The 144,179-nt window shown below is 39.9% G+C and overlaps 1 protein-coding gene and 1 pseudogene across 9 annotated transcripts; both read right to left on the bottom strand.

Moving 5' to 3' along the window:
• Positions 1 to 26,529: 26,529 nt before the first annotated feature.
• MELK (maternal embryonic leucine zipper kinase) lies at positions 26,530 to 122,988 on the bottom strand. 9 transcript variants are annotated; one of them, XM_072841952.1, is made up of 19 exons: positions 122,829 to 122,981; positions 116,531 to 116,626; positions 113,872 to 113,957; positions 113,174 to 113,290; positions 113,011 to 113,055; positions 104,216 to 104,359; positions 102,491 to 102,559; positions 100,433 to 100,525; positions 93,874 to 93,972; positions 72,243 to 72,311; positions 70,495 to 70,593; positions 59,005 to 59,091; positions 51,951 to 52,082; positions 47,464 to 47,586; positions 42,942 to 43,173; positions 38,778 to 38,874; positions 37,588 to 37,756; positions 29,585 to 29,688; positions 26,530 to 27,029 (listed from the first exon to the last, which is right to left on the bottom strand). In XM_072841952.1, the coding sequence occupies exons 2-19, from the start codon at positions 116,586 to 116,588 to the stop codon at positions 26,852 to 26,854; spliced, it is 2,001 nt and encodes a 666-aa protein (XP_072698053.1). In that variant the 5' UTR covers positions 116,589 to 116,626; positions 122,829 to 122,981; the 3' UTR covers positions 26,530 to 26,851. The 9 variants fall into 9 exon arrangements, with proteins under 9 accessions (XP_072698053.1, XP_072698052.1, XP_072698054.1 ...); XM_072841951.1 differs by having other exon boundaries at positions 122,539 to 122,973; XM_072841953.1 differs by having other exon boundaries at positions 122,685 to 122,973.
• On the bottom strand, positions 102,793 to 103,386 carry LOC140641997 (interleukin-1 receptor-associated kinase 1-binding protein 1 pseudogene; annotated as a pseudogene).
• Positions 122,989 to 144,179: the final 21,191 nt, after the last annotated feature.

Here is a 144,179-nt window from a genome sequence, read left to right as displayed (position 1 = left end):
TGCCTTTTTGCCAACAGAAAGTTCCAAAATAAAGCTTTGACCAACTTGCATGTATCAACTGTAAGGCATATAGATGGAATAGTCAAAGGTTTACGTATTTAACAAATTTAAAAATTTAGTTTCACATACAGTAATTTATATAAAATAAATTAATATACCAATGTAGTAATTATAAGTCCATATGTTAATTGAAACTTAACTTACTAATGTAAAGTCTTATATTAATTGGAAGGATATTTAGGGGCACTGCTTTTGTTCATGCTCACATTTAACACATGAAACAATTATATTCATTCTCTTCACATACCTCTTTGACATTAGTATCTTCATCACCACTAGAGCCACTTCTCGAGTCACCTGACACCACTTTCCAGAGCACATCATCGTCACTTCCATCCCTATCATTTAAGATACAAGATGTTTTGCATCCATGAATGATGCTGTCACTGGAAATTACACTCCTAGCCCCTAGTACCCATTCTCTATTCATGAGCTCTGCAAAGTAAACATTAGTGTATTGTTTTTTAAAGCAATCTTTAAAAGGCTTGTTTATAACATCCAACACTTGCAATTATAAGGAAAAATGACTAAATCTGTGGCTTAGTGTTTCTGTCTCCACTTTTGCTCTAGGAAGTGACCTCTATAAGCACTGGAAGCATAGCACTGATTGAAGTTATTGGGGATGAATATGTCATCCCCAAATGGTGCTTTTGGGTCAAATTAAATGAGAGCAAGTCCCATAACATGAGAAACTTAGTAAGGACTTGGACAGTAGGTAAATCTCACTTTTCTGAGAGATGATAATGGGTGAGTGGCTGGGTGGATGGATAGTTCGGTACTGGAGTCTTTAGAATTCAAGACACCACCACTCCAAGTTTGGGGCTTAATACAGGCTACCCTCCAGGTCCCTAGTTTTCTTCATCGGAATCTCCTCCAACTAACCCACCAGCATGATGGGTTCCAGTTTGTTCCAGAGGGACACTGGTGCCAGGGCTTTAGTAATTCAAACCAGAGAAAGGAAGTCATGTTAACCACGTCCTTCCTCTGCACACACAGAGCACCGGAGCCTTCTCCAACATCCTACTGTCTCCCAGCAAGGTTGTGAGGTGAGTGCTTACCAACATTTAGCCAATAGAACACAGGAGCTCTAGGCTTGTTTCAACTGCATTTACAGAGACACCGAAACTTGGCCAATAATTAATCTCCCAAGTAGTTACAAATGTATGCCCAGTGGCCCAGAGCTAGAAATCCCAGGTTGAAACCTTTGTTCCTCCACTTAAAAGACATATGACAAGTAGTGATTCGTTTAATCTTCCGGGCTTACTTTTCTCACCTCTAAAATGGGGGCAATAATATCTACCTCATAGAGTTATCATGAAGATTAAAATAATGGTACCTAGCCCAGAATCTGGGACACCATAAGCTCTGCCCATAAGAACCTGGAGTTATACTCAAGCTCTGAGGGTAGAAAATGTAATACAAAAAGAGAACCAGTTGCTCCTGGGAAGGACATAGCTTTCCCTGGACAGCAAGCGGCCACAATGTTTATCTCCATGCGTGTGAAATGCAAGAAAGATAGTACCCTGGGCCCTCACCCAGACACAGCACCAGAGATTCTAGCATGGATCTTGGAGTGTGACAAGCATCTTAAAAAAAACACGTTTGTGGCTTGTTTCTCTTATTACAAAAATGATACAGTTCATTATACAGTGGAGCAAAAAGAAAATTACAATCAACTCTAATTCCCAGAAATAACATCAGTTAGTATTTCAGTATACATCCTCTCAATTCTTTTTTGTTTGTTGGTTGTTTGTTTGTTTGCTCTTCCTCTTCTAATTGCAAACAAAGGAGCATACTCTCCATGTCATTTTGTCACTTGCTTTTCTCACCCTGTGGACATCTTTCTACACATTAACTATTATTTTACAACATTTTAATGATTACATAATGCTCTTCTAAGTGATTTTGCCATGCCTTTCTTTCCAATCCCCTTTCTTTGGGGGTTTTTGAGTTGTTTCTAAAGTTTTTCATTGCAAACTGAAGCCTGTTTGAATTCTATGGTGTATAAAGCACTTGCTTCATCACTTTGGATCTTCTCACTCACTTGGAAAGAGGGGAATGGGGATCATCCCTCTCTCCATTTGACAGGTGAGAAAACTGAGGCTGGGGAACAAAAAAATGGCTTGCTCAAGGTCACTCAGTAACTAGCAGAGCAGCTCCCAATCTGGGTCTTCTGAGCCTCTAGCTAGGCCAACTTCCTGACCTTCCTTTCCCCACTGCTGGCCTCAGGGAGTTACGAATCCTCCAAAGGATGCTCGTGTCTTGTCTGCCTCTTCTTTCCCAGGAGTATCTGGCTTAGAGGGACCATTTAACCCAAACCAGAAACTCAGAGCTCCCAATCCGAGTAGGTCCTCAAACACTCTCTAACCTATCATCCAGTTTTATTTTGATCATTGTAGTTATCATGATTTGTTACCTTCTTATTTATTTACTTGTCTTTTATATAGTCCAGTGATTCTCAGTGGGGCAGAACCAACCCCTAGTGATCAGGAGGCAAGGCATGGGCTTGTCTCACGAACTTACAATGCCCAATTTTTAACCAGACATCTGTGTGGGTCAAAAAACATGTATTTTTCTCTAAATCTAGACTCAAACTCCATCTTACACATGAGCACAAAGGATAGTATGCTTGGTTTAATTTACACTGACTTTCCCAGGAATGCAACCACCATGGAAATGAACATTATTTTACTTTCTTCAATTTGGAGTTTCCTCCTTTCAGAAAATGACATCACCCATGGGGGCACCCTTCATGGGATCTGAGTCTTGTATCAATCTGTACTTGTAGTTTTCACACTCAAAGCAATTCTAAGGATATTGACCAATATCTTTTTTTTTTAACCCTTATTTCAAATTGTCAATGAGAAAAAGTCATCAACATTCAGTGGGATATTATCTCTTTTTTTCTTAAATTCAAACATTCATTGTAAGTATAAGCATCCGAACATCTCATGATGTTTTCTAGTGTACTTATGATCAAACATTTGAATAATGGAATAACATTATTTTATTACGATTACTTTCATTTTTCCATTAAACTACAGTGAAAATGCTATACTGTTTTTTTATTATGCAAATAAGTGTAATGTATTGTCTGTGAATTTAATTTCAGGATGATAAAGGAGCCATTCAAAAGATCTGAGTGACAAAGGGACCTTTGGGTCTGATTGTATTGAGAGCCACTGGTGTGGTCTGTCTCCTCCACTGACAGATCAGCTCCATGAAGGCAGGGCCTGGTCTGACTGAGTCCCCACTGTCCCCCAGCATCCAGACCAGTTGAGTAAAGGAATGATAGAGGCATTATAGGCATTGTAAAAAAATTTGGGTGGGGGAGATATTTATGGGCAGAGTTCAGTCTTCAACAAGTTGATTAGGTAATATTTCTGAGATTCCATTTCTCTAAGTACCAATTGGGGTAGGAACCTTGACCTGCCCGGATACTAAGAAGTTTCAAAGAGATCAACGATTCAGACTCCTGACACAGTGCCTGGCATAGGGGAGGGCTGAGTAGTTGATTGCTGTTGTTGTTTTTGTTGTCCTTAGATTTCTCAGGCAGTAAACCATAACTCTCTATTGTCAGCTACCTGGCTCTCTTCTCTCTTCAAAATCTGGCAGTTGTTATTAATACATTTTCCTAAAAATCTCCTATTCCCATTGATTTCCTCTCACCTCCCCCACCCCAGACCTGAGCTACCTTCAATAATCTCACTCTAATTGGAATTGGGACTGTCAGGGTGACTTTCCTGTCCCCTCCCCAATTCTCACCTTGGTCTTGACTGCCAGATGCAACCATCCCCACAGCTCCAAGCAGAAGCCACAGACCAGGAGGGTGCCGTGCTGGCCAGACTCCCCACGGGCGCTGTGGCGGGGCAGGTCCAATGCTCCAGACTTCATCTGCCACGCGGGCAGTGGACCTGGCACCCCTGCCAATTCTCCATGATGAAATGCTGCCGCCCCGGGGGAGCCATCGCCAGCCTTCCACGGTGGCTCGGCGGCAGGTTTATCACACTCGCTGAGAGAAGACATAATCAATTCCCCAGCTGGCACTTTGCGCTGAATACCCACTTTTTCAGCTTGATAGCAGGACTAAATTAGTTATTTAGCAACTAGGCCCTAATTTAGAGCGAGCGAGAGCCTTGACAAGGATCATTGTTCAAGGCCATCCCCCCTTTGCCTTCAGATGGAGGCCCACAAATCCCCAGAAGGTGATAAATAGACAATTAGAAAATAGATATATTTGGTTAGATCTACAAGGCTCCCCGGCGCTGTCAGGCTCACAATGAAGGGGGCCGGGGTAAATTGGTGGCCAATGAACGCCAGCTGCACGGCCATCCGTCCTGCAGACACTCAGCCATATGTGGCCATTTACAGGCCGTCCTGAAGAATAGATCGGACCAATAAGACCAGAGGGAACTAAAAATACTTGACAAAGTTGGCTGCTCTTCATTTAACAAGAATAAAATATCTAATGGGGTGTAATGGAGGCCATCAATCACCTACTGCCAGACCCAGCGTAATACCACACTTTTAACTATTAATGCAACTTTCTTTTCTCTAATAAGTGGGACAGGCACATCCGCTTTGTACACAGGGTGGATGTTTGGGGAGTGGAGATGAATGGGAGATGGTCCAGGCAGAGGATAAATTTCAGTTTAAAAATAGAAAAGGATGATGGGAATGTAAAATGGGGCAGCCATGAGGGAAACAGTATGGCAGGTCCTCAGAAAGTTAAAGAGAATTACCACACAATCCAGCAATTCCACTCCTATGTATATACCCAAAAGAATTGAAAGCAGGGACTCATATAGTATGTACACATATTCACAGTAGCATTATTCACAATAGCCAAAAGATGGAAGCAACCCAAGAGTCCATCAATAGCTGAATGGATACACGAAATGTGGCGTACACCTACAATGGAATATTATTCAGCCTTAAAAAGGAAGGATATCTTGATATATGCTACAACATGGATGAACCTTGAGAAGAACATTATGCTAAGTGAAATAAGCCAGACACAAAAAGACAAATATTGTATAATTCCTCTTATATGAGGTACCTAGAATAAGCAAATTCATAGAAAAAGAAAGTAGAATGATGGTTGTCAGGAGCTGAGGGGAGGGGAGGTTGGAGAGTTAATGTTTATTGTACAGAGTTTCTGTGTAGGATGACAAAAAAAAGTTCTAGAATTAGATAAAGTGATGGTTGTACAACATTGTGAGTGTACTTAATGCTACTGAATCATAAACTTAAAAATGGTTAAGATGATAAATTTTATTGTTTTTATTTTAAATGGGAATGAGAGAATAGGCAAAACATTCCAGTTTGCCTTAGGAACAGAAAAATATTGTGAATTTGGTTAATCTGAGAACATTAAAAAATAAGTCACCCCAGGAGATCTTCTCTTGGGCAAGTCATGCTTTCTTGGGGTCCCAGTTTCCCTGTCAATAGATGATAGATGACAACCCTTGACCCCTCTACCTCCCAGAATATTTGTGAGACCCCAATGAAATGAATGGGAGGGACATGGGCATCCTTTGTAAACCATTAAGCACTGTTTTCTCATTTGTCAGTCTATACCTATTTCCAGCACAGCTAATAAACATTTCAGGAAACCTACTAAAGGAGACTCATCCATATGGACGGAGCCATCAATCTGAAAGACCCCATGGATAGGAAAGTCAAGTCCCCACAGATGGAGACCAGACTCTGTCCTCAACCCACCACCCACTTGGGGAGGCTCCCCCTTGGCCACTGCTGGTTTCATGCATTATTCAGTCACCAGAGTCACCCTACAGTGGCCCTGATGGTGTCCTTCACACAGTCTGAGAGTGTCTCCAGGTAGAGCAGGCAAGGAACAAGAAGTGGAATGACTTTGAACACACCTGCAGAGTGCAGATGAGCCAGGTGCTGTGGCAGCGTGGGGCTGAGCGCTCTTTGTGGAGAAGGCAGGAGAGGTCTGGGCATTCGAAGGGATGATGACGGCTGCAGAATGATGACCATCAGGTTTCATGGTAATGCCTGTGGTTTGAGTTCTTTGTAGGCTTTCACCTTTCCCCATCCCCAACTGCATATTTTGGGTTTATTAAAAAGATTCCTTCTACTTCAGTTTTTAAAGCACATATATGCCTCCTGACTCATTTGATCCTCAAAACCACCTTGAAGATAAATAGATGGAATATTTCCTTCTCCTGAATTTGGCATGCTTTCCTTGCCCTACTTCACCAAGTTTGAATTCGATTCAGTTCCCTCTGCTCACTGTTTTATATAAACCCATGAACCCAAATGCCCTTTATCTCCTTTCTTTTTCCATGCTCAATTATTAATTCACTTAGCAAATTATACTAGTTAGGATTCACGAGAAGCAAAAAACTAACTCAAATAAGCTTAAGCAAAAATGGGGAAGGATTAAAGGAGGCTCTCATGAATCCCAAGAATGAGAATGTGGCAGGGTTCTAGGTGCAAATCCTAGAACCCCAGCCCTGTTCAGCATAGTCTTCATCTCCCAAATTTGGCTGGGCATCTATGACTTTTCTCTTTGTCTCTCTTTATCTATCTATCTATCTATCTATCTATCTATCTATCTATCTACCTACCTACCTGTTTTCCCTGATCAGCCTTCTCTAGTTCAAAGAGAGGATATATGGTGGTCAAAAGTTCCTGAGTTTTAACCACTTATGTTTTTAACCACTGGGAAGAAATAAATCTGGCCCTTCCTCTGTTCTAAATTTTAGAAGCACCAAGAGGGGATTTACTGGCCCAGGTACATACCTCCTGGGCCAGTCACCAGTGGGAACAACCATACAGATGGAATGGAGTGGGAGGCAGCAATCCTAAAAGAAAATGGTTGGGGCATCAGTGCTGGGAAACAAAACATAAGGTGTCCATTACACAAATACATCCATACCCACCGTCTGTGAGGCATTTGTTCAAAAATATGTATTGAGCACCTACTATGTTGAGCCACTAAGGCACTGGAGACAAGGCAATAAACAAGACACTACACCTGCCCTCAGGGAGCTTACAGTCTACCAGCAAGAGAGATCATACATACTCATAATAACAAATCACAAGTTTTTGTAATTGAGGTGTCCATAAAGAAGGAAGATAGGACATATGTCAAAATAGGCCAGGAAATATACATGTGTATCTTCTGACCTAGTTTCGATGGATGAGATGTCTTCCCTGAAGAAGTGAGGTTAAAGCTTTGATTAAAGGATGAGGAGTGGATATCTGGAAACTGCTGAGTACTCTGAGAAATTTAAAGTTGAAGACCCCATCTTTAAGAAACTTCAATCTAACAGGGCAGTGTTTCCTGGAGAGTTCCACAGAATACTGGATGCACAAGTGACTGGTTTATATAAAAGGTTCGGTGGTCAAATACATTTTGGGAACACTGTGTTGGATAAACTATTCTCTTTGCTGCAGAACTTGTTAGCAATTTTTATATGCCAAGGTGCCCTGGCAATCTCCAAAGACATTCTCTTTTCCGATCAAGACAGACCTTCATAAATAACACCTTAAAATGCAAGCAGAAGTGCTTTGTCAGAAAACCCTATCAATTTATGGAGGGTAAGAGACCTGTCCAAGGACACACAGCTCATTAATGATAAAATCTGGACTTTATTGACCTTCCCACTGGCCCTTCCTCTCCCCCATCTTCTCTGCATGATGGAGGTTGTGGATGCAAGATAACCATTCTCCCAGCCTCCTTTATAGCTATGGATGGCCATATAACCCATTTCTGTTAATGAGATGTTAGAATTCCTCTTAAAAGCTTGTGAGAAGGACTTTGTTCTTAATATAAAGAGAGACTGAATATGATGAGTTCTCCCAGTGTGCTCCCTTCCTACTTCTGGACTCTGTTGACAGAAGGCATGGTATCTGGGCTGCTGCAGTCATCTTGTGACTATGAGGAAAGACATCACCAACACCATGAGTTGAATAAAGCATCAAGCAGGTGGGAATAGCCATGGCCCTTGATTACAACATTAAATTGCTGGACCAAGTCTGTGACCATCCACCTATGGACTTCTTGCCACAAATACCCACTTTAATGAGGGAGGGTATTATGTTACTTGCAGCCAAAAAAGATCCTTACTAATTCAATTCTCAACCCTGGTTATCCACCTTTAAAAACCCTGGTTTTTAAATGCATTTTTATTTTTATTTTTTTAAAAGGTTTTATTTATTTGAGAGAGAGAAAGTGGGTTGGGGCAGAAGGAGAAGAAGAAAGAATCTGAAGCAGACCCCACACTGAATCAGAGCCTGAAGCAGGGTTCAGTCACACAACTGTAAGATCATGACCTGAGCCAAAACCAAAAGTTGGACATTAAACCAACTGAGCCACCCAGATGCCCCTAAATGCATTTTTAAATAGAATGTCTCCCTGTTATTCCTGCTAGAACACCCCTCAGGATAGGAATGAGCACATATCAAAAATATATATCTTTCAAAATAATATTTAAGCCAATATTCATAAAGGAAAAAAACTTTTTTAATTCATTAAAAAATTTATCCCCAAAACTCATTGTGACATTATGTTTGAGAAAAGCCTCAAGTTTCTTCTAACTATAACTGGTAGACCATCAGAAACACAAAATATTATGAACAGTGAATCAGGAAACAATAAAAAGGAAGTGTGTCTCAGCTGGGGCTGGTCCTAAAAGAAGCTTTGTCACACTGCACAAATGACCGTTAAAAACCTATGTATCATTTAATGACAGGAAGGAATGTTGTAAGCCTTTTTACATCCTAATGTGATCATTTCTAACTTAAATTTATAAAGAAATTTGACTGTTTCAGTAAAATTTAGTTGAAGGATTTGGGTGGCATATAACACATTGAAATATCTTCCTATTTAAAATAAAAATTGGCTCCCAGCTAGCATGTGTATGCAAAGTGACTTTTCAGGAATGAATTACTCAAAGTACAGATGTCTGTAATTTTATGTGGCAGGAAAACTGGATTTGAATTGTTTTAGAAATGCCTTCACTGAACTACAAATCAATACTCCTCTTGTATTAAGAATCAATATGATAATTGGTTGTATAAAGAGTTTCTGCATCTTCTGCTGAACAGCGATTAGTCATTTGTTCTCCGTAAGGTTCTACACCACTAACCCACAAGTCTGGCTGTGCATCAAACCCACCTGAGGAGCTTTTTAAAAAAATATTGATGCACATGTCCCATCGTAGACAAATTAAACAGAATCTCTAGAGGCCAGATGATTCTTAAGTGTCCTCAAGTTTGAGAACTACTGCTCTAAACAACAAATTCCTCCAAGAACTTAGGAACAGGAAAATATTGATATGACAACAAGATTTATGAAACCTATCAATTTCCTTTTTACCCTGGCTATCCAGAAGCTCAACCAAACTTAGTTATAGTAACTCTCTTGCACCTGGTTCTTACTTTGGTTAACTCTCTCCATTATCCAGATGTCCAGATGCCACTTCTTTTATCTATAATTCACTTGTATCACAATAAAATCCCAAATCTTCTGTGTTCTATCATCAGACCTTCCACCAACTGACCAACCATTCTAGCATATATGACCACACACATGACCACACACACACACACCAGGATTTAGCTACTCCAGGAAGCTGTATCTCCTAATTTTGACTTGAATCTTTTTTCCCCCCTCCAGAAGTTTTTGATTGCCTTTAACATGTTCTACAGTGGTTAAAACCTTGACTAATCCAATTTCATATGAATCAAGGCTATCAAATATTAATATCAACCTACTTTCTGTGGCTAAATTTTTTTTTTAACTTTGGGAACAAAATATGTGGCTTCATTTATGCCTGAGTTCATCAACCAGTTAAAATTTTTTGTGTTGTTCTTTTCATCAGCTCTGACAAAGTGATATGGAATTAGACACCCTGTGAACTGTTTCTTTGGTCTAATGTGTGAGCTGCGCTTCACTAGAGGGAATAAAATAATCCACTGTCATTTCTGTTTTTATCATATTCATTTTTGGCAGTGAATTTATTCACTCTTCACTATATAGTTATTTATGTGCTACAATCTCGCATTTTTGCATTCCCCAGAGAACGCACCATTAAAACTCTTAATGTGACACCTCATATTTTTAGTAGACTAGAAAATAGTTACAATTTTAATTTAAATTGAAATGACTATGTAATAGCTGGACAAATCAGTTTGAGATCCCCAGAGCTCTTAATTGTAATTCTCCATTGTTTTCCATGCATAAATTTCTTTTCCAAAGTGCTCATTCTGAAATACTCACTCATTTTTTTTCAGCTGTTCCATGCTCATTCCAAACTCACTTATTTAATAATTTTCAATGGTTAACAACTTCATGATTAAACTTTAATGTTAAATATAAATGGTTGAAATAATAAGCATATTAGAGTGTTTTAAAAAGAAAGAGGATTGGACATTTAAGGAATGATGAATAAGTATCATGTAAAAGAGGAGGAGAGAGATTTGGTCTGGCCAAGAATAAAGCAGAGACCCAGATTTTGATAGTTTCAATAGACATATATTTGAAATACCTGTGGTAGACATGAACGTCCAATTCTGCTCCAAGCAATGGCAGAGGAGACTCAACATGATGGAACTCAGGGCTAGACACAGCTATGAAGATATCTAATCTAGCCTTCTCACTCTACAAATAAGAACACAAAGTTCGGAAAAGGGGAAATTTTCTCAAAATAAAATGATTTATTTGCCAAGAGCAAGCTAAGAGAAGAACTGGAGGTGAACCAAAAGAAGGGGGAAAGACTCTAGAGAAGGCAGGCAGACAGCCTCTTTTTCAGAATCCCCATGTCCACCAACAAAGTGTCAGATCAAGCAGTAAATGATTTGATAGCTTCCCATTACCCGCCTACTGTGGCTATGTTTCACAGCATTTGATTCTGAGTTTAAAAACAAAAACAAAAGACACCACCTGAGCTACTGTCAGATCAGATTTTATTTTAACCTGGTCTGGCAATGTTAAGAAGGTGAAAATGTCTCCAATAGAAAAGTGGTATAATGTCTCTCAAATAAGCCTTGACGGGTCTCCCCAGCTCCTTTGAACACTTTTGGAAGCAAGAATATTCTATTCTTCCCCTCCGTGCCACACACACACACACACACACAGAGGGTCTAATGAAGGCAGACTGTTGAGCTGTCCCTCTACTTAATGAAGAAGATTTAAAACATCTAGAAAAGAGCCTTTGATAGGTTCTGGTAGTCCTGGAGTCCAGTACTGACCCTGCCGCTAACTAATCATATGACTTTGGTCAAGTCCATTCACCACTCTGGGCCTTAATTTCCTTATCTATGAAATGAAAAGAAAGGGCCCAGCCTTTCCAGCTCTAATATTCTATGGACTCTAATTCCATCCCTTAACTCCATCTTCATGTCCTTTCCTTGACATTTATTGAGCAGGCCAGGTTCTGTGCTTGGCACTGGAATATCAAAGTGGATAAGGTGCTGTCCCCGCTATCCAGGGGCTCAATCTACTGGAATAAGACAAAAAATACAGAATTGGGAGTTCAGCAAGTAGGGGTTTAAGATAAATATGAAGTTTCTGGCACCAGCATTTAAGTGACTGGTCATGTCATTGTCCAAAATGGATAAAGTGACCTTATAATGTATCATTCAAACAGAAACATTTCTGAGGAGAAAAGAGGGATTATTAATAATTATGCTGGGACAATAGGCTTACACTGAGAATATTTCAGCAACCTGGGATGTATGGTCACCCTAAAGAAAGGGACAGTGGGGAAAAAATAGAGTGGGGGGATAAGTTTGGGCCTAGAAATGATGCCTTTTGGGTTCCTATGGAACATCCAAATGGAGCTGTACAGTGAAGGTGGACTGGGTAGGACTTGAAGCTGATAAGAGAGGTCTGGGCCAGAGATGCAGATTCTGGAGCCATCACAAGGCACAGGAAAGATGAGAATATCTAGAGAAATATGAAGAGCAGGAAGAGAAGTGGCCAGAGTCAGAAGCCTGGAATTAACATCTAAGAGGCAGATAGGCGACAAGGTTGAGGCATGGTTGGAAAACCAGAAAGGAATAAAATCAAAAGCAGAGAGAATTCCAAAAGAAGGAAATGGGTAATAGTGTCAGGAGCCAGGTAGAGCTAATGTGGTCACTTAGTTCAGCTACAAGCACAACAGTGGTACCCTCAGAGACCTGACCTCTGGGCGCTTCTCTCCACAGCCATGCTCCAATAGCCCCTGTAAACCAAAGGATTTCTCACCTTCTATTTAAACCTAGTCCCATCTGTATGGAGTCTATTTGTGGATCTGAGAAACAGATGCCTTTTCTCCCTTTCCCTCTCTCCCTCTCCCCTACCCAACATCCTTTCTGCTTCCAACATCAGCGATTTCTCATCTTGCATCCCCTTTCCCTTCTGCCTTCAACCTTCATCTTCATAGGTCTTACCTATCTAGCCTCCATCCCACCACTCTTGCAGCCAAGTCCATGAGCATGGGACCTGAACCTCTTGCCTCTACTTCTCAGCAATTCTCTTGCATTCCTGAGGTCAATTTTCTGCCCTAGCACATTCGTGAACCTATCCCTGATTCCTGCTTGACAGATCCAATGTCTCCTCATGCCTTGTCCTCCTGGTTCTCTCAGCAGCCTCCAGGACTGCTGTCTCTGCCTCCTTCAAAGGCCTCTCCTCTTAACTTTGATGACTTATTGTTTCCTCTCCTGTCTCTTCAACTCCTCCACCTATTCCTCAGATGTGCAGTTGACAGTGGCAGCAGTTTGCCTGGGGCTTAGACCCACTCATATAACCCTGAGGCCAGAGATGATGCTGGGCCATTGGAAAAGTCTCCCTTTCCTAGAGTCAGATCTTAGACTTGGGCTTTCAACCAAGAAACCCCTGGGATTCCCACTCTACAATGTAGAAATGGGATCAAGGATTCTCATATCAAGAACCTCATAGAATTATTGCCCTTTGAGGTGAGAAAAGAGCCTCAAGTGATTCATTTCAGACATCACCTAATCTTTACACCCCCTCCCCAACAGTGCCAGTTGGGGGACTACCCTGCTGCTGCTGGAGCACTCCAGGGACGGGACTGGCCACTTTCTGGACGAGCATGTTTTCTTCTTAGATAGCTAAGAAGAAAGACCTACCTCATACCAAACCAAATCCAGCTTATTATACCCATGCATTTGGTCTTCTTTATACTTGACAGGTCTACCCAGAAAAGTTCAAATCCCTCTTCCACGTATCTTCAGATTTGTGAAGATGCCTGTCACATCTCCTCCTCAGTCTGATCTCCATAAAGCCTCGACACCTCCATTCCTCCTGCCGTCCCTCATATCACACAGCTTCCAATCTCCTCATGACCCTGACTCACTTATTCAAGTGTAACCATATCCAACAGTGAAGTGTGTGTGTGTATGTGTGTGTGTGTGTGTGTGTGTGTGTGTATAAGTGAACAAAGGGAATTTCTTCTGGTTTTCCTTTAAGTAGTTCATTTTTGCAAACATCAGGGAACAATTTCCGAGAGGCAGCATGACATATGATGACATAGGAACAAGGTTACCCAGAGCCCAGCACATCAGACAGTCTGGAAAACCCTTAAGTGAAGAATGCTTGTCTCCATGAAACCTTGATAATTTAAAAGGGACAATGACTCTCTGAAGCAGTCAAGGTCTCCGTTAAATCCAGCAAAGCTAGGAGACTGGAAGGGGGGGCTTCTCATGCAAGGGGACCCTTTGGTCTTTAGCGACATCATTATCTGCAGGTTATTATCATTACTACAAATACTAATACACTTTTATTAAGCACTGGCAATGACCCAGGGCAAGTGAGTTTAAGTTCATATTATATCCATTTTCATTATCGAGAGAAAAGAGGAGAATGAACAAAGGACTATAATGTGAAATTCTAAAGTAGGAAAAATGAAAAAAGGTTAATTAAAAAAAAACCCACATAGTAAAGAGAAAGGCTCCAACTGTTCGTGGTCAGGAGCCATGATGGATGGTGGATCTTGTCACCCTAGACTTGTCCCCTATGATTTCTTTCCATCTCTCTCTCTAAAAAAAGATCCTCCTCTCAGCTAAGGACATGGCAGGGACAGGGTAGGGTGGAGAGAAGGGCAGTAGACTTTTATTTCAAGGGCCGTTTCCAGCTCTGAAATTGTAAAAATCAATATTTCCTCATTCTAATATCCAGCCCAAAACAGAATCAAGTTTAACATTAAAAACATTAAAATATAAAAATAAAAATGTTAAATCCTGAGAGATACCCCTTTCCCCAGAGGTCATTTTTTGTACCTCTGACACTAAAATATCAAAGTGTATCACTCTCACCTCTGAGTATACCCTTCCCTTCTAGATGGTTTTGGTCTCTTAGGACAAATGCAAGAAATTTCCCATTAACCACCAAACTTCGTTGAAAGTCTCCCTTGAAATTAAATCTTTCTGCTCTATAACTCTGTGCTTGGTAATTCTAAATATTTTCCTGTGCAAGTTATTTCTCTCCATAAAGTGAATGCCTGAGGCTTCTCAAAGTGTATAAAGCAGACTGGGAATTCAGAACACCAAAAAGATCAACAGAATGAACACCTAAACATAGAGGAAGTGTGCTGTCCAAGCCAGAGTGTCCTTTTTAAGGAGTGTTGTATTTTGAGTATATACTTAAGTCACATGGTAAGGTGTCTGTAGCTACTCTGTTGGAGCTACTTATCTTAGTCAAAACTTGAAACCATCACTCCTTTAAAAAAAAAAAAAAAAAGAGAGACACACACAGAGAGGCAGAGACATAGGCAGAGGGAGAAGCAGGCTCCTTGAAGGGAGCCTGATGTGGGACTCAATCCCTGGACCTGGGATCACACCCTGTGCTGAAGGCAGACGCTCAACTGCTGAACCACCCAGGTGTCCCTGAAACCATCACTCTTAATTACACATCAAACTTCAATGTCATTTGTGGTATTAGCTAGGAGAGACCCTTAAAAGAGGTTTGTACCTGTTTGCGTGTGTGTCATGTTTATAGGAACAAATCCAGAGATGGTCAGTAACTTACCCAAGGTCATAAGCAGAATCAGCTCTAGAGTCCAAAGGCCTGAGTCCCAGAATCCAGCATTCTTCCTGCTAAAGTGCAGTCTTGTAGATAGTGATACAAAAAGACACAGTTAGTCTTAAAGAAGCTTTCATAATGCCTTAAGGTAGGAATAAGAGGTCATACCCTGGATCTTTCTTCTCATATGCTATGAGAAACAGGTGCCTCTTGGAAAGTTGGCATAGAGGATCATTTGGAAAGGTTACCCCAAAACCCCAGGTGGGAACTTCAATGCATCTTGTTGCTGCTCAATTGGTTTCTCATTGAGACTCTAAGCAACCCGATGGCAGGATAATACATGTATTCTTTCCCATATCTCACCTAGCACCAATATGAAGTTTAAATTCAACAAATGGTGACTGAGCAACTGAACTAAATGAAATTAAAAGTGAGTCAAGAGGGACGCCTGGGTGGCTCAGTGGTTGAGCGACTGCCTTCAGCTGAGGGTGTGATCCTGGAGTTCTGGGATCGAGTTCCACCCTGGGCTCCCTGCATGGAGCCTGCTTCTCCCTCTGTCTAAGTCTCTGCCTCTCTCCTTCTGTGTCTCTCATGAATAAATAAATAAAATCTTTAAAAAAAATGAGTAAAGAACGAATACATATTCAACAAATGGCATCAACTGGCTAATCATTTGGAGGCATTAGATTTAGTACTGGAGGGCACATGGGTAGCTCAGTGGTTGAGTGTCTGCCTTTGGCTCAGGTTGTGGTCCTGGGGTCCTGGGATTGAGTCCCACATTGGGCTCCTTGCAGGGAGCCTGCTTTTCCCTCCCTCTGCCTCTCTCATGAATAAATAAATAATATCTTTTAAAAAATAATAAAAAAGATTTAGTACTGGAAGGCCTGGGAGCAAGCATAAAATACCAGATTTTTGTTTTGACAACACCACTCCACATAGAGTCCAGTTAGAAGGATACTATAAAGCTCATCCTCTGGGCTTACTTAGGACAGACCCTGTATCATGAGCACACACATATTCTGACAGTTCTTACAACTGCCCTCCCCAGAAGAGGGTACTATTTTTTCTGTTTAATAGCTGAGAACCTGAAGCTTTCAGAGGCCAAGCAAGTGCCCAAAGTCCTTCTGCTCAGACATAACAGAGCTTTCACAATAACTGCCATTTCAAACACCTTAAATTTTTAAAAATCTGCCAACAATCTCCACTTAATAACATATTCCTATCAATGTGAGTGTTGCTGCTATTAGCACTACCTTACTTTCGGGCATTGTGTTTCAGACTCATCTTGCATATTTCCTACCCCAGTCCTAGATAGAATCAGCCATTTCTCCAAGGAGTCCTGGTTCCTTTTGTTGGAGAATGGTATTAGAAACAAGATCTGGGTACGAGGCCTACTTGTTGCTACCAGAGTATCTTTCAGAACTTCTCAGCTGGCAAAGAAATATAAGTGCTAACACTAAGCTGTGTGTGTGTATGTATGTATGTGTATATATATATAATCTTTATTTTTTTTAATATTTTATTTATTTATTCATGAGAGACACACAGAGAGAGAGAGAGAGGCAGAGGGAGAAGCAGGTCCCATGCAGGGAGCCCAATGCAGGACTCGATATCAGGACTCCAGGATCACGGCCTGGGCTGAAGGCAGCTGCTAAACCGCTGAGCCACCCAGGTGTCCCAAATAAAATCTTTAAAAACGAAACAAAAAAAACAGAATTGTTAACTTGTACTCTCATGGGAAACAATTTTATTATCTAGAGTACAATGCTTATGTGTGATTCCTTTTGTCTTGAGTCTTACATACTCTGCCCACTTCCAAAGTTACTCAGGTCAGTAGCCTCCCCTCACCCCCTTCAGTGAAGTAATTGCATACATTTTTTTAATAACTAGATTTCTCTTGTCACAGTATACATTCTTCCCCAAGATATCCCAACTTCTTAAATGATTTAATTTACATACAATGATACTGCTGATGGAAAGTCTGTCTGCCCTCTACCCCCAATTCATATGTTGAAATCTAATCTCCGGTGTCATGGTATTTGGCAGTGGGGTTTTGGGAGGTGATTGGGTGGAGGGATAGAACCCTCATGCATGGGATTTGTGCCCTTATAAAAGAAACCCGAGAGCTCCCTCACTTTTTCTACCATGTTAAGTCACAGAAAGAAGACCACTTCCTGAACCACGAAGCAGGCACCTGCCAGTACCCTGATCCTGGGGAGTTCCCAGACTCCAGAACTGTGAAATCTAAATGCTATGTAAGACACCCAGTCTGTGGTACTTTGTGGTACTATAGCAGCCTGAAGAGAATCAGACTACCAGAGTTTACTCTTTGTGCTGTAGAGTTTTATAGGTTTTCACAAATGCAGAATATTATGTACCCACCATTACCGTATCGTACAGAATAGATTCACTACCCTAAAAATTCCAGTGCTTCATTCATTCAACACTCCTTCCTATCCTACAGGCAACCACTGATTTTTTCAATGTCTCTTTAGTTTTGCCCTTTACAGAATGCCATATAATTATAATCGTACAGGGGGTTGTCTCTTCAGACTGGCTTCTCTCACTTAGTAATATGCATTTAATGTTCCTCCAGGTCTTTTCATGGCTGGATAGCTCATTTCTTTCTTTTTTTAAAAAAATTCTATTTATTTATTCATGAGACACACAGAAAGAGAGAGGCAAAAACATAGATAGAGGGAGAAGCAGGCTCCATGCAGGGAGCCCAATGTGGGACTTGATCCCGGGACCCCCCAGGATCATGCCCTGAACCAAAGGCAGATGCTCAACCGCTGAGCCACCTAAGCGTCCTTAGCTCATTTCTTTTTATTGTTGAAAAATATTCAATTGTATGGATGTACCACAGTTTATCCATTCACATATTGAAGAATATTTTTGTTGCTTCCAATTTTTTTTTAATTTTTATTTATTTATGATAGTCACAGAGAGAGAGAGAGAGAGAGGCAGAGACACAGGCAGAGGGAGAAGCAGGCTCCATGCACCGGGAGCCCGATGTGGGACTCGATCCCGGGTCTCCAGGATCACACCCTGGGCCAAAGGCAGGCGCCAAACCACTGCGCCACCCAGGGATCCCTTGATAATTATGAATAAACATTAACCTATGCGTTTGTGTTGACCTAAGTTTTCAAATCCATTGGGCAAAGACCTAGGAACACAATTACTGAATTATATAGTGACATTATGTTTAGCTTTGTAAGAAACTATCAAACTGTCATCCAAAGTGGATGTGCTGGGGTGACTGGGTGGCTCAGTTAGTTAAGTGTCTGCCTTTGGCTCAGATCACGATCCTGGGGTCCTGGGATCAAGCCTCACATTGGACTCCCTGCTCAGTGGGGAGTTTGCTTGTCCCTCTGCCCCTCCCGCTGCTTGTGCTCGCTCTCCCTCTCTCAAATAAATACAAATTTTAACACCTCCCCCCAAAAAACCAAGAAATCCAAAGCAGATGTGCTATTTTGCATTTTTACCAGCAATGAATGAGTTCCTGTTGCACTACATCCTTGTCAGCATTTGATATTATCAGTTTCTTGGATTTTAGCCATCCTAATAGGTGTATAGTGGTATCTTGTTTTGATTTGAAATTCTCTAATGAGAAGTGATGTTGAGCATCTTGTCATACATTTATTTGCCATCTGTGTATCATCTTTGGTGAAGTAATGTGTTCAGATCTTTTGCCCATTTTTTAAAATTGTGCTGTTATCTTGTGGTTGAGTTTTAAGAATTCTTTTATATTTTGGATACAAGTCTTTTTTTTTACCAGATGTATTTAGCAAATATTTTCTCCCATTCTGTAGGCTCTTTCCTTTCTTTCTTTCTTTCTTTCTTTCTTTCTTTCTTTCTTTCTTTCTTTCTTTCTTTCTTTCTTTCTTTTTTTTGATGGTGTCCTCTGAAGCACAAAAGTTTTTTAACTTTGGTAAAGTCCAATGTATCTATTTTCCCACTTGTTGCTTATGCTTTTCATGCCATGTGTAAGTAACCATTGCCTAATCCAAGATCATATTTACTCCACACTTTTTTCTATGAATTTTTATCATTTTATCCTTTATATTTAGGTTCTGATCCATTTTAAGTTAATTTTTTAGATGTTGTGTGGGACAGGTCCAACTTCATTTTTTGCATGTGGACATCCAATTATCTAACATCATTTGATTTTTATTTTGTTTTGTTTTAAATTTTTTATTGGAATTCAATTTGCCAACATATAGCAATAACACCCAGTGCTCATCCTGCCAAGTGCCCCCCTCAGTGCCCATCACCCAGTCACCCCAACCCCAACCCACTACCCCTTCCACTACCCCTTGTTCATTTCCCAGAGTTAGGTGTCTCATGTTTTGTCACCCTCACTGATATTCTCACTCATTTTCTCTCCTTTCCTTTTATTCCCTTTCACTAATTTTTATATTCCCCAAATGAATGAGACCATATAATGTTTGTCCTTTTACGATTGACTTATTTCATTCAGCATAATACCCTCCAGGTCCCTCCATGTCGAAGCAAATGGTGGGTATTTGTCGTTTCTAAGCAGGCTCCATACACATACATACATATTATGCTCCATACATAATATTCCATTGTATACATAAACCACATCTTCTTTATCCATTCATCTTTCGATGGACACTGAGGCTCCTTCCACAGTTTGGCTATTGTGGACATTGCTGCTATAAACATTGGGATGCAGGTGTCCCGGCATTTCACCACATCTGTATCTTTGGGGTAAATCCCCAGCAGTGCAATTGCTGGGTCATAGGGCAGGTCTATTTTTAACTCTTTGAGGAACCTCCACACAGTTTTCCACAGTGGCTGCACCAGTTCACATTCCCACCAACAGTGCAAGAGGGTTCCCTTTTCTCCACATCCTCTCCAACATTTGTTGTTTCCTGCTTGTTAATTTTTCCCATTCTCACTGGTGTGAGGTGGTATCTCATTGTGGTTTTGATTTGTATTTCCCTGATGGCCAGTGATGCAGAGCATTTTCTCATGTGCATGTTGGCCATGTCTATGTCTTCCTCTGTGAGATTTCTGTTCATGTCTTTTGCCCATTTCATGATTGGATTGTTTGTTTCTTTGCTGTTGAGTTTAAGAAGTTCTTTATAGATCTTGGATACTAGCCCTTTATCTGATAGGTCATTTGCAAATATCTTCTCCCATTCTGTAGGTTGTTTTTTAGTTTTATTGACCGTTTCTTTTGCTGTGCAGAAGCTTTTTATCTTGATGAAGTCCCAATAATTCATTTTTGCTTTTGCTTCTCTTGCCTTTGTGAATGTATCTTGCAAGAAGTTGCTGTGGCTAAGTTCAAAAAGGGTGTTGCCTGTGTTCTCCTCTAGGATTTTTTTTTTAATTTTTTTTTTATTTATTTATGATAGTCACACAGAGAGAGAGAGAGGCAGAGACACAGGCAGAGGGAGAAGCAGGCTCCATACACCAGGAGTCTGACGTGGGATTCGATCCCGGGTCTCCAGGATCGCACCCTGGGCCAAAGGCAGGCACCAAACCACTGCGCCACCAAGGGATCCCCTCCTCTAGGATTTTGATGGAATCTTGTCTCACATTTAGATCTTTCATCCATTTTGAGTTTATCTTTGTGTGTGGTGTAAGAGAGTGGTCTAGTTTCATTCTTCTGCACGTGGATGTCCAATTTTCCAAGCACCATTTATTGAAGAGACTGTCTTTTTTCCAGTGGATAGTCTTTCCTGCTTTGTCGAATATTAGTTGACCATAAAGTTGAGGGTCCACTTCTGGATTTTGTTTTTGTTCTTTTAAGATTTTATTTTTAAGAGACACCTGGGTGGCTCAGCAGTTGAGTGTCTGCCTTCGGCCCAGGGCATGATCCCAGGATCTGGAATTGTGTCCCATGTTGAGCTCCTTGCGGGAAGCCTGCTTCTCCATATGCCTATGTCTCTGCACCACCCCCCCCTCTCTCTCTGTCTCTCATGAATAAATAAAATATTTTTTAAATTTATTTTTAAGTAATCTCCACACCCAAGGTGGGGCTCAAATTTACAACTCTGAGATCAAGAGTTGCATGCTTGGGATGCCTGGGTGGCTCAGCGGTTGGGTGTCCACCTTTGGCTCAGGGTGTGATCCCAGGGTTAGGGATTGAGTCCCACATTGGGCTCCTTGCAGGGAGCCTGCTTCTCCCTCTCCTCATGTCTCTGTCTCTCTCTCCATGTCTCTCATGAATAAATAAATAAAATCTTAAAAAAATAAAAAATAAAAAAAAAAGAGTTGCATTCTCTGTCAACTGAGCCGGCCAGGGACACCATTTGAACACCATTTGTTGAAAAGCCTATTCTTTACCCCACTGCACTTGTCCTGGTATCTTTGTCAAAAATCAGTTGACCACTGTGATGAGAAGAATGCCCCCACACTGGAGACATTACATCCTAATTCCTGGATCTATGAAAATGATATGTTACATGTGAAAGGAGAAGTAAGCTTATAGATGGAATTAAGGTTGCCAAACAGCTAACTCTAAGACAAAGAAATACTCCTGCATGACATGGGCCCAATGTAATCATTACAGTCTATAGAAGCAGAAGAGGGAAGAAGAATAGTTCAGAGTCAGAGGGAAATGCAACTGTGGAAAGAGTAATACAATGTGAAAAAAGTAATACGATACTCAACTTGCCTTTGTGTGAAGATGGAGGAAGAGAGCCATAAACTGAGAAATGTGGGCAGTCTCCAGAAATTAGAAAAGGCAAGGGAATGGATCCTAACCCAGAGCCTACAGAAAGGCTTTTAAATATATAATCCTATAGGCCTATATTCCATAATAATCATAATCATAAAAATAAGCTCTTTAAAATGCATAAAATCATTGTGGAATCAAGCTGAAAGTCTTTCAATTCTTATTTCCTTAGTAGACTATATTCTTAGCAAAGAAAGACACTTTGAATTTCTTACTTTCACTAAGAATCACATAACAAACTCAATTGTAGTAAATTACACCGTAATAAGGTCTGAATTAGTGAAGTTTTCCTACATCTTAACCAGTTTGTGTAAGATTGCTGCTTTCAAAAAAGCAATCTTTTGATAAGTATAATATATAATCATGCTTTCCTATATGGTACAATTTCAGGAGAGAGGTATTACACCTATTTCTAGTATAGGAAAGAACATAGACTTTGGAGTCTGTCATGCCTGATTCAAATCCAATATGCTTACAAGTTTTATGACCTTGAGAGAGTTATTACTTTGCCTCTCTGATACCCAGCTTTCTCCTATGTAAAAAGGGATACCACCAACCTTGCAGAGTTAAAGACTAAATGAGTTAACATGCATGATTTGAAAACATTTATTTAAATCCGGGGTCAGCAAACTTTTTCTGTAAATACTTTATGATGGTAAATACTTGATAATAGTAAATACTTTATGCTTTTCAGATCATATAGTCTCTGTCAAATTTCCTCCATTCTGCCACTAACACAAAAGCAGTCATAGATAATATGTGTACAGCTGTGTTTCAATAAAACTACCAAGAAAGAGTACAGGGCTTCAGCGGTGGCCCCCAGGCCATAGTCTGCTGATGCTTGATATAAATCATCCAGTGTAGTGTGTGGCACATAGTGGGTGTTTAATACTGGGCAGTTACTATGATTATTACTTTATTTCTCCCTATCTCAGTCAACAAACACAATCTACTATTGCTCCCACAACTCATTCACCATTCTATCATTCCCAATTTGCAAAATATTTAAAATTACCTGAAATGCTGCTGCCAGAACTTCCACGGTCACCTACTCCCAATAACCAAACAATTGATTCATTTTCTTCCACACTGTTACTGGACCATAGATACTACAGCAGAGAGGAGCTTTAGGGCTACTGGTTTCAGTTCAATACTTAAATCCCTTCTGTGACCTTTCCTATGAAAGGCTGTCCAACATGTCTGCCTCCAATGACAGGGAAACCACTATATTCCTAGGCGCCCTCTCGTCACATAGCTTGGGAGTTCTTCTGAAAGCTCTTTACCGTGAGCTTAACTTCAATGTGGTTCAACTTTGTAAGTATACACTAAGTCCCTGCTGTATTCCAGGCATTACTAAATGCTGGAAACACAAAGAGGAATAAGATAGGACCTTTACCTCCAACTTCTCACTGGACTTTCCTTGCCTGTTACTATCACCAAAACAAATTTCCTATTCTCCCCTCATGATAGACTTCAGGTATTCAAGGGTTAATGCCCTAAGTGTTCTCGAGGTTTCAAACTCCCAATTCCTTCAACCATTCTTCACAAGTTCCTTCATCTCTTCACACTGCCTTTCTCCAGACATAAAAATCACACACACCCTCCAAAGAAGTCCAGGTGTGGTTGGACAAGGGAAAGTGAAGCCAACTTAAAGATATGTAGATTTAGTTTAGTGTCAACAATCTAAACCATTAGCAGGACACCTGGGTGGCTCAGCAGTTGAGCATCTGCCTTCAGCTCAAGGCATGATTCCTTGTCTGGGGATCGGGTCCCACATTGGGCTCCCTGCCAGGAGCCTGCTTCTCCCTCTGTGTCTCTGCCTCTCTGTGTCTTTCATGAATAAATAAATAAAAATCTTAAAAAAAAAAAAAAAAGCAAAACATATTTGCCTCTTGGGAACTAACCCAGTCTCATTTACTCAACTCACAACTATACCCCTTTAATTTTTCAAATGGTTCTATAAAATTAGAGCTAAGTGATAGATTTTAGATGATATGACAATCATTAACATTTATTCTCCTTAAAGAAAGCAAGATTTAGCCTAAACAGCAGTCAGGGTACCTAGTTTTATTTGATCCAGTCTGATGGGTAGTAGAGCCAATAACAGCATTTCTAAGCTGAATTAATGCCAAAAAAATATATTTAAAATTTTTCATTTGGGGGGAGCCACCTGAGTGGCTCAGTGGTTGAGCATCTGCCTTCTGCTCAGGTCGTGATCCCAGGGTCCTGGGATCGAGTCCTGTATCAGGCTTCCTGCAGGGAGCCTGCTTCTGCCTCTGCCTATGTCTCTGCCTCTCTCTCTCTCTCTGTGTCTCTCATGAATGAATGAATGAATGAATGAATAAATAAATAAATCTTTAAAAAATTTTTTTAATTTTTAAAGTAAATATACTAAAAACTCTAAAGTAAAGACTGCAATGACCAGACTAGATGTTTACAAAAGAAAATAGAACAGAAAATAGTATCACATTTAGAGTAAGGCTAAGTAGAACTTTATATTTATGTGTGATGCATCCCAAAGTAAAAACGGACTTCTTACTGTGTTCACAGTCAAAAGTTTTTGTTCCAGAACATGCCATCTTCCACAGGAATATAAGAATGATTCTTCTCTTATGCTTTATAAAAATAGACGGATTGGACTTCAGAAAATTTAAAACATTTGTTTTTCAAAAGACACCATCAAGAAAGTAAAAAGACTACCTACAGAATGAGAAGAAATATTTGCGAATCATGTATTTGATAAAGAACTTAGAGCTAGGGCAGCCCGGGTAGCTCAGCAGTTTAGCGCTGCCTTCTGCCCAGGGCCTGATCCTGGAGACCCGGGATCGAGTCCCACATCGGGCTCCTTGCATGGAGTCTGCTTCTCCCTCTGCCTGTGTCTCTGCCTCTCTCTGTATCTCTCATGAATAAATAGATAAAATCTTAAAAAAAAAAAAAAAAAAAAGAACTTAGAGCTAGAACTACAGAATTCTTGCAACTCAATGATGAAAAGACAAACAACCCAATTAAATATGGGCGAAGGGCCTGAATAGATATTCCTCCCAAAAGCTGTACAACCAATAAGCACATGAAAAGATGTTCAACATCATTAGTCATTAGGGAAAAGCAAATCAAAATCATGAGATACCACTTCACAGAGCCAAAATAAAAAAGACAGACAACAACAAATGTTATAGACAATGTGGAAAAATTAGCACCCTCATAAATCACTGGTGGGAACATAAAGTAATAAGCAGTTTGTCAGTTCCTCAAAATGTTAAATGACTCAGCAATTCCACTCCTAAGTATGTATATATAAGAGAACTGAAAACATATGTCCAAAACATATTTGTATACAAATGTTCATAGCAATGTTATTCATAATAACCAAGTGTAAACAACCCAAATGTCTATCAATTGATAAATGGATAAATAAAATGTGGTGTATACATACGATGGAATATCATTCAGCTGTAATATGGAATGAAGTACTGACACATGCTACAACATAATGAATCTTGAAAACATTAGGCTAAAAGGTGAAAGAAGCCAGACCCAACAGGCCACATATTGTATGAGCCCATTTATATGAAATGTCCAGAATACTCAGACCCAGAGACAGAAAGTAGATTAGCGGGAGCCAGGGGCTGTGAGGTGGGCGAATTGAGAGTGACCACTAATGGACACAGGGTTTCTCTTTGAGGTGATGAAAATGTTCTAAAATTAGATTGCAGTGATAGTTGCATAAATGTGAATATAATAAAATCCAATGAATTAAACACTTTAAAGAGGTGAATTTTATGGTATGTGAATTTTATTTCAGTAAGCTGTTATAAAAAATTTAAAACCCTTTGACAGCTTCCCTTTGCCAAAATAGTTTAGTGGAGCATTTGAGTTCTTTCAAGTTCTTTTGTCACACTTATTTCCAGCTAAGTGTTCAGCTCTCATTTCCGCCTATTTCCCCCTAGCACCACCTTCTGCTTCCACCCTAAACAAGGCATGCCATTTTATAATTCCATGCCTTTGCACATTCTCTTCTGGCTGCCAAGAATGTCATGTTTCTTCTTCTCTTTCTGATGAACACCCATCTATCCTTTAAAAACAAATATTGGTTCCTCCAAGAAATCATCCCTTACTCCTCCAGACAAAGTTGGTCACCCTGTATGCTATAAATACACCTGCCCCTAAGAGATTCTGAACTCCCTGAGTTTACTAGACAGTATCATCTTCAGCCTCAGAACCTAATGTCTGTAAGCATTTAGTAAATGTTTACTGAATAAATGAGTGACAAAACACTCCCTCACTACTAACTACAAGTAGCGCTATTTTTCTCCAACTGGTTTAATTGGTAAAATCCATACAAATAAAACTTGAGTGCTAGCCTTTAGAGACCAATAAAATGAAATAAAAATACAAATTTGGGACCAACATTGAGACTTAAGGAAAATTACCATAAAGTAACATTTCATGGGGGTTCATAGTTCAGATACTTATCATTGTTGACTGAACATACTTACTGAAGTCAATACTCTTTTATTCAACATATTAAATGTGTTGTTTAACTCTGGTAACCACAGCTGTGACTTAGTTAACGATCTCAATAAATCCTACTTAAATCAGAGACAGGAAAAAATTATGCAAATGAATTCTTATCTGTTTTTCTGCCCAAGGCATATTTGATAACAGATAAAATATCTCCAAATAGTCTCTACTTAATAGTCAGGAAGCCCATTTGAGGTTTTATTTGGATCAAAATCAAATACAAAGAAGAGGAGAAGCCTGCTAGATTCACAAATGATTTTATTTCAGAAAGAAATAACACATTAAAAGGAGACATAGTTAAGAGCTTACTTTCACATATGGGAGTGAATCTAGGAAAGTCAACAGTTATTAATATACAAAACCACATGATTATAAAAGACAGTAATAGATAATGACAGATGGGCACGCCTTAGATTACTTTGCAAAATACCTTTGTCTAAAAACAGAAAGATATTGGTCTTTAAGACGGCTCTTTAGAAACAAGTCTGTAGTTCCAATGGACTTTAAAAATCAAACCGATCACACTCATATTCATCCAGGATGGGGAGGAAACCATCCAACAATTATACCTTGCAGCTAGACAGGATGTCTTCCACTAATCTCTTGTAAACCCAGGCATCACCCTTAATCCGCTGCCGCCTGATACCCACCACATCGGGTTTTTGAAGCTGGCACACTTCTAGTTCAAATTGCATTGTCACTTTACCAAAATCTGACTGTGTTTGACACTTCAGTGTATAGCTACGAAAAACAAGACAAGAAACCAGTTAATAGGAGAACCATGAATATTCTGTATAAGAGATTTCTAAGCCTCTAGGAGGCCAGTGGAGAAAATGAACCCTTATTTCATATTAAGCGATCTATTACTACTTACAGTTTCCAAATGACTTAGCTATACCCTAGTCATGGAGCATGACTGGTCTTTCCCCAGAAGCTGAACTAGGATCTTATGAAAGAATAAAAATGGAAGGCTTAAAAAAAAAAAAAAAAAAAAAAAAAGGAAGGCTTTATCAGAATTTTTCTCTTGTCCAAAGAAAAGCCCTTCTTTTACAGCTACCCATGCCATTCATGCTCAAGAAATCTTCTGGCCTTCTTTATGCATCTCTTTCAACAGTGTAATCCATAAACATTAGGCCATTTCCACAATGTTCACAACAAAGGAAAATGTGGGGAAGATTAAGAATATTTTTTTATGTGCACCTTATCAGGAAATTCTTTCATGTAAATAAGACTGAAGCTACCACCTTGTCAGAAGGGTGTAGGTTTTAGAGATTTTTCTAATAGTAGTAAGAGGTTATAATCATTATACTTTATGGCAGAGTTTTAACAGAAGGTCCATAGAGATGGTATATTCCCAAGGCTGAAACACATGGTATATGTAATTAGAACTGCAACACAACAACTCTGATGATGGAAAGGCCCCCTCCAAATGAAGCCTTAAACATATCTTAAGAAACAGGTACACTCCTGCAAAGTTAGATAAATCGAATTCATTTAAATCAATTTTTTAATTAGTTTGCCTGATATTTTAATTTGTCTTACTAATCTCCAATAAATAATAAACAATAGGATTGATTTTAAATATTAGTTCCCTAAATATTTAGGGGCAGATAATTCTCCACAGAAATGTGAAGAAATTACTTGTATCTGTTGTGTGTTATGAGGATTCACAAAATATCATCCTTTGGCTTGCTAATTTAGTTCTGTGTTTGGGGTCTTGATCGCTTAAAAATGGGCAGTCATTTGGATAAATGCCAAAAGAAGTACCCTATAGTTAAGGTTCCCAATGGGAATATGAAGCATAGAGCAATTCAGTCATAGGGAAGAGAAAAACCAATTCTTCTGCCTTGGAAAAAGATAATAATGGAATATACCCAAGATTAGTAACATCACACCACCAAAAAACTTAGCTTTTGTTCTGCCTTGTCACAAAGAAGTTAAAAACAAACAGAAAAGTAAAAAAGGAAAAAAGGGTCAAAGCAGAGACTTTGCAGTTGATCAGGAAGCTAGAAGAGTAAGTTATTGGTTAACAGCTAGTTGGTGATCTGGAAGAGAGATCATATGCTGAAGGAAAGATTATTGAAAGCTTTCTGATACAGATTTGGCTAGAGATTCTGGAACCATCACTCAAACCCAATCACGAAAAACAGGCCAGAGTTCTTATGTGTTATGAGTTACTATGTGTTCTGATGACGCCTAAAGAAGAAAGCCAGGGTTCAGGTAAGGAATGCTTGCCAACATTTACAGATGAAAAATAAAATTACTTTTCCAAAAGATTATTTCTTAAACCCTTACTCTACATTGAATATTCTAGTTAAATATTTTGTTATATCCATTAGTGGCTCTATTTATCTGCCTCAATAGTGAAATTTTAAAGACACATGACTGTAAATACTTATAAATAAGAACCTCTTAGGTATAAGTGGTTTGGCCATTCAGACCATAAGATCATAGCCATGGAGGTTTTGCTGGCAGCTCACTCAACAGTGGGAAAGAGTTCAGGTGAAATAATTTCCTAAAGTGCTGAAAACCCAGTCCAACAACAAGTCATAAAGGAAAGGTTTCTACTTAAATCCCTAATTGGTTTGAGGTATCTCACAAATCTAGATTACAATTTATAAATATTATTGATGGGCAGCCCTGGTGGCTCAGCGGTTTAGCGCCGCCTTCAGCCTAGGGCATGATCCTGGAGACCCGGGATCGAGTCCCATGTCGGGCTCCCTGCATGGAGCCTGCTTCTCCCTCTGCCTGTCTCTCTCTCTCTGTGTGTGTGTCTCTCTCATGAATAAATAAAATATTTAAAAATAAAAAATATTGAAAAGCAGAACATCAAAGGAAAATAGAGTACTGAAAAAGAAAACTCGAAGAAGTTCAGATTTTTCTATTTTGAAAAGTCTAACTTTGAAAGCGGTGCCAATATGGCACTAGCTCATATAACACCAAAGAAACAAAATTATGAACAATGACACTACCATAAAAGCTTTTTTGATGAAAATGAGGTGGGAGAAATATTTTTTTTTTTTTAATTTATTTATGATAGTCACAGAGAGAGAGAGAGAGAGAAACAGAGACTTAGGCAGAGGGAGAAGCAGGCTCCATGCAGGGAGCCCGATGTGGGATTCGATCCCGGGTCTCCAGGATCACGCCCCGGGCCAAAGGCAGGCGCCAAACCTCTGCGCCACCCAGGGATCCCAAGGGAGAAATATTTTTTAAAAAGAAAAGAATCAGTACATGTCATCTCGAAGTTCAAAAGACATCAATCAATAAATGCAAAAGCCTCTAAGTGTGCTTCTTACCCCTTTTGTACAAAGTCAACGTGCTTCTTTGGAAGAATAGACATTATTTCATTCAAGAGTTGATCTGGATTCACTAATCTGGTTGTAGTCACATTATAGTGAAGCTTAAAAAAAGAAAAAGAAGGGGTAAGAAGTAAATCTTTACATTAACACAAAGACCATTCTAATTTAAAGATCTCAAATTCATTACAGTACCGGTTCAAAGGGAAACATTTCCAGAAAAAATTTACAACCAACTCTTAATAAGCTGAAGTAAGATGGCACTGGAAAGCTTGAAGAAATCGTGTCCACTAATGACTACATTCATATCATCGTTTTTAACATTTCATCTTCCTCTCCTACCAATCTTTTTAAAGAAATACGTAAATATTAATTAACATCCATCTGTTTGAGCTGGTTTCTCCCTTCCCATGCTATGCTAGAGATATTAATAGTCCTAAAAAGTAAATTATAGGAAATGAAACAAATATCCTAGAAAATGTGGTTTGTATATATAGTTGACCTGTAAACAATGCAGGGGTTAGAGGCACTGACCTATAAAGACAAAAATCCACATATAACTTTGGACTCCCCCCAAACTTAATAGCCTACTGCTAACTGAAAACGTTATAATCAATTAACACATATTCTGTATGTTAATGTATTTTTTTTGTTATTTTACTTTTGTTTTTTAGAGAGAGACAGAGCATGTGAGCAGGAGCTGGGGGCAGAAGGGGCAAAGGGAGAGAATCCCAAGCAGGCTCCATACTGAGCAGGCCTCCACCTCACAGCCCCTGAGATCATGATCTGAGCCGAAATTAAGAGTTGGATGCTTAACTGAGCTGCCCAGGCGCCTCTATATGTATTATATACTATACCTTTATGATAAAGCAAGCTAAAGAAAAAAAATGTTATTTTTAGAGAATAAGGAAGAGGGTATCTGGGTGGCTCAGTGGTTGAATGTCTGCCTTTGGTTCAGGTTGTGATCCTGGGGTCCTGGGATTGAGTCCTGCATTGGGCTCCCTGCAGGGAGCCTCTTCTCCCTCTGCTTACGTCTCTGCCTCTCTCCCTGTGCCTCTCATGAATAAATAAATAAAATCTTTAAAAAAATAGAGAATGAAAATACATTTACAGTACTGTACTATGTTTATCAATACCATAAATTTATATTGTTTACAAGATGAATCCTCTATTATCTATTAGTACTGACATCAATATTGTCTTATGACATAAAACACTATAGATATTATATGTATTACTAACACTAGATATCAAAAATGAAAAAGATATGAAAAAGAAAGTCGTATTTATTTACAGATTTATAATGATTCATACATTGATAACAAAAAAGCAGCAATATTATTGCTTCATGGTAGCCTAGTGTAATCAATACGATTGCTTCACAGTAGCTTAGCCTATACACTAATGAATAAATGGTTATATAATTTTTATGGGATATAGTAACACAGTCATATTCATAATATGGTATTAGAAACACGGTTTTATTTTTTTAAAAACCATCTGCTGGTGATAAGCTGATAATCACAAGAGAAGCATATTCCACAGTAACATAATTCTTTGAAAGTAAAGTTATACAACAGTAAGAAAACTAACACATTATTAATTTTATATTAAATCACTCACCTTATGTCTAAGTAAAGATAGGCTATCACATCTATGAGTCTGGCGCACAATGTTCTACACGATGAATACTTAGGTAATGATGACACAAACATGTCTCATATGATTGTCGTACAGCTATTAGATGTTCACACAAAGACACACACACACACAATAGATAAATTTATTAACTGTATGGCATGATTATTTACTGCTCATTAAGTGAAAGTGGATCATCACAAAGGCCTTCATCCCCATCTTCATGTTGAGTGGGCTGAGAAGGAGAAGGAAGAGTAGAGGTTGGTCTTGCTGTCTCAGGGGTGGAAGAGGTAGAAGTGCAGGTGGGAGGGACAGGCACATTTGGTGGAACTTTATGGAAATATATCGTAATTTCTATCTGACTTTATGCTTTTCCATTTCTCTAAAAATGGTTCCCATATGGTACCAATCCTCCTTTAATGGTTTGCTTTCGTTTCAGTGCTCATATCATAAAGAGGTCCATGTCATAAAAGAAATCAGAAGTAGTCTCGAATCATCGAAACCCTTCTGCCAGATTGCCTAATGTCAATTTGTTTTCTGGCAGTGATTCTTCTACATCTTCTTCCTCATTATCTGTCACTGGTTCAGAAGCACTTATCTCTACTGACACATCTTCTGTTAGTTCTTCTGGTGTGGTGTCCATCAGCTCTTGAATTTCCCCAAATCCATATCTTGAAACCTTCCCCATACACACCTTTTTTTGCCATAACCACAAACCCTTTCATGACTTCCTTGCTCGGCTCTGTCGTAAATCCTGTGAAATCACGCACAACATAGGGACAGTTTTCTCCAGCAGAAATTTATTGTTTCAGGCTTGATGGCTTTCATGACTTTTTCTGTTACAACAATGGCACCTTCAATGATGTAATCCTTCTAGACTTTCATGACGTTCTCTTCCATAACACTGACAATCCTTTCCAGAGAGTACTGGGTGTAATGAGCCTTAAAGGTCCTTATGACCCCCTTTTCTTGATGCTGAATTGAAGATATTGTGTTTGGGGACAAGCAGACCACTTTGATACCTTCAGTGTGAACTCATGGGGTTCTGGGAGGCCCAGCAGCATTGTCCAATATTAAAAGAACTTTAAAAGGCAGGACCTTACTGGCAAGGTACTTCTTGACCTAGGAACAAAGCACTGATGGAATCAATTCAGAGAAAGGGTTTGGAGTGCCTAGTGGCTCAGCTGGTTAAGTGTCTTCCTGCTGCTCAGGTCATGATCCCAGGGTCCTAGGATCAGGCCCTATATCAGGCTCCCTGCTCAGCGAGGAGTCTGCTTCTCCCTCTCCGTCCCTTCCCCAGATTGTGCTCACTAGCTCTCTCTCAAATAAATAAATAAAATCTTTTTTTAAAAACAGGAAAAGAAAAAGGGTTCTCATTGTCCAGACCTTCTTGTACAACCAAAAGATAAGCAGCTAGTGGTCACCTTTTCCCATCAAGACTCGGAAGTTAGCAGCTATATAAACAAGGGCAGTGTTGATCATAAACCTGACTACGCTGCATAAAACAGAGCTAGCCTATCCCTCCCTACCTTAAATGCTGGTGCTGATTTTTCTTTCTTACTAATTTATGTCTTTTGTGGCATTTTCCCCCAAGAATAGAGTATTTTTGTCTGCATTAAAAATCTGTTCAGGAAGATATCCTCTTTCCTCAATGATTTTCTTAATGGCATCTGGGAACTGGTATCTACTGCCTCTTGGTCCCTATAGAAGTTGCTTCTCCTGTCATCTTGACATTTTTTAAGCCAAACCTCTTTCTAAAATTATCAAACCATCCTTTACTGGCATTAAATTCTCCAGCTTTAGATACCTCACCTTCCTTTTGCTTTAAGTTGTCATAATATGACCTCATCTTTTCTCAAATTATATTAAAGTTTATAGATATGCCTTTCTGTCTTTTAATCCTGTATCTACATAAAAGCTGCATTTTCAATGAGATTTTTTTTTTTAAGTATTTTTGCAAAAAGTAAAGGTTTTTGTGCCTGTTGGTACAGCCGCAGCAAGGGCTTCATGAAGTTCCCTTTTTTAAAAAAACAATGGTCCTTATACTGGATTCATTTATCTTGAAATGGTGGGTGACTGAAGCTGCAGACCTCAATCTATGATATATAATCAAGCAATGCAAATTTTTCTTGTAATGTCATGACTTTTCTGTGCTTCCTCGGAGCACTTCCAGCATCACTAGGAGCACTTCATATGGGTCCCCTAGTGTTATTCAAGGTTTATGTCATTGCACTAAACATGATGAAAAATACGCAAGAACCACAAGAGATCATTTTTTACTGTGATAACAATTTACTGAAGAGATGAACACACACATGGAAGTGATTAGCACCACACAGCAGTTTTAGTAGGATATTATTTAACTTTATTTTTTTTATTTATATTTAAGATTTTATTTATTTATCTGAGAGAGAGAGCACCAGCAAGGGGAGGACCAGTGGGAGAATGACAAGCAGACTCCCTGCTGAACAGGGAGCTTGATGTGAGACTCAATCTCAGGACCCGAGATCATGACCTGAGTTGAAATCAAGAGCTGGACACTTAACCCACTGAGCCACCCAGGCACCCCCACAGTGTTTTTAAGCAAATATTTGCAACACGAACTCACCACAAGAGCAACATAAGGTAGCTACGAAATTATTACAGTAGTACAGCATGTATTACAGTTGATTTTATGCAGTTATTTAATACTGCATCTTTTTTTAAATTTTTTATTTATTTATGATAGTGAGAGAGAGAGAGAGAGAGAGAGAGAGGCAGAGACATAGGCAGAGGGAGAAGCAGGTTCCATGCACCGGGAGCCCGACGTGGGATTCGATCCCGGGTCTCCAGGATCGCATCCTGGGCCAAAGGCAGGCACTAAACCGCTGCGCCACCCAGGGATCCCCTAATACTGCATCTTTAAGCTTCTTCACATTTCTTTCAACTGTGAATGGCTCCATGTACAGTATATTTTGTGCATAGGTTTTGATAAATTTTAACTTTTTATAATATATTTGTTTATATCTTATGGTAGTAAATGATAAAATAGACTAATATCTACATTTATCTTATGCATTTATGACATACCTTTTTAATTTTTTTTAATATTTCTAGGCTATGCAGTTTTTGAGTTTTTCCAAAGTGTCATAAATCCCCCCAAATTTTCCTAACCTATTTGGTTTTTTTTTTTTTTTTTTTTTTACCTATTTGTTGAAAAAATACACCACACTCAAAGTGACCCACACGGTTCAAAACCATGTTGTTCGACGGTCAACTACATTTTTATTTTAGTATTTGCATATTTGTTCCAATCTCATTTAAAAAAATATAACTAGGGCAGCCCAGGTGGCTCAGTGGTTTAGCACCACCTTCAGCCCAGGGCCTGATCCTGGAGACCCTGGGATCGAGTCCCACATCAGGCCCCCTGCATGGAGCCTGTTTCTCCCTCTACCTGTGTCTCTGCCTCTCTGTGTCTCTCTCTGTGTCTCTCATGAATAAATAAATAAAATCTTTAAAAAAAAAAGTAAAGAAAAGAAAAGAAAAGAAAAAGAAAAAAAAGAAAAAGAAAAAAAAATACAACTAGCAAAAACTAATAAATTATAGTTTCTTTAAAAATAATTCAAGGGAAAAAAAACAAAAACAAAAACAAAAAAAAAAAAATAATAATTCAAGGGGCTCCTGGTTGGCTCAGTCAGTCAAGCATCTAACTCTTGATTTTGGCTCAGGTCATGACCTCAGAATTGTGAGACCACACCCAGTGTCAGGCTCCACACTCAGCAGAGTCTGCTTGAAAATTCTCTCCCTCTCTCCCTCTCTCTTCCTTTCTTTTTCCCTCTCTCTCTTCTCTCCCCCTCTCCCCCCACTTGCATATACATGTTTTTATCTCCCTCTCTAAAATAAATAAATAAAACTTTAAAAAAATTTTTAAAAATAAACCCAAGTTTTTAAAACCTTAGTCACCTTGATTGTGGTGATAGCTTCACAGGTGTCTATATAATGCCAAAGTATATTAATCATCCATTTCTAATATGTATAGTTTAGTTATGTCAATTATACCTCTATAAATCCTTTTTTTTTTTTTTAAAGAGTCACTATAAAGAAAATGCCAGTACAGATGATATGCCAACATGAAGGTGAGTTAAATGACTACAGTTTAGGGACACAGCTTCATGTTATAAAAGCAATGACAGGGCTGTCTGTCTCCTGGGTCCCCATCTAGGGCTGTTTCACCAAACTAAATTGGCTTTGTCAAGATAATAATAAGAACACTTCCAAATCACAATTTTAGTGATTCTTTTTGTAAAATAATTAATCCTAGTTTATCTATTTAAATTTGATTTTTACAGAGCACTTCCTACAAGAGGGCTTAGCTACATATGGTTTGCTAGCTTAACAAACAAGGTATTCTTTGTACCATCCTTTTATGCTTTCTGTGAGTTTAAAATTTTTTAATATAAGAAGTAGGGAGGAAAAAATGAAACTAATTCCCTAAAGCAAGCCATGCAGTTCTCAAAAACTTAAAGCTTTATAAAGGGTTAAAGATCCAAAGTTAGGTCAAGTTTCCAGTATTAGGTGTATGCTAATTAGGACTGCGGTTCTGCTCCATTGGGGTTAAAATGCTCAACACATGGATAGAAACAATGCTACTCAAACACTGGAACACCTTCTATAATATATAATAGAGTGTTTCACGTGCATCTCACAGAGACAGCTTTCTTCATATCCCAGGCCTGCGAAGTTGTTGGGGTAGAAATTATCTCCAGTTTTTACAAACAAGGAAATTGAGGCCATCACAAATAAAATGACTTATCCAAGCTACATAGGATGAAGCTGAGGCTAGAACCATCTTCTCATTCCCAACCTATATCCTGGAAGTATTAGGGAATACCTGGAAAGCCAACTAACACAGCAGTTCCTACTGGAAAATGCATTCAGATTCCAAACAATTTATACAGGTAAACGTTTTTAGGATATTATCCATCAGTATTTGGTAACTGCTTAGCTTCTCAATAATGTACATGATTGGACATGTTTCCTTAATTTTATCTAATGTTTTTCAGGGAAATGACACTATGGTTTTCTTAATCCCAATGTCAGGTTTGAAATATTTCATAACTGTCTCCATCTAGAGAAATCTTAGAACAATAAGACAAAATATACCTAATAAATAGCCATGTGCAAACTTCTCAGTTCAAGTTATTCAAGTTCAACAAGGCAACAAATATTAATGTACAAATAACTCCTATCTTCTTTTTTTTCTAAAGATTTTATTTATTTATTCATGACAGACACAGAGAGAGAGAGAGAGAGAGGCAGAGACACAGGCAGAGGGAGAAGCAGCCTCCATTCAGGGAGCCTGATATGGGACTCGATTCTGGGTCTCCAGGATCACGCCCTGGGCCAAAAGCAGCACTAAACTGCTGAGCCACCCAGGATACCCTTCTTCTACTTTAAAACAGGACATAAATGAACATCCCCCCCGAACCACACTCCTGCCCAACAGTTCACCAATTTCCTTCCCCAAACCTGCCCAGGTTTGCTCCAAATGAGAGTCTCAGTGCAAAAACTAACCAGACTCATTCCCCAAACCACAGGGAACAGTGCCATCTGCTCTGCCTTCCTTCGTGCCCCACACCTCTTGGAACATGTTTTTATACAGCACAGAGCAACAACTCTGCCGTCTTCATGGCCACTCCACCAGATCCTCGGTGACACAAGCTGTATCTTATTCATACCTTTATCTTTTACTTCCCCCGAACAAAAATGTCATTCATTAGATGTTTGAAGAAATGCAGAGAGAATTTCAGAGAGTAAGAAGGACTTGAGACCCACTAATAACCTCTTTTTCCTTTCCTTTAAAACCTCTTTTTCCTTTCCTTGAAAATACTGTCCATACCACTGACATATTAAGGCTTTTAAAGCATAATAGGACTATCAAACGAGGTCCAAACCTGTTAGGCCTGTGAAGACCTGCCAGCCTACTTTCCTAGTCTATTGCTCACTATTTTCTTCACATACATCACACTCAAAGTTCCAATTCACTTCCCATGCATTCAAATATTTGTGAGGGCCTACAAAGGTACCCACATGTCAGGGACTCTTCTATAGGCCAGAGATATAAGAATTAAGCTAATATCTGCCCCATGTTTCCCCAACTCCATGTTGCCTTTGTGATTAATCGCTATACCTAAGTATTTGCATTATAGTTATTTGCTCCTTGAAAGGAATTTACCTCTGCATCCTCAAAGCCCACTGCATTAAAACGCATGAAATAAAAAATTATCAATTCATTCAATTTAGTACTTCTTTTATAAAAAAAAAAAAAAAAGTCCAGTTAGCAGTCAGCTTCAGAAATCCATATTGCAGAATTCAAGTTCACTTACCTTTAGTCTTCTTGGCCCATCTTTGGCAGAGCCCTTCTTTTTGCTCCTGGTAAGCACAGTGATAACCTTATCCAACCCCCTTTCAAGGCTCCCAAACACTTTGGTTCCTTTTCTTTTTGGAGTGTCCTCTACATGTGCTTGGTTGAGATCTAGTTCCACTGAGCGACATCTTAAAAAAAAAAAAAAATTTTTTTAAACCCATGAGTAAAGAAGGACCTCCTGCCAGTTGGAACTTTCACAGGACACTCGAGTATACCAAGGCCAGACCACCTCATTCCTTAGGGAGCACTAAAGCCATTTCCCACTGGAATGAAGCCATCACTCCACCTCTGGGCCAACTGTCACTTGGCAAAACTATTTTGCCCCTAGCCTTTTATTAAAAGTCAATATACAGAAAAGCTGAGTGAGTAGCACACCAAACATCCACATATCCTCTTAGATTCAACAGCTGTTAATATTTTATCACATTTTATCACATTTTCTTTCTCTACTTATATAGATAAGTAAATATATTAAATATATATACATCTTTCCTGAACTATCTGAAAATACCTGCCTGAAGACATATTAAACTTCACCCTGAAACCAATGAATAAGGACACATAACCAGTGAATAAGGACATTTTCTACATAACCAAAATACCAACACAACATCAAGAAATTTAATAATGATGCCATAGTACTGTTTAATATCTAGTTCACAGTCTAATTTCCTCAATTGTCCTCAAAATGGATCCTGCTTTTAAAAATAGCTGTAAAAGACAAGGAAGGGTCACCAATGCTATAGAACTGTCCATATAAAAGGAATGAGTTTTCTTTGAAACTTTCATTGGTATCTTTACTATTTGGGCAACTGCTATCTGTGAGTGGATGTCTATATTCTACTGGCAGAAGCATGGGAAAAGATGAGCCTCAAAAATGGTATTATGTGTCTGGGCCCAGGGCCACTGTTTCCAAGCCTGCTGTATGTCAAGGTGCCTGCCAGTCCTACTCCTGATGAGTTTCAGAATTCTATCCCACAAGGAAGGCAGCAGCAACAGCTCCAGGAGTGGCCATAGACCATCGTCATTCTGCTAAACATTCCTACATTTATACAATGGTTTGTTACTTTAATCAGGTTTATCATACATGAAAAAAGGAAATCTGGTTACATATACTGAGGATCAAAGAATAAAAAACAGAATACTTACCTCCTCTCAGGGCTAATGACACCTGTCATTAACTTCTCTGTCCCTGCTGAATTTATTGGCATTTTAATTGGGGTTTCTTTCAGGCACTGGTTTCTAGCTATTAGAAAAACAAGAAACACAAACCATATGCAGGTGACATATTATGGTTTCAAAACTTCTATCAATAACACATACAACACTTATTCATTGATTCAGAAATATTGTAATCACTTGGCCAGTGCTGTTAAGGTTCTAATTATTTAAAGAAATGTTTCATGTGATTTATAATAAAAAACAAAATCATTTTGCTTTGCATGTGTGGCTCCTCTTTTCCTTCATTGCGAAATGAAGGCCATGCTTAAATTCCTATTTTAAATATTATATGACAAATTTAAATAGATCACATTAATACAGATTTTATGACTACTGATTCTCCTTTTTTTTTTTTAATTTTTATTTATTTATTTATGATAGTCACAGAGAGAGAGAGAAAGAGGCAGAGACACAGGCAGAGGGAGAAGCAGGCTCCATGCACCGGGAGCCCAATGTGGGATTTGATCCCAGGTCTCCAGGATCGCGCCCTGGGCCAAAGGCAGGCGCTAAACCGCTGCGCCACCCAGGGATCCCTGATTCTCCTTTTTTTTAAAAAGAAAAGATTTTAGGGAGAAGAAATGTGTGGGAAATATCAGAAAGGGAGACAGAACGTAAAGACTGCTAACTCTGGGAAACGAACTAGGGGTGGTAGAAGGGGAGGAGGGCGGGGGGTGGGAGTGAATGGGTGATGGGCACTGGGGGTTATTCTGTATGTTAGTAAATTGAACACCAATAAAAAATAAATTAAAAAAAAAAGATTTTATTTATTTATTCATGAGAGACACAGAGAAAGAGGCAGAGACATAGGCAGAGGGAGAAGCAGACTCCCTGCAGGGAGCCTAATGCAGGACTCAATCCTAGTACCCCAGGATCATAACCCGAGTCAAAGGCAGATGCTCAACCACTGAGCCACCCAGGTGCCCTGATACTTTCTATAAATAAAAATCAACCTGTACTTATACAAGAATCCAATTTATCCTTCTAAGTGAAATAGTATTGAGAAGTGTTAATTCAATTCCTAATCCTACTCAACTCCTGTTAGGCAAAGAAAACAGTCCCTGTGAAGGCTTGACAAAAGTTATTAAACAGCTTTGGCTATTTTTATATTCCCTATTCTAGAATTTTGTGCTTGATTCTAGTAGGGTATCTGTATCCAGTTTCTGACAAATTCACAATAACAAATCTGGTTACCAATGATTAGCTAACTTTCTGTTTATGATCTAAAAGTTACATACCCTTTAGAAATAATAATACTTTATAAGTATATGATATCAAGTTTTTTAAAAGCCTTTTGTTTTTCTTTATGACTATTCAGTACTATTTTCACTGGTTCCACAAGAACAAGAAAAGATCACTGAAAGGGTATCTCTGAAAATAGTTTTCATCTTGGTATACAAAGAGTATCTACTACTATACATAGTTAATCTTTGATAAACTGTCAATGACTGGATTGTACAAGGTTCAGAAAAGTGATTAATGCTAATGTCAAAAATGACTCAGAGTAAAAGTCAAATGCAAAGCGCTAATGAAAACTATCAGTCGGAGCTTCAGCTATTAGCTTCCGTGGATGGCTCTTGTGATTAAAGAAAAATAGCCAATAATTCCTTTTGACCAACACAATTTTTGTCACAGGGATAAGACATGCAAACTGATGACACTTTAAGACTAAATTCCAAACTATCCAAATGTCAAAACCTTCAGAACTACATAAAAAGTTAAAAAAACACAGGGGCACTTGGGCAGCTCAGTCGGCTGAGCAGCTGACTTGATTTCAGCAAGTCACAATCTCGGGGTTCTGGGACTGAGTCACATGTCGGGCTCCAGGCTCAGAGAACAGTCTGCTGGAGGATTATCTCTCCCTCTGCCCTTCTTCCCACTGCATAAACGCATGTACATGCACACACATACAAATACTCTCTCTAAAAAATAAATGAATAAATCTTAAAAAAAAATTTAAGTTAAAGCATACACACACACAGAGTAACAGAAGGGATTATAAACATTCAAAGGCTTAAAAAAAAGGCCTCAATAGCTAAAGTCCATCTTATCTTACTACCCAACTCCCTGACTCACAAAGGATGTTGTAGCTCTATTAACAAATAACAGAAGAGGAACACCCCTCATTAGAAAAAAAACGCAATAGCAGCTACTACTAAGGTCCCACTATATCCAAGGTTATCTCACTGAAACCTCATAACAACACCAGGCAGCCACAAATGCTTATCACAGCAAACTAGCCTCACAATTCTGGGGAAAGCGTTGTCTGAGCTGATGAATGAGAAGGCCATTAACATAATAATAGAACTCCCAATAAATATTCTGGCAAAGTTTTTCATACTTTCTTTATAAGAAATAGAGCTCTGGGGGATCCCTGGGTGGCTCAGCGGTTTGGCGCCTGCCTTCAGCCCAGGGCGTGATCCTGGAGTCCCGGGATGGATTCCCACGTCAGGCTCCCTGCATGGAGCCCGCTTCTCCCTCTGCCTGTATCTCTGCCTCTCTCTCTCTCTCTCTCTCTGTGTGTCTCTCATGAATGAACAAATGAAATCTTAAAAAAAAAAAAAAAAAGAAAGAAAGAAATAGAGCTCTGGAACTGGCTATCAGCCACATTAGTAAACTGAAAGCACAAGGGAAGGATGTGATTTAACAGCAGTTCACATGGCAGTCTCAGAATTTGGGTTCATGAGGCTCTTAATATAAAACAAGTAGGTTAGGGACTCCTGGGTGGCTCAGACAATTAAGTCTCTGACTCTAGATTTTGGCTCAGGTCATTGATCTCAGGGTCATGAGATCAAGCTTCATGTTGGGCTCTGTGCTGAGTATGGAGCCTGCTTGAGATTCTCTCTCTCCCTCTCTGTCTGCTCCTCCCACTTGCACTTTCTCTCTCTCTCAAAATCAAGAGAAGGTCACAATTGCTGGAAATACGGCCAAAAGTTTAGGGGTCATTTTAATGTGACAGACTATATTACAGTAAATAAAACCCCTCAGGGGGATCCCTGGTGGCTCAGTGGTTTAGCACCTGCCTTTAGCCCAGGGCACAATCCTGGAGTCCCGGGATCGAGTCCTGCGTTGGGCTCCCAGCATGGAGCCTGCTTCCCCCTCTGCCTGTGTCTCTGCCTCTCTCTCTCTCTCTCTCTCTATGTCTATCATGAATCAATAAATAAAATCTTTAAAAATAAATACATACATACATACATACCCCTCAGGCTCTCTCTAATTTTTTGTATTCCTTCATTCAACAGGTATAGTCCCACCACACACAAGGCAATGGGAATCTACTATGCACCAGACAATAAACACGGCTCCTCCTAGACTACACTATGCTGCCATAAACACAGCAGACAATCTCTACTCTTGTGACACTTACCGTCTCATCCTTGAGACTTGGTACTAGAGGAGACTTGGTACTAGAAAACTGGGTTCAGTTCTAAGCACTGTCTTAAGAGGCACAATGACAAAACAGAACATGCCCAAATAAGGCCAGGAAGAAAACAGTGAGGTGTCATAAAGGAAACAGCTTATATAACTGGTGATGACTGAGCTGACCAGGAAACCAAAGGTAATGAGAAAGTTGTAACATCCGGACACAGATCTAGATATCTAGAAGGACATCACAGGTCTCTCCTGTCCGCTGGAATATGGGCAAGAGCAGGATCAGATCCCAGAACTGGAGAGCTAGACGAGTAAGAAGGGCTCAGCAGAGACTTCAGCTTTAGCCATGATAAGTAGAGGCAAAGGAGAAAGCAAGTCTAACCCTGGATATATGACCTTGGGCAAATCATTCTTCTGAGGTTCAGGTTCTTCAGCTGTGAAAAAGGCAGGTGGATGAAATGAGCTCTAACTTGCCTCTTGGTTTTGATATTCTATGATGCTATGATTCAATTCTATATATGTGAAAAAAAGAAAAAATTCACTTAAGAAAAATTAGAAGTTGACTAATATGCTTTCATTTCAATCAATGCAATTAACATGATAAAGAAGCAGAAATTCCTTAGAGCAATGCTAGTCATTTCTGACCTGCTCTAAGTTTATTTAGATGGTAAGAAGAACGGAATTTGAAGTATGTTGCCACTGATTAGTCCATATAGCAAATACCTTTTGAGGGTGTAGTGTAATGATTTGGTGTACAGAGTATTTCTCTCTTATACTGGCTCTTATTAACTGGAGTCTTTGGCTCAGGAAATACAAAGCAGTCATCATCCTTTACAGCAGACTTAGGCATATATACATTCTCTTTGTTCTTTAATTTATCAGCAGATGCTCTGCATAATACTGGAGTTAATGATTTAGATTCCAGACCATTTGATTCTGTCCAATGCTTGGCAAACTGGGAAAAAAAAAAAAAGTTACTGGATAAAGCACACTGACAAAGAAAAAATGTCAATTTCTCTACAACGTGCCTTAATCATTTGCAAATTACCTTGCATCATTTTTATTAAAATGAAATACTCTCAAAAGGATATTATTGGCAATACCAGGGAGTTTGAAAATGTATATTCAGTTCTCTTTAGTACATGTAGATTACTTTAGTCTGTTCTATTGACATATCATTTCAACATGTTTCAGGCTAAATGTTAAATCAAATATAACCAGATCTCAGGCAATACTGAGAATGGCCACAAATAAATCCCTAAGAACTATTTCCCATGCCTAGATTGCCATGGTTTGTCTCTAGTATGTACCAAAAAATCAAAGTTTAGTCAATGATTAGAGCAGAAAAACCGTGTTAAAATACTCTAATGGAAAAGTTGGATACTAAATATTTAATCCTTTTGAATTTATGGTTGAGCTTGCAAAAAAATAAGGAAAATCCTCAGAGGCTAAACTAAAAAGAGGAGCATGAATCCAGAGACATAATGAAGGCCAAAACTGTCCTAGCTCCAAGGGCACCTATCTACTCTATCTTGGATAACTAACAGCATGGGCTATATATAACAGCCATGGAAACCTTAGAGTATGCAAGGTGGTAAGTTACAACCAAACCTCTCAAAAAAAGCCAGATTGGGCTACAGCTAAAATGAAAGGGTGAATTAAATATAAATCTGTCCTGGAAAGGAGTTGGCGTGAAATGTGTCTGGCCTGGCCTTGGCTCTAGAGAAGCAAAAATCTCCTTTAATAATTTGTAATTTCAAAAAATAATCATAATAATAATTTGTAATTTCACATAGGTTTGAGTACCAAATTCATACTACCTGCATGGCCCCCCCTGCATTCAAGGAAAATATAATCCCTAGCTCTTAAAAAAACATTCCAGGAGGAGACCACCTGGGTGGCTCAGTCAGGTAAGTGTTTTCCTTTGGCTCAGGTCATGATCCCTGGGGTCCTGGGATCGAGCCCTACTTTGGGCTCCCTGCTCAGTGGGAGTCTGCTTCTCCCTCTCCCTCTGACCCTCCACCTACTCATGCACTCTCTCACTTGCTCTCTCTCTCTCTCTCATAAATAAATAAAATCTTTTTTAAAAAAATTCCAAAGAATAAAAAAGGAACACATCCCAATTCATTTTAGAAGTCTAATATAATCACAATACCAAAATCAGATAAGATTAATACAAAATGGAATGGAATACAAGGAGAGGAAAGTCTTTCATTATTCGACATTGTTCTATATTGTTTGAATGTTTTATAAGATGAATATACCTATGTATTACTTCTGTAATAACAAAATTAAATTTTTCAAAAGAAAAAAAGGTATAAGAGAAAGAAAATTATAGGCCAATTTCATTTAAGAACATAGAAGCAAAAATTCTGAACAAAATGTTAGCAAACAAAACCAAACAATGTATTAAAAAAAAATAGTTAACTGGGCTTACGTAAAGAATACAAGACTGGTTTAACATCAAAATTGTTGATATACAACAAACTACCTTAACTAATGAAAGGAACAAAAATAGATGATTATTTCAATAGGTAAATCTTAATCAATCTGTTTTCTGCAACAGAGATTTGTGATTTTTAAACAAATCTTAGCAAACCAGGACTAAATGAAAAACATGTCTTAATCTGAAAAATAAGAGATGGGGAGGTGCAGTGGGGAGAGCAGAAGAATGACAAAGAGGGGGAGAGGGAAAAAAAAGAGTGTGGAGGGGAAGAAGGTATAAGAGGGAGAGAGAGAAAACAAACATATTTAATGATAAAAGCAGCATTTTTTTTTTTTTTTTTTTTTTACAGTTGGGAAGAACACAGAGTGTCTGCTATATTGCTAGGTCTACTGAATATAGTAATAAAAGAGAGAATATTAAAGGCATGAGAATTAGAAAGGAAGAAAAAAAACTGTCATCCATAGATGATATACTTTTCTATATAGAACACTCAAAAAATATACAGACGGGAGTCTGGGTGGCTCAGCTGGTTAAACCTCTGACTGTTGTTGTTTTTGAAGATTTTATTTATTTATTTGAGAGAGAGAGAAAAAACAGGAGCGGGGGGGGGGCGGGGGAGCCGCAGAGAGAGAGAGAGAGAGAGAGAGAGAGAGAAAAGGGAAAAGCAGACTCCCTACTGAGCAGGGAGCCCAATGTGGGGCTTGATCCCAGGATCGTGGAATCATGACCTGATCCAAAGGCAGATGTTCAACCCACTGAGCCACCCAGGTGCCCTGACTCTTCGTTTTGGCTCAGGTTGTGATCTCAGGGTTGTGAAATCAAGCCCTGCATCAGGTTCCCTGCTCAGCATGGAGTCTGCTTAAGATTCTCTCCCTCTCCTTCTGCCCTTTCCCCAACCCCCACCCCAACCCCACCATCCTCCACCCCACACTAACACACTCACTCTCAAACAAACGAATAAGCAAACAACATAAGAACTTAAGAGTTTAGGAAAGTTGAATATAAGATCAATAAACAAAAATCAATTTTATATCTATACACCAGTAGCAGAAAATGTGATTTTAAAAAACCTACCATTTCCAATAGCAATAAAAAAATAAGAGTACTTAGGAATAAATCTAATAAAAAATACAAGCCTTTTTTGGGAAAATGTATAAGACTTTATTGAAAGCAACTACCTAAAACCTAATAAATGAAGAGATTTACTGTTTAAGGGTAGTGGGATCTGAGGGTCCAGATTTCAATTTCTACCAAGTTGAATCTTTTTTTTTTTCCAGGTTGAATCTTAAATTCAATGTAATTTCAATTTTTCAGTGTCCATGAAATTTGTCAGAATGATTCTAACATGTGTATGAAAATGCAAAGGGGCAAGAATAATAGCCAAAACATTCCTAAAGAAGAATAAGATGGGAGGAAATTGGCCAACCAACAGAAGAACAATTATAAAATTTAAGTAATTAAGAAGTATAGTATTGGTGAAAATAAACCAATAAAACAAAATATAGCCCAGAAACAGACACAACTCCTACAACAACTTGATATATGATTGAAGAATCACTGAAGACATGGTGGTGAAAGAGTTGACTTTTCAACAGTGGAGATATAACTTTATACTCACTAGATTAGAAACTATTTAAATATTAAATAGCTAAAAATATCAATATTAATAAATATGTGGAACAATGGGAACACTCTTCTACTGCTGGTTGAAGTAAAATTAATACAACCACTTTGGGGGAAAAATTGGCTGGTAAAGTTGAAGATACTCATTCCACTCCTAAGTATACACACAATAGGACTCTTACACATATGTAACAGGCCTTGCTGTGCACCAGAGTTAGCATAGTAGGTCCCGGCTGGAAGCTGGGAACTCAGGTTTTAGAAAGTTCCAAACACTGTTGGGATAAGTCTGTTTGCACAGCTGGGGCACCAAACCTTGCTGTACTAGGCTGTATAGACTACAAGCAGTGTGATTAATGATGAACAGCAGCTTTCCTTCTAGCAATCTAGAATTTCTGTAATTATGACTGATTATACCGACAAAGAGAGCCTGTGTAACCAGCCCCCAGTAAAAACTCCGGATTCTAAGTCTCTAGTGTGATTCTCTGAGCAGAAACATGCATACCTGCTCCTGCATTTCACTACTGTAGGAAGGAGTACACTCCTTGTGGCCCCCTCAGAGAGAGCAGAGGAGTAACATTCACTGTACATCCACTAAGTTCAACAAACACCAAGTAAGATTTAAAAAAAACAATCATCAGAAGGAGAAAAAAACAAATCAGTTGCTTCTCTGAGTTGGGAGGAATATGGAGTTGACCACAAAGACGCATGAGGGAATTTGAGGGTGCAACAGAACTGTTCTTAATTTTGATGAAGGTTACATGGTATGCATTTGTCAAAACACACAGAATCATACATTAAAATGGTGAATCATTAACTATATGTAAGCTATATCTTATTTTTGGAGAGGGTAGGGCAGGAGAGGGGAGAGGAGAAGAAGGAAGGGGAGGGCAGGAGAGGGGAGTAAAAAGACAAGAAAAGCAAAAAGAGGAGCAGGAAAATGCTCCAAAATGGAATCTTGGCTTTCTTCAACTTGGAAATAACTGGCTTCCCTTCCGTTTATATTCCAACAATTTCTCATTAATGTTTTCAATGATTTAGGAATTCATTAAATTCACAAGCACATACACAATACTGCATATTACACAGAACTACTACTATACATATCACATTAGAGTCTGGATGTTTTTATAATTAAGATAACATATACTGCTTTAAATAGTAATACAAATAACCAACCTGTGGTGTTTGTGGAGTGGCCACACCTGTTGATGAACTGTCTCCACACCAGTCATAGTCTATCAATCCAGCCACACAGTTTTCATCACTTGTTGTCATATCTTCTAGACTCAGATTCTTTGACTATTGAAAATCAGAAGAGTTTAGAGACAACACCATCATGATTCAATTTTTAAAAGAGTATGTTCAAGGCAAAGGGCAAGGCCCTGACGCAGAAACAAAGCAGAGATAATATACTGAAGGAGCTCACCATTAAAGGACTACTACTCAGCCATAAAAAAAAAAAAAAGAAAAGAAATCTTGCCATTTTCAAGGACTGTGGATGGAACTAGAGGATATTACTTACGCTAAGTGAAATAAGTCAATCAGAGAGACAATTATTATATGATCTCACTCGTGTGCGGTATTTAAGAAACAAAACAGGATCATAGGGGAGAGAGGAAAAAATAAAACAAGATGAAATCAGAGAGGGAGACAGAGAGAAAAGACACTTAATCGTAGGAAACAAATTGAGGGTCACTGGAGGGGAGGTGGGAAGGAGATGGGATAACTGGGTGATGAATACTGGAGACAGCATATGATATAATGAGCACTGGGTATTACATAAGACTGATGAATCACTGACCTCTACCTCGGAAACAAATAATATATGCTAATTAATTGAATTTAAATTTAAAAAATTTAAATTATAGTCACGTCAGTGACTTATCCTATCTTGTTTAAAAATCAATGGTTCCCATTACCTATAGCATAACCCTAGTTATAACCCTAGCATACCTAGTCTAACCCTTCTGATATGACATTTCAAGGTTCTCTACAATCTAGATCCCCCGTACCCTCCCAGATCACTTCCTCCTCCTCTTCCTCTCACCTTTCCCCTACTTGACCTCTCCATCTTAACTAAAGTCTGGTGACTGCCAACAGACATATCAAGCACAGTTAGGTGCCTCAGATTTTGCTAATTTATTTACCCTGCCTTGAATACTGTGTTCCTTCTTTTCCATTTTTTTCTAGACTTGACCACAGATCCAGCTTGGATCACCTATGGTGATCACTCCCTTCCTAGAGCCACTAGAGCACACCTCTAGGCCCTTATTGGCACCCATCAGCTACTATTCCAGTATAGTGTTATCTTTATGTATGTTTTGCATCAACTTAACTGTTACAGAGCAAGCATAGGCCTGAAAATGCTAATGATATGTTGATGATACAGTCTTCTGTGCTTCTTGGATCAGACTGTATTATTGTTTCACTGAAAACACCATCTATTAATTAATAGTTCAGGATTACCTACTTTCTTATAAATAATACCTCGGAAAAAAAAGGGATTTTATCAAGGGGGAGAAGAGTACAAAGGAACCTTGTTTCACATTTCAATGATTTGCATAAAACCAGAAAACAACCTAAAATTTGATTTCTGCTCCATTTTTTGTCATTAAAATGTCTGCCTACCATAAAAATTGATTAAATAACATAAATGCCCAAATAATTACATGATCAGGGTCAATGCTCATTAGTTGAAAGAGAAGAGTAAGCATCTTCCCAGATTGTTTCCGTTTGAGTACTTCATAAATGTTATAAGCAGATGAATTGAGATCAGACCAATCAGATATAAGAAAATTCAGTGACTTAGGAAAATGTCTCATGCCTATTAACTAAGGTATCATAAATGTAAAAATTTAGCTGAAGTTTATTAATAAGGTTTATTATAAATTAATATATATCATTGTATATAATTTAATATAAAATTAATTATAAGTACAGACTTATCTAATTCCTTTCTGAAACTACCTTGATCAGAAACAGAGTTCATGGGACACCTGGGTGGCTCAGTGGTTGAGCATCTGCCCTTGGCTCAGGTCATCGTCCCAGGGTCCTGGGATCCAGTCCTGCAGCAGGATCCCCATAGGGGGCCTACTTCTCCCTCTGCCCATGTCTCTGCCTCTCTCTCTGTGTCTCTAATGAATAAAATAAATAAAATCTTAAAAAAGAAAAGAAAAGAACAGAGTTCATGATTTTGTATCCTCCCGGACCTAAAGGTATTCATTTCAGCCTGAGAGATTAAAGGGTCCAGCAATGTAGGCAGGATGAGTGACAGGACAACTCATGAAGTCCATGGGTAAAAGATCTGTCTGGGCATGGGGTATTCACCAATCCAATAAAACTCTTCAAGAACAGACAAGAGGGACAGACACCTGGGTGGCTCAGTGGTTGAGCATCAGCCTTTGGCTCAGGGTGTGATCCTGGAGTCCTGGGATCAAGTCCCGCATCAGGGTCCCTGCACAGGACCGGCTTCTCCTCCTTCTGCCCATGTCTCTACCTCTGTGTGTCTCTCGTTAATAAATAAAAATAAAATCTTAAAAAAAAAAAAGAACAGACAAGAAAACCCAACCCAGGAATAACATTATCTCACTTCAGAGATTCCTTTACATAACAGCTACTGACACTTTTAATGCTTAGTTTGGTCAAAAGATCAACTAGGGAAGGAAGAAGGGACTGGCAGGATCTGGGAAGAACAGAAGATCCCTTATATCTGCAGCAGATGATTGACAAGTACCAAAAAGAGAGTTCTAAATGAAGCAGTAGGGACGCCTGGGTGACTCAGTGGTTGAGCGTCTGCCTTTGGCTCAGGGCATGATCCTGGAGTCCCGGAATCGAGTCCCACATTAGGCTTCCTACATGGAGCCTGCTTCTCCCTCTGCCTGTGTCTCTGCCTCTCTCTCTCTCTGTGTCTCTCATGAATGAATGAATGAATGAATGAATGAATAAATAAATAAATAAATAATTTTAAGGAAAAATAAAATAAATGAAGCGGTAAAGCAAATCAGGGGGGTCAGAGGGAGATTAAACACAAGATCATTAAAAAGGTGGCCTTTTTTTTCTTTTTAACAGTTTTGAGTCCTAAAGGAATAAAATTGCCTCACCTACACAGTCATTTGGGCTATAATGGATTCTGTAAAAAGAACTAATTACCTCTCTCTGAGAATAGTAAAAGTACAATTTCCTAGTGCTGGAATAACTTAAATTGCAACCTAAATTAATCAAAGGGAAGATTTACTATATTACAAAGTTCCATACCCAGCCAGCAAAGGATTTGGAAGGCAGGATTTTAGATAACAAAGAATCAGACAGAAGACAAAGACTAATCTTAGGAATGATACAGTGCTTCCAAAAATGTAAAGCTTTTGCACCATTCTAAATGTTCATGACAAAGAAAAATGAGACAAAGGAGACAAAAATAAAAAAAAAATAATATGGTCACCACAAATTCATACAAGAAATTTGAGTTACATAAGCTATAATTACTTCTCAAAACAAAACCTAAACAATCAACACAAATGAATATCAAAATATTCATTAAATTATTTTATGTGGTACAAAGTATAATATATCCCCCTTCAGAAATCTTAACAATTTTTTTTATTTATTTTTATTTTTTTTAATTTATTTTTTATTGGTGTTCAATTTACTAACATACAGAATAACCCCCAGTGCCCGTCACCCATTCACTCCCACCCCCCGCCCTCCTCCCCTTCTACCACCCCTAGTTCGTTTCCCAGAGTTAGCAGTCTTTACGTTCTGTCTCCCTTTCTGATATTTCCCACACATTTCTTCTCCCTTCCCTTATATTCCCTTTCACTATTATTTATATTCCCCAAATGAATGAGAACATATAATGTTTGTCCTTCTCCGACTGGCTTACTTCACTCAGCATAATACCCTCCAGTTCCATCCACGTTGAAACGCCGGGACACCTGCACCCCGATGTTTATAGCAGCAATGGCCACGATAGCCAAACTGTGGAAGGAGCCTCGGTGTCCAACGAAAGATGAATGGATAAAGAAGATGTGGTTTATGTATACAATGGAATATTACTCAGCTATTAGAAATGAGAAATCTTAACAATTTTTAAAATTTTTATCCATGATGCAGTAATATGGTATCTTTTAAAAGCACTTGTAGGGATCCCTGGGTGGCGCAGCGGTTTAGCGCCTGCCCTTTGGCCCAGAGCACGATCCTAGAGACCCGAGATCGAATCCCACGTCAGGCTCCCGGTGCATGGAGCCTGCTTCTCCCTCTGCCTATGTCTCTGCCTCTCTCTCTCTCTCTCTGTGTGTGACTATCATAAATAAATTTAAAAAAAAAATAAAAAATAAAAGCACTTGTATATACATAAATTACATAAATAAACATACTAAAAAGGACCGGAAAGATACAGTCAAATTAAACCTACAGGAGGTAGGTTCATGGATAAGTTCTATTTCCTTTAGCTTATCTGTGGCTTAAAATTTTTCTACAACAATCAGAAATTACTTTTGTGAAAAACAGAGGGGAGGAGAGGATTAGTTCAATGCCATGTAAAAACTCTTATTTTTAGAGTTGTATATAATAAATTTTTTAAAAGATTCTCCCTCTCCCTATTCCCCCCTTAAAAAAAAAAAAAAAAAAAAAGCAGCGAGTGTTCACACAAAAGGTCTGACATTTACCTTGATGTTTGTGAATGGGGTAGCACTGGCTAGTCCACAGGAAAAAGAAGGAAGCCTTAAGCGAACTGGTTTTCCCCGAGCCTTCTTGGCTAGAAGCAGAAGATAGGTAGCAGTGAGGTGATCATACTGCCACTGGAAAAAAAAATAAAATCAATTTATTTAGAAGACTAAAGTTGTTTTTCGAAATAATGTTTTATTTTAATTTTTTTTTCCATTCAAAGAAATTGCAATCTCTTATACCATCTCTCTCTCTCTCTCTCTCTCTCTCTCTCTCTCTCACACACACACACACACACACACACACACACACACACACAGAGTTTCTGTTCCTCAGAGGGAACCACCTTTAAATACTTTTAGTATTTCTACTGTTTCTATGTTGTTTATATAGCTTTAAATTTTTTTTCAGCTTCACATATTATCTGTGAATTTCCTAGTATCAAAAATATGGATTTAGTTCTACTACAACTCCTTCCTGCCCTATACATTCTTCCTCCTTGCATCCTCCTACTATAATTTTATCGCAATTTTTAGTTAAATCAATATTTACACTATTATGATTATATAAATAGTATTCACTACTGAGTAGGGGGAATGTTCAAATACTTAATTGGTACCCTGAACAGAGGGGGAGTAGGGTACCCTGAACTGAGAGGTGAGGCACCTTTGCCATGACAATTATTAACCTTTTAATCACTGGGTCCTAAGGAGGTGCCCAGGAGACCTAAGGGAGGTAAGAGATAACAGGGAGGGCACTCAGAGTAGGAGTTCTTTATCAATGAGTAGATAAATATTCTAATATCTTACCAGTACAGAACTGCAGCTAAACTATGCAGGGTGCTACCCTTGCATTTCTTTCCTTTGTATCTTGGTTTTTCCCAAAATTAAACATAAAAAAGAGGCAGTTACTTATCTTACTAATTCAACTCCACACTCTCCAGCACTCTTTACCTTCTCAGCATGTCCATACACACCAGCTAATCTGTTCCCTCTTCCATTGCCCTTTTGAAGATATTCCATGTCTGCATTCCTTGCTCCACTCTGGACTGGCTTCTTTTTCAACCTGCAACTCAACTATCAGTCTAGGGATGCCCTTCATCTCTAATCTACAAAGTGTCCCTAGTTTCCCTGATTCCAAATATTCCTCTTTCTTCTTTTGGTGGAATAGCTCCTCCAGTAACTTTCTGAGGTGGATGAATGGGAGGTAAATTTGCGTGATCCTGCACATCTGATAAATGACTGCATTCCATCCTCACACTTGATTCTAGTTTGGCTGAGTACAGAATTCTAGGATGATAATAATTTTCATAGTTCTGAAAATATTATTCCATGGTCTTCTCATTTCTTTTCTTTTTTTTTTTTTTTAAGATTTTATTTATTTATTCATGAGAGACAGAGAGAGAAGCAGAGACATAGGCAGAGGGAGGAAGTAGGCTCCCCACAGAGGATTGAGCCCTACTCAATCCTGGTACTCCAGGATCACACCCTGAGTCAAAGGGAACCGCTCAACTGCTGAGCCACCCAGGTGTCCCAGGTCTTCTCACTTCTAGTACAGCTACTGAAAAATCCAGTCTTTCTGACTCCAAGCCTTTCTTTATGATCTTTTGGGTGCTTTTTTAGTCTCTGGAAACTTTTTGGATATTCTCTTTCCCCTGGTTTTCTGAAATTTTCTGTGGATCTATTTTCATTCATATCTCCAAACCCTGGCTAAGCCCCTTCATTCTTAAAAACTCAGTTCTACTAACTTAGAAACCATCCGTTCTGGAATATTTTTTCTTCTTGTATTATTTCTTTGATGCTTTCTTCCCTTCCCTCCTTTCTTCTGTTGTATCTTCCTGCAACTTCTATTATTTGTATGTTGGACCTTTCTTACCCATTCTGTTCTATTTGTGCATCTCTGTCTTTAGATTCTACTTTTGAAAGATTTTCCTTTAATTTTATTCTCAATCATTTCTACTAAGCTTTTCATTTCTGTGGTCATATCTTAAATTTTCAAGTGCTATCTCTTGAAATGTTCCTTTTTAGTCATTTTATTCTTATTTCAAAAAAGAAATAGCTTCTCTTACCTCTGAGAATATTATCATTTCTAGGCATTTTCTTCCACTCCCTGCATTATCTTTTATTTCTGAGTATATTTGCTTTTCTTCCTTCTCCCCGCCTCACCACCCCTGCCATTTGTTTTGATCTCTGATTTTCATTTTAGAGGCTTTCCTCAAATGTCTGGTAATCTTTGGCTGCCTGTCTCTATTTAAAGGTAAAGAATTACAAAGCACAGCTAACTAAAGGCTCTATGCATAGTTTGAGGCTGCTTATCACCTTCAGGGCTTCTCTCTATGGTAAACAGACAGAAATCTTAACTCCCAATCACTGGTATAGTAGGTCCTCTCTCTTGGCTCTTCCCCAGAACTGAATCTTCCAATATTTTCCCCACCCCCACTGCAAACAGGATAAAATCCTGGGTCTAGCATTCTAAGAGTTGAATAGGGAAGGTGGTTAAGTGGTTCACTACTGAGTATGAAGACCACATGTGTCCACGTATCCATTTCAGAATGGCTCATCACCCCTACCCCTGAGCTGTATATGGTGCACAAGTGCTTCTTGTTCAATGTTTCCCATCTTCTGCTAGGGTAAGGAAGAGATGGCAGTCATGCAGCATAAGGTAGAGAAAGGGACCTTGAGTCCAATTGCTTCTAATACAGACTTTCAACTGATCCTCCTGTTTTCTACCCTACTTACTTCCCTAACTTCAGAGGTTCCTAGTATTTCTGGTTCCTAAGCCTAGGGATCTAATCACTTATTTTCTTTTCCCCCTTGCAGGCACTTAGCTCTCAGCTTTCTCTAAAACGCTATGTCAGATGCCATTTATCTATTTTATAACTCCCCCAATGTTATTGACGTTACTTTTTGTCTCCTCTTTTATTCTCATCATCTTTGTGAATTTTTTATCTTTTTAGCTCTTTATTATTATTTTAGTGAGGTTTTAGGAAGCAGTGGATATAAATATATCTGTTCAATCCACCACGTATAACTCAAAGTTTCTAAGTATGTACTCATAAGACTAAGTAACTCTTTACCCTACTAGAGTGTTAAAGTTTAATAATATTGAATAATATTTAATACATGTATGTATCTCCTCACAAGGCACATGATCCAAAGGGGACTACTACCAAAAAGGTGTAAATAAAAACTGTTTGTTTGTTTGAAGATTTTTTTATTCATGAGAGACACAGAAAGAGACAGAGAAATATGTAGATGGAGAAGCAGGCTCCCCATGAGGAGCCTGATGTGAGATTTGATCCCAGGACCCTGGAATCATGACCCAAGTCAAAGGCAGGCGCTCAACCACTGAGCCACTCAGGTGTCCCAAAAACTGTTTTTATTAATACATTTCATCAGTTAATATTTTAGATGGCCACAATCATCGGGTATGCTTTGAAATTTATATAATGGACCTATCAATCTAGTGGAAGAAGTATATAATACTGTGATAAATTATCACAGAATGTGGCTTTTAATCCAAACAGGATGAGTTGGAAAGAAGGACAGAAAGTTTCTTAGAGAAAGTACTTGGGAGTGGGTAAACACCATGAGTCACAATCTCTCTCCAGTACGACAGTCCTACCCTTTTGAAAGAGATGCCATAAACTGATTACAGACAATGGCTCAGAAACATGTTGCCTCTTGTTTATCAACAACGGTATGGCACAATCCAGGCATTGTAAACAATACCTGGACAGTTTTAGATGGAGTCCTCTAAAACTGCCTAAGAGTTTTATAACTCTAACCCCTCTTTATCCCTAAGCAAAAAGGCATCCTTTTTATGACTTTTGCCATAGCTACTGCACACTACTCATTACAAGTAGATACACGGGGGAGTTATGTTCAATAACAGATTAATCGGCATATTAGTTACGCTTTCAGTGCTGCCAACTACAAGTCTAACACAACCAATGCCTCCCTTATCTTTTAAGCAGCTCCCTGTTTTGAAAGTCAAATGTCTGAAAGTGAAGCAATAGGTTTACCTATCATAAAGAAGGTTCCATTTCTTTTTTTTTTTTTTAATTTTTATTTATGGTAGTCAGAGAGAGAGAGAGAGAGAGAGGCAGAGATACAGGCAGAGGGAGAAGCAGGCTCCAAGCACCGGGAGCCCGACGTGAGACTCGATCCCGGGTCCCCAGGATCGTGCCCTGGGCCAAAGGCAGGCGCTAAACTGCTGCGCCACCCAGGGGTCCCAGAAGGTTCCATTTCTAAAAAACAAAACATTTAAAAATCCCCAGTTATTGTTCACACAGGCTACATGTTAAAGAACTACCCAGGCACCTGGGCTGAGGACAGATAGTTACTGGTACAGAGTGTTTGAGAAATTGAGGAATGGCTCACTATCCTTCTCCTGACTTTGGTCGTGAGGCCCTCAATCTTTAAACTTCTGCCACCAGAATACATGGGGATTTGCACTGCAGGGGTGGGGGAAGGGGCTGGTGGGAATAGGTTCTCATATGCACATGTAATCCTCAATGAAGACCCTCGACCAGATGATGGGCTGCTCCCACAATCCACAGCCACTCACAGTTGGAAGAATTGGGGGAAAATAAGGAAAGCAATCAGGTGGAAGGAAGCTCTAGTACCACTACTAGGAGTCTCAAGAGGGCTACAGTGAGATAGGTCAAAATCAAAACACATACGAAACTCTAACTTCTGCATATCAAAAGCAGTTTAAGAGTGCTCATGTATAGGGGGTGCCTAGGTGGCTCAGTCAGTTAAGTGTCTAACTTTGGCCCAGGTCATGATCACAAGGTCCTGGGATCCAGCCCTGCATCAGGCTCCGGGCTCAGTGGGCATCTGATTCTCCCTCTTTCTCTGCCCCTACTCCCATTCACGTTCTCTCTTTCTCAAATAAATAAGATCTTAAAAACAAAGGATTCTCATGTATATGATATAGAGGAGTTCTAGGACTCAAATATTTGAGAATAATATTGTTTCTGTCTCTGCACAAAGATCAACAGTACCACTATGAATCACACTAAACTCAACTCTCTGTCCTAACTAGCCCCCAAAATAAAGGCAAAGCTCCCAAAGTGCCAGAAAAAGTTTAACAGACCACAGCTGACCTAAAATCTTTTTCTGTATCAGAATTAGACAATTCCTATTTCCATTCCACTCATAAGTTTGTAATTTGTATGTAAAGATCACATAAAGGATACCAATTTAAGAACTTTTTTTCAATAGTTCTTGAAATTCCCATGTGGGGCTCAAACTCATGACCCCAAGATCAAGACCTGAGCTGAGATCAAGAGCCAGACACCCAACCAAGCCACTCAGGTGCCCCACTAAGTATATTACTTTTAAGATTCAGATTTTAAAAGTCTGTGGATCTCACATCAAATTTTTTCTCATAAAAAACAAAAAAACAAAAAACAGGATGTCAGGACTAGCTTTGAAATACCGTAGTTAAAAAGGACAGATGGGAGAGGGAGCTGGAATACAGATAAAACAGCAAAACATCATTAACTGTTGAAACCTGATCTCAGCATGGAAGATCTCTGTTAAGCAATTCTACTTTTGTAGGTGTTTGAAAATTTCTAGAATCAAGTTTTTTAATTATTTTAAGATTTTTATTTATTTATTTGAGAGAACGAGAGAGATCACAAGCAGGGGGAAGCACAGAAGGGGAAGCAGACTCCCCACTGAGCAGGGAACCCAACATGGGACTTAATCCCAGGACCCTGGGATCATAACCTAAGCTAAAGGCAGACATCAACTGAGCCACCCAGGTGCCCTAAAATAAAAATTTTAAAAGAGGGGCAGGTGGGGGGGAGCTACGGAGCGGAAAAAGAGATTTATTTAAAAAAAAATAATAAACCCGCGGAAGACATGAAAAAAAATTTTTTTAAAGAAATCTTAGTATCTGAAGATTATATTTCAGATACATATTCAGAAATATAGAAGACTATATTTCAGATACATAAGATTTCTAGTCTTTCATCCTAAAAAAAGTCTTATTTTTTTAAAGTTACTTAAATGGAAACTTCAGACTTTCATTATAAAAGACCTTGCAGCAATTCCCAATTCTTGCTATTCCTTTAAAGGCATTATCTGGGGCCTCTTGGTAGCTCAGTTAATTATGCCTCTCCCTTTTACTCAGGTAAAAGGTAAGGGTGATCTTAAGGTCCTAGGATCGCCCCATTCACGTGGGACTCCCTGCTCAGTGGGGAGTCTGCTTCTCCCTCTCTCTCAAATAAATAAATAAAATCTTAAAAAAAATAAAATAAAGGCATTATCCATGAAAAACTAAATTATCATTCTGTTTTCCAAACACATTCCCTGAACCTTTATTACATCATTCAAAATAAATCCTTTATATCTCCTCACTGAAAAGAACTGTGGCTTAGCAAAGCTTTGTTTAGTAAAAAAATATTTACTTATGGCCTTTACCTTGCCAATTAGAAAAGAGAAAAAACACAAATCATAGTTGATGAACAGTACTGAACCAGCAGCAAAGTTAGGCACAATCTCTGCCTATCAGGTTAGATTATACTCAAAGTCAGCTGTGAGTGCCTCTATCTCTAGGAAAAAAAATCTCGAGATTAAGCATCTGAAAGAGCTAAAACAATCTAACACAGAAATCATGATAATGATTTCATGGTATTTGGTTCATAGCTTAAGGGTGATGTGATGCTATGGGGTTGCTTTTAGGTAAGACGAAAAGTGCTTTGCCTTTACCTATTCCTACAGCAAAATCATAGTTCCATGTTAGAGAATTTCAAGGAGTAAAATAAGAACTCCGTCAATTCTCCATGGACTAGTTTCTTCTGTTGCTTCATTTTTCTCCCACTATAATATTCTGTAATCAATGTCATTTTTAAGAGGATATCCAGCATATATGAGTAAAGAACGGAGTGAAAATCACACATAAATATAATATTTACACCCATGAAAAAAATCACAGGTTTGAAAAACAGTATATTATTTTTAATGTACTTTATCAATACATTTATTGTATCAATAAAGAATAAAACAAAAAATACTATTCTCAAATTCATGTTGTATTTCTTACCAGTGAAATTAAATCCTCCATTGTTTGCCTGTTATTTCTGTGATGTACAGAAAGTTCTGTTATGCAATCCTCATCGAGGTGAATAATCTACAAAAAAAATTACAAACTTTATTAACAAAAAATTACAAATATATTTATTGCTTTCAAATCTTAAAATTAGCATAATTGCTTTGTAAAATCAATACCAATATGTAAAAATAACAAGAGTTCATCAAATTCTTTTTTTTTTTTGAGTTCATCAAATTCTTAAGTAAGAATAAACATTCTTCATAATTTTTAAAGATATTAGCAGGTGAAAATAAGCAGTTCAAGAAGAGGAAGTTTTGGGCAGCCCAGGTGGCTCAGCGGTTTAGTGCCGCCTTCAGTCCAGGGTGTGATCCTGGAGACCTGGGATCAAGTCCCACCTCAGGCTCCCTGCATGGAGTCTGCTTCTCCTTCTGCCTGTGTCTGTGCCTCTCTCTCTCCTCTCTCTCTCTCTCTCTCTCCCCTCTGTGTGTGTCTCATGAATAAATAAATAAATCTTTAAAAAAAAAAAAAAAAGAAGAGGAGGTTTTGCTTAGCCCTTTACATTCCATCATCATATGATTGTTAAAATTATGTGATAAGCCAAGGCACTATGTCCTCCTTCCCTGCTGTAAGACCTGTAGGCATTTTCATCAAGGAACAGTCATCTAGGCACTAACATCAGTGGCTATACAACAGACTGGTAAAAGAATGGCTCAGACTTGTAGCGCAATGCACCTCAAGCTACATTTGGGTTTAGCACCAATCCAAGGAGCCCTCATGATGCTGAGGGTACTAGCAAAGCACAATTTTAAAAAGTAAAATAGTCTCTAGACTAACTTTATTTTGCTTAAGGAAAGAAATTATCCAAGTATCCTGATCCATTCATGAAGGATCAGAAATAGGTTCTGAGAACCGAACACAAATCACTGAGAACCAAAAGGTCAAAGGGCTTAGACTGAACCCAGAACAGGAGTTCAGAAGATCACAGTGTTCAGAAGATCACAGTGGAAGAGATTCATACAGAATGTAATTTAAAAGTTATCTTTACCATGTATGAATCCTTTTCACAACAGCCCCAATAAGCAATCTTTCACTTCTGCCCTAAGTCCTCCTCACCAGGAGCAGATCAGCTGGGAGGGCTTGCTTCTCCAATCTGTCTCCTAAGATCTGTCTGCCTACAATCTCCATTCAGGGAGTCAGTACAATCTGACGGCTAACAGGCTTTGGAATTAGAAAGACCTTGGTTTGGGGATCCCTGGGTGGCGCAGCGGTTTGGCGCCTGCCTTTGGCCCAGGGCGCGATCCTGGAGACCCGGGATTGAGTCCACGTCGGGCTCCTGGTGCATGGAGCCTGCTTCTCCCTCTGCCTGTGTCTCTGCCTCTCTCTCTCTCTCTCTCTGTGTGACTATCATAAATAAATTTAAAAAAAAAAAAAAAAAGAAAGACCTTGGTTTGAATTGTGAAGTCACTAAATAACTGTATGACCTTGCATAGATACTTCTCGGAGCCTCAGTTCCATCATCTGTAAAATAAAAATAGAACCCACCTTGCAATCCATGTTATGTTGATAGGCTCGTACAACATCTAAATAGAATAGACCCTCAAAAAATTATTAGTAACAGTTGTTTTACTTCCTCTTTGATGAAGAGCTTTTCAAAAATTTGAATATTCCTATTACAACCAACCTGTCCTTGCCAAGTTTTCTCTTTTCCAGTTTCTTTAACCACCATTCCAATGATTACCGCCCCTTACCATTCTGGCCCTTTCTTTAGTTCACACACTCGAGGTCGTCACCAATCTTCAGCATAAAGCGTTCAGAACCAAACATAATATGCCAGGAGAGGTCTGCCTAACACAAAGTAGAGCAATATCATGAACCCTCCCTTGTTCTGGAAACCACACTTGTAATAATGGATTCAAGAGAAAGTCACACTGCCATCATTAAAATAGAGGAAAACTAGACATAACAACCTGCATGACTGGCCAGTATAAACACAACCTCATGGATTACAGAGAATATGGAGACCACAGAGGCTTATACTAATGGCACTATAAGAGTCCAAAACGTTAAGATAAGTTTTCACTGTGTTGCTTTGACCTTAGCAGTTCCCCCAACTGTAGATTCCTCCTTCAGAAAGGTCTCAACCTCAGAAGCCCAGACACTTTACCACCAGTTGGCATCTTCTTTGACACCGTTGATGTGACCACCGCTCAAGTAAGCAGTTCTCCCAACTGTAGATTCCCCCTTCAGAAAGGTCTCAACCTCAGAAGCCCAGACACTTTACCACCAGTTGGCATCTTCTTTGACACCAGTTGATTTGACCACTGCTCAAGTAAGATTTCTGGGGTTCCTTCCATAATCTTAATGTTACTCTCCTAAAAACAGGTGTGCTTAAGTGGCTCAGTTGGTTAAGCATCCAACTCTTGATTTCAGTTCAGATCATGATCTCAAGGTCAAGAGATTGAGTCCCCTGTCAGGCTCCCTGCTTACAGAGCCTACTTAAGATTCTCCCTCTCCAAAAAAAAAAAAAAAAAAAAAAGATTCTCCCTCTCCCTCCCCCTTTGTCCTTCCCCCTGACCTGCTCTCTTGAGAGTTTTCTCTTTAAAAAAAAAAAAAAAAGTTACTCTCCTTAAAAAAAAAAAAAAAAAAAAGAAAAGAAAAAATCCCTTTCTTTCTCTCCCTGGCCTTCTGCTTTGTACCTTTACCACAAGGTGTGTGTGGGAAAGGAGGAGAGGGTAGAAAGAAGGTGCTAGCTTCTTTGCAGGACTCCTAAACTGGAAAGGATAAAGAGCGGTGGACAAGACTCCAAAGTTTGAAAAATATGGTTTATCTCAAGCTGGGTTTTCCAAAGAAACTCAATACTTTTAAGTATAGATGGTCCCAGACTTATAATAGTTCAACTTACAATTTTTCAACCTTATCCTGGTGCAAAAGCGATATACATTCAGTAAAAATTGTACTTCAAATTTTGAATTTTTAATCTTTTCCCAGGCTAAGGATATACAGTATGATACTCTTTTGTGATCCTGGGCAGGGCAGCAAGCTGCAGCTCCCAGTCAGCTACAAGATCATGAGGATAAAGAGCCAACACATTTATAATCAATCTGTACCCAATCATTCTGTTCTTCACTTTCTGTACAGTAATCAATAAATTACATGAGATATTTAACACTTTATTATAAAATAGACTTTGTGATAAATGACTCTGCCCAACTGTGAGCTAATGTAAGTGTTCTGACCATGTTTAAGGTAGGCTAGGCTAAGCCATACTGTTCAGCAGGTTAGAGGTATAAAATGCATTTTCAACTTACGATACTTTCAACTTACGATGGGTTTATTGGGACACAACCCCGTAAGTTAAGGAATATCTGTATCTGTACTCTGAATTCTCAGCCACACATACTCAAGTTAAATTAAGTACAAAAATGAATATCAAAAGCCAGCCAATTATTTTGGATTATCCGTACCTACTATATTTCCTGTTCAGTAGGGCAGAAAATAGAACTGAATATAACTTCTGTTTGATACAATACTTGGGTACTAGAGCTATGTGTGAAAATGACAGAAGATCATGCATAGAGTTATAGAATAGCACCTATACATTAAATATCCAAGTAAATCTGAATTATTTTTTATAATACACTCTTGAAGAAACATAATACTGAGAGGAGAAAAGCAAATACTTTGAAAAGCAACAATAATTGCTAATAGTTCTGCTGTATACTACTCATTTGATCCCTGAAGTAGTGCTACAAGGCAGGCAAGACAGATGAATGACACAACACATGAAGGCACTCTATAAATGGCAAAACATAACCCAAACATACATAAGAGGCTGACATTAGAATACCCATTTTGGAGGTGAGAAAATGAAGATGCAGAAAAATTTCTGCATTATGTGGAAAACTGGCATGTTTCATTCCTAGCCCAGAGTTTGTTCTATCACACCACAATGCCACCTCTCCACAACTCTGCTCCAGTGGCTATTTTAACAGTGACCAGACAAGCAATCCTCATCACAAAGGCCACAGCTCACAGGATGCAGGCCCTAAATCTGAATTATTTGACCCATTAGATCCATCACATTCTGGAGCCCATCTAGGTTCAAATCCTGGTTCTATACTTACTAGTTGTTTGATCTTGGGGAAGTTACTTTATGATTCTCTGTCTTAGTGTCTTCATCTGCAAAATGGAGACAATAATAGTATCTACCTCAGAGGGCTGGTATGAGGATTAGAAGAGAAGAGTTAAAAACACAAAGCCCATGGAATAGCACCTGACTCTTAAAGGGAATATCCTAAGAGCTCTATATTATACTAGAGTATAATATACTAGTATACTCTAGTATAATATAGGATATATTAGTATAGTATAATATATTATACTATATATTAGTATACTATATATATCCTAAGAGCTCTATATTATACTGGAGTATATTATACTATAATAGCATACTATTTAATTATATTAACTATTCAGTAAATATTAGCAATTATTATACTAAAATATAAGGAAAACAACACTTTTTTTGAACATTCAAAACTATATATTTTACTTCATACTGCACCTAAATTTAAAATAATTTTTATATTGATGAAATCAGAGACTTTCTTCATTTTGCTATCTGTTCTATTGCAAGCAGTAGCGTATTCTATCCTATTAGGATCATGGCTGGGAAGACCTGCAAAGCCCTCCCACACATGGAGAAATGATGACCCCCAATGGCTGAACACAGGCATTTGTACCACCCACTCCCTCTACCTCACAAGGGACACATCCTAGCTTCCTTGGTCCTGCTATTACACTCATCACATATCTGCACACTGCTGTTCTTAGACTCTCAGTACTGATATTTGCTAGAATGAAGTTGTTGTTCAACCACCTAACCTTACAGCTAAAGGAGCTAGAAAAAGAATAATGAATGAAGCCTAAAGCCATAGAAGGAAGGAAATAATAAAGATTAGAGCAGAAATAAATATAGAAACTAAAAAAACAATAGAAATAAGGAGCTGGTTCTTTGAAAAAAATTAATAAAATTGACAAACCTCTTGCCAGAATTGTCAAAAAGAAAAGAGAAAGGACCCAAATAAATCAAATGAATAAAATCACAAATGAGAAGCGAGAAATAACCAACACAGAAATACAATTATAAGAGAATATTATGAAAAACTATATGCCAACAAATTGGACAACCTAGAAGAAATGGATAAATTAAAGAATCAATCCCATTTACAATTGTACCAAAAACAAAATAAATTCAAAAATGGATTAAAGACGTAAATGTGAGAAACCATAAAAATCCTAGAAGAGAACACAAGCAGTAACTTCTTTGACATTAGCCATAGAACTTCTTTCTAGATATGTCTCCTAAGGTAAGGGAAACAAAATAAAAAATAAACCACTGGGATTACATCAAAATAAAAAGCTTCTGCACAGTAAACTAAACAACAAAACTAAAAGGCAAACTCTGGAATAGGCGAAGATATTTGCAAATGATATATCTGATAGTTATCCAAAATATATAAAGAACTTATACTACTCAACACCCAAAAGATGAACAATCCAGTTAAAAATGGACAGAAGACATGAATAGACATCTTTCAAAGAAGATATACAGATGGCCAACAGACACATGAAAAGATGCTCAACATCCTCATCATCAGGGAAATGCAAATCAAAACTACAACAATGACCTATCACTTCACAACTTTCAGAATGGCTAAAATCAGCAACATAAGAAACAACAGTATTGGTGAGAATGTAGAGAAAGGCGAATGAATGCTCTTGCACTGTTGGTAGGAATGCAAATATAGCCACTCTGGAAAATATTAAGGAGGTTCCCCAAAAAGTTGGAAAAGGGGGTAGGGGCACCTGGGTAGCTCAGTTGGTGTCCAATGCTTGCTTTCAGCTCAGGTCATGATCTCAGGGTCCTGAGATCCAGCCCTGCACCAGGCTACACACTCAGTGAGGTCTGCCTGAGATTCTTTCCCTCTCCCCCTCCCCCTGTTCACATGCTCTCTCAGATAAATAAATCTTTTCTTAAAAAGGTTAAAAACAGGGATCCCTGAGTGGCGCAGCGGTTTGGCGCGTGCCTTTGGCCCAGGGCGCGTTCCTGGAGACCCGGGATCGAATCCCACGTTGGGCTCCCGGTGCATGGAGCCTGCTTCTCCCTCTGCCTGTGTCTCTGCCTCTCTCTGTGTGTGACTATCATAAATAATAAATAAAAATTAAAAAAAAAAAGAAAATTACTTTAAAAAAAAAGGTTAAAAACAGAACTACTCTATGCTTCAGCAATCATAATACTAGATATTGAGCCAAAGAATACAAAAATACTAATTCAAAGAGGGATGCTTACCTGGCTCAGTCAATGGAGCATGCAACTTTTGATCTTGGGTTGTGAGTTCAAGCCCCATGTTGTATGTGGAGATTACTTAAAAATAAAATCTTTTTTTAAATGGGGGGATTGAATGAATGAATGAATGAATAAATAAATAAATACATTTTTAAAATGGGGGTATTGAAACACCTGAGTGGCTCACCAGTTGGGCATCTGCTTTCAGCTCAGGGAGTGATCCCAGATCCAAGATCAAGTCCCACATCGGGCTCCTTGCAGGGGGCGTGCTTCTCCCTCTGCCTGTGTCTCTGCCTCTCTCTCATGAATAAATAAATCTTTTTAAAAAATAAAGTAAAATAAAATGGGGGGATATATGCACCCCAATGTTTATAGCAGCACTATCTACAACAGTCAAATTATAGAAACAACTCAAATATCCATCAGTGGATGGATAAAGAAGATGTGGTGTGTATCTATAAAATATCCATCAGTGGATGGATAAAGAAGATGTGGTATGTATACTATAATGGTGAATATTATTCAGCCATTAAAAAAGAATGAAATCTTGTCATTTGCAACAACATGGATAGAATTAGAGAGCATTATGCTAAGTAAAATAAGTCAGAGAAAGACAAATACCATATGATTTCACTCATATGTGGAATTTAAGAAACAACAAAACAGGGATCCCTGGGCGGCGCAGCGGTTTAGCGCCTGCCTTTGGCCCAGGGCGCGATCCTGGAGACCTGGAATCGAATCCCACATCGGGCTCCCGGTGCATGGAGCCTGCTTCTCCCTCTGCCTGTGTCTCTGCCTCTCTCTCTCTCTCTGTGTGTGACTATCATAAATAAATAAAAAAAAATTAAAAAAAAAAAAAAGAAACAACAAAACAAGCAAAGGGAAAAAGAGGAGGAGAGGCAAACCAAGAAACACACTCTTGGAGAACAAACTGATGGCTAGCCTTAGAAGGGAGGTTGGGGAGGAAGGGAGGAAGTAGGTGATGGGGATTAAGGAGTGCATGTGTTTTGATGAGCACCAGGTAATGTATAGTAGTATTGAATCACTATATTAGGGATGCCCAGGTGGCTCAGCAGTTTAGCGCCGCCTTCCGCCCGTGGTGTGATCCTGCAGTCCCCGGATCCAGTCCCACGTTGGGCTTCCTGCATGCAGCCTGCTTCTCCCTCTGCCTGTGTCTCTGCCTCTCTCTCTCTCTCTGTGTGTCTCTCATGAATAAATAAATAAAAATTTTAAAAAAGAATCACTATATTATGTACCCAAATATTACACTATATGTTAACTAGAATTTAAACAAAAACTTAAAAAAAAAAAAAAGAATTAAGTTGCTGCTCTAACTGCATTTGCTCAATAGATACTAAAGATGTCATGGAAGACCAAAGGGAATATGGAGAAGAGAAATTTTAGGAGCTGACAGTCACAAGAGAATGAGAAGGGATTTCTTTTTTTTTTTTTTTAAGATTTTATTTATTAATTCATGAGAGACACAGAGAGAGAGGCAGACACATAGGCAGAGGGAGAAGCAGGCTCCATGCAGGGAGCCCAATGTGGGACTCGATCCCAGAACCCCATTAAAACAGAACTACTCTATGCTCCAGCAATCATAATACTAGATATTTAGCCAAAGAATACAAAAATATTAATTCAAAGAGGGGTCCCTACCTGGCTCAGTCAATGGAGCATGCAACTTTTGATCTTGGGGTTTTGAGTTCAAGCCCCATGTTGTGTGTGGAGATTACTTAAAAATAAAATCTTTTTTTAAATGGGGGGATTGAATGAATGAATGAATGAATGAATGAATTTATTTATTTATTTATTTTTAAAATGGGGGTATTGAAACACCTGAGTGGCTCACCAGTTGGGCATCTGCTTTCAGCTCGGGACATGATCCCAGTCTAGGATCATGTCCCGAGCTGAAGGCAAACGCTCAATCACTGAGCCACCCAGGCGTCCTGAGAAGGTATTTCATAACAGTGGTCAGACTACTGAGAAGGAGCTAAAAACAAGAACACTCTGTTTTTCCAAGACCAGTTGGCCATTGGGAAGAGTATTTCTATTTATTAGTGTGATTATCCCAGAAAGCAAATACCTGATGGTTATACCAAGTCCACACTGTGGCATGTCTGAAAAACCACAGAGCTATTCTGTTGACCCGTGCACATACCCGACTCCACTGCAGAAATTTTAGTGGATTATCAAACAACGTGCCCAATTATCTGAAAAGGCCATTAAAATACTTCTCCTTTAAAGTACTAAATTAGTGCTTGCTTCAGCAGCACATATACTAAAGTATTAAATTACTTTTCTAACCACATATCTATGTGAGGCTACATTTTCTTCACATGCTTCAGTCAAAACAACATATCAAAACGGACTAAATGCAAAAGAAGGTAAATATCTGAATGTCTTCTATTCAGCCAGATTCAAAAGTAATCTGCAAAGATGTAAAGCAATGCCAGTCTTCAAAATTAATTTTTTAAATCATTGTTTTTCATTTCTTGATTCCCTTATCCATATATTAGGGATAAGAATTGTATTGATTTAGAAGTACACACCTTTCATGTGGCTTGCTTTGATGAATGGGATATTAGCAAACATGATGCAAGCAGAGCTTGAAAAAGTAAAGATTGTTTGCCCACTTTCTTGCCTCTTTTGGAATCCAGGCAGCATTCCAAGAAGCCCAGACTAGCTGGCTGCACACAGTGTGGCCCAACAAACAGCCAGTACAAATAGCTGCTCTTTTGAGTGAGGTATAGACCATCCAGCTATAATCAAGTCACCAGATGACTAGAGTCACATGAGCGACTCCAGGTAAGACCTGCACAAGAACTGCCCAGGTAAGCCAGCCCAAACTGCTGGTCCACAGAATTATGAGTTATATTATTGTTTGAAGACACTAAATTTTGAGATTTCATTTTATACAATAATAGTTAACCAATATCAAAGCATACATATCCTTTAGTAATATTTACATTTTGCCATTTGGTAAGGAAAAAAAGATTTAAATATTAATGGAAGAATATTTATTTAAATAACTGTTTAAACTCACATGGGATTCTGTGTTAAAGTTCTTTCACATAAATATATTAGACCAGTTCTCAGTGGGTAGCCCACAGAGCCCTGAGGATCTCCAAGGTCAAAAATATTTTTATAATAATACTGTTTTTCATTTTTCACAATATTAACATTTATAGTGATGATGCAAAAGTACTGATTGAGTAGTAACACTGCTGGTGCCTTAGTACAAATCAATGCAGTGACACCAAACTATATCTGTCATGCACTTATAGTTCAAAAAACAATTTTTTAAGCCAGTTTCAATTAGGAATATCATTGATGAAGTAGTAAAAAGTATTAATTTTATTAACTCTTGGCCACTCAGTACATGTTTTTTATATTCTGTGTGACAAAATGAGAAGTATGCATAAAGCACTTCTGCATGCCAAAATATGATGGCCGTTTGGAGGAAAAGCACTTGTGTGACAAGTTAGGAATTGAATTACCTGTTTTCTTCATAGAACACCATTTTTACTTGAAAGACAAGTTATAATTATTTACACTTGGGTATTGGGCATTTTCTCAAAAATGAACAAAATGGACTTATCACTTAAAGGAAAACAAACAACAGATAGTATTTGTTGCTAATGATATGATTTGGGCTTTTGAGCAAAAATTAGGATTTTGGGGTATGCCTGGGTGGTACAGTCAGTTAGTATCCAACTCTTGGTTTCAGCTCAGGTCATGTTCTCAGAGTTGTGAGATTGACCATGTTGGATTCTGTGCTCAGCGTGGAGTTTGCTTAAGATGTTCTCTCTCTCTCTGCCCCTCCCCCCTCTAAAAGAAATAAATCTTTAAAAAAAAATTAGGATTTTGGAAAATTTATACCTGCCACCATTAGTTTAACAGCTTTCCAATTCTTAAATACTTTTCTGATGAGATCAATATGACTTTAAGGAATGTGAGGGGGTTTTTTCTATTGTATAATGAAAGGCGTTAACATCTGGAAGATCTGTATAACTCAGTGAACCAATATTTTCCAAATGACCAATGCATAATGTTACATGGGGAAGAGATTCAATGGGCAGATCAATGGATTTTAATGTAATAGAATACAACAACTTCATTGATTCCACAAGCAACTAACCCTTAAGAAACCATTATTTGCCAAGTTTTAATGGACTATCACAGAATATCCCTAATTATCTGAAAAAGCTTTTAAAGTGTTTACCCATTTTCCTAGTACATATCTGTGTGGGGCTGTTTTTTCTTCCCACGTTTCAATCAAAACAACAGATCAAAACAATATAGAAGTAGATGAGATCCTAGCATCTTCTATCAAGCTAGATTTTAAAGAAATTTGCAAAGATGCTACTTCTCTTATTGAATTTATTTTTTAAAGTTATTTTTCACAAAAATATTAATGAGATAAAATGTAATAGGTTTACTATTATTACTTTTAAATGAATCAATCAATAAATATTAAGAATGTAAAGGAGTCGGGGATCCCTGGGTGGCTCAGCGGTTTAGCACCTGCCTTCAGGGCAGGGTGTGATCCTGGAGTCCCAGGATCGAGTCCCGCATCAGGCTCCCTGCATGGAGCCTGCTTCTCTCTCTGCCTCTCTCTCTCTCATGAATAAATAAATAAAATCTTTAAAAAAAAAAAAAAAAAAGAATGTAAAGGAGTCTTCAGACTTAAAATTTTGAGAACTGCTATAACTTCATACTACTCTGGGAAGTAGATAGAAGTGGTTTAATCTACTTTTTACAAACAAATAAATAGATTTGGTAAAGTTAAGTGACTTGCCTGTGATTTCCAGAACACGATTCACAATCCTGACTACATGTGAGAAATATTTGGAAGCTTTTAAAAATATCCACTAACTCTTCTGAGATAGGCACAGGCATATTTTTTAAGGTCCCAATGATTTGCAGCCCAAATTAAGAGCTACTGTCCTAGAGATTAACAGGCAAATTTATAATTAGGTTACAAACCTCACAAACACCAATCTGATAAACAAGTCTATAAAATACATTTTCTTTTATATTTAAACCATATTGCTGTAGGTCTTGAATCCACACAAAGATCAAACAAAGTTTTTTTGAAAAATTCTACCAGACTTCATTTTACTTACAGAATTCTTGCTCTGCCACTCAACAGGACAGTTGTAATCGTGCATGATCCAGGGATGGCTCAAAAGATTTTTCATAGAAATCCGTTTCTTTGGGTCCACCTAGTGGCCATTGAGAAGTAGCTAGAGATTAACATTTCAAATAGGGAACACAGAACTCCTTTCCTCCTGAGAACTCAAAATTCATCAGAACAGATGTAAACTTTATCATCATAAAAATGCTGCCAAAGACCTTAAAATGGCCTTGGAATAAATTCTTTAAAAAAGGCAATAGAGGCAAGAAAACTATAGCAACCAACACACGCTTAGAAGATAAATGTTTAACAAACATGAACTTCATTGGTATGGACATTATTCATGAAGTTCAGTCAATCTATTGTATGATGTAATAGTCTTTGCTGGAAAACCTATTCACAGGAAATATTCACCAATTTAATATTCAAGCAGCCACAATGCAGGGCATTCATAGTGAATATGCAATCTCTACCTCCGATGAGTTTACAATCACATAGAACAAGTTGAAAAGCACACCTTTCTTTTCCATTTGTAATTTTCAAATGTGAGGAGAGGAAAATTAATCAACAAAGATTAAGTTTTCTGGAGTTTAGAAGAAAGGATGAGGTGTTTTCAATCTCATTATGGAGATTTGGTGGTCTGGCCCTACTTAATCAAGGTGGGTGAGCCTGAGGTAAATTTTGAATAAAAACGAAGATGGCTTAATAGATGGAAAAACTGGAAGAGGGCAGCTAGGGTGGCTCAGTGGTTTAGCGCCGCCTTCAGCCCAGGGTGTGATCCTGGAGATCCAGGATGGAGTCCTACATCAGGCTCCCTGCATGGAGCCTGCTTCTTGCTCTGCCTGTGTCTCTGCCTCTCTCTCTCTCTCTGTGTCTCTCATGAATAAATAAATAAAATCTTAAAAAAAAAAAAAAACTGGAAGATATTCTGAATACATAACAATGAAAAAAAACTGCACTAATAAGGTACTCATATTTTCAAAGTGTTTCCTATTTAACTCATTTTATCCTCATAACACTACAGAGCAGTGAGGCCAGGCTCAGAATCCCCATTTGACAGATTAGAACCAATTTAGGTGGCATGCCAATTGATTGTCAGGGCAGATACCTAGACTTTAGCACTCCCACCTTCAGTCCTCAGAGGCCATTCCCGTAAATCAGTGGTTCTCAAAGGGTGGTTCCATGACAAGCAGCATCAACAGCATCTAGAAGCTTGTTAGAAAGGCAAATTCCTAGTCCTGCTCCAGATCTATTGAATCAGAGACTCTCGAGTTGGCACCCAGCAATCTGTGTTTTAACAAGGCCATCTGGTAATCCTGACATGTGCTAAAGTTTGAGAACCATTGCACTAGGTCATGGGGTCCACCTGATTGTACACCAGCTCATTCAAGCATATATTCCCTATCTATTACACTATACACTTAATGTACAAGAGTGGGAGCAAGAAAGTGGAAGACAGTAAAGCAAGAGCAGGTCAGAGAAAATAGACAATGCTCAAGAAAAAGGAAGGAAAACCACATCAGCAAAGATACACAGTAGAGGTCTAAAAGAAAATGCATTTGCAACACAAGTAAGAAAGCATCTAGTGGAGAGCGGTAGACATAATGAATGAAATTTTTTTAAGCTAACAGAAAAACAGCAGTGTCCTCCAAAAATAGCAGTATCACAGACATGCTAAAGTTGGATCAAACAATTGCAGTAGACTTCTCTTATTTAAAAATAAATAACAAAGTTTACCTGTAGCATTTGTTGAAGAAGCAGAATGCTACTAGAAGAGAGCCACTTAGGAACCTCATATTTCCCTCTCTATAAAAAACAAAGAAATATTTAAGAGATTTAGGTTCAATCAGCCTTGACATAAATTTCTATGATAACAAAATGCTGTAGGTTTACTTCCAAGCTTGAAGATTTAACCCAACTATAAGATTTAGTAAATATCATTAACAACATTAGAAACATATTTCTTGCACTAAAGTAGAAAATCCAGGGATCCCTGGGTGGCGCAGCGGTTTGGCGCCTGCCTTTGGCCCAGGGCGCGATCCTGAAGACCCGGGATCGAATCCCACGTCAGGCTCCCAGTGCATGGAGCCTGCTTCTCCCTCTGCCTGTGTCTCTGCCTCTCTCTCTCTCTCCCTCTGTGACTATCATAAATAAATAAAAAAATAAATAAATAAATAAAAAAGAAAATCCAATAAATTAACTATTGTCACCTTTACAGTAGCCACATAACAGAGAAGGACTAAAACACAAAGAATATAACTGGAATACATAAATGTGGGGGCTTTGGAATCTGTAATGTGATTAAACGGACAGCCAGCACACATCATTGTCAATTTTCTTACCGCTAAGGCAAATTTTAGTTTATAATCTCAGAACAATTATCAGTTGACAAAATGAGGTAGGAGAAAAGCATATTTGGTGGTAGGACATAGGCTGAGGTAAAAAACAAGTCACATATCATCCACAGGACATAATTCACAATCATTGAGGGAAACTGATGAAAGCTATTTTCTAAGTGCATATTTCGGGACTGGAAGAGACTCAGGAGACAAACGTTTACAATCTAGGATACTTAGAAATTGGAGTTACCATGTCATCAACCAAACACAAGACCAGGGGCTAGCTAAACACTAATATGTTATAGAACATCTCTTTACACAACCTGCCACTCACTTCTTTCCCAATTCAGAGGAAATAATATAATCATTTCTCTCAGCAATGAACAAATTGTTTAATGATGCCAGGATAAAAGGTAAATTATTTGAAAAAATTAAGATTGAGCTTTAATTCAGAGTTTACACCCAATTAATTTCATCCAGATTAAAGAGGGAATGCAAATACAAAGCCACAGAGTACTGAAGTAAAAAATAGGTGATTATTTTTCGAATCTTTCTAAACATGACAGCAAAGCCAAAAACTATAAAGACTAACAGTTGACATTTCTGTATAATAAAACAGCACTAAGAAAGTTAACTAAAAAAAAAAAAAAGTTAACTAAAGGGATGCCTGGGTGACTCAACGGTTGAGCATCTGCCTTTGGCACTGGGCGTGATCCCAGAGTCCTAGGACAGAGTTCCACATCAAACTCCCTGCATGGAGCCTGCTTCTCCCTCTGCCTGTGTCTCTGCCTCTCTCTCTGTGTCTCTCATGAATAAATAAATAGAGTCTTTAAAAAGAAAAAAAAAGAAATGTTTTTTTTTTAAAAAGAAAAGAAAGTTAACTAAAAGCAAATTGAGGAAAGAAAATTTTTTTCACCTAAATAACTAAATATTAATAAACTTCATCACATAAAAAGCTCTTACAAATTACTAAGATTTCACCACCAGCCAACCTGTTCTACCCACATTTTCCCCCATCTCTGCAAATGGCCAAAATACAGTCATCTTTAATTCCTTTTTCTCACAGTTCACATCTGATCCACTTGTCACTACTTCCACCATGCCACTAGCAACTCCCATCTAGCATACTGCAAGATGCTCCTAACTGATGTTCCAAATTCCACTATTGCCCCTCCCACCCGCCAGTCTAGTCTCCAATGACCACCATCAATGTTCTCTTAAAATATCGGGTCATGTCATGCCACTTTACCACTCAAAACTCTCGAATGCTTCCCCAGATCACTCAGAATAAAATCCAAATACCTTATTCTGGTTCCAAGGCCCTGCATGCATGTTCTATATCCCCCATATTCACCCAACTCCTTGTCCCTTTCAGATTCACCTCCTAATTCTCCTTCTCATTCACCAAACTACAGTCACATGTCAAACACAGTCCAACCTCAGGGCCTTTGCACTGTTTGTTTCTTCTGCCTTATAGTGCTTTCCCCAAACATCAGCAGAACTTTTGCCTCAATCTTCAGGTCTCCACTCACACACTAGTCATATCAGTCAGGCCTTCCATGACCCCTTTTATAACACAGCATTCTCCACAATCATTCTCTACCTCCCTTTAATGCCTACTTTTTCTTCAGTCCTTATCCCCATTCATCATATTACATATTTACTGGTTTATTTTCTGCCTCACTACAACAGAATGTAAGCTCCTTAATCACAGGGATTTTGTCAGTACTATTCCCAAAGAACAGTGTCTGGCCCTAGCATATGAAAGTATTCAATTAATATCTGTTTAATAAATAAAGGAATGGGATGAAAAGCAAACACTCCAAAAGAAAATGAGCAAAGTATATTCATGGATAATTTCCAAAACAAGAACTTTTAAACAGCCAATAAACATGAAAATATGTCCAGCTAATCTAGTAATAAAAAAGTAATTAATTTAAACAAAAATACAATGCCATCTGTTGTCTATCAAATTGATGAACTTAAGATGAACATTATCCAGTGTTAATAAGAGTTCAGGGACAACGGGCAGCCCGGGTGGCTCAGCAGTTTAGCGCTGCCTTCAGTCCAGGTCGTGATCCTGGAGACCCGGGATTGAGTCCCATGTCAGGCTTCCTGCGTGAAACCTGCTTCTCCCTCTGCCTGTGTCTCTGCCTCTCTCTCTCTCTCTCTGTGTGTCTCTAATGAATGAATAAATAAAATCTTAAAAAAAAAAAAAAAAGAGTTCAGGGACAAGAATGCTTATATATATATAACTAGAGAATATAAGCTTTCCTGGAGAATAATTTAGAACTACACATAAAAAAACATTCTAAATCGTATATCCTTGATCCAGCAATTTCATTTCTAGTAATTTAGCCTAAGCAAATAACCTGGCATATAAAAATATACAAATAATAACATTCATAACAGAATTGTTTGTGGTAACTTTGGGAACTAAGGAACATAGTCTGCTGGCAAATTCCAGAGGGTCCCCAAAACTACTGACTGAAGACAAAAGGTACAGAATAAGGATCCTGAGTTAGAAATATATATAGGTTCAGGGAGACCAGGGAGAGCACACATGGACATGTATGCACATCCATAAAACCTACAGCAATTAAATAAGACTAGAAGGGTGGAAGCAGGTAGATGCAGAAGCCATTGATTAGCCCCAGCATTGGGATTCTCTGCTCTTAGAACCCATCTAGGACATAATCCTCACAGAAATCAGCCCAGTTCCAAGGCAAGGGGAGAAGCAGACATATATGGGTCGCTCAGAGTCCTACAACTACATAGCAGATTGGATTCTGATTATGTTAAAGAAACAATCAAAGTTCCAAAGAAGCATTATGAAGCAATAAACTTAAAAAGAAAAGGTGTCAATGCCAAAACAACTCAATCTCTGACTCAGCCTCTCTGATGAGAGCAGCAAAGCTGGCCTGCAAAGTATTTCCCAGAAAGGGCATGAGCTTTCTTTCATTTACAAATGACATTTAATATTATTAAATTTTTCAATATCCTTTATCCAGAGCACTCAAGATCATCCAGGGAGCCCACTCTTATTTACACTTTGCCAGGGGACCTTAACACTAGCCAGTGTTGGAAACTGAATTATAGTGATAAAGCCTTCAATTCACTTCTCCTCACTCCCTGCAGGCCTATCCCTAGGGAGAGGGCATTTTTAGATGCTTCAGCCAACTCTCTAGGACTGAGCAGTAAGTCACAGTTGCCGTTTGGCCCTGATCTAGTCAGCCTCACCCTCATATCTAAGCTTTTCCTTACTCCTGGGACCAAGGCCTCTTATGATTCAAACCCTGAGTGTCTTAACTTGTTCTCTTTTTTAGCAACCTGACCATTTGCCTGCTCTCTCAAACAATTTGGCTTGCTCTTGCCAGAGTCCTAGAGAAAGTAGAGACCTGCCTAGGACTCTCCTACCTGCTGACACTGATCAAATGGTTAAGGCCTACCTGAATCTCCAATCATAATCTGTTCCTACAGTGTCCTCTGTCATGTTTCATTCACTGGTCAGAACCCCCATGTACTCTGTTGGGTCTCCCCTCAGGCCAACTGTGGAGCCTTTTGCCGCTTACTCTCTGGATAACTATCTGCACTGGGTGTAGTCCCCAAATGCATGTCCACCCAGAATGTGTGAATGTATTCTTATTTGGAAATGGAGTTTTTTGCAGATGTAATCAAGTTAAGATGAGGTCCTACTGAGTAGGAGTGGGTCCTAAATTCAATATGACCAGTGTCCTTATAAAAGGAGCAAAATTTGGACACAGAAATACAAACACATAGGGAAAAAGGCCATGTGAAGACAGAGGCAGAGGCTGCAGTGATGCATCTACAATTCAAGGCTCTCCAAGCATGGCCAGCAAACACCAGAAGCTAGAAAGAGGCAAAGAAGGGTTCTCCCCTAGAGCCTTCAAAGAGAACATGGCCCTACTGATATCCTGATTTGGACTTGTAGCCTCTAGAACTGAGAGAATGAATTTTTGTTGTTTTAAGGCACCCCCTTGTAGTACTCTGTTACAACTACCCTAGCTAACTAATACACCATCCATAAGAGTTTAACTGCACCCATACCTCTCTCCCACCAGCATCTGCCCACTCCAAGGATAAGTCTGGTTCTAGGTTCTAGCCCCTTCTAGTCTACTCTAACACAGATAATAGACCCATCACCAGATCTATCAAAATAAAATAAATGTTATGCCTTTAAATTCAGAAAGTACCACTCAGGGCAGCCCGGGTGGCTCAGTGGTTTAGCGCTGCCTTCAGCACGTGACCCCGGAGACCCTTGATCGAGTCCCACACGTCGGGCTCCCTGTATGGAGCCTGCTTCTCCTTCTGCCTGTGTCTCTGCCTCTCTCTCTCTCTCTCTCTCTATCTCTCATGAATAAATAAAGAAAATCTTTAAAAAAAAAAAAAGTACCACTCAACATAAAAACACTCTTAACAAAAGCAGTATTCTACAGAAACTAGATGTAAAAAGAAATATTCAGAACAAAGTACTGAATAAGAAAAGCCCCACTAGGCTGATTCCAAACTTCTCTTTGTCTCTTTTTATCACCTCTTGTATCATCCCATCATGAATTCATGACATATATTCTAATGGATCCCCCTACTATGCTGTAAGTTAGCACCACCTGAGCTATACTAGCCAGAAAGAGGCAAGAACAGGCCAATGAGAAGTATGATGTTCACCACACTGGAAACAGTGATAGACGAGAATCAACATTATGTGTGCCTACATTATCCGAGCCTACTACTTAGTAGCTCTGTGAACTTGTACAAGTTATTTAACCTCTCTGAACGTGTTTCCTAAGAGAGTATTCTCTGGAGACAGATTTCCTAGATTCAAATCCAGAATCTACCATTTACTAATCGTGTAAATGAGCTACTGAATCACAGTAGCCTCAGTTTCCTCATCTACACAAAGAAGCAAAATAATAGTACCTACTCAAAAAATGTTGCTAGGATTCAGTGAATTAATACATAATTCAAGCTACATGATACATTAATGTATCAATGTATTAATACATTAATACAAGCACTGAGCACAGTGCTAGGCACACAGTAAGAACTCCATAAATGTTCGTTTTGACTACTGCTGCCTCTACTATCAATGCTATTACTACTACTACTATTGTTACTAAAATGTAAAACAAGTAATTCCACCTATAGGATTCCAAAAGGAATAAAAGAGAATATGTGAAAGCACTCAACACAATGTCTTGCACATAGGAGATAATAAATGTTTGTTGAGTTTGCAATAAACAAGAGGGAAATAGGGATGCCCAAAATAGTAACAGACCAGAGATGGGTACGTTAGCCAAAACCATACATGCCAGAGTGCTACATACTTAGTATTGAAAAAAAGGCTAGAGTCATTCTGAGGAATGCCACATGTCTTCCCAGCGGAGCTATGCCCCATTGCAGCTGCTTCAGGACTGCCTGGTAAGGAACACATCATCTAGTTAAGCCCTGCTCCCATTTCATCCTGAAGTTACCTACCCACTTTCCCTGTTTAGACAGAAGAGCCCTGTAGAGTACGATTATAGTAAGTCATGAGGCCTGTGACCCCATCACCAAGACTCAACATTCTAAGCTTCATTCTCTGCCCCGAGATACTGACAGAAATAGAATTTAGAGCTGAGTTCTGCTACCAGGTTTAGCCCAACCTCTTGTTTGTACATAATACTTTAAAATACACAAAACAGGGGGATCCCTGGGTGGCTCAGCGGCTTAGTGCCTGCCTTTGGCCCAGGGCACAATCCTGGAGCCCCGGGATCGAGTCCCACGTCGGGCTCCAGGCATGAAGCCTGCTTCTCCCTCTGCCTGTTATCTCTGCCTCTATCTCTCTCTCTGTCTATCATGAATAAATAAACTCTTTTAAAAGTAAAAATAAAAAAAATAAAATACACAAAACACTTGTACATATATTTTATCCTGTGCAGTAAGCAAGGATTATTAACCACATTACACAAACGAGGAAACTAAGTCTCACAGGGAAATCAAACACTTGTTTAATATTATAAGGCACTGGTTCTCAGCTGGGGGTGATTTTGTTCCCCAGATGACATACAGCAATGTCTGGAGACCTTTTTATGTATGCAACATAATGATTTAATATATGTATATTAAATATTATTATATATCTATTATATTATTTATCTAATTATTTAATTATTTAATTATTTAAATATTATTTATTATATATTATTTCATAATATATTATGAAATTATTATCATAAAAAGTTTAATTCATATCCATCACTGCACATATTTACAAGTTTTGTTCATTTAGTGTTTTTCTTGTGATGATAACTTCTAAGATCTACTCTCTTAGCAACTGGAGACATATTTTATTATCATGATTTGGGAGCTGCTAGTGGCATCTAGCAGGTCAAGGCCAGGGATGCTGCTACAACACCCTACAATGCATAGGACAGCCCCCATAACAAAGAATTATCTAGTGTAAAATGTCAATAGTGCCAAAGTTAAAAAAACACTGTTATAGAGCAAAAATGGTGTGGGGATAGGACTACAACATACTGTACTTTTTCTATTGTACTGTATTGGAAAGTCTAAGGAAGCCTAGAAATAAATAAGGAGAAAGACACCTTATTTAAATACTAGAAGTATACTGAAGATCAAATGAAAAAGACCTTGAGATGAGCAATTCTGTTGGGGAAGAGTATCTTCATAAAAGGTCCTCTGTCAACCAGGGCTGGGCAACTTAACCCTGGTTTCTGTTCAGTCTTTAGAGAATTCTTGTTTATTTAAGGGACGATTACCTTGCAAATGAGAGCAAGAATTGGGTAATAGAGAGAGAAACCAAGCGGGGGGGGGGGGGGACCCTGTGGGCAAGCAAGATAATCCTGGGAATTCTAGAGAGCTTGAAATTGTTCATTTTTCACATGGTTTTAAGAAAGGCAGGCGATCTCTCCAACACATAATTACAGTATATAGTCAACTCAATAATTGTAAAATATAATCTCATAAAAAGATAATGTGCCCATTTTCTTTAAAATTATAAATTATACTTGTTAGAAAGCAATTTTACTTGCAAGCTATTCAACTTTCATTTACTAAATTATTTATATTTCCCTAATATTTGTGTACCCAGCACTGGAGTACAGTCATGCTTGTCTTTGAATGCAGTGATAGTAAATGAGTATAGGTGACATTAATAAGATTAACACCCAATCTGTTGGTAATCATGCTAGAAACTGCAGTTGAGCATTTTGGTTAAAATAGTCAACAAATGCAAAAGATAAACACAGTCTGCCTCTTAAACAAGAGTTACATACAGTGTGTCAAATATTGCTGGGTTTTTCAATCAGACCAAGAAGAACTGAAGGAAGTGCTATTCCCAAGTGAGGAATTTTAGAACATTCTAGGCAAAGATACATACTGCATGCAAGTGATACGACACCTTAATTAGATTCAACCAGCAGACTGTATTACACTGCGCCTCGGAACAATAGTTCTGAGCCAAGATTACAATAAATTTCAAAATCTATAATGTGTGAAATTAAATTCCACAATAATGCATAAAAGTCCTAATTTGAATCAATTTTCAACTTGCAGATACATGAAAAACTAAAAAATGAAATTCAGAGTAGGAGAAACAAAGAATATACAGTATTAGTAAATAATATTAATTAGGAAGGTTAAATCTCTACTGAACAAGAATTAGATATTTTCTACCATATTCATTCCACTGCATAAATATCTGATTTACCAAAAATATCATAATACCTCCCCCAAAGGATTCAAACAAACAAACAAATAAAGGTAGAGAACACTGAGGATTGCATGTTGGTACATCCACCTTGTATTGGAGAAATAATATATTAATAATCAGGGCAATGATTCCATGGCTGCCATATGAATGTGAACTTGAAGCAGCAGCAAATGAAGGTAAATAAACAGTATGGAAACTTAGGTCCAGCCAGGTAAAAAAAAAAAAAAACAGACAGATAGAAAGAAAGAAAGAAAGAAAGAAAGAAAGAAAGAAAGAAAGAAAGAAAGAAAAAAGCTTAGAGTTAAGTCAGTAAATGAGGAACACTGTGGATCTAATGTAGTTTTCAATTTCCATAAGGCATTAACAGTCACTCGGTTCATCTTTGTGGATAAGACCACAAAACCCTGGGGAAGTGTACCCAATACAGACCAAAACCCACTTCTCAAAACACCCACTATTCTATTCAGTTTTTTAAGTGACAACTTGGATTGAAGATATTTGTTTATTTTTGAAGATTTTATTTATTTATTCATGAGAGACACAGAGAGGCAAAGACGCAGGCAGAGGGAGAAGCAGGCTCCATGCAGGGAGCCCGACGTGGGACTGGATCCTGTGATCCAGACGCTTAACCACTAAGCCACCTAGGTGTCCCTATTTTTTTTTAATATTTTATTTATTTACCTATTTATGAGAGACATAGAGAGAGAGAGGCAAAGACAGAGGCAGAGGGAGAAGCAGCTCCATGCAGGGAGCTTGATGTGCAACTCGATCTGAGACCCCAAGATTATGCCCTGAGCCGAAGGCAGATGCTTAACCGCGGAGCCACCCAGGCATCCCAGATTGAAAATATTTAAAGAAACGTACGAAATGGTACAATGCTGGGCAAGATAGCTGATATTTCATGACAACACAATCAACATTCAAAATTTCAGGGCAGCCCCGGTGGCCCAGTGGTTTAGCGCCGCCTTCAGCCCGGGGTGTGATCCTGGAGACCGGGGATTGAGTCCCGCCATCAGGCTCCCTTCATGGAGCCTGCTTCTCCCTCTGCCTCTGTTTCTCGAATAAATAAATAATATCTAAAAAAGAAAGAAAGGAAAAGAAAGAAAAGAAAAGAAAAGGAAAGGAAAGGAAAGGAAAGGAAAGGAAAGGAAAGGAAAGGAAAGGAAAGGAAAGGAAAGGAAAGGAAAGGAAGAAAAGAAACGAAACGAAACAAGGGAAACCAAATGAGAACAGAGAGAAGTGAGACAACTTATAGCTACTCTGGGCTGGAGTGGACCTTGAAATAACTGATCACTGCAATACTCTAACACTACTAATGAGGAAAACCCAGACCTACGTGAACTGCTCTACCAGGAGTGATGCCTAAAATGAGTAAAAGAGGTGATACATAATAATATGAATTAAGAGAATTAACTTGTAGTCTTGGTAAATCTGACAAGTTGGGGTGTCTGATAATATTCCCAAGTGAATAGACAAAAAAAAGAAGTTTGGGGGCTCCAGGGTACTTCAGTGATTGAGGTTTGCCTGAGGCTCAGGTTATATAATCCCTGGGTCCTGGGATCAAGTTCCACTTCAGGCTCCCTCTAGAGGGCTTGGTTCTCCCTCTGCCTATGTCTCTGCCTCTCTCTGTATCTCTCATAAATAAATAAATAAAATCTTAAAAAAAAAATCAACAACAAGGGGTGACCAGCTGGCTCAGTCAGTAAGGCATCTAACTCTTGATCTCAGGGTTATGAGTTTGAGCTCCACACGGGGGTGTAAAGATGACCTAAAAACACAAAATCTTTATACACATACACACACATACACATATGTGCATGTGTGTGTGTGTGTATATATACATACATATAGAGATATTTATTTATTTATTTTATTGAAGTTCAATTTGCCAATATATAGTATAACACTCAGTGCTCATAAAAACACAAAATCTTAAAAAAAAAATCAACAACAAAAAGACTGATGCAGATGCTCTAGGCAGAGGAGACTTCAGCACAACTCAAGTAAATATATAATTCTCCTGCTACAAACTCAGACTTCATTGGAGAAGGCATCTCCCCCACTTTCCCTATCAGTTTTGGGGGTTCGAAACTCAGACAGAACTTCATCGCTCTACTTTTTAAAAACTCATTACTAACAAACTGAATTCAACAGCATATTAAAAGAATTATACATCATTACCAAGTCAGATTTATTCCTGGAATGTAAGGAAAGTTCAACATACACAAATGAATATATGTGATACACCACATTAACAGAATGAAGGATAAAACAACACATGATTGTTTCAAGTGATGCAGAAAAGGTATCTGACAGAAATCAAAACCCTTTCGTAATAAAAACACTCAATAAAATAGAAATAAGAGGAAACTACCTTAACATAATAAAAGCCATAAATGAAAAACCCATAGCTAACACCACACTCGATGGGGAAAGACTGAAAGCTTTCCCTCCAAGATCAGAAACAAGACAAGGATGCCCGCTCTCACCACTTTCATTCAACATAGTACTGGAAGTCCTAGCCAGAACAATTAGGCAAGAAGTAAAAACTTTACATGATTCAAAATTTAAAAGAGCATACAATGAAGTCTCCCTTCCATTCTTCTCTCCCAATTTTTCTCCCCAAAAGGAAGAGCAACTACTAACTTCTTATATCCTCTTTCAGGAGAGTAAATAATACAACTATGCTTCCCTTTCCTTCATTTTTACAAAAATGACAGTACACTATACATACTGTTCTAACCTTGTTTTTTCCCCCAACAACCTATCTTGGATATCGTTCATATCAGTATTTAAAGAGCTTCCTCATGTATTCATGTCTGTAGAACATTCGGTTATAAAGATGTACTTTAATTTAGTAACAGTTTTTCAAAAAAAAAAAGAAAGCACTAATAACACAAACACACAAAGAATTAAGAAATAAAAATGTGGACAAGCAGTAAACAAAAGTGTGTTTCTACACTATGAAAATACAAACCCTCTGAAGAGACTGGAATTTCATAAAACTGAAAGAACATCCAAGGGGATCCCTGGGTGGCTCAGCGGTTTGGCGCCCGCCTTCGGCCCAGGGCTTGATCCTGGAGTCCCGGGATCGAGTTCCACGTCAGGCTCCCAGCATGGAGCCTGCTTCTCCCTCTGCCTGTGTCTCTGCCTCTCTCTCTCTCTCTCTCTGGCTCTCATAAATAAATAAATAAAAATAAAATCTTTAAAAAAAATAACAAAGAAAGAAAGAACATCCAAGGCCAGGTCTCCAATCCTGACTCATTCATTTCCCATTATTAATACCACAGATATGTTACCAAATCATTCCTCTTTAAAATGGAATAGACTTTATTCCATCAAATTATGGACCCATTAGCTTTCCAAACATTCCATTTAAACAGCACATCAGGGGAAAAAAACATAGCACAATAGCCAGAAAAATTCTAGAGGAAAAATAGAGTAAGAAAAGGCTAATTCTACCAGACATATAATAAATGGTATTATAAAAAATGCAGCAACTAAAACAATTATGTATCAGATAAGAATACATAAAAAGATAAGTACAATAAAATAAAAAGCCCAGAAAAAGAGATATGTAAATGTAAAAATTTAACATATAATAAAACCATCCTTTCAAATCAATGGGAAAATGATGGATTATTGAATAAGCAGTCCTGGGACAAATAACTATTTATTTCAGAATAAATAAGTAACTACTTATTTAAAAGTGAAAGATCCCGGGCAGCCCCTGGTACTAAACCAGAACACGGTTTAGCACTGCCTTCTGCCCAGGGTGTGATCCTGGAGACCAGGGGTCGGGCTCCCTACATGGAGCCTGCTTCTCCCTCTGCCTGTGTCTCTCATGAATAAATAAGTAAAATCTTAAAAAAAAAAAAAAAAAAAAAAAGATCCCTAGATACTATCACAGATCAGAGAGGGCTAAGAAGATATGACAACTAAATATAATATGGTATCCTGATAGAATCCTAAAATTAAAAAAGGACATTAGGTAAAAACTAGTGAAACAGGAACAAGGTACAGAATTTAGTTAAAAGTACTGTACCAATGCCGGTTCTTTAGTTGTAACAAACTACCATAGTAACGTGAGATGTTAATAATGGGAAAAATTAGGTGAGGGGTATATGGGAACGCTGTACTTATTATCTTTGCAAGTTTCCTATAAATCTAAAACTATTTTAAAATAAAAATTATAAAAATAAATAAATAAAATAAAAATTGTATTAAAAAAAGCTGGGTCTCTAGTACATCTTATACCAATATTAATTTCTAGTAGATCAAAAAATGAGTATTTAAAGTATTGGGGTACCTGGCTCAGTTGGTGGAGCATGCCACTCTTGATCTCAGGGTTGTGAGTTCAAGCCCCATGTTGGGTGCAGATTACATAAAAATAAAATCTTAAAAAAAAAAAGTTAAAAATACTAGAAAAAAAGCATGAAGAAAAAACTGAAATATATAGATTTTAAAACACAGGACAAAATGTTAATTTCCTTGGGATGCTCTATAGCATGGTAGTTAGGAATACAGCCTCTGGATGCAGACCACCTGAGTTCAAATCCCAATTCTGCCAATAATTAGTTGAATAACTTCAGGCAAATTATTTTTGCACTGTTTCACTTTCCTCATCTTTAAGAAGGGTATGATCAGGGCATCTGGGTGGTTCAGTGGTTGAGCGTCTGCCTTTGGTTCAGGTCGTGATCCTGTGGTCCTGGGACCACCCACAACAACCACAACCCACCCGGTCCCACAACAGGCTCTTTGCAGGGAGCCTACTTCTTTCTCTGCCTATTTCTACGCTTCTCTCCATGTCTCTCATGAATAAATAAATAAAATCTTTAAAACTAAATTTTAAAATAAATAAATATATATATACATACATACATAAAATAAAAACGGTATGATAACAGTACCTACCTCAGTAGACTATTGTGTGGGTTAAAGGAGCTAATCCATGTACAATGCATAAAGCAACAGGTGGCACATAGTAAATATTCAATGAATGATAGTAATTATTATTATTCTTTATTGTAGAAGCATTCTTATAATTTAATAAGAAAAAGATTCTTTTAAATGAGCAAATGCCATGAACAGTTTGCAGAAGAAAAGCTTTAAAAAAATATATACACACACACATACACACATACACATTTAAAATAAGTTCAAACGGTAATTATTAAAGACACATGAAGAACACATTAGATGCCATAAATTTTTTAAAAATCAGATCCCGGATCCCTGGGTGGCGCAGCGGTTTGGCGCCTGCCTTTGGCCCAGGGCGCGATCCTGGAGACCCGGGATCGAATCCCATGTCGGGCTCCCGGTGCATGGAGCCTGCTTCTCCCTCTGCCTGTGTCTCTGCCTCTCTCTCTCTCTCTCTCTCTCTCTGTGTGTGTGTGACTATCATAAATAAAAAATAAAAAATAAAAAATAAAAAAATAAAAAATAAAAATCAGATCCCATTTGCAGATGTCATTTTCATCCATTCAATTGACCAAGATCCAAAAATTTTTTTTAAAAAATTAAACAAACAAAAAACACACCCAAAAAAAAAGATCCAAAATTTTTTATAAGTAACAATGTTAAAAGAGAGTATGGGGAGTATGGGAAGTTAAAGGAGTAAGTTAACACAACATGGATTCCTAACTACTCACACATCTGTAACCCCTGAGTTGCTCAGTGGTTAAGCGTCTGCCTTCAGCCCAGGGCATGACCCGGGATCCAGGATGGAATCCCACATCAGGCTCCTTGCAGGAAACCTGCTTCTCCCTCTGCCTGTGTCTCTGCCTGCCTCTCTCTCTCTCTCTCTCTCTCTCTCTCTTTCTCTCTTTCTCTCCCTCTCTCTCCCTCCCGTCTCTCATGAATAAATAAAATCTTAAAAAAAAAAAAAAAGTGTGGGGAAACAGCCACTCTCACAGTGCTGCTGGAAGTATAATGTGGAAAAAAATGCTGGAGCATAATTTGACAATATCTGTTAATTTTTCAAATAACATACCCTAGGATCTAGAAATTCTACTACTTGGTACATATGTCCAAGAAGATATACACAGGGAAAGAATTATGCAGAAGATATGCATTGGTGAAAAAATTAAAAAATACAAAATGTTCAACAAGAAAATGACTAGATAAACTATTTGTAAAAATGAGTTAGCATTATATGCACAATGGCACATAGTGTTGACTAAAGAAAGATACAGAGTTATATTAGTATGATACCATTATGTTAAGAAAAAAAATACAAAATACTACAAATATAAAGTTCCAGAACCAAAGTGATAATAGTAATTACCTATGTGAGAGATCGAGAGGACTTCAGTTATCTGTAATGTTTTAAGTCTTTATACAAAGAATGTTTTTATGCACTACTTGTATAATTGTGTGACTACAAATTAATTTTTTAATGATGTACACAAACTTCAAATAAAAGAAATTTCACAATCAATATTATGCAGCCATTAAAAAATAAAACAATGAAAACCTATACATGCTGCTATGTACAAGATGAAACTATCTTCAAAGTAAAGCATTAAATTTTAAAAAGGGGAGGGGTGCACCTGGGTGGCTCAGTCAGTTAGGCATCAGACTCTTGGCTTCTGCTCAGGTTATGATCTCAGGATTGTGAGAGCCCACATAAAGGCTCCATGCTCACTGCACAGTCTGCTTGAGATTCTCCCTCTCCCTCTGTCCGCCCCTCTTGCATGCACGCGCGCGCTCTCCCTCTCTCAAATACATAAATAAATAGGAATTTTATTTTTTTTTAGAAGTTTATTTATTTATTTTTTAAAGATTTTTTTTTTTTTTTAATTTATTTACTCATGAGAGACACACAGAGAGAGAGGCAAGAGACACAGGCAGAGGGAGAAGCAGGCTCCATGCCGGGAGCCCGATGCGGGACTCGATCCCGGGTCTCCAGGATCAGGCCCTGGGCTGAATGCGGCGCTAAACCGCTGAGCCACCGGGGCTGCCCAGGAATTTTATTTTTTTAAAAGATTTATTTTTATTTATTTATGATAGACATAGAGAGAGAGAGAGGCAGAGACACAGGCAGAGGGAGAAGCAGGCTCCACGCCAGAACCCGACGCGGAACTCAATCCTGGGACTCCAGGATCACTCCCCGGGCCAAAGGCAGGCGAAACCGCTGAGCCACCCAGGGATCCCCAAATAGGAATTTTAAAATAGGAATTTTAAAATATAAAATAAAGTAAAACAAAATAAAACAAAATGAAGGAAAGGAGAAGGGGGCGAAGGTCATTCACTGTATGGATTATATAACCCCAAAGGATATATACAGACATATAAAGGTTTGTGTAAGTATAGATAATTTCTACAAATGTACGTAACAAATTTCTAAATAAATAGTTTTCTCTGTGGAAGAAAACAGACGGCTAGGTGAGCAGGAACGGTTTTTTTCTTTTAATTATATACCCCTTAGTAATGTTTTAACATACATTCTTCGTTTTTCATTATAAAAACAATGAACTGAATGTCAGTTTCTTGATAAGCTACAAGCCTGGGCATTTCAGGCCAATATTCTAGGAAAGGAGCAGGCAAGATCATTCTACTACAGATCATGAACACTAAGCCAGAAGGCAGCAAACTTTTTCTGAAAAGGAACAGAGAATAAATATTTTTGGTTCTGTGGGCCATGCAATCTGTCACAACTACTCAACTCCACCAACTGTCGTGGAAAAGCAGCCACAGGGATCCCTGGGTGGCGCAGCGGTTTAGCGCCTGCCTTTGGCCCAGGGCACGATCCTGGAGACCCAGGATCGAATCCCACGTCAGGCTCCCGGTGCATGGAGCCTGCTTCTCCCTCTGCCTATGTCTCTGTCTCTCTCTATGTGACTATCATAAATAAATAAAAATTAAAAAAAAAAAAAAAAAAAGAAAAGCAGCCACAGACAATACATAAACAAATAGGTATACCTATGTTCCAATAAAATTTCATTTAACCAAACAGGTGATGGTCCAGATTTGGCTGGTAGGCCACCATTTGCCAACCTATCACCTAGTCAAGAAGTCTGACTGAAGTTTAACGAACCTTTCTTTGCCTTTAGCATCCTAGAAAGGAGTAAATTAACACAACATGGATTCCTAGCTACTCACACATCTGTAAGAACTATATCATTGGGACGCCTGGGTGGCTCAGTGGTTATGTGTTTGCCTTTGGCTCAGGGCATGATCCCAGACTCACAGGATCATCCCACATCGGGCTCCCTCCATGGAGCCTGCTTCTCCCTCTGCCTATGTCTCTGCCTCTCTCTCTCTCTCTCTCTCTCTGTGTCTCTCATGAATAAATAAATAAAATCCTTAAAAAAAAAAAACTATATATCATGCTACTAATTCAGGAGTCAGAGTTGGTAGCAACAATTTCCTGACAAATCAACTACTACTTTCCAATAGGGTAGGATAATAATATATCCTACCCTCAACCCCTGATCCACCTACCCCTCTGTTTAACTTGTCCCTACTGCCTCAATATTACTTGAAGAAGACCTGAATGCATGACCTCCTGCCAAGTAGTCTTCTTACAATGTGGATTACAACATTTTAACATTGCAAATCAAAGATTACAGCCTATATAATCATCACTATAAAAAAGAGATATAATTATTTTAAAATCAAACTTTATAGTTGGTAAATCCATACAGTACCTTATTTTGTTTTACTAGGTGGATATCCATGGGATATGTGGAAGTTTGTTCAAAGTCAGAATTTTTTTTTTTTTTTTTTTTTTTTTTTTAGATTTTATTTACTCATTTAATTTGAGAGAGAAAGAGCTTGAGCAGGGTGAGGGGCAAAGGGAGAAGCAGACTCCCCACTGAGCAGAAAGCCTGATGCAGGGCTCAATTCCAGGACCCTGGGATCATGACCTAAGTCAAAAGCAGACACTTAACCAACTGAGCCATCCAGGGCCCTCAAAGTCAGATATCTTTATTGAGCCTTTGCATTGCCAAGGTGAATATTCAAAACTTTTCCTAGATAAAATTATTATAGTGATCCTTTATGTCATAATGTCTGACTAAAATTCCCATATACTCATCAAGAAATCAAGTATCCTTAGAAGTCTCTGTTTACAAAAGAATGTCAATTCTACCTCCAGTTATACTGACAGTCACTTTTGTCCCTAGCATAGCCATAACCTCAGGAAATTTCCATTCATATGTGTGAAAAAACTATAAATGGGAACACCTGGGTGGCTCAGTGGTTGAGTATCTGCCTTCCACCCAGGGCATGATTCTAGGGTCCTGGGATCGAGTCCTGCATCGGGCTCCCTGCATGGAGCCTGCTTCTCTCTCTGCCTGTGTCTCTGCCTCTCTCTCTCTCTCTGTGTCTCTCATGAATGAATAAATGAAATCTTAAAAAGAAAAGAAAAGAAAAAAATGTAAAGGGAATAGCAAAAAGAGATACAATATATAATTCTTTATAAATGTATAATCTGAAAAAATACATAAAAATCTGATACATACTTAGTCCCTCGTCAACAATCTTATACCAATAACTGAGAAATTAAACAAAATGGGCACATTCTTTGTGTCCAAAACTGAACTCCTGATCATCCTTGCTCTACCAAGAGTCTTCCTCATCCCAGTTCATGGCAGCTCCAATTTTCCAATTGCTCAGATTATTCCCCTATCCATCAGCAAATCATATTAGTTATACCTTCAAAAGACTATAGATTTAGGTCACCTGGGTGGCTCAGCAGTTAAGCATCTGTCTTCAGCTCAGGGACTGATTATGGAGTCCCAGGATGGAGTCCCACATCGGGCTCCCTGCATGGAGCCTGCTTCTCCCTCTGCCTATGTCTCTGAGCTGAGCCACCCAGGCATCCCTAAAATCTAATCTTAAACTCTCCCCCAAGAAACAAAAACAAATAGTAAAACAAAGAATATCCTTTATGTGGCTAGTAAAATCTTGAAACCAAAAACAAAATAGTTTAAGAAAAGAAAGTCCACATTAATCTATGAGCAAATTTTAAGTTCTGGACAAAATACTGGCAAACCAAATTTAGACATATGTGTGTATAATAATAGCAAATGTTTATTGAGCACTACTCTAATGCTGTGCGTGGCTTAACTCATTTAATTCTAACAACCCTATATTGTAAAAACTATCATTCTATCCATTTTACAGAGAAAGAAACTAAGACTCAGAAAGGCCCAGTAATTTGCCATATTCTGTCCACTAACAGAAAGCAGAGATCCCGGATTTTAAAAATACCAAACACACACACACACACACACACACACACACACACACACACACACAGTAAGACTCTGATTTAATTGCTCTGGGGTCTGAACCTAATGTATTTTAAAGCATCCCAAGTGATGGTAATACGCAGAAAAATTACATGGACATAGCCAAGGCAAGAGATGTTTGTCATGATTTTAATATGAAATAAGAAACAGAGGTGAGAAAACATGATTTGTAAGATCCTTTCCAAGAGTGAATTTCCACGATTATGTATCCCCATACTGTCTTTCTAGAATTCTAAACGATACAAGATTTCATGCTGTACCACCTAACAGATCCACTTCTAGTTCATCTTAGGAGAAATCTGTCAGTTTATTTCTCTTGTATGAAATTCTTAAAAAAAAAAAAAAAAAAGAGGGGGGTAAAATATAATAGTAGCTTACAATACTAAAATTATTTTCAGAACAAGAAACATTGCTCTACAGAAAAAAAGTAGCAAAAAGAGTGAATAATTGAAGAGGCCAACCCAACTTTTTTTTAAAAAGCATAACTGCAAAATTATTGCTGAGCTGCCCAAAGACCAGCCTTCACCCCACTTCACTTGTTTTAGGTAAAGCTGAAGCTATGAAGTGATCCTAACTACTCTCTCCCATATTCTGTTGTTGACAGAGTAGGGTGTGGCTCTTTGGAATCAGGAACTGCTTGCTATCACAGTGAGCTTAGCGCAGAGCCAAAGCAACAACTGCTACCCTGCAAAGCTTAGGGAAAGGAAGAAATACAGGCTGTTGGTTACCTCCAGCCAGCCTCAGGGAGCCAGCCACCAGCCTACTGCCCCATCCAGCTTCCCTTCCCAAGGAGAAGCACATACACATATGTTTCCCCAAAGCAGTGGTAACAGTTACTGCTAACCTACTTTCATTCGATTGCAGAATCAGAGCTCCTTAGCCTTCAGAGTTGGAACTACTACAACTTCATCTCTTCCCAAAACTACTCTTTGTAATTTTGGCATGGATTTTAAAAGTTTTTCTAGGGTGGGATTTAGGAAATAAATAGTAAGCCAAATAAATTTAAAAACTGAAGTCTGAACGCAGTGCCCTTAAACCTGTTCCTGTAGGGTAAGAAATGAGCCACCTGGGATTACCACTTTCAACTCATGTACCACGTCCCAAAAATAAAAGTTGATTTAGATAATCTCCCTATCTAAAGGGCATTAGAGACCCAGTGGTCCAGCATATAAAACATCAGACCATTTTCCCCCATGCTTCTCCTATCTTCTATCTTTACTCATATTATCTACTCTATCAGCGTGCTCTCTCCCCCATCCCTTTCTGAAGCACTTCTACCCTTTTTTTGAAAGCCCTGCTCAAACCTCACTTCCTCTAATATGTGTTCTCCCAAACCCTTCACCCACTCCTATATTAACTTCATTTATATCTCTGTTATAACATGGCATCCCAGACCCTTTGCCCTCTTTAGATAGCCTTGTATCTGTCTCCAACAAAAAATCAGGCCCAGTGGACAATGATCAAGTTTCACAGATCCTTGTTCATGCCTTCCAGTATCTCATACAAAGACGACCTTCAGGAAATACTTCTTCAACAGAACTGAATTCAAAACACATAGAGAGAAGCTGCTCTGCAGGTCTGACCCTGGTTTGCTAGGGACACAAAATGGTGCTTTCTTCCTTTTTACACATCTTCTTGTGTTATCCTGCTTTGAATATTAAATCTTTTTTTTTTTAAGATTTTATTTATTCATGAGAGACACAGAGAGAGAGAGGCAGAGACAGAGGCAGAGAGAAGCAGGCTCCATGCAGGGAGCCCGACGTGACACTCGATCCCAGGTCTCCAAGATCACGCCCTAGGCCAAAGGCAGGCACCAACCCCTGAGCCACCCAGGAATCCCTGAATATTAAATCTTTAAAAAGAATTTTACTATTTTCCTTGCTATATACGATTTTGAGGATTCAACTGAAAATAATTCAGGGCAGCCCGGGTGGCTCAGTGGTTTAGCACCACCTTCAGCCCAGGGCGTGATCCTGGAGACCCGGGATCGAGTACCACGTCAGGCTCCCTGCGTAGAGCCTGCTTCTCCCTCTGCCTGTGTCTCTGCCTCTCTCTCATGAATAAATAAAATCTTTAAAAAATAATAATAATAATAATTGAAAATAATTCACATAACCTAAAATTCACTTTTAAATGTATAGTTCAGTAGTTTTTAGTATATTCACAAAGTTGAGTGATCATTACCGTTATATAATTCCAGAACGCTCTCAGCACCCCAAAAATAAACTCTGTATCTCTTAGCCACTCCTCCACTGCCATTCCATCCCCAACCTCCACAACCACAAATCTACTTTCTGTCTCTGATAGATATGATTTTTAACAAAGCTAACAGTGCTCTTAACTGTAGTTTTAGTATACCTTAAAGCCAAATGTTACCTTAAAAAAAAAAAAACTTTCTCTTATTTTACCAGAATTCAATAGGAGAATATGATTTAACCCAATAAATTATCACGGTGTCATTTCAGGATACAAAATAAAAACTCTTGGGATCCCTGGGTGGCGCAGCGGTTTAGCGCCTGCCTTTAGCCCAGGGCGCGATCCTGGAGACCCGGGATCGAATCCCACGTCAGGCTCCCGGTGCCTGGGGCCTGCTTCTCCCTCTGCCTATGTCTCTGCCTCTCTCTCTCTCTCTCTGTGACTATCATAAATAAATAAAAATTTTAAAAAACATTAAAAAAAATAAAAATAAAAACTCTTAGCAGAAAAATCACCTTACCTGTTTAGTTCCTCTTTTGTCTTTATCTTATTGAGATATTTACCCAAGCAGCATAATATACACAAGGACAGTATTCATATTATGAGGACACACTTGGACGAGTTTTCAAAAACTGAATACACAAGTATAACCAGCACCCAAATCAAGAAACTGAACAGGACCTCCCTCATATTCCATTCATTCCTTCCTCCAAAGCATAAGCACTATCTTGACCTCTAACAGTACACATTACTTTTGCCTATTATTGTATTTTTATAGACAGAAGCAAATAGTATGCAATATAAAATCTTTACATTGAAATTCTATGTCTTGTGATACTCACCATAATCTTCTTGTACAAAGCCATAACATTATCATCATCAAATGGTAGAAAGCCACACATAAGTACATATAAGAGTATGCCCATACTCCAAACATCTGCCTGAGAGGGAGGGAGAGAGAAATAAATACATACATACATACATACATATTACAGAATCAACAGAATCATAGAATCTTCACAGAGCTGAAAAGAGTGCAGAGACCATCCAATTCAGCATGGTTATTATAAAGACAGGGAACCTAAACCCCAGAAAGGAAGACTTGCTGAAAGTCATCCAATCAATGACAGGTCACCCAGCTCAGTCTCCTAACTTTCGGTGCAGGGCACTCTCTTCCAGTGTTGGATTCTAACACTTAATAGAAAAGAATTCCCAGTTGGCTGGACTTCACTGGACGTGATAAGGAAGGAGATGAGCCCAGGTCTCTTGATTCTGAAAAACAATTCTGTAGTGTTATTGAGGGCTTATGACATGTGAGGATTAGATAAACACACATGAGGATGTCAAAACAAGTCTTAAAATTTACTTCTGATAACCTGCAAATGTGACTGAGCTGTGCTGTAAAGTCCTCTCTATGTAAAGAAACCTTAATAAAGTTCAACGATTGACTTCTCAAATATAGAGGCTAGAAATTAGCCTTCCAGCACAAACACCCCTACAAATCTCAAAATCCCAGAAAGGAGCTTAACCTTTATGTAAGATATCCATGTGTCCCATGAGTCCTAAGTACTAACTACTTATTCAAGCGGTATTTGGCCTTAGTCAATAATGATACCACTGTTGGCTGAGGACAAGTCACAGCTCCCACCCCTGCTTGAGCCTTAGGAAAATTTTAAGAGGTGAAAAGGGCAGCATTTTTTTTTTAAAGGCAGGAGGGGTTGGGCAGAGGAGAAAAACAGATTTACTGTTTTTCTCAAATTACTCAAGCAGCATCACATCTAGGTAGTACCTATACTAACTCTTAGTCCTGTCTACCAAATCACATCAAATTATTAAGAGGCCCCAAGTGAACTTTCAGGCAAACACCTGATTTTTTTCTTCCAAATTGCAGAAGGTCGAAAAGTAACCATTTATGCCTCAGAGATGTCAAATAATTAATCTATAAATGAAGCCCAAATAGCATGGCACTCCTGGCCAGGGTGTTAAATTCAAAGCAAAGAGGAAAGAGCGGGCTAGCATGGCCTCGTCAAATGTCATAAGAAGAGGTCAACAGAAAGATTATGTCTGAGGTTAAATAAAAAGATAAGAAAAAAAAAGTAATATCCCCACAGAAATCTACCAAAGACTACTAGAGAGAAAAAAGCAGAAAAAGTACTCCTCAGTTAACTCATCCAAGCACCTTCCCTTCACTATTTTGAATTGGATATGAGAATAAATTAATCAATTAAAATCATAAGCCGGGATCCCTGGGTGGTGCAGCGGTTTTGTGCCTGCCTTTGGCCCAGGGCGCGATCCTGGAGACCCAGGATCGGATCCCACATTGGGCTCCCGGTGCATGGAGCCTGCTTCTCCCTCTGCCTGTGTCTCTGCCTCTCTCTCTCTCTCTCTCTCTGTGACTATCATAAATAAAAAAAATAAAATAAAATCATAAGCCAAAGTAAATGCAAGTAAATCTATAAGCAACCAATTGCCAAGCAAGAAAAAAAAAATAATCAGAGGGAGGAGGGGCTTGAACTATTTCCTGTGAGAAATCACTGAAGGAACTAGAGATATTTACCAGGGACATTCCTTAAAGCCTGCTCTGGATCATGAACAAAAGAATTACCTAAAGTACTTATTTTAGGATGATTTTCTTTTCCTCTCTTTTTTTTTTTTAAAGCCCCACCTTAGAAAACAAAACCAAAATCTCTTAAGCACCCAGGATTGAACTCTAGCTCTTTTAACAAGTGCCTCAGACAATTCCTGGGACACCATCCTAAAAGGATGGAAAGTCAAACTAAAATGGACAAGAGGGACACCTATGTGGCTCAGTCAGTTAAGTGTCCAACTCTTGATTTTCAGCTCAGAATGATCTTAGGGTTGAGAGACTGAGCCCCACGTCAGTCTCTGCACTGGGCATGGAGGAGCCTGCTTGAAATTTTCTCTCTCTCTCTGCCCCTCCCCTCACTCACTTTCTCTCTCTCTCTCTCTAAAACAAAATTAAAGAGACAAGAAAACACCTTAAGATCCTACAGGAAAATCTCATATCCATTCAAACCAGGAGAGCCTCATAACCAGTCTCCTAGGAATCTTGTGAGCATTAGGCATAGGATTACCACTCCTCCTGGGAGACTGGATGGAACAGTGGAAAAAATACAGGTAATGGTGAGTGGAGAGATGGGTAAAATAGGTGAAGAGGCTTAAAGAGTACACTTATCATGATGAGGAGTAAGTAATGTACAGAACTGCTGTATCGCTATATTGCACACTGGAAACTAATATGACACCATATGTTAACTATACTGTATTTAAAATTAAAAACTTTTTCAAAATGTAAAAAAAAAAAAAAAAAGGGACACCTGAGTGGCTCAGTGGTTGAGCGTCCGCCTTCAGCTCAGGGTGTGATCCCAGCATCCTGGGATTGAGTCCCACATCGGGCTCACATAGGGAGTCTGCTTCTCCCTTAAAAAAAAAAAAAATAAAATAAAAATTTATTTATTTATTCATGAGAGACACAGAGAGAGAGGCAGAGACACAGGCAGAAGAAGAAGCAGGCTCACGCAGGGAGCCTAACACTGGACTCGATCCCGGGTCTCCAGGATCACACCCTGGGCTGAAGGCGGCGCGAAACCGCTGAGCCACCCGGGCTGCCCAAATAAAATCTTTTTTAAAAAATATCTAATAAAATGAGAGAGAGAGAGAGAGAGAGAGTAGGGGTACACAGTAAAACCTTAGTTCAAATTTTGACCTGTAGTTACCAGCTTTGTGACTCTGAGAAGACACTTAATTTCTGAACCTCAATTCAACATCTTTACCTTAATGAAATGAGTAATTCATTCCAAAGGATTTTTGTGTATTTAAAGATAGATTGTTTTTGAGAGAGAGAGAGAGAGAAGTGACCTCACAGAATCAGGAAGGAGCAGAGTGGGAGGGAGAAGTAGAGGGAGAAACACTCTAAAGCAGACTCCACACTGTGTGGAGCCCAGACGCAGGGCTGGATCCCACTACCGAGAGATCACTACCTAAGTGAAAACCAAGAGTCGGAAGATGAACTGACTGTCCCAACACTCAGGTGCCCCAGGATTTTTGTGGACTTAAATGAAAATTATAAAATTATCTAGCTTAAGTGATGGGGGCACAGAGGGCTAGCTGAGGACAAAATGCAAGCTGATATCCCACAAATGACCCCCCCCCTCAGGGTGGGATATGTATGACATTCCTCAGGAAGCTTCCAGTTTTCTTAATGTTAATACCCTGCTAAAGGGAAAAACAATCTTTAACTTGACCATGGCAAGGCCTCCAGTATCTTGTAGGTCCTCCTTAACATATGAAAATCCTTTTGAAACCTCCCTTTTTCCTTAACTCCCCCACTCCCAAGTATATAATCAGTCAGTCCCGCACAAGCCCAGGGCAGCAGCTCTACCTGCCAAGGGTCCTGTCTCCGTGCTTTAATAAAACCACCATTTTGCACCAAAGACGTCTCAATTCTTTCTTGGTTGTCGGCTCTGGACCTCACCTATATTCCAAAACTTCATCATTAAGAAATCCTATACACTGTTGTAGGAATATAAAATGTTGCCACTGTGGAAAACAGTATGACAGGCCCTCAAAAAATTAGATCTAGAATTACCAGGGTGCCTGGGTGGCTCAGTTTCTTAAGCATCTGACTTCAGTTCAGATCATGATCTCAGAGTCCTGGATGGAGCCCTGTGACCAGCTCCCTGCTCAGAGGGAGTCTGCTTCTCCCTCCCCCTCTCCCTCTGCCCCTCCCCTCGCTTGTACTCTCTTTCTCAAATAAATAAATAAAATCTTAAAAAAATAAATAAGAATTTAAAAAATAAAAATACAATTACCATATGACCCAGCAATTCGACTTTGGGGTATAATATCTAAAACTACTGAAAGCAAGGACTCAAAGAAATCTCTGTTCCTATGAACAACATTCACAATAACGAAGGGGGGGGGCATTTATTCATTCATTCGTTCATTCATTTGAGAGAGAGGGAAAGAGCGACTGAAAGAGCAGGAATGGTGGGGATGGGGGCAGAGAGGCAGAGGAAGAGGCAAGGAGCCTCTGAGCAAGGAGCCTACCACAGGCTCGATCTGAGACTCTAGGATTACAACCCAAGCCAAAGGCAGACATTTAACCAAGCCACCCAGGCACCCCTAAAAATGAAAAAATTCTGACACATGCCACAATAGAGATAAGCCTTGAAGACATTATGCTAAGTGAAATTAGTCCCAAAAAGACAAATACTGTATGACTCCAACATATAAGGTACCTAGAGTAGTCAAGTTCATAAAAACTGTAAGTGGAAGGGTAGTTGCCAGCAGTGGGAGGAGGGAGGAATAGAGAGTAATTATTTAATGGATAGAGAGTTTCATTTTGCAAAATGAAAAGAGCTCTGGGGATTGTTTGCACAACAATATGAATGTGCCTAACATTACTGAACTGTACACTTAAAAAAAAAAAAACCTGTACACTTAAAAATGGTTAAGATAGGGGTGCCTGGGTGGCTCAGTCAGTTATGTGTCTGCCTTCAGGTCAGGTCATGATCTTGGGATCCTGGGATAGAGCCCTGCATCGAGCTCCCTGCTCAGTGGGGAGCCTGCTTCTCCTTCCCCTTCTGCTGCTCCCCCTGCTTATGCTCTTGCTCTCTGTCAAATAAATAAATAAAATCTTTTTTTAAAAATGGTTTGGTTTAAAAAAAAAATGGTAAATCTTACATTATATGTATTTTTACCACAATTGAAAAGGACCTAGTATGACTCCAGAACTACGTTAAATGCTCAGTAGAAGTTTGTTCCTTTTCCTACAACTAACTGAGAAGGCCTCAACATTACCTTTGTGCTATATCTGCCAAAAATGCATAACCTAAATCTAATCATAGGCATCATACAAATTCAAATTGAGGGACTTTCTACAAAATAAGAGGTTACCTCAAAAATGTCAAGGTCAGGGCACCTGAGTGGCTCAGTGGCCAAGCATCTGCCTTTGGCTCAGGTCTGCCTTTGGCTCAGGTCAAGATCCCAGGGTCCTCGGGTCCTGGGATCGAGTCCCACATTGGGCTCCCCACAAAGGGGCCTGCTTTTCCCTCTGCCTATGTCTCTGCCTCTCTGTGTCCCTCGTAAATAAACAAATAAAATCTTTACCAATAAAAAAATGTCAAGGTCAAAGAAGATAAAGGAAGGTTAAGGAATTCTTCTAGATTAAAGAAGACCATTTAGACGACAACTAAATGCAATACATGATCCTGAACTGAATGCTGGACTGGAGGGAAAATACAACTAAGAACATTAGTAATATGATTATCAGCATGGGAATATGAATTATGGATTAAATAAGTTGTATCGATGTTAAACTCCCTGATTTTGAAAACTAAAGTATGGGCATAAAAGAGAAGGTCCTTGTTTTACAAAATATACATAGTATTTAATGATAAAGGGATATGATGTCTAAAACTTACTCTTGATTGGTTCAAAAAAAGAATATGCACATATACAGAGAATGAGCAAGCAATTATAAGAAAAAATGTAAACAATTATGAATATGACTAAATGTATACAGAAGTTCCTCATTCCATATTTTCAACTATTCTATAAGTTCTATATCTAAATAGACACCAGAAAGAAGTCAGTTCCCATCTTCTCTTGTTATAAATTAAGTAAATGGGCGTATCTCAAAGTTTCTCTAACATAACACTAGCTCCAAAAGATGCTCCACATAAAAGGTGGACTCTGTAGGCAAGGCAAATCAAGACCAGCTGCTCTCTGTGATGCTCCTCTCTCAAAGGACAACACTGTACAAGAATATATTAAAGATGTGGAGATGTCCTGAACTAAAGAAAACTGTTTAATCCAGCATTTCCTGACCTTTTGATAACTAAACCTTGTTTGCCTTAGGATAGTAGTATCAGCAAAATTAGTACTCCGGAGAATGGAAAGCACTGACTAGCTTGTAGTAGCTAACAGTAAGTAAAACAAGCAATTCCAGGCCTTCTGAGCCTGGGCCTCTGACACAGGACTGCTAGCCTCACATAGTTAGTTGGCTATGAACAAAGTACAAGTTTTCTCAGAGCTAACCAGTATCTCTAAAAACTGAGCCTACAACTCTGACTTTGCACTCTACCTGGCAGGACTAACCACCTTAAGCTATGGTACTGTTTAACACAAAAGCAACCAACACAAGGACACCAGAAGAGTATCCTTGCTTTATAAGTATTCTATGTATTATTACATTTATTGTAAGTTATTCATCTCATGCATTACTTTATATCTTACTCCCCTAATAGACTGAACTCTTTGATAAACAAGATCATTTCTTGCCTTATTGTAATATCCCCAATGCACAATGCCTGACTCACTACAGGTCACCAATAAATATATATTGATTATATACTGAATTAATCAATGAATGATTACCTCTGATCCCAGATAGGATTTGCCTTGTATTAATTCAGGTGCTGCATAAGCAAGACTCCCACAGCACGTCTGCAGATGGTAGTCCTTGTTACCCTGCCAATAAGAAAGAACAAAAGACTTATTAATTACAGCCCTTAAGAAATTAAAACCTTGGGATGCCTGGGTGGCTCAGTGGTTGAGCATCTGCCTTCAGCTCAGGCCATGATCCTGGAGTCCCAGGATTAAGTCTCACATCAGGCTCCCTGCATGGAGGCTGCTTCTCCTGCCTCTGCCTATGTCTCTGCCTCTGTGTGTGTGTGTCTCTTGTGACTAAATAAATAAAATCTTTTTTTTAATAAATAAAATCTTTTAAAAAAATTAAAACTTTGATAAACATTCTTTCAGCACAAGCAAAAAGAAGCTAGACAAAGAATTAGCCCAAATAATAAAAGACTCTGCAGCCAACCCAATACCCTGGCTATATGCATGCATGCACATGCAGTTCCCTCTTCTCTGGATTTCCAATACCACTACAACCTGGCATGAACAAAATCCTTTGCTCCTTAGCTTAGTCAAGTCAGGCTCATACTTTCCTAGACATCCATTCACACAATAATCAGCTTAGCAGGCATCCAAGCACCCATGTCTTCCCACCCCCAAGTACTCAAAGAAAAAGCAGTATTTCTTTCCTAGACCCTATCTCTAATACCAAATCTTTACAAATTCAGAAGCTTCTCTTTCCTTAGAAAGGAGTCTGCTGCATAGAACAGAGCCTCAGGAGTCAGTTTTCTAGACCCTGCTATAACACAAATCACAGCCTGAACTTCCAGACCTGTGAAAATGAGGAATCTGTTCAACATCCTCTGCTCTCCCACAGACATATTGAGACATAATGAAAATGATACAACTTCCCAGCACTTGTATAGTCTTACAACTTGCAAACGACTTGGGAAATTGTGAAAATTCATTTACAACTGCAACCACATGCCCAGAAGTGAACTCCTCAGCAGAAAGCGGAGGCAATCTTCTCCCAGCCAACCCTGCTTTTTTTAGATGGTGTCTGTGTGGGTCGAATCTGTGGCAGTCATAAATAAAAGCTAATGGAGTCTGTCACAAACCTTCTCCACTGCCTCCTGTGGAGAACATGACTTAAACCAGTTTATCTGCTTAAAGTATGTTTTATCTTTATATGGCTGCCGATCAAAAAAAATGCCTTATAGCATTTGGCTCCCAGACACAAGGACCATTGACAATCTCTGAAGAGCCAAGGGAAGGGGAGGAAAATCAGATAGAATCAAACATTCCGCTAAAGGGGCAAAATCTGCTTCCCTTTGCATTTAGCTAATTTTGATTGGGGCAGGAAATAATCCTGGGACTACAAAGGGTTGAGACAGGTCTGCAATTTCAACATTCTTAATGAGTGTAGACAGCTCATTTTAGAGACTGTGAGTGCCATCATTAGAGAACTCAGGAGGAAGCCTCCAACAGGCAGCCACACAGGAGCTCTGCAGACAGCGCAGCTGGAAAGTTCAAAGTCACCTCAAGGTATGCTGGAGAACACCAGTACTTAAAACTATGGAGTACAAATTAAGGAAATATGTAACAGTATAAATTTAAAAGTGTATATGGACTTCTTCCTTCTTCTTTTATAAGGAAAGGGGATTGTCTCTCAAAATGTAACTGCTAGTTATATAACCATTTGGATAAACAAAGAAAGATTTGTACTAAATTCCCAAAACTCTATTTAAATGAACAAAAGCATCATCTAGTGGCAACATACTCAAACTGCAAACACATGATCAATTCAGCATTCATGTTGTTAATGACCTCACGTCACCTCAGCACTGCAAATTCTCTCACAGCACACCCATGGGGTCATCAGCAGGACCAACCCTGGACCTAGAGCAGTGGTTCTCAATCTTGGCTACATATTAGAACCATCCAGAGAACTTCTAGAAGGGATGAAATTTAACACTCTTAATGGATGCACCCAGGCTCAGTAAAGGCTGTCATTACAAGATAACATACTAAGAGGTGCATTTACAAAGGAAATAAATGCATTTTGATTTCTCCACTTACCTTGGGTTTTGCACAGAGACCAAAGTCAATCAGCTTTAATTTATGATATTCATCAAACAACAAATTTTCCTGGGAAACAAAGATATTTTCATTAACTGTGTATTGATTTCCTTATATCACATCCTACCTCTAGCCATTTCCAAAAACAATTTCTAAATAAGTAAGATTTTTTTTCACATATAAGACATTTATTTCCAGAGTATTTCCCATAGTAAGCTTTTAAATATAGAAAGTAAATGTAGGTATTCAGTAGGAACTTATTCAAAGATTGACAGATTTTGGAGGAAGAAACACTTTATATACTATACAGTATATATATTCGGGACAAAAGCAAACATTATACAAAGTATAAAAAAACAAAAGGTTGCAAACACAATATATTTTGGTTGGAATTTCAGAGATTTTTTTTCCTTCTCTTTTCTTTTTATTTCAAGAGTTATAAATACTTTTGAAGCAGCATATATTTTTGCACTGTGATTTTTTTGTTGTACAGTTAATGAACTTGAGAATCTGGATGACTGGGATCATCTATTCAGCCTTCCCATTCTTTTGTTTCTTTTTTTGATGAATAAAGACTTTCCCAGAATTTGGTCAATAAGGTTATAGACTTGAGCTTTGCATCACACGTTCACAACAAAACAAGCTTGCCATCTTAGATTCTCAACAGAACCTGGAGTATAACAGAACTGGGGTTGGCTGATGACAACAGAGCTATCTAGCTTTTCAACAAGAAAGTTACAAATATTTTGCATTTTTCTAAATTCAGTAAATGTACTGCAGAGCTCTGCTTCCACATGATAAGCATTTTCCACTCTCCTAAAACCCTTTGTCACAGGTACATTTTCTGTCTGCAGACACTGCTGCTGGAGGTTCTGTGTGATGTAGTCCAGGTAGCAGCAAAACCAATAAAGATTTAAGATTGTTTATATTAAACAGCCTGGGAACAATAGAATGAAAATAATTTAAAAAGAATGAAATGACAAGAAGTATAGAAGGGGAAAGAGGAGGAATGTTGATAAATATCCTGCTTCCCCTCAAGACACTTTAGCATAAACCATTTTCTCCTTGGTGCTCTGAAGTTCAACTACAAGCAAACACAATGTGTGCCAAATCAAAAGAATGAACTGAAATAAAAGGGCTGGGCATAAACAGGGGGAAGAGGATAGTAACATTGCCATATTTTGTCAATCAATTCTAGCTCCCTGACTCTAATATCAAGTAACATAAAATCTATGTTCACCATCATACATAGTAGTCAGAGCCTACAAATGTAGGAGTATTCACATTTTTATTCTGTTCTTGAAAATTAGAGTCTGTTTATTCCATTGAATTGTTCCCTTCTGAAGCATAATGGAAATAAAATTAAAGGAAAATGAGGTCAGGAAGAGTACTGAAGGGAAAGTATTTAATGACAATACTCTCAAAGAAAATACTCGAAACTCTTCTTTCCAAGAGATAAAATCCTGAGGTTTATATTCCCCAGCTGATTACAAAGATATTCATAATGCTGTGCATAACTGACAAATACACAGAATGCCAATAATCAAGTACATCCAAAAAAGCCTACTTCAGTCAAAAGAAAAAAGGGGGAAAAAAGTGATCCATTATGAGTGAAACAAAAAAAGAAGGCAAGCTAGATCATAAACAAAAAGAACACTTGGAAAACCAGTAATTACTGGTAAATGGTGTTGAACTCTCAGGATAGTATCTGTAACAGTCACTTACTGGTTTGAGGTCCCTATGAGCATAGCCCTGGCTGTGTACGTAAGCAACAGCAGAAAGTATCTGACGAAAGACAACTCGAGTCTCCTCCTCGGACAGGCGATCCTGGGAAATTATGTAGTCAAAGAGCTCTCCTCCAGGGCAGTACTTCAGTATCAACAAAGACACAGATATTGTTACTACCTAGGAAAATCACTTCAGAGGAATTAAAACAGAAAATTATACTTAACTCAGCAATAATATTAATTCAACTAAAAGCCAAAGGGAAACCAGGGAAATATACTCTAAGGATCAAACAAATCAACAATTACTGCAGGAAAGAGAATAGCTCTTTTTTTTTTTTTTTTTTTTTGAGAACAATAGCTCTTGGTCTCAAGCAGTTTTATGACCAGTAAGTAGTAGTAAAACCAACTAACACTGTGATTTTTTTTAAAAAAGATTTATTTATTCCAGAAAGAGTGAGAGCACGAGAGGAGGGGTGGGGGGGCAGAGAGAGAGGGAGAGAGAATCTCTAGCAGACTCCCCACTGAGTGCAGATCATGACTTGAACTAAAATCAAGAGTCAGATATCCAATCAACTGAGCCACCCAGAAACCCCAAAACCCATTCTTTTCTTAATGCATTCATATTTAATGTAATTCCCTAAAATGACAAACAAAAAAACCTAGTAGTATTTTCTTAAAAATTTTTTTAAGGATTTGGGGATCCCTGGGTGGCTCAGCGGTTTAGCGCCTGCCTTCAGCCCAGGGCATGATCCTGGAGTCCCGGGATCGAGTCCCACATCGGGCTCCCTGCATGGAGCCTGCTTCTCCCTCTGCCTGTGTCTCTGCCTCTCTCTCTCCCTCTGTCTCTCATGAATAAATAAAATCTTAAAAAAAAAAAAAAATGTTTAAATAAATAAATAAATAAATAATTTTTTAAGGAATTTATTTTTAAGTGATCTCTACACCTGATTGGGACTCGAACTCACAACCCTGAGATAAGAGTCATACACTACCAATAGAGGCAGCCAGGCAGCCCCCAGCAGCAATTATTGCTTTTCTACCCTGGAGACCACAAATTCTTCAGTCTGTACCTTAAGGAGCCCAGTTCTACAGAGGTTCCTAAGAAGCTGCAGGAGAATAGGACCAGAATATATAAGGCTTTCCATTCCTTTTTCTCAAGAGTGCCTGCGCTTTTCTGTAGACTGGGGTTTTCATTCAATATTCCATTTCACCTTAGCAATATCAGTTATTTTTTAAAGATCTTATTTATTTATTCATGAGACACACAGAGAGAGGCAGAGACATAGGTAGAGGGAAAAGCAGGCTCCCTGCGGGGAGCCCAATGTGGGACTCGATCCTGGGATCCCAGGATCACAACCTGAGCTGAAGGCAGATGCTCAACCACTGAGCCACCCAGGTTTCCCAGCAACATCAATTCAAATCACAGATAACTATAGCCTTTGACCTCATAGTTCCACACTTAGAAAACATTCCTATAGATATACCCTAACGTCAAAAAAAATACACTTTCAAGATCATTCACTGTAACAGTATTGTTTGTAACAACAAAGCCTGGAAACAACCCAAATATGCTCACACTATTTAAATTTCATTATAAAATAGAATTCTAGGGGCTCCTGGGTGGCTCAGTCAGTTAAATATCTGCCTTTGGTTCAAGTCATGATCCCGGGGTCCTAGGATGCAGCCCCACATGCAGCGCCTTTCTCAATGGGGAGTCTGTTTCTCCCTCTCCCTCTGACCCTCCCACCTGCTTGTATTCTTACTCCCACACTCTCTCTCAAATGAATAAATTAAAGAATCTTCAAAAAAATGTTTTTAAGGGCAGCCTGGGTGGCTCAGCAGTTTAGCACCGCCTTCAGCCCAGGGTGTGATCCTGGAGACCCGTGATCGAGTCCCATGTCGGGCTCCCTGCATGGAGCCTGCCTCTCCCTCTGCCTGTATCTGTGCCTCTCTCTCTCTGTGTGTCTCTCATGAATAAATAAATAAAATCTTTAAAAAATGTTTTTTTAAATACAATAAAATAAAATAGAATAAAATTCTACACAGCCACTTAAAAAAAAAAAAAAAAAAAAAAAAAAAGGAAGAGCTCTTCACAAACTGATATAAAACAAACTCCAGTGGTGCTTGGGTGGTTCAGTCAGTTAAGCCTCGGACTCCTGGGGCACCTGGGTGGCTCAGTGGTTGAGCATCTGCCTTTGGCTCAGGTCGTGATCCCAGAGTCCTGAGATTGAGTCCCGCATCAGGCTCCCCTCAGGGACCCTGCTTCTCCCTCTGCCTATGTCTCTGCCTCTGTTTCTCATGAATAAATAAATAAAATCTTCAAAAAAAAAAAAAAAAGGCATCGGACTCTTGATTTCAGCTCAGGTCATGATCTCAGGGTCCTGGCTCTGAGCCCCAAATCAGGCTCCTTGCTCAGCGGAGGTCTGCTTCTCCCTCTATGCTCACGCTCTCTCTTGCTCACTCTCTCTCAAGTAAATAAATAAAATCTTTAAGAAAAAATAAAGTGTCATTCACCTAAAAAAAATTTTTTTTTAATGTCATATGCTTAAAATGTGTGGGAGGGCATGGCAGAGTGGCTGGGTGGCTCAGTCAGTTAAGCGTCTGCCTTCAGCTCAGAACATGATCCCAGGGTCCTGGGATTGAGCCCCACATCAGGCTCCCTATTCGGTGGAGAGTCCGTTTCTCCCTTTTTCTCTCCCTCTGCTTCTCCCCCTGCTTGCTCTCTTTCAAATAAATAAATTTTTTAAAATGTTAAAAAATAAATAAATAAAACAATCTCCAGTATTAAGTGAAAATAGCAAGGGATAAAACAGTATACACTGATGTACTGACTTGTATGCTGAACAAAAGACACCAAACACAAAAATCTTCATAGGTAACATTAATCTAGTGACAAAAAATGAAACCATTAATCACTGAAAAGAGTAGTGGGCAGGTGGGATTATAGGGATTAACTTCAAAGGGTCAGGAAGGGGCGCCTGGGTGGCTCAGTGGTTGAGCATCTGCCTTTGGCTCAGGGCGTGATCCTAGAGTCCCAGGATTGAGTCCCACATCAGGCTCCCTGCATGGAGCCTGCTTCTTTCTCTGCCTATGTCTCTGCCTCTCTCTGTGTCTCTGATGAATAACTAAATAAAATCTTTTTTTTTAATAAATAAAGTTCTACTTATTTAAATAATCTCTACACCCCGTGGAGGGCTTGAACTCACAACCTTAAGATCGAGAGTCACGTGGTATAATGAGTAAGCCAGCCAGATGCCTCAATAGTTAATTTTTAAAAATGCTATCCAGTAAGATTTACACAAAGAAAAGAGCCTATTTTATATTCTCAAATAAAGAAATGCAAAACAAAGTGAAATAAAAACATTAAAAACCTCTATGAATGTACATAAATGGTCTCCAAGCTAAAATATTAAGTGCCAGGGGAAAAAAGGTACAGAACATTATAGTAGGTGACCATTTGTGTGACAGAAACTAATATGTCACATGCATATTTATATATATTTATACATAAATATATGCAAACATATGTATACACACACAAGCATATAAGATATATGCAGGGGGATCCCTGGGTGGTGCAGTGGTTTGGCGCCTGCCTTTGGCCCAGGGCACGATCCTGGAGATCCGGGATCGAATCCCACGTCAGGCTCCCGGTGCATGGAGCCTGCTTCTCCCTCTGCCTGTGTCTCTGCCTCTCTCTCTCTCTCACTGTGTGCCTATCATGAATAAATAAAAATTAAAAAAAAAAAAAAAGATATATGCAGGGATTTAAGTACAATTGACCCTTGAACACATGGGTTAAGAGTGCCAACCACCCTGACAGTTGAAAATCTGCATATAATGTTTTTTTTATCTTAATTCCAATATAGTTAGCATAGTGTTTTATTAGTTTCAGGTGTACAATATAACGATTCAATAATTCAATACATTACTCGGTGCCCATCAGGACAAGTATACTTTTTTTTTTTTTTTTAAGATTTTATTTGGGGATCCCTGGATTTCTCAGTGGTTTAGAGCCTGCCTTTGGCCCAGGGCATGATCCTGGAGTCCTGGGATCAAGTCCTGCATCAGGCTCCCTGCATGGAACCTGTTTCTCCCTCTATCTGTGTCTACCTCTCTCTCGGTGTCTCTGATGAATAAATAAATTAAATATTTTCAAAAAATTGGTCTTGGATAAAAATCATCTTATTTATTCATGAGAGGGATCCCTGGGTGGCGCAGCTGGGATCCCTGGGTGGCGCAGCGGTTTGGCGCCTGCCTTTGGCCCAGGGCGCGATCCTGGAGACCCAGGATCGAATCCCACGTCGGGCTCCCAGTGCATGGAGCCTGCTTCTCCCTCTGCCTGTGTCTCTGCCTCTCTCTCTGTGACTATCATAAATAAATAAATAAATAAATAAAAAAAATTTATTCATGAGAAACTGAGAGAGAGAGAGAGAGAGAGAGAGAGACAAGGCAGAGGGAGAAGTAGGCTCCATGCAAGGATCCTGATGTGGGACTTGATCGGAGGACTCCGGGATCACCCTGAGCCAAAGGCAGATGCTCAACCCCTGAGCCACCCAGGCATCCCAGGAAAAGTATACTCTTAAACTCCTTTGCCTATTCCACCCATCCCCTCACCTACCTCCCTTCTGGTAACCATCAGTTTGTTCTCCATAGTTAAGAGTGTTTTTGGTTTGTCTCATTTTCTGTTCATTTGTCTCTTAAATTCCACATATGAGTGAAATCATATGGTATTTGTCTTTCTCTGACTTACTTCACTTAGCATACTACTCTCTAACTCCATCTATGTTGTAGCAAATGACAAGATTTCATTATATTTTATGGCTGAGTAATATTCCTCTGTGTGTGTGTATGTGTGTGTGTCTTCTTTATCCAATCATTTATCATCTTTAAAAAAAAAAAAAAAAGGGGGGATCCCTGGGTGGCACAGCGGTTTGGTGCCTGCCTTTGGCCCAGGGCGCGATCCTGGAGACCCCGGATCGAATCCCACATCAGGCTCCCTGCATGGAGCCTGCTTCTCCCTCTGCCTGTGTCTCTGCCTCTCTCTCTCTCTCTCTCTCTCTCTCTGTGACTATCATGAATAAATAAATAAAATCTTTAAAAAAAAAAATCATTTATCAATGCTGCTACCATAATTTGGCTATTATAACTAATGTTGCAATAAACATTGGAGTACATATATCTTTTCAAATTAGTGTTTTCATATTCTTTGGGTAATCAGTAGTGGAATTACTGATCATATGGTAATTCTATTTTTAATTTTTTGAAATCTGCATATAACTTTTGACCCTCCCCGAAGTTTAACTATAAACAGCCTACTGTTGACCAAAAGCCTTACCAATAACATAAACTGTCAATTAACACATCTTTTGTGTGTTTTGTGTATTATATACTGTATTCGTACAATAAAGTAAGCTAGAAAAAAAGAAAATCATAAGAAAAAGAAAATATAGGGATCCCTGGGTGGCGCAGCGGTTTGGCACCTGCCTTTGGCCCAGGGCGCGATCCTGGAGACCCGGGATCGAATCCCACGTCGGGCTCCCGGTGCATGGAGCCTGCTTCTCCCTCTGCCTGTGTCTCTGCCTCTCTCTCTCTCTCTCTCTCTCTGTGATTATCATAAATAAATAAAAATTAAAAAAAAAATTTAAAAAAAAAAAAAGAAAATATAGGGGCGCCTGAGTGGCTCAGTTGGCTGGGCATCTACCTTCTACTCGGGTCATGATCCCAGAATCCCAGGATCAGGCCCTCACATTAGACTCCCTTCTCAGCAGAGAGCCTGCTTCTCCCTCTCCCCCTGCTCCTGCTTGCTCTCACTCACTCTTTCATCACTCTCAAATAAATAAAATCTTTCAAGAAAATACATTTACAGTACTGCACTGCAAAAAAATCTGTGGGAGGGCGCCTGGGTGGCTCAGTGGTTGAGTGTCTGCCTTTGGCTCAGATCATGATCCCAGGACCAAGTCCAGCATCAGGTTCCCTGTAGGAAGCCTGCTTCTCTCCCTCTGCCTATGTCTCTGTTTCTCTGTGTCTCGAATGAATGAATGAATGAATGAATGAATGAATGAATGAATATAGATAGATGAATGAATGAATGAATGAATGAATAAATAAATAAATAAATTGATTGATTAATTAATTTTTTTTTTTTTTTTTAGGAATCTGTGGGGGCTCCTGGGTGGCTCAGTCAGTGAAGCATCCCACTCTGGATTTCAGCTCAGGTCATGCTGGGTGTGGAGCCTGCTTAAGAATCTTCCTCTCCCTCTGCCTCTCCATGCCCCACCCCACCCTTTGAAGGAAGGAAGCAAGGAAGGAAGGAAGGAAGGGAAAGAAGGAATTTGTGTATAAATGGGCCCATGCAGTTCAAACCCATGTTGTTCAGGATTAACCGTACATGGAAAATCTATAAGAAACACAAGAAAAGTGACTGAGTCAGAGGAAAGGGAACTGGAGGACTGGGATATGGAAGAGAGAGTTTTCCTTTTATTATATATTCCTGGGGTGCCTAGGTGGCTCAGTTGGTTAAGCATCTGACTTTGACTCAGGTCAAGATCTCAGGGTCCTGGGATTATTCAACTAAGCCATGCAGGCACCCCAACATTACAAATTTTTAAATGTGCTTTCGAAACAGAGCTAATCTTTTTTTTTTAATTTTTATTTATTTATGATAGTCAGAGAGAGAGAGAGGCAGAGACATAGGCAGAGGGAGAAGCAGGCTCCATGCACCGGGAGCCCGACGTGGGATTCGATCCCGGGTCTCCAGGATCACGCCCTGGGCCAAAGGCAGGCGCTAAACCGCTGTGCCACCCAGGGATCCCTCGAAACAGAGCTAATCTATAAAAATGATATACAGTTACAAATTAACTGGCTGAGACTAAAGAAAATGAAACAAGAGATGAATGATGGAAGTTCTAAAGACTTTACATTTTGGGCCAAAAAGGACAGCTAAAATTTGAAAGGTCTGATTCATTTAACACATGTATTGAAGAAGACTACCTATGGACTGTGAGTTGAACTGTGTCCCCCAAAAAGATATGTGTAAGACCTAACATCTGGTACCAATGAACATAACCTTATTTAGATCTTCGTATATGTGGGATGCCTGGGTGGCTGAGCGGTTGAGTGTCTGCCTTTGGCTCAGGGCGTGATACTGAAGAACCAGGATCGAGTCTCCCATTGGTCTCCCTGCATGGAGCCTACTTCTGTCTGTGTCTCTGCCTGTGTGTGTGTGTGTATCTCATGAATAAGAGAAATAAAAGAAAATCTTTTAAAAAATGATCTTTGTAGATGTAATCAAGTCCAGATGAAGTTGTACTGGATCAGAGTGGACCCTAATTCAAGACTATGATATTACATGAAGATGGAAATTTGGACAAAGACACAGACACACAGATAAGAATATGTCATTTAGGGCAGCCCAGGTGGCTTAGCGGTTTAGTGCCACCGTCAGCCCGGGCTGTGATCCTGGAGACCTGGGATTGAGTCCCACATCAGGTTCCCTACGTGGAGCCTGTTTCTCCCTCTGCCTCTGTCTCTACCTCTCTCTCTCTCTCTCTCTATCTATCTCAAATAAATAAATAAATAAATAAATAAATAAATAAATAAATAAATAAATCAGTCAGTCAGTCAGTCAGTCATTGAGAGACAGAGATAGAGACGGGAGTGCTACAAGCTAAGGAATGAGAGACTATCAATAACTGTCAGAAACTAGGTAGGAAGCACGGAACAGAGTCTCCAGAAGAAACCAACTTTACCCACACCTTGATTTCAGACTTCTAGCTTCCAGAAGTGAGATAATAAATTTTTCTGTTGTTTAAAAAAAAAAAAAAAATTTTCTGTTGTTTTAAACCACCAAGTTTAAAAAAATAAATAAATAAACCACCAAGTTTGTGGTAGTTTGTTCTGGCAGCTCTAGACTAATATGCCATATAAAACTGGAGTGGATCCTTCCCTCTAGGAACAAATTCTAACATTCTGTTCATTAATCCTAATCCCATTAGGAGTGTCTTAAAGGGATGCCTGAGTGGCTCAGTGGTTGAACATCTGCCTTTGGCTCAGGGTGTGATCCCAGGGGTCTCGGGATCAAGTCCCACATCGAGCTTCCTGTGGGGAGCTGCTTCTCCCTCTGCCTATGTCTTAGCTTCTCTCTATGTCTCTCATGAATAAATAGATGAAATCTTAAAAAAAAAAAAAAGTGTCTTAGAAAGCGTGCGTTTACAATGAATTTCCAACTTATATATGTCTACTCAATCTAAATTATTATAGACAGAACTCAAACACATAAGCCACTTAATATTTATTATAATCTTTCAAGTGAAACACACTTTTCACTTAACTATTGATAGAGTATACAGAAATGGTCTGAATATTTGATTTCCCCCAAAATTGATATGGCGAAATCCTAACCCCCAAAAGATAATGGTACTAGGAGGTGGAGCCTTTGGGAAGTGTCTGGGATATGAGGGTGAAGCTCTCCTTAATGGAATTAATGCTCTTATAAATGAGATTCCAGGGATCCCTGGGTGGCGCAGCGGTTTGGCGCCTGCCTTTGACCCAGGGCGCGATCCTGGAGACCCAGGATCGAATCCCACGTCAGGCTCCCGGTGCATGGAACCTGCTTCTCCCTCTGTCTGTGTCTCTGCCTCTCTCTCTCTCTCTCACTGTGTGCCTATCATAAAAAAAAAAAAAGAAAAGAAAAGAAAAGAAAAGAAATGAGATTCCAGAGAGATCCCTCGGCCCCTCTACCATGAAGGACACAGCAAGAAGGCACCAGCCATCAACCAGAAGGGTCCTCACTTGACCATGCCAGCGCCTTGATCTTGGAATCCCCAGCCTCCAGAACTGTGAAAAATAAACTTCTATTGCTCCTAGGCTCCGCAGCCTGTGATATTTGTTATAGCAGCCCAGTGGACTAAGACGGAGACCAAATACGTTTAGGTCTCTAGACCATACTACTAACCTCAAGAACCATGAATATTTTGTTGGCTGTCTCTAGCACGTGGTAGAGTTGACATATATGCTGATGTCGCAGGTTCTTCAAAGCCTCAATCTCCGTTTTGATCCGAGGCAAATCACTCTGTGACAAAACACATTACATGAACAATAAACCTATTTGGGAAGTGCACCAAGCATTGAGAGCAACAACTTTATTGCTGAGTAGCAAAAGCAACCAATGGCCTCAAAACAAACTGTTCAAAAGTACACAAGGATATAACAAAAATTATCTGTATGGATATTTAAAAAAAGCCTTGAAGGTTTTATGAAACCCTCTTTTATGAACTCTTTTATGAAAGAGTAATTTGATGTGGGTCAGTAGTACAAGGTCCAGAAAAATCAAAACAATCTCAGACTCCCTTAGAGGGTTAGCATTCCAAGCAAGGAAAATAACAGAGACACACCTGTGCTGCCATTTAAGCCATATCAGTGTCCCTTAGAAGCATGTGGAGCTAAAAACTGGTGATGTGAGTGAAAAACACACAGGTCTTCACTGTCTCCATCTTTCAACTTTTCCATGGGACAATTTTAAAAACAAGCCAAAAAAGAGAAAACTATAGAAAAAGTATTCTCATAAAAGTAGTAACCAGAACATTTGAGCAAATTCAGGTTTGAATTTACAAAACTAATCTATACATATTTTGAAAATAATTTTAAACTTACCCCTAGTGCATTTTTATCCATGATTTTTATAGCTACCATTTCTCCAGTAAGGATGTGGCAGGCAAGTTTGACCTTTGCAAAGCCACCTGAATATAGGAAAACGTATTATGAAGAGATAAGTAAGAGTAATCTAAAATCATCATCAGAGCAACCCAAGGACTCAGGCACAAATACCTTTCCACATGCTTTTACTTTTTTTAAGATTTTAAGTAATCTCTATACCCAACGAGAGACTAAAACTTACAATCCTGAGATCAAGAGTTTCACACTCCAGCTGAGTCAGACAGGCACCCCTGCCATTTGCCTTTTTTTTTTTCCGCCATATGCTTTTAAGAAGCTCTATCAATCCATATCCTCCTGGAAATTTGTGGTTCTTTCTTCCTATTGCTTCTAAAGTGCTAGCCATGACCCTAACCTCTCCTCATTCAATATCTAGATGAAGATTTTTTTTACCATGATAGTATCTTTAACTTTATTTATTTATTTTTAATTTATTTATTCATGAGAGACACAGAAACAGAGAGGCAGAGACATAGGCAGAGAGGGAGAAGCAGACTCCATGCAGGGAGTCCGATGGGGAGTCTTGATCCCAGAACTCCAGGATCACGTCCTGAGCCGAAAGCCACCCAGGCATCCCATATCTTTAACTTCAGATTGAAGAAACAGGAAACCAATTCACTACTTAGAAATCTGCTTCATAATTAACATTGCAATTAAATTTGCTTTATAATTGGGGATCACCGGGTGGCTCCATGGTTTGGCAGCTGCCTTCGGCCTGGGGTGTGATCCTGGCGTCCCAGGATCGAGTCCCGCATCCCGCCATCAGGAACCCTGCATGGAGCCTGCTTCTCCCTCTGCCTGTGTCTCTCTCTCTGTCTCTCTCTCTCTGTCTCTCATGAATGAATAAATAAAAATCTTTAAAAAAAATTTTTTTGCTTTATAATTTACACCACTAGAATATAAAGTTGCTGAGAAAAAGACAGTAGGAAACATCCACTCAGTTTTCGTTTTTGTTTTCCACTCAGTTCTAAAACTGGATCAGAAGCAGGATATTGTTTCAAAACTGTATCAAAAGGTAGATAAATGTCCACACATCAGTATCTAAAAGAAATTGCCAACTTAACATTTCTAAAAAGAAGCTATGGTCTTCCCCATCTCAGTAAATGGCAACTCAACATTTCCCAAAAATCTTGAGCCCTTCTCCTTTGTCTCACACTCCATATCCAACCCATCAACAAATCCCATTGATTCTGGGGCACCTGGGTGGCTCAGTAGTTAAGCGTCTGCCCTGGGCTTAGGTTGTGATCCCGGGGTCCTGGGATGGAGTTCTGCATGGGCTCCCCGCAGGGAGCCTGCTTCTCCCTCTGCCCATGTCTCTGCCTCTCTCTGTCTTTCATGAATAAATAAAATCTTTAAAAACAAAAACAGGGCAGCCCCAGTGACACAGCGGTTTAGTGCCTCCTGCAGCCCAGGGTGTGATCCTGGAGACCGGGGATCGAGTCCCATGTCGGGCTCCCTGCATGGAGCCTGCTTCTCCCACTGCCTGTGTCTCTGCCTCTCTCTCTCTCTCTCTCTCTCTTTCTGTCTCTCTGCGTGTGTGTCTCTCATGAATAAATAAATAAATAAAATCTTAAAATAAATAAATAAATAAATATTAAAAAACAAAACGAAAACAAAGGGATGCCTGGGTGGCTCAGCTGTTGAACGTCCTCCCTGGGCTCAAGTCGTGTTCCCAGGGTCCCAGGATCAAGTCCCACATCGGGCTCTCCACAGAGAGCCTGCTTCTCCCTCTGCCTGTGTCTCTGTCTCTCTGTGTGTGTCTCTCATGAATAAATAAATAAAATTTGAAAAAATAAAAACAAAAACAAATCCCATTGGTTCTGTCTTCAAAACATATCAGTTGTTACCTTGGGGGAAAAGAAGCAGGTACTGACTGGAAAAGTTCTGTCTTGATCTGAACAGGGAACATATACATAAAACTCCATGGAGATGAGTGTACTTTGCATATTGTATTGTGTTGTACCTCAATAAGTTAAAATACACAGACACGTACAGAATCCCATTCACTATATTCACTGCTATCACCCTCATTCAAGTCACCATTATCTCCCGTATCACTCACCTGAATCATTGCAATAACCACCTAACACCTCTCTGCTTCTGCTCCTGCCTTTCCCAGCCCAAGTTTTTCACAACTAAGCAGCCAGAGTGATCCTTAAAAACAAAGGTCAGATAGATCACTCCTTGGCTCAAAACTCTCTAGTGACTTTCATTCTAAATGAAATGACCTATAAGGCCTCTCCTACTACTCCCCTCTTTCTTTTTTTTCTTTTCTTTTTTTAAATATCTTATTTATTTATTCATGAGAGACACAGAGAGAGGCAGAGACACAGGCAGAGGGAGAAGCAGGCTCCCTGTGGGGAGCCCATGCGGGGATTCAATCCCAGGACCCCAGGATCACAACCTAAGCCAAAGACAGACTCTCTCAATCACTAAGCCAGCCAGGTGCCCCTACTCTCCTCTCTCTTGTTCCACTTTTTCTTTCTAAAGTAGGTTGAAGAATTTTAAAATTAAACTGAAAAGCTCATGACTTCCCAAATACACTATATTCTCAAACAGTTGATCTGTCCTCTGCTTCCAAGAAAAAAAAAAAAATTACCTGTCCCAATAGTTTCATATAATTCATAGTATTTGAGAAGTTCATCATAATCTTTCATAGTCCTCCTGGAGGTTTATACAAAATTACAAAAAGAACCTATAAGACAGAAATAGTACATGATCAAAAAATGAACTACTATGAGATTATCTCCTCCACTCTCATAAGTGCACATATAAATATGTCACAGACATATAAATGATACCAAAAAAACTGATTAGCTATATGGTTAAAAAAAAAAAAAAAAAAAACTGGATCCCTATCTCCTACCATATGTAAAAGTCAACTTCAGATCCAGGAAAGACTTATATTTGAAAGATAAACCTTTAAAAAAATTTAAAGAATAAAAAAATACATTAAACATTAAAATTAAGAACTTTTACATGTCTAAAGATATCCTTAAAAAAAAGAAAACCATAAATGTGAGAAATATTTGTAACATTTATAAACCATGGATTTTTATCCAGAATATACTATATAAAATATAGAGACAACCCAAAAGAAAAAAGCAAATGAAATTAAAAGGCATTTCATAAAGAAACACAAGTTACCAATAAAAAAATGTTCAATTTTATTAGTCATCAGGGAAATGCAAATTAAGATTTCAATGATATACAATTTTAAGAAACATACAATGAGTTACATATTTTATTACTATGCTCCACAACTTATATGTGTTACATACACAGTTGATTCTTGAACAATGCAGGAGTTAAGGGCATTGGACTCCCTTGCACAGTCAAAAATCCACATAGAACTTTTGACTCCCCCAAAACTTAACAGCCTACTGTTGACAGGAAGCCTCATCAATAACATAGTCAATTAACACTTATTTTATATCCTATATGTATTATATACTTAATTCTTACAATAAAGTAAGCTAGAGAAGAAATGTTATTAAGAAAATTATAGGGATCCCTGGGTGGCGCAGCGGTTTGGCGCCTGCCTTTGGCCCAGGGCGCGATCCTGGAGACCCGGGATCGAATCCCACGTCGGGCTCCCGGTGCATGGAGCCTGCTTCTCCCTCTGCCTATGTCTCTGCCTCTCTCTCTCTCTCTGTGTGACTATCATAAATAAATAAAAAATTTAAAAAAAAAAGATAAAATATAAAAAAAGATAAAATATATATATGCATATACATATAAGTTAGTTGTAAAAAGATCTTAGGAAAAAAATTTAAAAATAAAAAGGTCTTAGGTAGATCTGGTTTTTGTCAGTTTTAAAATTAAGTAGAATTACAAAAAATCATGGGGATGGAGACACCTGGGTGGCTCAGTGTTTGGGTGTTGCCTTCGGCTCAGGGCACAGTCCTGGGGTCCCAGGATCGAGTCCCGTGTCAGGCTCCCTGCACGGAGCCTGCTTCCCCCTCTGCCTATGTTTCTGCCTCTCTCTCTCTCTCTCTGTGTCTCTCATGAATAAATAAATAAAATCTTAAAAAAAAAAAAAAATCATGGGGATGAGTAGGGCCCTGTTGTATACATGATACATAAGATCACACAGCTTATGTATCAGCTTTATCTTATTTGTGGAGGATATGCTGTTTAACTAGAGATTAGCAGTATATAGGGCAGAAGTGCTAGTGCAATCACTGTCAACCCTGATTTTCTTTTATTCACTTATCATACAGATGTGTTTACTGAACACCTACAATGTATCAGACCTGCATTTTACACTAACTCTAAAACAGAGAAGAAATGCAGTCCCTACCCTCATGAATCTTACATTCTAGCAGAGAAGACAAAAAGCAAATAAACAGATAATACATAATTAAAAGCTATCATAAATACTGGGAAAGAAATAGGCAATAGTGGTCAGAATGGGTTGCTGAGAAAATACTGTTTAAGCCAAGATCCAATTTAAAGGTTGAAAAGTGAGAAAAAGAAAATCAACCTCAGGTAATGAAATTGGAGGAACTGTTAAAATGATAATGATCCTGGGGCACCTGGGTGGCTCAGCAGTTGGGCATCTGCCTTTGGCTCAGGTCGTGATCCCGGGGTCCTGGGATCGAGTCCCATGTGGCTCTCCACGGGGAGCCTGCTTCTCCCCCTGCCTATGTCTCTGCCTCTCTCTCTGTGTCTCTTATAAACAAATAAAATATTTTTTGAAAAATGATAATGATCCTTACTTAGACTCACCACTATTTTCTCACCAATATCCTCCCACCTCCTGCTTCCTTAAGACACCCACCTGCTGAACGGCCACAGCTTTTTGACAGTATTCATTCTAAAACTGGTCCTTGCTTCCCTAATCCTTTCTTAAAATCACCAGCACAAGCTCAAATCCTATAAGCCCCTTTTCAGTTCCTAGGGAGTATTATTTCTTAATGGTCTTTGTTCAGTAGGCCTCAACAGAAGTTGTGAACCCATAAAGGAGAGGAAGGATATTCTAAAAAGAGGGAATTTAGGTGCAAAGATCCCAAGGGAAAAAAGTCAACATGTACTGAACTAAAACTGCTTTTAGAGGTACCATCAACTGGAAATGCAGATTTGAAGCTGAGACAACAGATGAGCCACATGGAAAAAAAGAATATTGGTGTTCTCTCTCTCTCTCATATTACACACAAAATCAATTATAGTTTGTATAAAGACTTAAAAGTGAAAGACAAATCTTTAAAATGTAGACAGCTAAAGTCTTGCCCATACCAGGCCTATAGCCAGGAGTGGAAAAAGGCAGAAAGGAAAAAGAAAAGAAAGAATTAGAAGAATATAGTTTCATGGAAGCCAAGAAAGAAGAAAAAAGTAAAACGAGTAAAAGAAAGTTTCTAGGGAGTAGATTTCTAAAGTTTTCTAAAAGTGTTCATACATAGGTCAAGTCCTACAGCTTGAGTCTCAGTACTGCAAAGTGGAGCTTTCTTTATGGATAGACATGAGGTGAAAGATCTGTGAACCCACACAGGAATGGCTCCTCTAAGACGCTCTCCTTCCCAGAGGCTAGTGTGGAAGGACAGGACTGGGGGATTTCAACCTTGGGAAGAGAGGCCCCAACACCCCTTAGAAAGCCAAGCAGGAAGCAGGAAGCCCAGGCAAGTGAAGGTCACTGAGTCAGGCACAAATAATCTCCCATATAATCCAGCACAGCATATCAGGACCCTAGAGTTCACAAAGGAGTTTGAGGCCAATACCTGGGTAGTAACGAAATTCTCCTTTGCCCAACCTGACCCCTGTGCACAGATCTCCCCTGGTGACCTAGCAGCGGACTAGCTATGGCAAAACAGGCCAGGATCCTCAGACCCCATTCTCTCTAACATTTTGAAAAATTAAGTGAGTACATGCATATCCAATTGGGGCTTCGGAAGCGAAGTTCCAGGTGGAAAGGGCAAAGCTCATACATCTTGATCACTGACTCTCAGTAGTAGAAGCCTGGTATTAGTGCTCATTTCTAGAAACCTGACAGTCTCCCTTCACCCACAGGCAGAGTTCTAGCAAAGCCGCCACAAAATGATGAGTGGCCAGCACCATGTTCACTCTGTTCCTCATCCGGTCTCATCCAGAATTGAGTAGCCAGCACATTACAAAGCCTTAAAAACGGTCATGACTTTGGAAGATCTAAAATGCAAGTTCCACTTCAGGAGTGCAGGGAGTTGGGACGCCTGGGTGGCCCAGTGGTTGAGCATCTGCGTTTGGCTCAGGTCGTGATCCCGGGGTCCTGGGATGGAGTCCCACATCGGGCTCTACACAGAGATCCTGCTTCTTCCTCTGCGTCCTCTGCCTGTGTCTCTGCCTCTGTGTGTGTGTGTCTCTCATGAATGAATAAATAAAACTTTTTTAAAAAGGAGTGCAGTGAGTTTATTTAAAGAAAAAAAAAAAAGACAAAGTAAAAGGAGAGATCCTGAGTACAGTGAGGATGAGGTATCATCTTAAATTGAGGTAGAGAAAAAAACTGAATCTGAATGAAATAATCAAAAGCGCAAGAGCTACAAACAATATTTTTTCAAATATTCTCTTAAATCTCCTTTTAAAATGCTTAAAGCTGGGCAGCCCGGGTGGTTCAGTGGTTTAGCGCCGCCTTCAGCCCAGGGCCTGATCCTGGAGACCCGGGATTGAGTCCCACGTTGGGCTCCCTGCATGGAGCCTGCTTCTCCCTCTGCCTGTGTCTGTCTGTCTCTCTCTCTCTCATGAATAAATAAATAAAATCTTTTTAAAAAGTAGGCTATCCAAAAAAAAAAGTAGGCTATCAGGTTCATTAGAGAGCAAAGCCCCAGCTTAGGCAGTATTGGGGTATTGGGGTATTCAGAACACAGAGGCTAAAGAGGAAACACAAAAAGACATTTCAAAGCTTAAAAACCATGAGATGGAAATTGACAGAGGCCTCGCAAAATATAAGAATCCTAATTGCCAAGTGCACATGTTTAAATTCCATACAAAAGATTGAACTCTGTTGACACATTCAAAAGGAGACAACCTTTTGTATGACCTTGGAATTCACTTCCCCAGATGAGAGATATAAGAATTCACAATTAACACAAATGAGTTTTGAACTTCCAGGTCACAGCCCCAAGTCAACTAGCAAAGATCAACTTACGCCAATATAAGACAAGCACCTTTTCTTTCTCTTGCTTCTCTTTATCTACATCCCCCCCCCATCCTCAAATTACACCATATTTTTGGACGAGTAATACAAATGTGGGCCTCAATCAAATCTACTGAATCCAGTAACCATCGTTTTTGCTACTGTAGAAAGTTTGCATTGCAAACTGGTACAAATGACAGCAGATTTTACTTGGCTTTTGTGGAGCTAGTTCTAAATATTCTTAAGTGCTCTGTTTATCCTCTAGACTTTGGAAGTATAGAACATAGGAAGGATGGTGCTGGAGTAACCTAACTGTGTAGCTGCTTAAAAAAGATATTGAGGGCAGCCCGGGGGGCCTAGCAGTTTAGTGCTGCCTTCCACCCAGGGCTTGATCCTGGAGACCTGGGATTGACTCCCACATCAGGCTCCCTCTGCCTGTGTCTCTGCCTCTCTCTCTCTCTCTCTCGAATAAATAAATAAAATCTTAAAAAAAAAAAAAAAAAGATATATGATCATTGTGGAAGGCAGCCTCTCCACTGTGGATAATGTTGAAGAAAACTAGGCCCCACTTAGATACCTGAATGTCGTTCTCAGTGTGACCATATAGAAGAATTGGAGGCATATACATTTAGTATCTTGAACTTCTCTGGGGCAACTGCTTAGGTAACAAAAGGTTTATCACCAAATTTTATAGAAGGGCAACAAATTGGAGGCAATTTCTTACTAATGATATTATCCGGGCTATGCTATTACCTGCGGGGTAATACATTTACCTCATCGATGAGCTTGGTTAAGATACTATGCTGAGGATATTTCAAATAAGAAGTAGAATACCGAATGGTATATAATGTGGCCTTGTAATTGATACATTTAATTAACATCCTGTCCTTCTGCCTCGCAGAGGATTCTAGGAGCACCAACGAAGAGGCAGGCATTCATTCCTAAAGGCGTTAAGAGATTCATCTGCTCATCTGGCTGGTCCACAGTAGATAAGAAAGGCAGATCCGCTGGTGAAACAAGCCCAATGATGATGCAGTAAGGGACTTTCTGATTTCTCCCCAAACATGGGAAGCAGAAACCAAAACATGAACAAGAAAGTTGGGGCACACTGACTTCCAAGCAAAACTCCAGGGACCTCTCAAACCCGCCGCCACTCCCCCCGCCCCCCCATCCCACTACCAAACAGAAACATCAGAGGTGAGGTTCAGGAACAATTACTCATCCTAGGTGCTATAGGACTGATCGCTTTCTTGGGATGCTCTCCTTTGGGAGTGTCCCTTTTTCCCGCTGGTTTCTTGGGGGTACTGCTCCTTTTACTGCTTTGGCAGTCAGGGCATGTCCCTTTTAGCGTGAGCCTTCTTAAGCCACTACTTCGGGACAGTGAAGGGGGAAGAAGGATCCGGACTCTGAAAAGGGGCGGTAACAACATAACACGTTTCCTCTTGAACTGCACTGCCCCAGTGCACTGCGCTGTAAGAACAGAAATAACTTGGAACCCTTACCCTTCCTTCACCTTCTTCCGCGGAGACAGGGTCACGGACACGTGTAATGTGGGAACTCACGACTCTCCAAGTCCCCTTAGTGGCAAACGCTTTGCCTGCGCCTCATCAATAACTCCGAGTTAGAGACGATCATTATCCCCACTTACAGAGGAGAAAACCGGGGGTCGGGAAGCCCGACTAGATCATCCGGGAAGTGGGCTCGCAAGGTGGGGCTCCGGAGAAATCCTCCAGGTCCCCCGCGCCGCGTTACAGCCGGGACCCCGGCCCTCACCCACGGCGGAGACACTGACCTGAGAGGGGCGGAGGGCCGGGAGGGGCGGGGCCGGGCAGAAGCACACCGGAGCGGGCCAGCGGTCCCGAGCCGAGAAGCAAGCGCCCAGAGCCCCTGGGAAGCTTTGGAATTGCCGGGTTCCGGCCGCTTCCGCCCGCCAAGGAAATCAAACCTTCCCGGACCGGAAGGGGCGGGGCGCGCGGGGGCGCGCGGGGGGCGGGGCCGGGCGCGGCGGGAGCGCGCAGTGGCGCTCCGACAGGCCCCGCGCCCCCCGGAAGGGCTGGGCCTGGGAGGGCACCGCAGAGCGGGTCTGGGCCTCCCGAGGCCCCACGACGTAAGGGCCTCGGTTTTCCGTCTGGGTGCGCCTTCACCGGAGGGCATGGAAGGTTCTCCAGGGCGGTGGACGTACAAAGTCTCCACGTTAATCAGCCTGCTCACGCCCTGCTTCCTAGAATCCGTCTACAGGGCAGCGGTTTAGCGCCGCCTTCCGCCCGGGGCGTGATCCTGGAGACCCGGGATCGAGTCCCGCATCCCGCGTCGGGCTCCCCGCAGGGAGCCTGCTTCTCCCTCTGCCTGTGTCTCTGCCGCTCTCTCTGTGTCTCTCATGAATAAATTAGTAAAAATCTTAAAAATGAAATAAAATTGACCTACAGAGAGGTTGCTCGGCTTTGCGGTTCCCCTTTCGTCCTCCCCTTGCCCAGTGGCTCTTCTCCCACCCCGTCAAATGCAAGTCTACCCCTCCTCTCGCCAAATCTAATTTTTTTTTCATTTATTTATGATAGTCACACACAGAGAGAGAGAGACAGAGACAGAGACACAGGCAGAGGGAGAAGCAGGCTCCATGCACCGGAAGCCCGATGTGGGATTCGATCCCGGGTCTCCAGGATCGCGCCCTGGGCCAAAGGCAGGCGCCAAACCGCTGCGCCACCCAGGGATCCCTCCTCTCGCCAAATCTTACGAAAATGTGCTGCCACCTGGAAAAACACCCCCGGAGACCACGTTCATGGTCTGTTAGGTAACTCAAAGGTACGAGAAACGCCAACCAGTTCTCAACGATGGAAGTCTTTTTTTTTTTTTTTTAAGATTTTATTTATTTATTCATGAGAGACAATGAGAGAGAGGCAGAGACACAGGCAGAGGGAGAAGCAGGCCCCAGGCAGGGAACCTGATGTGGGACTCGATCCCGGGACCCCAGGATCACACCCTGGGCGGAAAGCAGGCGCTAAACGGCTGAGCCCCCCGGGGAGCCCCGATGGAAGTCTAATACAGTTCGCTGTCTGATCATGATGTGATGTTCATCGCTGTATGAATTACAGTTGTAATGGTAACTGTCTGGAAGAAAAAAGAATTATAGCCACGGGAAGAAAACGTTCAGTATAAATTTGCATATGTATTTTTTAAATGGACGTTACAATTTGGGGGCACCTGGGTATCTCAGTTAAGCCACTGACTCCTTTTTTTTTTTTTTTTTTAACGATTTTATTTATTTGAGAGACACAGAGAGAGGCAGTGACATAGGCAGAGGGAGAAACAGGCTCCCTGCGGGCAGCCGGATGTGGGATTCGATCCTAGGACTCGATCCCAGGACCCTAGGACAACGACCTAAGCCGAAAGTAGAGGCTCAACCACTGAGCCACCCGGTGTCCCAAGCCGCTGACTCTTGATTTCTGCTTAGCTCATGATCTCAGGATTATAAAATGGAGGCCCCAGTTGGACTCCACCGTCAGCTTCTCTCTCTCTCCTTCTGCCCCTTCCCCACCAGCTCACACTCTCTCGGCCTCAAAAAACAATAGAGGGGCACCTGGGTGGCTCAGTTGGCTGGGCATCTGTGTTCCCCTAGGGTTGTAACCCCGAGGTCCTGGGATGCAGTCCCCACATTGGGCTTCCTACTCAGCAGGGAGTTTGCTCCGCCCTCCGCCCTTCCCCTCTGCTCCTGATATCTTTCTCTCTCAAATAAATAAATAAAATACTTTTAAAATAAAATAAAATAGACATTACTTTTTTAGAGCAGTTTTAGATTCACAAAGCAAATTTTTTTAAAAGATTTTGTTTATTCATGAGATACACAGAGAGAGTGAGAGAGTGGGACTCGATCCCAGATTCCAGGATCAGGTCGTGAGCTGAAGGCAGACGCTCAACCGCTGAGCCATCCAGGTGCCCCAGACTCACAGCAAATTTAGGGGTAAAGTATAGACATAGCTCCTAAACACTCTGCCCCCACTCATGTATAGCCACCCCTATTATCAATATCCCTCACCAAACCACCGAAGTCGTACATGTGTTACAACTGGTGAACCTACATTGATATATTATCACTCAAAGACCATAGTTCAGGGCTGCCCCAGTGGCTCAGTGGTTTAGCACCGCCTTCTGCCCAGGGCCTGATCTGGGAGACCGGGAACAAGTCCCATGTCCTGCTAAATAAAACTTTTATTTTTTTTTTAATTTTTATTTATTTATGATAGTCACAGAGAGAGAGAGAGAGAGAGAGAGAGGCAGAGAGAGAAGCAGGCTCCATGCACCGGGAGCCCAATGTGGGATTTGATCCCGGGTCTCCAGGATCGCGCCCTGGGCCAAAGGCAGGCGCAAAACCACTGCACCACCCAGGGATCCTTAAATAAAACTTTTAAAAAGGCCTTAGTTCACATCACGATTCCCTCTTGGTGTGTACATGTTACAGTTTTAGACAAATGTATACTGACATGTATCTACCATCATAGTTCATATAGAGTAATTTTACTGTCCTAAAAATTCTCTGCTCTACTTGCCCATGAAGCAGTATAGTCCTTTTTTTTTAAGATTTTATTTATTTATTCATGAGAGACACAGAGAGAGGCAGAGAGAGACACAGGCAGAGGGAGAGGCAGCCTCCACACAAGAAGCCTGATGTGGGACTCGATCCCAGGTCTCCAGGATCACGCCCTGGGCTGAAGGCAGGGCTAAACCTCTGAGCCCCCCGGGCTGTCCCAAGCAGTATAGTCATATACTATATAATATAATAATAATATAATATAATATAATATAATATAATATAATATAATATAATATAAAAATTTTTTTTACTGCAATGAAGTACAATAGGGCCATGGATAAAAGATTTTCTTTTAAGATTTTGTTTATTCATGAGAGACACACACAGAGAGAGACAGAGAGAGAGGAAGAGACACAGGCAGAGGGAGAAGCAGGCTCCCTGGGATCACAACCTGAGCCAAAGGCAGGTTGTACTCAACCGCTGAGCCACCCAGGTACCCCTGAAGGAGAGTAATTATGCCACAAGGCAAAACAGTCCATGCCAGGAGGCAGGGCTCTGACTTGTGAGGTCTGAAAGAAGTGCCTGATCCTCTGCAGGCCTATTTCCTCATATGGATAATAAAGAGGTTGGATTATGATTGTGCTGCTCCCTATTTCATGAGTCACTAACTGGGTGGGTCTGGCTATTTGGAATATAACATGTCTACCAATAATTACACCATTAGCAGCAATAATAAAACCTACTATGATTTTTTGGGCAGTTAATGTACACTTACATGCATCATCTCTATAACCAAATGCCTGCCCCTCTCATGCAGGGTAATGAGTGCTAGTCATTCTTTCATCAGTCACCAGTGCCTCCTCAAGGCAAAGCCAGAGAAAGGAAAAAAAGAGATGTGGCTTCCGCCCAAGGTAGCTCACAGACAGAAAAGCCAGATTCGGATTCCTAGACAACCAACTCTAATAAAGGGCCAAACAAAAGTACTAAATACAAGGGTACACAGCCATGCTGATCAGAGCTCAAAGAGAATAGCAATCATTTCTGATCAGGGAATTGAGGTATTTTGTACTAGAGTTAGGCCTTGGGGTGGCGGAGGGGGGGGGAAACACAAGAAAAATTTGACAAGGAAAGAGCATTCCCCAGACAGGGCAAGGTATGTGTACAGAAGCAGAGGCAAGAAAATACAAGTCTCTTCAGAGAAAGGCATGTTGGGTAGAACACAAGGAGACAGGATGTGGCAAGAAAGGAAGAGCAAGGAAGTGGAGACCCACCTCTAAGGGCCTATGTGCCAGGCTACAGTTGGGTGAGGTGCTGACCAGGAGAGGGACATGAGCAGATATACTTTTCAAAGAAAGACCAAGCAGCCCTGCCAGCAGAGGAGTATCTGGGCTTGACAAAGCAGGGTAAGAATTGTGCTTCTCTAGAGGCAGAATGGATGCCGGGATGTCAGCACTACATGTGGCTAAGTCATCAGTGGGGATGGGAAGCAAAGACTTCATTCATAGCAATGCTGCTTCCCTTACTAAGCCCAGATTAGATGACCTTGGGCTACAAACCATGTCTTGATTCCTAAATACAATCCATGATAAATTGGAAAGCCACACAAAATTAAGTTTTTGGTCATAGTCCTGCTAGAAAAGGGGATAGCTCTAAAAAAACAAAACAGGGATCCCTGGGTGATGCAGCGGTTTGGCGCCTGCCTTTGGCCCAGGGCATGATCCTGGAGACCTGGGATCAAATCCCACGTCGGGCTTCCGGTGCATGGAGCCTGCTTCTCCCTCTGCCTATGTCTCTGCCTGTGTGTGTGTGTGTGTGTGACTATCATAAATAAAAATTTTAAAAAATTTTTTTAAAAAATAAAAAATAAAAAGACAAAACAAAACAAAAAAATTATTAAAAATAATTCAGGGGAGGGATCCTGGGTGGCGCAGCAGATTCGCGCCTGCCTTTGGCCCAGGGCGCGATCCTGGAGACCCGGGATCGAATCCCACATTGGGCTCCCGGTGCATGGAGCCTGCTTCTCCCTCTGCCTGTGTCTCTGCCTCTCTCTCTCTCTCTCTGTGTGACTATCATAAATAAATAAAAATTAAAAATAATAATAATAATAATAATAATAATTCAGGGGAAAAAATAAAATAATTCAGGGGTGCCTGGGTGGCTCAGTCAGTTAAGTGTCTGACTCTTGGTTTCAGCTCAAGTCATGATCTCAGAGTCATGAGATTGAGTCATGAGATGAGCCCCACATTGGGCTCTGCACTCAGCAGGGAGTCTGCTTGGGATTCTCTCTCTCCCTCTGCCCCTCCTCTCTCACTCTCAAAATAAATAAATAGATATTTTTAAAAATACTTAAGAAATTTGAATTTGAAAACTATTTTTGTTGGGACTCCTGGGCAGCTCAGTGGTTGAGCATCTGCCTTTGGCTCCGTGCATGATCCTAAGGGTCTGGGATCAAGTCCCACATTGGGCTCCCTGCAAGGAGCCTGCTTCTCCCTCTGTCTATGTCTCTCCCTCTCTCTCTCTCTCTCTCGCTCTGTCTCTCATGAATAAATAAGTAAAATCTAAAAAAAAGAAAGAAAGAAAGAAAGAAAGAGAAAGAAAGAAAGAAAGAAAGAAAGAAAGAAAGAAAGAAAGAAAGAAAGAAAGAAAGAAAGAAAGAAAGAAAGAAAGAAAGAAAGAAAACTATTTTGGGGAATTTGTTAAATTTCCTACTTTTGATTATTGAATGTAGATATGTAAGAGATTGTCCTTGTTCTTTGGAAAACAGAAAAGGGGAGAGTGAGAGAATGATAATGATGATGACAGTAATGATGATGATAGGGTAAAATGTGGAATTAGTAAGTCTGGATAAAAGGTATGTGGGAGTTCCTTGTTCTGGTCTATTTTTGCAACTCTCCAATAAGTTTGAAATTGTATCAAAGTAAAAAGTAAACAGGGGCACCTGGGTAGCTCAGTTGGTTAAGAGTGAGCCTTGAATTCAAGTCATGATCCCAGGGTCCTGGGATCCAGCACCACATTGGGCTTCCTGCTCTATGGGGAGCCTGATTCTCCCTCTCCCTCTGCCCTTCCCCCTTGCTTATGCTTTCTGGCTCTAACTCTCTGTCAAATAAATAAAATATTTAATAGACTAAAAAGTAAAAAATGTCAGGAATAAGTTTCTTTTTTTAGGTTTATTTATTTATTTGGGGGAGAGGAGGGAGGGAGAATCTCAATCAGACTTACACTAAGCAGAAAGCCTGTCATGAGGCTCAATCTCATGATCCTGAGACCAGGGTCCGAGCAGAAATCAAGAGTCAGACGCCTAACCAACTGTGTCACACAGGTGCCCCAGCAATAGATTCTCTACTAATCCTGCTCCTTGGGGCACCTGTGTGGCTCAGTCAGTTAAATGTCTTCCTTTGGCTTAGGTCATGATCCAGGATCCTGGGATAAAACCAAATATCAGGCTCCTTGCTCAGAGGGGAGTCTGCTTCTCCCTCTCCTTCTGCTTCTCCCCTTGCTTGCCCTCTCTCTCTTTCTCTCTCTCACTCACTCCTTTTCTCTCAAATAAATAAATAAAATCTTTTTTTAAAAAGTACATACAAGGGCAGCCCAGGTGGCTCAGTGGATTAGCGCCGCCTTCAGCCCAGGGTGTGATCCTGTGGACCCAGGATCGAGTCCCATGTCAGGCTCCCTACATGGAGCCTGCTTCTCCCGCTGCCTGTGTCTCTGCCTCTCTCTGTCTCTCTCTGTGTCTCTCATGAATAAATAAATAAAATCTTTTTTAAAAAGTACATACAAATTTAAGAGACTTTATGAATTAATAAGAATGATTGATGATGAACACTGTGATTGAAAGAGCACATCAATAGGCAAACGCTAAATATTACACATTGGGATACTATACAACCAATTTTTTAAAAGAATTACACAAATATACTGCTTAGTGTTGCCAAGTAAAAAAGCAACATATAGAGACATATTTATACTAAAAATTTATCCAGTATGTATCCAAAATTCAAATTTCACTGGGCGTCTTATATTTTTAATTGCTCAATCTGGCGACACTAAATGCCATGGGATGTCTGCTTTTAAGGTGAAAAAAATAAGCTACTTATAAAGATAAATAGTATGGCCTCATTTTTGTATAGAAAAATGTTTAAGGGATCCCTGGGTGGCGCAGCGGTTTAGTGCCTGCCTTTCGCCCAGGGCGTGATCCTGGAAACCTGGGATCGAATCCCATGTCGGGCTCCCGGTACATGGAGCCTGCTTCTCCCTCTGCCTATGTCTCTGCCTCGCTCTCTCTCTCTCTCTCTCTGTGTGTGTGTGACTATCATAAATAAATAAAAATAAAAAAAAAGATTTAGAAAAATGTTTAAATATGGGAAAATTTTGAGAAGGATATACACTGTAGTGTTAACATTCCCTCTAGTAAATGGAATTATGGACGGAGAGGAAACTCTTAGTTTTTACTTTCTATGCTACTATATTGCATGTATTTTTAATTGAAATCTTTGTTGAGGGATCCCTGGGTGGCGCAGCGGTTTGGCGCCTGCCTTTGGCCCAGGGCGTGATTCTGGAGACCTGGGATCGAATCCCACATCGGGCTCCTGGTGCATGGAGCCTGCTTCTCCCTGTGTCTCTGGCTCTCTCTCTTTCTCTCTGTATGACTATCATAAATAAATAAAAAATTTAAAAAAAAAGAAATCTTTGTTGAAATATAGATTCACATGCAGTAGTAGCAAGAGATAATGCAAAAAATCCCTTATATGCTTTGCTCAGTTTCCCTCTAAATAAGGAAAAAAACTCTTGTTCTGTATTACTACTCACACTAAACACTCTGACGTCAGCTGAATGTTCACAATTCAATTCAATTCTGACACTATCTACCTGGAGTTAGCATCAGACCACACAGGTTCAGTCCCACAGAACTGCACCCACTTCAGATGCCAATCTGGAGTCCTGGCCTCCTGCAGTTCAGACCCACCAGCTATAAATCAGGAGTTCACATGACCCCTCCCCGCCTCATGTTTGATAATCTGCGGGAGCAGCTCACAGAACTCAGGAAAACAGTTTACTTACACATTACTGGTTTATTCTAAAAGGATACAACTTAAGAACAGCGAAATGGAAGAAATACATAGGGCAAGGTAGGTGGGAAGGGGCTCATAGCTTCCATGCCCTCTCAGCACATTGATGTGTTCAGTGACCTGGAAGCTCTTTGAATGCTTGGCTTAGGGTTTTCTATGGGGGCTTCACTATGTAGGTGTGGTTGACTAAATCACTGGCCACTGATGATTAACTTCCTGCCTCTCTGCCCTCCCTGGAGGTTGGGGGATGGTGTTAAAAGTTCCAGTTCTCTAATCACAATGTTGGTTCCTCTGGCCAAAACCAACCCCTCCTTCCTTAGGGGCTTTTCAGGAGACTCCAGCCAACAGTCATCTCTTTAACATATAGAAATATACTTACCCCTACAGAGATCTAAGGGTTTTAGGAGCTGTGTGCCAGGAAAGGGGGAGGAAGAAGGCAGAGAGCAAATATGTATTTCTTATTATGCCATATCCCCAATGGTAATATTTTGCGGAACAAATTCATCCAAGGTTCATGTATCAATAGTGCATTCCTTTTTATTGCTGAGTAGCATTCCATGATGTGTGTGTGTGTGTGTGTGTGTGTATGTATACATATATATACATTCACATGTTGAAGGACATCTGGGATGATTCTGGTTTGGAGCTATTGCAAATAAAGCTGTTATGAACATTTGTTTGAGGGTTATTGCATGCATTTTAAAACTAATTTTTAGATCTAAAAATAATAGACTATATAAAAATGTTAAAACATCAACACGACAAAAAAAACACACAAATATATTGAAAAGCAAGCCACAAGCTGGGAAATATTTACAACATATTCGTAGACAAAATAAACTGGTAGCTAAGATTGCCTCTGGGGGGAAGTGACTGGCTGGAAGGAAAGAGGGGAAAGAGGACTTGTTTTTCACCACTTTGGCTGTGTACTGATATATTTAATTAGTGTGTCAGGACCTACAATGTGGAGGCTGCCCCAGTGGTCAGGCCCACATCACAAATCTAAGCCTAAATCGGCCTGTACTTACAGGAAACACCTGTCATGGAAACCTACCACACCCGGGCCCAGGTCCTCCAGGTCAGCTTTAGTTAGTTCACCTCACCCGAGAAAACAGGACCTGTTAGCCCTATAAGGAAGTCCCCAGCCTCCTCACCAATCCTGCCCTGTTTCAAAATTGCTGCTTCTAATGCTCATGCTCTATAAAACTCATTCTTGCCTCAAATCCCATGGGAAGAGAGCTTGCCGCTGGTTCTCCCCCTGTCCATGGATTGTCTCCCCCTTTGCACAAACAAAATCGAGCTTGTTAGTTGTCTTAGTTTTGCCATTTGACAACACCTTTGAATTTTAAGCCAAACTTGTCTCTTGTCTTTTCAAAGCTGAATTGTTTTTTTTTTAAGTAATATATGCATTAAAAAAATTTTTTTCTTTTTGCAATAGACATAATTACTTCAAAGGAAAACATTTACAAAATTATTTTCTGGATGAAACAAATAACTGTAAGCAGTGATTTCAGAACTATATAATCCTCTCCAGAAGGCCTGGGGACAGGGGCAGGCAGTGTTTCCCTTATGAAATTAGTGAGAATGCATAATAATTTCAGAATCTTGCCCACCCAAGGAGCTAATGTGCACGTTGCTGAGGAAATAAAGATGTTTTCCTCCTATCTTTACTGGGAGGGCAGAAACAATAATCCAAAAAACTAAAATGTGGGTGACAGAAATGGAGATGGAAAGGGTCCTTCATGGAGCATAGGGGGAAAAAGGGTCATCTTTTAAGAAATGGACCCTGTAGGGGAGGCTGGCTGCCTCAGTCTGCGGAGCATGTGACTTATGATCATGGGGTCATGAGTTTGAGTCCCCCATTGGGTATACAGATCAGAAAGAAAGAAAAAAAGAAAGAAGAAGAAAAAGAAAGAAAGAAAGAAAGAAAGAAAGAAAGAAAGAAAGAAAGAAAGAAAGAAAGAAAGAAAGAAAGAAAGAAAGAAAGAGAAAGAAAGAAAGAAAGAAAGAAAGAAAGAAAGAAAGAAAGAAAGAAAGAAAGAGCTGAGTGAAGTAAGTCAGTCGGAGAAGGACAAACATTATATGTTCTCATTCATGTGGGGAATATAAATAATAGTGAAAGGGAATATAAGGGAAGGGAGAAGAAATGTGTGGGAAATATCAGAAAGGGAGACAGAACGTAAAGACTGCTAACTCTGGGAAACGAACTAGGGGTGGTAGAAGGGGAGGAGGGCAGGGGTGGGAGTGAATGGGTGATGGGCACTGGGGGTTATTCTGTATGTAGGTAAATTGAACACCAATAAAAAATAAATTAAAAAAAAGGAAACGAAAGAAAGAAAAAAAGAAAGAAAGAAAGAAAGAAAGAAGAAAGAAAGAAAGAAAGAAAGAAAGAAAGAAAGAAAGAAAGAAAGAAAGAAAGAAAGAAAGAAAGAAAGAAAGAAAGAAAGAAAGAAAGAAAGAAAGAAAAGAAAGAAAGAGACACTGTATTCAGTCCCTATATACAGAGGACTTGTCACCAAGTAGGAGAGTGAGCAGGGCAGCAGGGAGAATCTCTAAGTCTGAGCCCTTAGAGCTAGCAGGAGGGGAGACCGTGCCAGGCACTTTGCCTCACCAGAAGCTTGCATTCACTAAGCAACCTCTGGGAGCTGAGAGAGGTCAGTTCCCCAAAGTTCGTTATCCTCATATGATTTAATCCACAAGCTCTGGCTTTCCCTAGTAGTCTTCTGGGAGTTTAGTGACTGTTGTGAGCACCCCAAAACTAGGGTCTTCTGAGCATGCGAAGCCTGAGCTGTAGTTCCCAGGAGAATGCACACCTCTGTGGTCATGCAGCCTTATGCACAGACTTCCATAGTCCACTTAACACCAGGGCTCATGGCCAGCTGCTCAAATGTTGCTGGGAGGCTCTGTAATACTGGAGGGCAGAGACCATGTCTGTGAGCCTGCTCCCAGCCTGACACACAGTAGGAACTCAATAAACTTTCTTCCTGAAATGTCACATGCTTGTGTGTCTGTGTGTCTCTGAGTGTGTATCTGTGTGTGTCTCTGTGTGTGTGAAAGCTTAGCTTAATTTTGAGTTTGACTTCACATTCTGCCGAAGGAGCTGAAACTTAATCTCAGGCTTTTGGAGTCCACCCCACAATTTCTCTTCCACTTAATTAAGATGATGGAAGTGAGCACCTGACCATTGGTCATCAGCCCATCCCAGTGACCATCAGTATGTCTCTCATTCCTGACACCCAAGACCCTTCTCACCTAGAAGTTCTCTTCCCTCCTGTGCTATCCAAGAGTGCAGGAATCAGGCTCCTCCTTCTCTGGAGCAAAAGCATCCCCAAGCTTCAACTTTGCCGCATGAGGCTCTGTCCAGAAGGCAGGGCTTATCCCTCCATACACCACCAAGGTCTCCATCCCTATTACTTTGCCTTTGTCTTTTCTTTCTTCCAACTGCAGGGAAACCTCTTCTTTGTTTGAAGGTAGGGTTTGGGAAGTCCTGCTCTCTCTCATAGAGATTTTGTCTATTCTCGGAGTCTTCTCTATTTACGGAAGGCCACATATTTTTGGACACCAAAGCAAGAAAGAATCCTTTGATTTTTCTTTCATCTCTATCACATCCCTTTCCTAGGGACATAGATGACAAAAAAAGGCGGCCCCTTGAATAGGGGAGTAAGTTGAGAGGAGGGTGATAAAACATATAGTGGAAGAAATATAAACATCAAAAAAATTGTTATTCCAGCACACACAACACCTCACCACATTTTTTTTTTAATTTTTATTTATTTATGATAGTCACACAGGGAGAGAGAGAGGCAGAGACATAGGCAGAGGGAGAAGCAGGCTCCATGCACCGGGAGCCTGATGCGGGATTCCATCCCAGGTCTCCAGGATTGCGCCCTGGGCCAAAGGCAGGCGCTAAACCACTGCGCCACCCAGGGATCCCCCTCACCACATTTTTTTAAAGATTTTATTTATTAATTCATGAGAGACTGAGAGAGAGAAGCAGAGACACAGGCAGAGGGAGAAGCAAGGCTCCCCCAAGGAGCCCACTACAAGACTTGATCCTGGACCCCAGGATCACTCCCTGAGCCAAAGGCGGACACTCAACTGCTGAGCCACCCAGGCATCCCCACCTCACTACATTTTTAATCACACGTGAGTGAATGAGCATTCACATCTGCCAAGGAAAAAGTTATCTTGCATTGTGTCCCAGCTTCAATCCAGCTGCCATACTATGTGTGCCTGAGAACCATGACTATCAGGAGATGTGATCTGAAGGGTCATCTACAATAACCAGCCCACAGATCACCTCCTTGGGTACAAATAAATCTTGAAACAGCTTTCACTCTCAGTTCAAAAGCTATCCATGCCAGCCAGGATTCCTGGAATCCCTGAAGGTGGCTTGGGAGATGGAAAACCCAACCCGTTCACTCTGAGCAATATTTCCAAGTTAAGGAGAAGCAGCAGGTCCAAGATCAGAAAGTTTTAGGACAGAATCCTGGGAACAGATGGACCTCAGCTCAGGCACCTGTGCACCCAACTACTCCACTTCTATTGTGCATTCAATGCCTCCGGTGACAGCTGTTGTGACCCCTCCTTGCCATGAGTTCCTCATAGCACAAAGGAAGTTTGGCTCTGCATCTCCATAGCAGGGCCAGCAGAGGACTCTGTGTAGAACTGAACTGAAGGACCAACAGGAGGACTTAAGTTAAGAAATGGCCATGTCCACTGTAAGAAGGCTCACTTGCAGTTCTCTAAAACCCCCAACCCACAATCAAGATATCACCAGGTCCTTGAGGACATGCAGAGCCCTCAGGGCCCTCCAGTGGGTTCATATAGCTTCAACCCCAAAGACTGGGTGGGGCCTGCACCAGCCCTGGAGCCTTCAGAATCAGGGCCTGGATTCCAAGGTTCTCCACTGAGCAAACATGTACCAAGCACTTGCTGTGTGTGGCGACAGAGATAAAAGCGATGCCACCCAATGAATATTAATGGTCTCCTGCAAGTTCCTGCTCTCACAAAGCTGACCTGCTAGGAAGAGAGACAGAACAAAGATGTAAGCAGGTAAGTGATTTCATTTCAGAATGTGACATTTGCTGGCTAAGAAAACTAAGCAGGGAAGTGAAGTGGAGAGAGAGTCGCTATTTTAGAGAAGTTGGTCTGAGAAGGGCCCTCTAAAGAGATGACAGGAGAGCAGAGGTCTGCAGGATGAAAAATAGCCACATGAAGGTAGGAAAAAAATATTCCACACCGAGGGAGCAGCAGAGACAGTTTCTGAGCAGGACCAAACTTGGCATGTACAGAAGAGGCTTGTATGGCAGGTGCAGAGGGAGCAAGAGCAGAAAGGCAGGTGGTTAGGTGGAGAGGTGGGAACGACCAGATGGTGTAGCCCCCTGCAGCCCATGGAAGCACTTCAGATTTCATTCCAGGTGTGAGATAAGGTCAACAGATGAACAGAGGAGTGACATGACCTGATTTACATTTTTAAAAGACCAGAAGGCAGCTGTGTGGAGAATTGACTGGAAGGTAAGAAGAGTTTAAGTAGTGAGACCTGTCAAGAAAGCTATTGCTGTCTTAATAGATGACAGTGGCTTGGGTGTGGGTGGCAGTGATGAACGGCAAAAAGTTGTCAGGATCCTAGGTATATTCCAAAGGCAGACCCCACAGGACTTGCTAATAGAGTGGATCTTGGGGATCTTGTGTGTGTGTGTGTGTGTGTGTGTGTGTGTGTAGACAATCTTTATTGGCAGGTGTGAAGAGTGCAGAGTGAGTAGTCAAGGATGACTCTAGAGTGTTGAACGGGGCACGTGGTGAATGGTGATGCCATCAACTAAGTGGTAGGTAGTATATCAAGAGGAGTGAGAGGTCTAGAATCAGGAATTAATTTTGCAGTGGCAGGCAGGCAATTAGATATGTGATTCTGGGGCAGCCCGGGTGGCTCAGCGGTTTAGCGCCGCCTTCAGCCCAGGGTGTGATCCTGGAGACCCGGGATCTGTTCAGCGTCAGGCTCCCTGCATGGAGCCTGCTTCTCCCTCTGCCTGTGTCTCTGTCTCTGTCTCTGTCTCTCTCTGTGTCTCTCATGAATAAATAAATAAAATCTTTTTTTTTTTTTAAAAAGATATGTGATTGTAGAGCTCTGGGGTAGGTCGAAACTAGAGTCATGGGGAGTCATCCATGTAGAGGTGGCATTTAAGCTCCAGGACTAGATGAGATGAAAAGGAAGAGAAGAGCGATGGAGAAGAGAACTGTGAATTGAACACCAGAACATGCCACCAAGATGTGGTCAGGTCAGGAAGAGAAGGAGCGCTCAGAAGGTGCAAAGGTCAACCATGTCATGAAGGGAAACCTGGGAAGGAAGTGCTTCAAGGAGAGTGTCAGAAGCAGCTCTTGCACAATCAAATCTATAACTACAGAAAACAGCCTGATGGTTGCCAGAGGGGAGGGAGTGGAGGATGGGCAAAGAAGGTAAAGGGGAGTGGGAGGTGTGCACTGTCACTCATGGAATGAGGAAGTCACAGAATAAAAGCACAGCGTAGGAAATATCGTCAATGATGTAATAGCCTCAGATGGCATGAGAAGGTGGCCACACCTGGGGGGGACACAGCATAATATAGAAGCTTGTCCAATCACTATGTTGTATATTGTACACCCGAAACTAAGGTAACATTGTGTGTCAATTTTATTCAAATAAAAACAAGTTTTCTTTAAAGTCACCAGTAGATTAAAAGTAAAATCAGAGGGGCACCTGAGAGGCTCAGTTGGTCAAGTGTCTGCCTTTGGCTCAGGTCATGATCCCGGGGTCCTGGGATGGAACCCCATGTAGGGAATCCCTGCTCAGCAAGGAGTCTGCTTCTCCCTTACTCTCTGCCTCTTTCCCCAACTCATGCTCTCTCTCACCTCTCTCTCCCAAATAAGTAAATAAATAAAATCTTTTTCTTTAAAGATTTTATTTATTTATTCATGAGAGACAGAGAAAGAGAGAGAGGCAGAGACCTAGGCAGAGGGAGAAGCAGGCTTCTTGCAGGGAGCCTGACGCTGAACAGATCCCGGGTCTCCAGGATCACACCCTGAGCTGAGCCGAAGGCAGACACTTAACCTCTGAGCTACCCAGGCGTCCCAAATAAAATCTTTAAAAAAAAAAAAAAAAAAAAGTGAGGGGATCCCTGGGTGACTCAGCGGTTTGGTGCCTGCCTTTGGCTCGGGGCACGATCCTGGAGTCCCGGGATCGAGTCCCGTGTCGGGCTCCCGGCATGGAGCCTGCTTCTCCCTCTGCCTGTGTCTCTGCTTGTCTCTCTCTCTCTCTCTCTGTCTATCATAAATAAATAAATAAATCTTTTTTTAAAATAAAATAAAAAATTTAAAAAAAAGTGAAAGTTAACCACTAGCTAGGAAAAGTAGAAACTGGTAACTTTTCAGTAAAATGCCGGGGTGCTTGCCTCACTGAAGTGGACTAAGGAGAAAATGAGAGACAAGGAAGTCAATGAAGAACATGAGAGAATCCTCATGGGAAAGGGTCATGCACATGGGCACCCTCAGCCCAGTTGGGCTTGGTTTTCGCTTTCTTTGGGTTTTGTTCTGTTAGGTAGGCTCCATGCCCAGTGTGGAGCTTAATGCGGGGCTTGAACTCATTACCCTGAGATAGAGACCTGAGCTGAAAATAAAAGGGTTGGAGGCTTGAACCCACTGAGCCACCCAGGCGCCCCCTCACCTGGGAATTTTTTTTTTTTTTTTTTTTTTTTTTTTGAGATGTCTGAATGCAGGTACTGTTGACTAGGGTAGGTGGAGGAAGGTACTAACAGGGAAGCTGAGACTCCCAGGGAACAGAATAGTGGGAAGTTGTTAACACCCTGAGCCCTGAGGGCAAGAGGAGAAAATTGTATTAGCCGCAGTTGGGTGAGAAGCGATTGAAGAGGGCCACCTGGAGCAGGAGTTGTAGCTGGTGGGAGAAGTAGCCATTCAGAAACACCGCAAAGAATAAACTGGGCTGAACTCAGTTGGAAGCCTTTGCAAGGCCCTGGGTCAGGCAGCCTGGTAACAGAATCCAGAGAAGCCAGTTTCCCAGAGCAGAGGGGGATGGAGAATGGTTTGGGGGTGGAAGGAAGCAGGACAAACAAAAATTAGCACAGCTGTAAGCTGGGGCTGAGGGGACAGAGAGTCCGGGGAACTCCAAAATAGACCAAACAGGAAGGCAGCAAGGCACAGAACTGGTCAGGAGAACAAACGTAGACCTCAAATCTCAGCCCCATCACTGTTTTACCATAGACACAATGATTTAATTAATATTCTTGGGTATTGTGAGAATTAAATGAGATCACGGATATATAAGGTTACTGGACTTAATACATTGTAGCTATCACTTGGTGCTATAAAAGCACTACAAAGGGGCAGCCGGGGTGGCTCAGCTGTTTAGCGCCGCCTTCAGCCCAGGGCCTGATCCTGGAGTCCTGGGATCGAGCCCCACGTTGGGCTCCCTGCATGGAGCCCGCTTCTCTCTCTGTGTCTCTCATAAATAAATTTTTATTTATTTATTTTATTTTATTTATTTATTCATGAGAGACATAGAGAGAAAGAGAGAGAGAGAAAGAGAGAGAGGCAGAGACACAGGCAGAGACACAGGCAGAGGGAGAAGCAGGCTCCATGCAGGGAGCCCGACATGGTACTTGATCCGGGGACCCCAGGATGGCTCCCTGGGCCAAAGGCAGGCGCCAAACCGCTGAGCTACACAGGGATCCCCTCTCATGAATGAATTTTTAAAGTCTTAAAAAAAAAAGCACTATAAAGACACAGCATTCATTTATTTTAAAAGTAGTCTTTAATTACCTAAAAACTGATAATTTCATAAAGTTTCAATGAGAGGACAAGTCCAGCCTTCGGGAAGAAGTTTTTCTCGTTTTACTGCTTGAACCTGTGACTATATGCGCTGTTACCACCCGGTGGCAGCATACCCCAGTCACGGATTCCATTGTTGGGAGGGACAACTTCATTTAAAAGATTCCGGATACAAAGACACAGACATTCTGAACCTCCTGAGGAAATGCACAGCATCACCCATGAAGTAGCCTTGCCAAAAAATCAAGCCTGAATCGGATTAGGGTTCTGGACTGACCTACCAATTTACAGAAAATACAAGAGACATTAAACAACTTCATGAGGTTGTGAACGCGTATGGAAATCTCTACCAGACCAATACCTCAGCTTCTTTAAAAAAAAAAAAAAAAAAAAACATGTTGGAAGAGAAATCTTCAGACTAAAGGGGATTGAAGAGACAACTTAACATCACAATAAAAAAACATGGATGGGACGACAAGGGGGAAATGTGAATGCTATCTGGATATGGATGGTATTTAAAAATCACTGTCAAATTTTTTAGGGAGGTAGTATCAATATTTTGGTTATATTTTTCAATGATACAGGCATATCTTGTCTTTTTAAAAATAAAGTTGTCTTATTTTTAAAAGATTTTTTAATTTATTCATTTGACAGAGGGCGAGCAAGAGCACAGCAGGGCAGGGGGCAGAAGGAGAGGGAGAAGCAGACCCCCCACTAATAAGGGAGCCCTAAAAGGAGCTCTATCCCAGAGCCAAAGGCAGCCGTTTAACGGATTGAGCCACCCAGGCACCCCCAGGCATACCTTATCTTACTTATTGTGCTTTGTTCTATTGCACTTTGCAGATACTGGGTTTTTTACAAATTGGACATTTGTAGCAACCCTGAGCCGAGCAAATCTATTGGCACCATTTTTCCAACAGCATTTGCTCACTTTGTGCCTTTGTGTCACATTTTAGTAATTCTCACAATATTTCGCTCTTTCTCATTAGTATTGTAGTTGTTCTGGTGATCTGTAATCAGTCATTGTGACCTGCTGAAAGCTCAGATTATAGTCAACAATTTTTAGCAATATTTTCTAATTAAGGTATGTACATTGTTTTTAGTCATAACGTTATTGCACCCTTAATAGACTACAGTGTTAACATGACTTTTATATGCACTGGAAAAACGAAAAAGTTCATTTGACTCCCTTTATTGCGAGATTCACTTGCTTGCAGTGCCGTGTAATACAATCTTTAACATCTCTGAGGTAGGACTATATCTCTTCTTAAAGAGATACATACTAAAATATAGGTGTAGTGAATGATAGAAACCTGAGAGTTACTTCAAAATAATGGAGTGGGGGTAGATGAAGAGAAGGCAGAAGCAAAATTGGCCATGAATTAATTACTGTTGAAGTTGAATAATAGTGCTTAGAAGTACATTATACCCTTGTGTTATGGACTGTATGTTTGTGCCTCCCTAAAATTATTTTTTTTAAGATTTTATTTATTTACTTATGAGAGACCCAGAGAGAGAGAGAGAGGCAGAGACATAGGCAGAGGGAGAAGCAGGCTCCATGCAGGCAGCCCGATGCGGGGCTAGGATGCAGGGCTCGATCCCAGGACCCTGGGATAATGACCTGAGCTGTAGGCTGATGTTTAACTGAGCCTCCCAGACACCAGCAATTAGGTTTAGAGGGAATCATGAGGCTAGAGCCTCCATGTTGGGATTTGTGCCCTTACAAGCACAGGAAGAGACACACCTGAGCTTCCTCTCTCTGCCCTGTGAGGATTCGGCAAACAGCATTGTTCAAGCCAGTAAGAGGGCTTTCACCAGAACTTGACCATTTGGGCACCCCGATCTCAGACTTCCCAGCCTTCAGAACTGTGAGAAATCTACCTCTGCTGTTTAAGTCACCCAGTGTAATGTACTCTGTGATAGCAACACATATGTACGGTATTTGTGGTCAGCAGACCTGAGTGTCACAAGGAATCTTTTTTTAGAAATGTCAAGTCTTAGGCCCCACTGTAGAGGCCTACTGTGTTCTACTGAGTCAGAATCTGCAGTTTAACAAGCTTCCCAGGTGAATTATAGAAACACCAAAACTTGAGAAGCCCGAATTACATTATTCTTTCTGCTTTTGCGTATGTTTGCAATTTCCACTATAAACAGAAAGAAATTGTGAAAATAAAATTGTATGTATAGCAGTACTACATCAAAATGCTCATTTTTTAAAAGATTTTATTTATTCATTCATAGACACAGAGAGAGAGAGGCAGAGACACAGGCAGAGGGAGAAGTAGGCTCCATGCAGGGAGCCCGACGTGGGACTCGATTCCGGATCCCCAGGATCATGCCCCAGGCTGCAGGCGGCGCCAAACCGCTGCACCACCAGGGCTGCCCCAAAGATGCTCATTAAACATCAATTCGGATGAGTTTGATGCCCCCCAGATGGCAAATATTTCTAATTTTTATCAATAATAATTCATAATTATCATATCATAATTGGGGTGTATTATAATTAGAAGCATAGCTCATATCAACATATTTAATCTTTGCAAAAAGCCGCTAGAGTAACCATTGTTATAGTTTTCAGATGAGTAAACCAAAGTTCAAAGAGGCCAAATGACTCATCTAAGATCCCAGAGCTCTCAAGTGGAAAAACCAGACTCTAAACCTGGACCTCTAACTCCAAAACTCATCCTCTCTCCATCATTACACCATAATTCTAGGAATTAAAATGTGGCCCGGACATTTGTGGTTTATTTTTATGTAATTCGGTTTGGGTTTCAGTCTTTTATATGTCTATAAAAAAAGTTTCTTCTTATAACAGGGCTTGTTAGGCCATGCTTACCTCCCGCTTTGAGCTCTGTGAATGTTCTGCTGGGAAAACAATGCAATTCTGGCTTTCAAATCTGACTTTATTCAGAAGAAAATTATCTCAACCCTTGAATTTATCTCATTCACAGGATCTTGAAACTTTAGTACTAAAATGACTGAATCATGAGAATGGTATCAGTGGTTCATGAATTTGTACGTTGAAATCACTTGGGGAACTTTTAAAATCCCTGATGGCCAGGTCACATCCCAGACCAATTAAACTAGAGTCTCTGTGGAATGGACCTAGACATGGGTTCCCTAGGCAAACTCAATATGTAGTCTAGTTTGAGAACCAATGATCTAGACATTAGGAGCAAGATTCTTATTTTACAGGACTAACTTTCCAACATGTGTATAAAAATTTAAACATCAAATTTCAACCACATATTCTGCATCACCCCCAAAACTCTGGCAAGTAGACCGCAAAGCAAGAACTGAGTAAACTTTGCAACAAGACAGACTTAAATAGCTGAGCCATTTCCAACAATCCTGATATACATGCAAACTGCAATTTAAAAGACCACAGACCTCAGCAGGCTTCCAGGCCAAGATTGGACTCCATATCAACACATCCATTCCAGCTGGAGAAACTGGATCTACAAAAGGAATTCTGGAAAAAGACCTGCCAAGCCCATTTATTCAGCCTTATGAATTCTTTTGAACACTCCCATTGGCTGTGCTTTGTACCAGACCACCCATGTGAATAACACATCTCATTGCAAGCCTGCCTAGAGACTGGAAGCAAGCCCCAGCAACATCAAGAGCACTAAAAGCTAAATATACTCCTGAGTCCCCTGCAAATCACAGGTACCATTTAAGACCACAGAAGTCTGAAGGGGAACCCCTAAGTTTTCACTGCTCTGTGGTGGCTTTAGCCTAGAAAGAGAAGTGGCACGCGTAACTAAGAGATGCCCACAGTAAAGTAGAGAACTATGTGAATATGCAGGATAGATAATGCCAGAACTAACTGGGAACTGGGAAACACCACAGAGTGAATCCTGCTTGTAAGATTCCTTGTCATCAGCCCCAGTGGTTCAGCGGTTTAGCACCGCCTTCAGCCCAGGGTATGATCCTGGAGACCTGGGATCAAGTCCCACGTCGGGCTCCCTGCATGGAGCCTGCTTCTCCCTCTGCCTGTGTCTCTGCCTCTCTCTCTCTCTCTCTCTCTCTCATGAATAAATAAATAAAATCTTTAAGAAAAAAAAAAAAGACTCCTTGTCATCTTTACTTTGCTTGCAATGATGGTTTGCTGGTGCCTACCAGGGAGGTCTCCCCCCACCCCAAACCCCTTCCCCATTATACACTGATGATAAACAGCTAGAATCCCTCGAAAGGGGATTCTAAAAAAGCTTTTTCCTTTTCTTTTTTTTTTAAGATTTATTTATTTATTCATGAGAGACACAAATATATATATATATATAAAATGGATATGTGTGTATATAAAATATATAATGGAATATTATTCAGCCATTAAAAAAAGGAAAGCCTTGCATTTTCAACAACATGGATAAACCTGGCACATTTTATGCTAAGTGAAATAAGCCAGATACAGAAAGACAAGTACTCTATGTATGACCTCATTCACATGTGAAGCTAAAAAATGCAATTCACAGAAACAAAGAGCATATTGGTAGTTTCCAGAGGCTAGGAGGTGGGGAAAATGGGGAGATGTTGGTTAAAGGGTACAGACTTAGATTGTAAGATGAATAAATTCTGGGGATCTAATGTACAGCATGGTGACCACAGTTAATAATACTATAGTATACACTTGAAATTTTCTAAGAGTAAGCCCTAACTGTTCTCACCAAAAAATTATAATAATAACAATAAAATAATAAGAAGAAACCTATGTGAGGGGCACCTGGTAGTC

This window comes from Canis lupus, chromosome 10, assembly GCF_048164855.1.
Source record: "Canis lupus baileyi chromosome 10, mCanLup2.hap1, whole genome shotgun sequence".
In the NCBI taxonomy this organism is placed as follows: domain Eukaryota; kingdom Metazoa; phylum Chordata; class Mammalia; order Carnivora; family Canidae; genus Canis; species Canis lupus.
Note: the sequence above shows the minus strand (reverse complement) of the source record. Positions and strands in the feature narration are given on the sequence as shown.

Bases quoted from the DNA above. Each gene is read 5' to 3' on its own strand.
- MELK (XM_072841952.1), bottom strand. From the start codon at position 116,588: ATGAAAGATTATGATGAACTTCTCAAATACTATGAATTATATGAAACT. The intron at 102,560-104,215 runs GTAAGTGACTGT...TTTGTTTCCCAG, and splicing joins CTCATAGGGACCTCAAACCA to GAAAATTTGTTGTTTGATGA. The intron at 27,030-29,584 runs GTAAGAAGCACA...TGTTTTTCGTAG, and splicing joins GTTGACTTTGTACAAAAGGG to CTATACACTGAAGTGTCAAA.